Consider the following 144,179-nt stretch of genomic DNA (forward strand, 5'->3'; position numbering starts at 1 on the left):
CTGCACCGCCATTCAATATGATCATGGCTGATCATCCAACTCAGTATCCTGTACCTGCCTTCTCTCCATACCCCCTGATCCCTTTAGCCACAAGGGCCACATCAAACTCCCTCTTAAATATAGCCAATGAACTGGCCTCAACTACCTTCTGTGGCAGAGAATTCCACAGATTCACCACTCTCTGTGTAAAATATTATTTTCTCATCTCGGTCCTAAAAGACTTCCCTCTTATCCTTAAACTGTGACCCCTTGTCCTGGACTTCCCCAACATAGGGAATAATCTTCCTGCATCTAGCCTGTCCAACCCCTTAAGAACTTTGTAAGTTTCTATAAGATCCCCCCTCAATCTTCTGAATTCTAGCGAGTACAAGCCAAGTCTATCCAGTCTTTCTTCATATGAAAGTCCTGACATCCCAGGAATCAGTCTGGTGAACCTTCTCTGTACTCCCTCTATGGCAAGAATGTCCTTCCTCAGATTTGGAGACCAAAACTGTACGCAATACTCCAGGTGTGGTCTCACCAAGACCCTGTACAACTGCAGTAGAACCTCCCTGCTCTTATACTCAAATCCTTTTGCTATGAATGCTAACATACCATTTGCTTTCTGATGCAGGATGACCTGGGCAGGTTGGGTGTCCAAGCCCTGTGCTCAACCTCCAACCTGGAGGACCAGTGGATCGCAGTTCGTCTCGCCTCTACCCTTCGACCTGTCCAGCATGGGAGACCCTAACAGGAGACAAATCTCCCGCTGGCCTTGCTCTAGGGGTCACTGAGACACACAAGCTCCCCGACCACGACTAGGTTGCAATCTTCATGTGCCTGTTTTTATTCATCCACTAATATCACCATAACAGTGTCAACATTTGGAAGTCTGGCTGCCTCATTGTCTCCATCACACAGTAATTAGGTTAAGAATCATCTTTGAGTGGCTTGGCGTGGTCCAGGGTGAAGTACAAAGAACTCGTTAGTCAGTTCTATGAAGATCTGCCAGCCTGGGTTAGAGCATCGTGTTGGGGCATTGTGAATGTTCTGGTGTTTGACCCCAATCTGTTTTTTTGAAACTTCGAGCGATGATTTCACAAGCCGTAGGTAAACAGCAGCTGACAGTGTCACTACAGTGATCCAACATTGCATCAAAGTAGAACGCCACACGTCAAATAGAAGGCCGAGGATAATGTTTGGACGATCGTTTCGCAATACTGCTTTTACCAAAGGCTCATCAGCCATTAAAGAGCTTCGTCCATTGCTCCTCTGGCCAAAGACTCGAGTGGACCCTGTGTGAGGCGGAGGCCAGAGCTATGAGAATAAAAGCTTCCAAAAGACACTGAGTGAAGAGTCAGGTCAAGAGTGTTTCATTGTTGTGAGTCTGTGTAAATTCTCTGCCTCAGAGGGCCGGTTCTCTGGATACTTTCAAGAGAGAGCGTTGGGGGAACAGACCCAACGGGTCTGCACTTGGTCTAGTGGCTCTCTTAAAGATAGCGGGGCCAGGGGCTATGGGGAGAAGGCAGGAACGGGGTACTGATTGGGGATGATCAGCCATGATCACATTGAATGGCGGTGCTGGCTCGAAGGGCCGAATGGCCTACTCCTGCACCTAGTGTCATATGTCACATCGTTATATACTGCTCAATTGTGGTCTAACTATAAGAAAAAGAGTATGCAGAGGCTCAAGGTAGATTAGATAGCCTTTATTGTCATTCAGACCGAAGTCTGAACGAAATTGCAGCAGTCATACATATAATACAATAACAAACAACAATAAACACATATTAACATCCACCACAGTGAGTCCACCCAGCATCTCCTCACTGTGATGGAGGCAAAAGTCTTAGGTCTGCAGTCTCTTCCCTCCTCTTCTCCCTCTGCGCTGAGGCGACCCCCCCCCCCCCCCCCCCCCCCCGGGCGATGTTACAAACAGTCCCGCGGCTCAAACACCGCGACCCGGGGTGGTTGAAGCTGCCGCCCACCAGTCCTGCAGACGCAGCCGCTGGCCCGCGGCCGAACCCCGGACTCAGGCCACCACCGCCAGAACACCGTCCCAGCCACCCTCACGTGAGTACTGCACCGTCTTCAGCCTCGGGCTGGGCCGCCCCGACATGGGCGTCGCTTTTCCCCCCGGACCGGGCCGCCCCGACTTGGGCGCCGAACCTCCCTCGGGCTGCCAGCGCCGCACCTCCCCGAGCTCGGCCGCTCCGACGGGAGCCTCGTTCCACCCTCGGGCTGGCCGCCCTCACGGGAGCGTCCCAGCCTCTTCCAGCCCTGAGCAGGACCACCCTCACGGGAGCGAGCTCAGGGCGAGTCCTGACGGTGCTCTGCCTCCGGAGCCTCGAGGTCGTCAGCTCCATTAGGCCTCAGCGCAGACGGAGGCAGAGAAGGGGAATACGACAACAAGGTCGCATTCCCCCGCAGGGAGAGACTGCAAACCCCGTTTCACCCCCCCCCCCCCCCCGCCCACCCACACAAAACACAAACTAAAAACCAAAAACTAGACTAACCAAAACACAATAAACAACACAAAAAACACAAACAAACGGGACTGCCGCTGCAGCCAGAGCCACGCCGCCACTCCAGAGGTAGCGTACAATGATGTTGCTGCTGCGTGTCCCAAGGTGGCATAGTGCCAGTCAATTGTTTGTGTCCACTAGAGTGCCAACCTGTGAGGCACTCTTAAAACAGCTGATGTTTAGTTTTATGTGTCGCCTGGACAAGTCAGAGAACCACATAATTGAAGCCTTAGTCAGCCCTCTGAAAAGCTGCTACAGATTCCCTTTAGGCTAAGATGGCATTGGTGCAATAGCTTGTATATCTTATAGGCTAATATGCAATTTTTAATGTATTTTTTGTATCTCCTTATACTGTATGATGTGTTATATGGACCTGTGTCTGAAATAAAGCTTTATTACTATATGTCCCAGATTGAGCAATGGAATTGTCCCAGATGAACAATGGACCCCAGATAGGACAATGAAATGAACAATGGAACAAACTAAATTATTTGACCAGACGGTGAAAGAGCAGGTACCAGGAACAGAGTTGGTACTGGACAAAAAGTGGAGGCAGGACGTAGAGAGGGCAAGTTTAGTATAGTTTAGTTTATTGTCACGTGTACCGAGGTACAGCGAAAAGCTTTTTTGTTGCGTGCTAACCAGTCAGCGGAAAGAGAATGCATGATTACAATCGAGCCGTCCACAGTGTACAGATTACATGATATATCACCAGGGACTAACTTTTACTGAACCACTCTAATGCTTTTTTAAAAAATTGCTGTTTTTTTCCCTTTTTCCTTCCGCCCACGATATTTAATATGTAAAAGAATATGTGATTCTGTTCCATTCTGTTTGTAGTCTGTTTGTTTGTCTTTTTGCACAAAGTCCGTGATCGTCGCCACTTTTCATTTCACTGCACATCTCGTGTGTGTATGTGACGAATAAACTTGACTTGACTTGATAAAGGGAATAAAGACACAGAGGCCTGGGCAAGACGGCCACAGCAGGCAACAAGGGAAGAGATGGTTGCAATGGGCAGAACATCGCACAGGGAAAGGGGCAGAGTGAATTGAAGGGTTGGATGGGCAAGGGGCAGGACTATTGAGGGAAAACCAGAAAGGGGAGGCGGGGGGGGGGGGGGGGGGGGGACATGTGGCACTGGATGTCCGAGGCTCAAAGTGCCAAGGCTCCGTGGTATGACGGACTGACTCCACGGGTTCTAATGTGACCACACATGGTTAAAAAAAGATCAAAAGTGTAAATAACCAACCAATCGATTCCACCCCTTATCTCCACATTCTGTTTACTGCTAATGTCCACAAAGCAGAAAGCAGTAAAACAAACTGAATATACAAATATATCTTGGACCTGTACTCCAGTGAAGGTCAGTGTGTGTGGGACATGTACCCCAGTGAGGGTCAGTGTGTGTGTGTGTGTGTGTGTGGGACCCGGACCTCAGTGAGGGTCAGTGTGTGTGTGTGTGTGTGGGACCTGTATCCCAGTGAGGGTCAGTGTGTGTGTGTGTGTGTGGGACCTGTACTCCAGTGAGGGTCAGTGTGTGTGTGTGTGGGGGGGGGACATGTACCCCAGTGAGGGTCAGTGTGTGTGTGTGTGTGTGGGTGGGACTTGTACTCCAGTGAGGGTCAGTGTGTGTGTGTGTGGGGGGGGGACCTGTACTCCAGTGAAGGTCAGTGTGTGTGTGGGTGGGACTTGTACCCCAGTGAGGGTTCATGTCTATAGTAGAAGTTACAATGCTGCATTTGGGAGTACGGAGAATGAAATGCATTTTTTTTGTCAATAGCTGTTCAATTCTGAGATTTGGACAAATGTATCTGCAATTTACATATTCCACCTTTGCACCCTGTCCTTCCTGCGCTGCTGACTTTGATTTCCATCAGTTCCTTACCTGGAAAGAATATTCTGTGTTCTCTCTCTCTCTGTGTCTCTCTCACTAGGAAGGGAGGGATCAAACTGGGGTCAAAGCTCAGGGAGGTCAGGCATTCTACACTAGTTGAGTCCCTGATCAGTGAACTGACTGCCACCTGGTGCCCTGCTTTTGTACTGCAAGTCACCCATTGCCATCACTCATGCAGACCTCATGGGAACACCAAGAGATATTGGGATAATCCTCTCGGGTTTGGGGGCTAGGGAAACTCTCACTACTCAGGGAGCCAGTCCAGTCGTAACAGAAAGAAGCTCCCTGCATTTATGTAGCACCTTCCTTGGCCTCATGAGATCCCAAAGTGTTTTACAGACATCGAAGTCGCTGTTGAAATGTCCACACCATTGCTGTGTAGAAGTTGGGGTGACCAACGTGGACGCTCCCAGCATCAGCACTAACAACCAGATAACTTTAGGGCCAGTCCCACGAGCATGCGACTCCATGCGGCAAGCGCGACCTAAAGGGCCGGTCCCACAAGCATGCGCAACTCCATGCGGCAAGCGCGACCAAACCAGAAGTGGGGGCCGCGCGGAGGTTGAGAGTGACATGACGTTCGAGCGAAGTCCGCGGGAAGTTCGCGCGTGACGTACGGCGTTGAGGCAGGTGTGGGCCGGCAGGCCGTTGCCGCGCGGAATTTTTGAACACGGTCAGTTTTTCGGAGCCCCGCGCGATGTCGGGACCAGCTCCGCACAACTCCATACGACTCCGGCGATCGAAGTGGGACCGGCCCCGCGAGGCCGTACGGCTCACGCGACCACGTTAGGCCGTGCTTGCCGCATGGAGTCGCATACTGGTGGGACAGGCCCTTTAGGTCACACTTGCCGCATGCTCGTGGGACAAGAACTTTAATGACACAATAGTGGTGGAGTAACTCAGCAGCTCAGGCAACATCTCTGGAGAACATGGATGGGTAACGTTTCGGGTCAGACTGAAACTTCACCCATTCCTTCTCTCCAGAGATGCTGCCTGTCCTGCTGAGTTACTCCAGTATTTTGTGTCTACCTTCGAATGATACCAAGCCTATTACAGCCTGCAAACCTGTACGTCTTTGGAGTGTGGCAGGAAACCGGTGATCCCGGAGAAAACCCACGCAGGTCACTGGGAGAACGTACAAACTCCGCACCGCATACACCTGTAGTGTGGATCGAACACGGGTCTCTGGCGCTGTGAGGCAGCAACTCTGCCGCTGTGCCACTGTGCTGGCCATCGCTAAGGTACTAGAATGCCGAGGTTCTGGAAGCAGAATGTATGGGGGAGGGGGTTGGAGCCCATGTTTGAAGAACACTTTATTCAGCATTGCAAGGCATTCCAAATATAATGGAGAAAGAACTGGAGTGATGGGCAGAATGGCCTTTGGTGTTCATTTCAACTAACGTGAACTCTGCTTCAACATCTTGATGAAACTGTTGGCTTTGATGTGCGACACGGGGAGAGGAGGCACTTGAGATAACATGATGGAAAAAGTGAGAGGTGGGAAGAAAGTTGGTCACCAGTTAATGAAGGGAGGATGGTGAGAGGAAAACCAGCCATTACCTCATGTCCCGGGAAGCTTGGGTGGCAGGAATTAGAAGTCTTTACCTCAGTGCCGGATCGTATGGTGCAGTGGCTGAGACACTAAACTAAACTCTAATACAGTGAATAACCCACTCTGAGTTGGGGAGAGGAGCGGCGATGCTTGGGGGAGGGTTAGAAACGCAAGGCCTTATACATTTAAACCTCACCTATGGTCCACATTCTTCCAAGGTCAGTGTTGATGTTGATTCCAAGCCATAGAATCATAGATACAGTACTTGATATCCGTACAGAGTTTCTCCCTGTGACCGCGTGGGTTTTCTCCAGGTGCTCCCGGTTTCCTCCCAAGCTCCAACGATGTACAGGTTTTGTAGATTATTTGTTTTAATATTATGTAACATTGTTTAGTACAGTGTTAGTGTGTGGTCAGCGCGCATTCGGTGGACCTGTTTCCGTGATGTATCTCTAAACTAAACCAACACTGTAAATGAACTGGTGAAAAGGAATGGCTTAAGGGTCTCGACCTGAAACGTCACCTATTCCTTCTCTCCAGAGATGCTGCCTGTCCCACTGAGTTTCTCCAGCATGTTGTGTCTATCTTCGGTGTAAACCAACATCTGCAGTTCCTGCCTGCACTGTAAATAAACTTCCATCTAAATCCACAACTAACTCCCCCTTAATATCCCCAGCGGCTGCTACTGGTGAATGAAACCTTGAGCCATTGCCAAATAACAACTCATGAATTTGTCCCCTCGAATAACAGTCCTCAATACAATCTGTTCAAAAACCACCTTCAAATAATCAAACCAAATGTCCAAATAATCCCTCGGATAATGCCCCGATTGAGTGCTCTCATTAATCGTCAGAAAATACTCTGCTCCAACCTGGTAAAATAAACCTCACCTTCAACAAACCCCCTGAAAAATAATCCCAAATCCCACTTAACATTCCATGAAAGAGCCAGAGTCAGAACTAAAGAGCACTCCTGCTTTTCTTGGATGGGTGCCAGTGTACACGTCTAAAAGATAGACGGCTAAAAATCTCATCTGAAGGACAGCCCTTCCAGCAGTGCAGCTTTCCCACAGTCCAGCATCCGTGTGGTGCTTTAGTTTAGTGATACAGCTCGGAAACAGGCCCTTCAGCCCACCGAGTCCGCTCCGACCGACCAGCGATCCCCACACATTTACACCACCCTACACACACCAGGGACAATTTTACATTGATACCAAGCCAGTTAACCCACTAACGTGCACGCCTTTGGAGTGTGGGAGGAAACCGAAGATCTCGGAGAAAAACCCACGCAGGTCAGGGGGGCGAACATGCAAACTCCGTAAAGACAGCGCCTGTAGTCAGGGTTGAACCTGGGTCTCTGGTGCTGTAAGGCAGCAACTCTGATGCCACGCCACTTCCTCACAAACATCCCTCTGACTGTACAGTGTTCCCCTGGCCACAGGAGACTTCAACCAACAACCTCCAGAAGTTGAAGGTAGACACACAATGCTGGAGTAACTCCGCGGGACAGGCAGCGTCTCTGGAGAGAAGGAATAGGTGACGTTTCATGGTCGAGACCCTTCATAGGTTCATCAGTCATCGGAGCAGACATAGGCTATTCGGCCCATCGAATCTACTCCGCCATTCATTCATGGCCGATCTATCTTTTCCCCTTAACCCCATTCTCCTGCCTTCTCCTTGTAACCCCTGACACACGGACTAATCAAATATCTGTCAATCTCCATCTCAAAAATACCCAACGACGGCCCCCACAGCCGTCTGTGGCAATGAATTCCACAGAATCACCACCCTCTGACTAAAGAAATTCCTCCTCATCTCCTTCCTAAAGGTATGTCCTTTAATTCTGAGGCTGTGGCCTCTGGTTCTAGACTCTCCCACTAGTTGAAACATCCTCTCCACATCCGCTTTATTCAGGTCTCTCACTGACCTTGAAGTCTTTGGAGTCATCGTGAGGGGACTACAGTGTAAAACGGTGCCGAAATGGCGGCTCTTACATATGGACTCAGTGTGCTGCTCTGTACATTCAGTACGAAGGGGATTGTGCTTTTGTGTGGTGATGGTCTTGCTGAGCTGTATGCAAAAAATAAAAAAGCATTTTGCTGTACCTTGGTATACCTAATAATAAATAAACAATTGAAACCATAGCGTGAGTTACGTCAGGCACCTTGTTAAGCATAAGCATAAGGAAGCGGTAGAGTTTCTACCTTACAGTGCCGTTGAGCCGGGTTCGATCCTGACTACGGGTGCTGTCTGCGCTTAGTTTGTATGCTCTCCCCGTGACCAGCGTGGGTTTTCTCCTGGTGCTCCGGCTTCCTCCCACATTCCAAAGACGTCCAGGTTTGTAGGTTAATTGGCTTCGGTAGTGTCCCTAGTGTGTGTCGGACAGTGTTGGTGTGCGGTGATCAGCCATGTTCACAGTGAATGGCGGTGCTGGCTCGAATGGCCGACTCCTGCACCTATTGTCTGCTGGTCAGGCAGCAGCACTAACCGCTGCAACACTACGCCATGGGGAAGGCTGGGAGTTGGGAGGGAATAGTGAGATTGGTACAGCTGCTGCCTTACAGCGCCAGAGACCCAGGTTCGATCCTAACTATTGGTGCCATCTGTACTGACTTTGTATGTTCTCCCTGTGACCTGCGTGGGTTTTCTCTGGGAGTCCTGGTTTCCTCCCACACCCCTAAAGACGTACGGGTTTGTAGGCCAATTGGTTTGGTATTATTGTAAACTTTCCCTAGTGTGTGTGTGTGTGTGTGTGTGTGGGAAAGTGTTAGCGTGCTGGGATCGCTGGTGGGAGCAGACACGGTGGGCCAAAGAGCTTTTTCCGTGTTGGATCTCCAAACAAAAACTAAAACTAAAAAACACGAGAGCGAGCAGCAGGTACAAACAAAGACCTGAAATGCTGGAGGGATGTTGACCTCGTCCAACATTTGTATCTCCCACGGAGGGTGTACTCTGGAAAGGAGGAGTTTGCTGCGGAATTATTACTGCACAGAGAGCAATATTATTTCTGGGCAGAACTGACATCTTCCTCAATTGATCTTCATGATGGGCCGAAGGGCCTCTTTCTGCACTGTCGCTCCTCAGACTGAACCCATTGTGCAATTGGCCACCTCCTACCATCCTGCCCAGCCACCCTCCCCTGCAGCCACGGCTTCACGGAAAACGTCAGAAGTCTTCGTAAAGTTCCACTTCGCTTGGTGTCCTCTGGTCCAGGTCAAAGCTCTCAAACCCCAGTAGTGGCTGCGATTCCTCCTCACAAACCAGCTTCTGGTCCCAGCGCATCAGCACCAGCGAAAGGAGGAAGAGCAGGGATCCTGCAAGACAAGACAGTGTGTTAACACAGTTTAGTTTAGTTTAGAGGGGTAAGGGGAGAGGCAAAGGGGAAGGGGGGGAAACTCTACCGCTTCCTTCTGCTTATGCTTAACAAGGTGCCTGACGTATGGCGTGCACAGCCTAAAGTTGTAAGACAACTTGTTCTGTTTGATCTTCTGTTTGTGCACGCCAGGTTGATTGCATTCGTTGAAACAGGGTGGACCACGTGAAGGTTGCAATCTCCCACCCCCCCCCACAAAAAAAAGGAGACTAAGATGGAAAGACAATAAACAATAGGTGCAGGAGGAGGCCATTCGGCCCTTCGAGCCAGCACCGCCATTCAATGTGATCATGGCTGATCATCCCCAATCAGTGCCCCGTTCCTGCCTTCTCCCCATATCCCCCGATCCCTATTTTTAAGAGCCCTATCTAGCTCTCTCTTGAAAGCATCCAGAGAACCTGCCTCCACCGCCCTCCGGGGCAGAGAATTCCACAGACTCACAACTCTCTGTGAGAAAAAGTGTTTCCTCATCTCCGTTATAAATGGCTTACTCCTTATTCTTAACAACTGTGTGTGTGGCCCCTGGTTCTGGACTCCCCCCAAACATCGGGAACATGGTTTCCTGCCTCTAGCGTGTCCAAGCCCTTAGCAATCTTATATGTTTCAATGAGATCGCCTCTCATCCTTCTAAACTCCAGAGTGTACAAGCCCAGCTGCTCCATTCTCTCAGCACATGACAGTCCCGCCAGAGGAATGGATACAGGAGATGGATACAATGTTGTGGCCATAATGGATTTGCTACAGTCAGTCACGTGACCTTTGGCCTTCCCCGTGCGTTGTCATTATGGGGTGCGTGTGCCACAGGGTGGGTGTTGGACGTACCGGCCACAAACATGCCGGGACACAGGACGAGCAAGGCCAGGCGCAGGCTCCAGCGGCGGGTGAGCGGGGTGACCAGGAGCGGGGCATTGCCACCGATGTTGGATATGATGAAGATGTAGATGGCCACGACGGGAGTGCGAACTGCGGGCGCGACCAGCTCCACCACGATCGTCAGCGCCACCCCGATGCCCATCTCACCTGAGGGGGGGGGGGGGGGGGGCCAAAGAGAAAGGGTAAAGGTCAAACCAAGAGAAACATCAGCAGAGACTCGGAGCTCACAGAGATCCCTTCACCGGACACACAACCCCCCCCCCACATCCTCGTGAGTGCGCAAAAGCCCCGCACGCCCACTTTCCTTATTGTCTCCAGCGCAGCGGTAGAGTTGCTGCCTTAAGCCCCCCTGTCCCACTTCGGAAACCTGAACGGATACCTCTGGAGACTTTGCGCCCCACCCAAGGTTTCCGTGCGGTTCCCGGAGGTTTTTGTCAGTCTCCCCACCTGCTTCCACTACCTGCAACCTCCGGCAACCACCTGGAAACTCCGGGAACCGCACGGAAACCTTGGGTGGGGCGCAAAGTCTCCAGAGGTTTCCGTTCAGGTTTCCTAAGTGGGACACAGGGGCATTACAGCGCCAGAGACCTGGGTACAACCCTGACTACAGGCGCTGTCTGTATGCAGTCTGTACGCATTCTCCTCTGGTGGGTTTTCTCCAGGTGCTCTGGTTTCCACCCACACTCCAGAGACTCCAGCGCAGGTTTGTACGTTCACTGGCTTCTTGTAAATTGTCCCTCGTGTGTAGAATAACATAGAACTAGTGTACGAGTGATCGGTGGCGGGTGCGGACTGGGTGGGCCCATGAGCATATATTGCCACACTGTGTCTCTAAGACTGAAACTATAAACAGTGTTGAACATCTCCATATGCACACGGAATCCATGTACAGTGAAGGGCCTGTCCCACCTGGCCATCGTTTACGCGACAGGCCGGCAGTGTCTGAGGTGTGATGGTCGCTCATGTCATCATGCGTCCGCACAGCCGTCTGGAGCGTGTGACGTCATTTGAAGATAGACACTAAATGCAGGAGTAACTCAGCGGGACCGACAGCATGTCTGGGGAGAAGGAATGGATGATGTTTCGGGTCGAGACGTTAAGTCGGAAGAAGGGTCTCAACCCGAAACGTCACCCATTGCTTCTCTCCAGAGATGCTGCCGGTCCCGCTGAGTCACTCCTGCATTTAGTGTCTGTCTCCAATCGTTTTGGCCCCGCTCTGGGAGTTAGAGTGGGGGCAGATCTGGAACCGCAACGGCCGTGAGCCCCAGGCCGAGCTCAGGCGATCGTTTTCCTGCTTCTGCTGCTGTTGGAGGTGAGACGTTGCACCAGGGCCAGGGTCTTGGGCCTGTCCCACTTTGGCCGTCAGTTACGCCACAGGCCGGTGGCGCGCGAAGATTTCATGCAGGACCAAGTCCACACTCCTCCACGCCACTCCATGCGCCCTTCCCGCGCTACCCACACGCTACCCCAAGGGTTTCGGCCCGAAACGTTGCCTATTTCCTTCGCTCCAAAGATGCTGCTGCACCCGCTGAGTTTCTCCAGCAATTCTGTCTACCTTCGATTCTCCAACATCTGCAGTTCCTTCTTGAACAAACTCACCAATTATATTGGCCGGGATTAAAGAGATGAAGGAATATGGCGGTTTCAGCCAGAGTGCCCCAGCGACAAAGGGAGCTGCTGCTACCTGTAGGAGAGAGAGAACGAGAGAACGAGAGAATGAGAGAGAGAGAGAGAGAGAGAGAGGGGGTAGCTGTCCACTGTGACGGTGTGGATAATCACATCTGCACTGGGGCAAACCATGGGTAGTGTTGAGACCAGAACAGGCTGGCAATGGACCCTGGGCTCTTCCCCACCTACAAAGGGCATCCGTCACTGAAGGTGTCCCCTCAACGCACGTCTCCGAAGCGTTGCGGCAGAGGGTTAGCGCGGGAACCATCTTGCAACCTCCCTGAGATGGCAGATGATTAAGTTACTTAAGTTATGACATCGGATGGAAGCTGCATACCAAATCTCGTTGCACTTATGTGTAATGACAATAAAATATATTATTATTATTATTATTAGTAGTAGTCGGTCCAAAGGACAGAGGGCCCGGCCCGGCAGTGTGAGAGATAGTGGCCAGTGTGAGGCAAGGCTTACCTGACTGACGACCAAGACCCACACACGTGCGTACAAGCCTCTTCTCTTGACCAATTGATCCGCAATAAGCCCTCCAGCAACCGCTCCAATGCAGCCCCCCACTAGCGGTATCCATGACAACCAGCGGCCCACATCCACACCGCTGAAGTACAGGTTGAAATATACTTGGGTGTTGTAGGCCCAGACATACCCTGCTGGAAATGGGAAAACAATATCTCAACACCAACACCATCACCCCCCATCCCCCGCCGCCTCACCCCCTCCCCTCCCCCCCACCCCCCCCCCCCCCCCCCCCCCCCCCCCCCCCCCCCCCCCCCTCCCCCCCCCCCCACGGTGAGATGTAGCAACACAAAACATCTACTGACCACACATCTTTCTCTCGTTTCACACGAATGGAACGAGCTGCCAGAGGAGGTAGTTGAGGCAAGCAGGCACTATCACAACATTTAAAGGACATTTGGACAGATACAGGGATAGGAAAAGTTTAGAAGGATATGGGCCATACGTGGGATTATTATAGATGACCAGTGATCACGCCCTGCCCAGTAACCGACACACACAAAGGACAATTCCACAATTTACCAAAGGCAATTAACCTACAAGCCTGTACGTCTTCGGAGTGTGGGAGGAAACCAGAGCACCTGGAGAAAACCCACCAGGTCACAGGGAGAACTCCATACAGACAGCTCCCGTTGTCAGGATTGAACCCGGGTCTCTGGTGCTGTAACGCAGCAACTCTACCGCTGCGCCATTGTGCAGCCATAACTGCCCACCTCTCTTGTCTCTCTGTATCTCTCTCTCTTTCCCACTCACTTACCTGCATTCCTGACAGAGCCAGCGAAGGAGAAGAGCAGGAGTGATGGCCGGAGGAAGGGCCGCAGACCCTGCACCAGCTTGTGCCGGAGACCGAGACCATGGGTGCTGGCGCTGCCCCTCCTGGTCGCAGCCTCGCGGACCGTCAGCAGCAGGACAGCGCTCACGACAAACCCGGGGAGAGCGCTGAGGAAGAACGCCCATCGCCAGCCCTGAAACAAGCACAGGGTCACACACGTGCACCTCCCCCCCCCCCCCCCCCCCCGCCACAAACCTGCTCAGATTAACCCAGGCGGCTGTGGACCCCAAGACGATGGGTATGTTTAAGGAATAGGTTGACACGTTCCTGATTAGTACGGGTGTCAGGGGTTATGGGGAGGAGGCAGGTGAGCGGGGTCGTGAGGGAAAAGGTGTGTCAGCCATGATTGAATGGCGGAGTAGACTTGTTGATGGCCTCACTCTGCTCCGACAACTTATAAACCCAGGAAAGGTCACAAACAGCAAAACAAGAACCCCTCCTTCTCTCCCCGATGGCAATTCCCCCGTGTAATGATCTGTAACCCTCCCTGTCAATTCTGTCCAAAGCACCTCATATCATCCGTGGCTCGGACTAGTGGACTGGCTGGCTGGATTAATGCACAATCAGCATGAAAAGTTGGTTGATGGGTCAGCATCAATTCAATGGGCTGAAGGGCCTGTTTTGCTGCTGCATTTCACTACGACTCCTTTGTTCCAGTAATGTAGTATTGGGAATACAGCCACAGAATTGTATGGAGCTAGTCGTGATCAGAAAGTGGTTATTGCCGTATCATTAGTGAGAAGGTGAGGAGGACTTCTTCAGTCAGGGGCTGGTGAATCTGTGGAATTCATTGCCACAGACGGCTGTGGAGGCCAAGTCATTGGGTATTTTTAAGGCGGAGATGATCAGATTCTTCAATAGTAAGCAAGAGCATCTGGACCACACCCACGCGGGCACAGGGAGAACATGAATAAGTTAGGTCTTTATTCTCTGGAGCGCAGAAGGTTAAGGGAGGACTTGATAGAGGTCTTTAAAATGATGAGAGGGATAGACAGAGTTGACGTGGATAAGCTTTTCCCATTGAGAGTAGGGAAGATTCAAACAAGAGGACATGACTTCAGAATTAAGGGACTGAAGTTTAGGGGTAACATGAGGGGGAACTTCTTTACTCAGAGAGTGGTGGCGGTGTGGAATGAGCTTCCAGTGGAAGTGGTGGAGGCAGGTTTGATTTTATCATTTAAAAATAAATTGGATAGGTGTATGGATGGGAAAGGAATGGAGGGTTATGGTCTGAGTGCAGGTGGATGGGACTGGGGGAGAATAAGTGTTCGGCACGGACTTGTAGGGCCGAGATGGCCTGTTTCCGTGCTGTAATTGTTATATGGTTATTATATGGTTATATGCAACCTCCGTACAGACAGCACAGAGGTCAGGCTTGACGCAGTGAAGCAGCAACTCTACCAGCTGCGCCAGCGTGCGGCCACGAAGGGCAAGGTTTAGTCGGCGGGTACAGGAATGCCAGGACAGGTGAAGGACCGTACCTGCCCCAGGATGTTGGCTCTGGTAACATAGTTGCCAATAGCGTAGGAGAGACTGTAGCCAGCGTAGATTCCCCAGTTGTAGAAGCCAATGGCCGAGCCTCGAGTCACCTTGGGGAAGTAGTCCACGATCAGACTGATGGCAAACGGCGTGCATCCCGCCTCACTGAGAAACAGGGGGACACCAGGCATTGAAAACAAAGCATCGCAACATAGGAAACATTCATGGTTTCAGGGAATCGGCCAGAATAGAAAAAGCCTTTCAATACATTGAGCCTGTGCCTTCACTTCTAGAAGCTGCCAATGAGACATCGAAATATAGAAAAATAGGTGCAGGAGTAGACCATTTGAGCCAGCACCACCATTCAAGAAGGGTTTTGGCCCGAAACGTTGCCTATTTCCTTCGCTCCATAGATGCTGCTGCACCCGCTGAGTTTCTCCAGCATTTTTGTGTACCTTTGATTGTCCAGCATCTGCAGTTCCTTCTTAAACACATTCAATATGATCATGGCTGATCATCCAAAATCAGTACTCCGTTCTGGATTTTTCCCCCATATCCCTTGATTCCCTTCGCCCCAATAGCTAAATCTATCTCTCTCTTGAAAACATCAAGTGAATTGGCCTCCACTGACCTGTCATATGCTGAGAGAATGGAACGGCTGGGCTTGTACACTCTGGAGTTTAGAAGGGTGAGAGGGGATCTTATTGCAACATATAAGATTATTAAGGGTTTGGACCCACTAGAGGCAGGAAACATGTCCCCGATGTTGGGGGAGTCCAGAACCAGGGGCCACACAGTTTAAGAATAAGGAGTAAGCCATTTAGAACGGAGACGAGGAAACACTTTTTCTCATAGAGAGTGATGAGTCTGTGGAATTCTCTGCCTCAGAGGGTGGTGGAGGCCGGTTCTCTGGATACTTTCAAGAGCTAGATAGGGCTCTTAAAGATAGTGGAGTCGGGGGATATGAGGAGAAGGCAAGAACAGGGTACTGATTGGGGATGATCAGCCATGATCACATTGGATGGCGGTGCTGGCTTGAAGGGCCGAATGGCCTACTCCTGCACCTATTGTCTATTGTCTATTGAGACCCTTCTTCAGACTTCAGGTTTGTAGGTCAATTGGCTTGGTGTGAATGTAAGATTGTCCCTAGTGTGTGTAGGATAGTGTGCAGGGATCGCGGGTCGGTGCGGACTGGGTGGGCCTAAGGGCCTGTTTCTGTGCTGTATCTCTAAACTAAACTGTAAACGGAGTGTGCTGGCATCACCTGATCCCTTGCCCAAAGCGCAGCAGTACCAGGTGCCAGTATTGCTTGGAGAAGCCCATCAGTAACGTCATCAGGCTCCAGAGGAAGACACTGGCCGACAGGAAATTCTTCCGATTCACAGAATCCGCCATAAACCCCACGACAATCCCTGCGACAAGAATTAAAGTGTTGTCATCAGATGCCGGGGGGGGAATGATCTCAACGTTGGAAATGCTCCGACTCAAAACACTGCGACACACACCACTCAAACATAGAGGCTGTGTAACATTTGTAGGATGCAACCGCAGGTGCTGGTGCTGGTTTATGCCAGAGACAGACACAAAATACCGCAGTAAAGGGCCGGTCCCACCAGCGTGCGACTCCATGCGGCAAGCACGACCTAAGCGGGGGCCGCGCGGAGGTCGAGTGAGTGACGTGAAGTGCGAGCGAAGTCCGCGGGATAGTTCGCGCGTGACGTACGGCGTCGAGACAGGCGGTTGCCGCGCGGAATTTTTGAACGTTCTCAGTTTTTCGGAGCCCCGCGCGATGTCGGGACCAGCTCCGCACAACTCCATACGGCTCCGGCGATCGAAGTGGGACCGGCCCCGCGAGGCCGTTACGGCTCAAGCGACCACGTTAGGTCGCGCTTGCCGCACGGAGTCGCATGCTGGTGGGACAGGCCCTTAACTCAGTGGGACAGGATGCAACTCTGGAGAAGTGTTGACTCTGGCTGACGTTTCGGATCAAGTACCTTCTCTGAAGAAAGGTTTCGACCCGAAACGTCACTCAATCCTTGTCCCGCTGAGTTACTCCAGCATTTTGTGCCTAGCAAAGTAACATCGCGCGTTGGACTCAGAGGTAAGTAAGTCCCTATTCCATGTGGACTTAGCCTGATCCAAACTTGACTTCCATCTCTATGGGATCTGGAGGACACAGTTGTTGGGCTTTTATTCGTTGACTCCTCCCCTCCTGTAGAACTATGTATTGTATTTGTAACACCCACTATTCCTACACTGACCCATTGCATCTGCACCTGGCCTCATCACCTGTACCAATATACCCTTACGCTTCTACGCAGCGGCGGTGGAAAGCATCTTGTCCGGGAACATTACCATCTGGTTTGGGAATTGCTCTGCCAAGGACAAGAAGGCTCTGCAGAGAGTAGTGCGTTCGGCCGAACGCACTATGGGAACTTCACTCACCCCCCTGCAGGAACGATACAACAGGAGGTGCAACTCCAGAGCAAACAAAATCATGAGAGACCTCTTCCACCCCTGCAACGGACTGTTCCAGCCGCTACGGTCAGGCAAACGCCTCCGTTGCCATGCAGTGAGAACGGAGAGGTTGAGAAGGAGTTTCTTCCCAGAGGCAATTCGGACTGTAAACGCCTTTCTCACCAGGGACTAACTGTACAGAACGTTTTTCCTTCTATTATTTATTATGTAAAATAATATGTGTGTTATGATTGTGTTTATAATTTGTTTGGTTGTTTTGTTGTTCCGCGAACATTGCCACTTTCATTTCACTGCACATCTCGTATGTGTATGTGACAAATAAACTTGACTTGACTTACCTGCCCACCACACCTGTAGCGACCATGGTACCCACACTAGCATACCATACCTGTACCTACATCAGCCCACTGCACATGTACCAATTACTGTACCTACACCAATCTACCACACCAGTACCAACTCATTGCAGCTACACCAGCCCACACCTGTTGTACCTACAACAGCACGCCACACCTGCACCAACCCACCACACTTATGCTACGCCAGCCCACACCACCTGTACCGACCCACTGTATCTACACTAGCACACACACACCACCTGTATCGGTCATTGTACCCACCACGGTACCTTCACCAGCCCACCGCACCTCTACCAGCCACTGTAGCTACACACCAAACACCACACCTGTACTAACAACTATACCTACACCAGCCCACTACACCCGTACCAACTTACAGCCCACCGCACACCTGCATCAAACCAGGTGGCTTCCCACCTATCGCCTCCCATACCTGGAGCAGCATCGCACCAGGTAGATAAAAATGCTGGAGAAACTCAGCGGGTGAGGCAGCATCTATGGAGCGAAGGAACTAGGCAACGTTTCGGCCGAAACGTTGCCTATTTCCTTCGCATAGATGCGCCTCACCCGCTGAGTTTCTCCAGCACTTTTGTCTACCTTCGATTTTCCAGCATCTGCAGTTCCTTCTTAAAACAAGAGGACATGACTTCAGAATTAAGGGACAGAAGTTTAGGGGTAACATGAGGGGGAACTTCTTTACTCGGAGAGTGGTAGCGGTGTGGAATGAGCTTCCAGTGGAAGTGGTGGAGGCAGGTTCGTTGGTATCATTTAAAAATAAATTGGATAGGTATATGGATGAGAAGGGAATGGAGGGTTATGGTATGAGTGCAGGCAGGTGGGACTAAGGGAAAATAATTGTTCGGCACGGACTTGGAGGGCCGAGATGGCCTGTTTCCGTGCTGTAATTGTTATATGGTTATGGTTATATGGTTCAACAGCATCGCACCAGTACTGGTCATCTGATGCCATGTCCCTTACAGTCAGCAGGTGAGTCAATGGTTCCCAACTGATAAAGATCCAGACGAACATCAAACGTGTGCTCCAAGCTTCACTTGCTAACAGCGATGTGCTTGGTGCGTTGGACAACACTGCTCAAATAAGCACTCACCTGTCAAGGTGTAGACAAGGACGAAGACAGGGCCAGCCATGATCTGATACTCCCATCCAGTCCCATCGTAGTTCCATTGACAATATTGTGTCTGGTTCTCGCTGTGGAAGGAGAGACAACTGGGAAGGAACAATAGCTTTTGGTTATTTTAAAAAACTGTAAAAAGCACAGAGCTTACAGCCATTGTGTGGGGTATCTTCCTCTTGCACTCATTTTAGATGATGTTGCAACCACTCCCCGACACTCTCCCATGAATGGTCGGTCAGTGACTATTCAAACCCCTTCTCATCTTCCGCCTTCATCCGTTATCCAACAGTCACGGATTTTACAGGATGCACCTGTGGTCAGTTTTATCTGCCATTATCCTGTGCATTTCATTTAATTGGACTGGAGGGCGGCAGCTTCGACCACCCCGGGCCGCGGAGCTTGAACCGGCTCGTTGTCGGAGCTCGGTTGAGCCGCGGGACTGACTTAACATCGCCCAGTGGGGTAACAACATATTGCCTCAGCGCAGAGGGAGAATGAGGAGGGGAGAGACAGTAACCCTAAGATTTTTGCCTCCATCACAGTGAGGAGGTGCCTGGTGAACTCACTGTGGTGGATGTTAAGGTACACAAAAATGCTGGAGAAACTCAGCGGGTGCAGCAGCATCTATGGAGCGAAGGAAATAGGCAACGTTTCGGGCCAAAACCCCATTGTTAATGTTGGATGTTAATTTGTGTTTATTGTGTGTTTTGTTGTCTATTATTATATGTATGGCTGCAGGCAACGACATTTCGTTCAGACCAAAAGGTCTGAATGACAAATAAAGGATCTAAGTCTAAGTGTAAGTTCAGTCTCCTAGTTGGTCTTCAAGGAATACCTGCTATATAAACTTGCAAATAATAAGGGAGCCAATATGTTTCTACATTGATTTTTGGATAGGTCAAAAAAAAGACACAAAGTGCTGGAGTAACTCAGCGGGTTAGGCGGCATCATAAGGTCATGGGGAATAGGAGTAGAATTCTCTACCGAGACCAACACTCAGCTGGTCACAGCCTCCCAACTCAGAGATGACCCTTGGACCACTCCATTAACCACTCCTCAATCTCATGCCAGTGTGTTTCAATAGTACATTAACGGTACAAAGTTACACATTTCATATCAGTTTATAGCAGGGGAAACGGAGGAAATACAAAGATAGAAGAGAAACTAGAACTAAATAGGAGGAACTTACTGACTGCAACATTAGTTGTCGAGTGGAGATGAGGAAGATGGGCGTCACGGTGGAGTTACTGCCTCACAGCGCCAGAAACCCAGGTTCATAGAAACATAGAAATTAGGTGCAGGAGTAGGCCATTCGGCCCTTCGAGCCTGCACCGCCATTCAATATGATCATGGCTGATCATCCAACTCAGTATCCCGTACCTGCCTTCTCTCCATACCCTCTGATCCCCTTGGCCACAAGGGCCACATCTAACTCCCTCTTAAATATAGCCAATGAACTGGCCTCAACTACCCTCTGTGGCAGAGAGTTCCAGAGATTTCACCACTCTCTGTGTGAAAAAAGTTCTCCTCATCTCGGTTTTAAAGGATTTCCCCCTTATCCTTAAGCTGTGACCCCTTGTCCTGGACTTCCCCAACATCGGGAACAATCTTCCTGCATCTAGCCTGTCCAACCCCTTAAGAATTTTGTAAGTTTCTATAAGATCCCCTCTCAATCTCCTAAATTCTAGAGAGTATAAACCAAGTCTATCCAGTCTTTCTTCATAAGACAGTCCTGACATCCCAGGAATCAGTCTGGTGAACCTTCTCTGCACTCCCTCTATGGCAATAATGTCCTTCCTCAGATTTGGAGACCAAAACTGCACGCAATACTCCAGGTGTGGTCTCACCAAGACCCTGTACAACTGCAGTAGAACCTCCCTGCTCCTATACTCAAATCCTCTTGCTATGAAAGCCAACATACCATTTGCTTTCTTTACTGCCTGCTGCACCTGCATGCCTACCTTCAATGACTGGTGTATCATGACACCCAGGTCTCGCTGTATCTCCCCCTTTCCCAATCGGCCACCATTTAGATAATAATCTGCTTTCCCGTTTTTGCCACCAAAATGGATAACCTCACATTTATCCACGTTCGATCCTGACTACGGGTGCTGTCTGTACGGAGTTTGTACGTTGTCCCCGTGACCCTCTGTGTTTCTCCAGATGCTCTGGTTTCCTCCCACACTCCAAAAACATACAGGTTTGTAGGTTAATTGGCTTGGGTAAAATTGTCCCCAGTGTGTAGGATGGTGCTAGTGTACGGGGATCGCTGGTCGGCACGGACCCGGAAAAGGGGAAAAATAGATCAGCTGTGTTCGAATGGCAGAGCAGACTCGATGGGCAGAATGGCCTAATTCTGCCCCGATGTCGTGTGGGTCTTGTAACAAAATTAAGAACATTACCTGGAGACACAAGGAACAGCACGTGCTGGAATCTTGCCCGGAGGACAAAGTGCTGGAGTATCTCAACAGGTCAGGCAGCATCTGTGGAAGGGTCTCTCCATTCCCTCCACAGATGCTGCCTGAGCCACTGAGTTACTTTGTGTTATCCACCCACTAGCGATTAGGCTCGGTGGTAGCAACCTCGCTTCAGTGTAAGGTGGCTGCAAGTTCAAACCCAAGTGAATGACTCAACCCCCAGAGAGGGTTGAGTTGAGCACTGCGCTTCCAACCCTTCTGACTCTCTAGAATTTAGGAGATTGAGAGGGAATCTTATAGAAACTTACAAAATTCTTAAGGGGTTGGACAGGCTAGATGCAGGAAGATTGTTCCCGATGTTGGGGAAGTCCAGGACAAGGGGTCACAGCTTAAGGATAAGGGGGAAATCCTTTAAAACCGAGATGAGAAGAACTTTTTTCACACAGAGAGTGGTGAATCTCTGGAACTCTCTGCCACAGAGGGTAGTTGAGGCCAGTTCATTGGCTATATTTAAGAGGGAGTTAGATGTGGCCCTTGTGGACAAGGGGATCAGAGGGTATCGAGAGAAGGCAGGTACGGGATACTGAGTTGGATGATCAGCCATGATCATATTGAATGGCGGTGCAGGCTCGGAAGGGCCGAATGGCCTACTCCTGCACCTAATTTCTATGTTTCTATTGCCATAGAGGGAGTGCAGAGACGGTTCACCAGACTGATTCCTGGGATGTCAGGACTGTCTTATGAAGAAAGACTCCTGCACCTAATTTCTATGTTTCTATGACCAGTGGTTAGATCGAGACCTCTTACATAGCACAACTTGGACAGTGAAAGGGCATGTTCCGCTTGTTGCTCCCGCCAGTAGTTCCAACTCCCCCCAACCACCCTTGCCCCCAATCATTCATCGCCGAGCTGTGCATAAAATCATTGGGACTGCTTGTATGTTTTTTTTTGCACAAAATTAGTTCTAGTAAAAGACCATCAATTGGAGAGTAGGTAGATAAAAATGCTGGAGAAACTCAGCAGGTGAGGCAGCATCTATGGAGCGAAGGAAATAGGGCCAAAACCCTTCTTTAGACTGATGTGAGAGTGGGGAAGAAGAAAGGAAGAGGTGGAGTCAGAGGGCTGAGGGAGAGCTGAGAAGGGAAGGAGAAAGTAAGGACTACCTGAAATTAGAGAAGTCAATTTGCATACTGCGGTGTGATTTACATGACCATGTCAAAGGAGCAGATTTAGGCCACGTGGACCATCTAGTCTGCACTGCCATTCCATCACAGTTGATCTGTTTTTCCCTTCACCCCATTCTCCCCCCCTTAACCTATAACGCCCTTCTGCAGCATATTTCAGCATTTTCTGATCATATTTGTAAAATGACGTTATTTCTATCCCTCTCTTCACGCTCACTGTCATTTCAATTTCCTGGCGTTTCATCCTCCACCACCTGCCATTTTCTCGACATGAGAAACCACAAGGGGTAGTTCCTAGTTCCATTTAATTTGGTTGAAAATCCCCCCCGTGAAAATTATCTTCCTGTTTCCACAAACCTTGGCCTGGTTTAAAGTTGCTGCCTCAGTCAATAGACAATAGGTGCAGGAGTAGGCCATTCGGCCCTTCAAACCAGCACCGCCATTCAATGTGATCATGGCTGATCATCCCCAATCAGTACCCCGTTCCTGCCTGCTCCCCATATCCCCCGATTCCGCTATCTTTAAGAGCCCTATCTAGCTCTCTCTTGAAAGTATCCAGAGAACCTGCCTCCACCGCCCTGTGAGGCAGAGAATTCCACAGACTCACCACTCACTCTGTGAGAAAAAGTGTTTCCTCGTCTCTGTTCTAAATGGCTTACTCCTTATTCTTAAACTGTGGCTCCTGGTTCTGGACTCCCCCAACATCGGGAACATGTTTCCTGCCTCTAGCATGTCCAAACCCTTAATAATCTTATATGTTTCAATGAGATACCCTCTCATCCTTCTAAACTCCAGTGTGTACAAGCCCAGCTGCTCCATTCTCTCAGCATATGACAGCCCCGCCAACCCGGGAATTAACCTTGTAAACCTACGCTGCACTCCCCTTAATAGCAATAATTGTTATTCTTGACAGTCCTCCTGCCCCTTGCCTAGCCCAGTCCACCACAGAACCAGGCCATCGTGATCTGACCCCACTCCTGCTCAGACACCTCAGACAAAAGCTCCACGCTTGACATTCATCCTCCCCGGCCTTTCCAAAGCATCCAGAACGCCCCTGGTCGCTGAAACCTTATTCTCTCATCGTGTTCTCTTGCATCCAACACTGGGAGTTTTGGTTGAAAGATACAGGCCCTTCGGCCCACCATTGATCACCCATTCATGCTAGTTCTATGTTATTCCACTGACACATCCACTCTCTACACACCCAGGGGCCAATTCACCAACAAACCCGCACGCCATTGCGATGTGGTGGGTGGGAAATCCACGCAGTCACAGGGGGAACGTGCAAACTCCACACATACAGACAGGACCAGAGGTCAGGATTGAACCTGGGCCTACTGGCCCTGTGAGGCAGCAGCTCTACCAGCAGCGCCACTGTGTCACCCAAGGTGGAATCGTCACTTGAGCCTCTCCAATAAAACCCAGTTTATTCCCAATCTTAGTCATGGTACAATGAATGTCACCCCAATCTCAGTCTTGAACCAATACCCAACCACCGTTCCTCTGAGGCCATTCCTCGCCCCTCCCTCATGTCCCAGTCATGGCAAATGTTGCTAATGTGTAGGAAGGAACTGCAGGTGTAGGTTTAAACCGTAAATAGACACAACATGCTGGAGAAAGTCAGCGGGTCAGGCAGCATCTTGAGAAAGGGAACAGGTGATGTTTTGGGTTGAGACCCTTCTCCACAAACATATTCCCCAGCCTCAAGTCCTGCCCCCCCACACATTCTCTCCCTGATCCCATTCTCCATCTCACCCCCTCCCCTGACTCAGGGAAGATGGGAAAACTCAGCGGGTCGGGCAGCATCTCTGGAGAGGAGCAGCATGAAGCTTTCAGGTGGAACTCGTGTTGCCAGCTCTGGTAACCACCACCCCCCCCCGATATTCTCACCTCTCTTGGGAGCTGGCGTTTCGGCACTGCACCTTGCTCCCCTCCGCACCCCCGGCCGAAAGACAGCTTCTATCCCCAAACTCCAAGTCCTGCGCCAGCGGTTGTATCACGATGGCCAGGACATAGCGATCAAGCTGGTTGAGCAGATAGGCGGCGAGGAGACAGCAGAGAACATACACAGGGTAGGAGCCTGCCTGGCAGAAGCCGAGGGCTCCCATCGACTGGAGCAGAGGCGCCCGAGCAGGTTCAACCGGAACGTCTCACTCTAACAACCCCGGGACGGGAACACGGCTCACCGCTTTCACGCGTTTACAGAAACAACAACCCCCCCCCCCCCTTCTCCCTAACCAACCACCCACCGCGGAGGCAGACGTTCAAATCTCAGCTTAATTTCACTTCCCGAAACGATGCAGCCAAGTGTAGGAAAGTCCAGCAAAGGCGATACTTAGTTTGTTACTTTATTACTTTGCTACATACCTCGGCAACACAAAATACTCCGCATGGAGTCAGGTGGTGGTGGGGGGGGGGGGGGGGGGGGGGAATCCCTGGAGAGTCAGTTGATATATTGAAACTTTAGTCCTTCAGCGAGGGTCAGCTGTGGAACACAGAACTCGGCGAAACACTCAGCTTGGAGGGAAATGTGGAGAGAGTGGATGTGGGCAGACAGATGTGTACAGCAATTCGTTCTTCCCCCGCACAATTAAAGCATGGAATAATCTCCACCCTACCATAGTTACCCAACCAGATGCAACTACATTGAAGGTAGCTCTTTCTTCCCAAAAACCCTTTCTGGCTCAAGTCCTCCCTCCACCACCTCCAGTTTGAATTCCATTTGGAATATCCTGGGAGTCTAGGACCAGAGGCCAGAGCAGAAGAAAAAGGCATACCTTTAAAAATGAGATGGAATTGATTCAGTCAGAGGGTGGTGGCTGTGTGGACTTCATTGCCAAGTCAATGGATAGTTTTAAGGCGGAATTTGACTTGTTGATTCTTCTTCTTGCGTATGATGTAAAGTTGTAGGACAACTTGTTCTATTTGATCTTATTTGTTTGTGCACGCCAGGTTGATTGCATTCGTCGGACCAGGGTGGACCACGTGAAGGTTGCAATCTCCCACCCCAAAGATTCTTGATTAGCGCGGGTGCCAGGGGCTGTAGGGCGAAGGCAGGAGAATGGGGTTGAGAGGGAAAGATCAGCCATGCTTGAATGGCGGAGTAGACTTGATGGGCCGAATGGTCTAATTCTGCAGATGGACACAAAATGCTGGAGTAACTCAGCGGGGTCAGGCAGCATCTCTGGAGAAAAGGAATAGGTGACATTTCGGAACAAGACCCTTCTTCAGACCGAGTCAGGGGAAAGGGAAACAAGAGATATAGAGGGTGGTGTAGAGGGATATCTAGAAGAAATAAATGAAAGATATGCAAAAAAAGTAACGCCGATAAAGGAAACTGGTCATTGTTTGCTGGTTGAGAACCAGTACAATGAAACTCAACAAGATGACTTTGAAGCTGGCACGACTTGGGTGGGAGGGATGATTCTTAGAACGTGAGGTCGGCTAGAGAAAGGAAACGGCAGATAGCTGGGCAGGAATGATAGATTTCAGGAGTTACGGGGTCAGGATTCCTAAAATTCATTTGGGGAAGGAAGGGACGCCTGAGTGATATTCAATTTAGTTTAAGGTAGACAAAAATGCTGGAGAAACTCAGCGGGTGAGGCAGCATTTATTGAGCGAAATAGGTGACGCTTTGGGTCGAGACCCTTCTTCAGACCGATGTGGAGGTGGCCGTGAAGAAGAAAGGAAGAGGCAGAGACAGTGGGCTGTGGGAGAGCTGGGAAGGGGAGGGGAAGGAGGGAGAAAGCAAGGACTACCTGAAATTGGAGAAGTTCATACCGCTGGTCCTCCAATTTGCGGTGGGATTCATTCTGGCCATCATTTTAGTTTGGTTTATTGTCCTGCTGCATGCTATCCACTCATAACCCCAGGGAGGAGGAGGAGGAGCCAGCTGGGAGAGGTATCATCCGCTCAATAATCTTTAGGTACCATGGCAGGATCTCTCAACGTGGATAGGAGGAACGAGAACCTCACTCCTTCAACTCCCAGAAAAATCATTGGTGGAGTTTTGCAGAACAGGGCACTGAGCTATTCTCAGCTGCTCTACAAAACTTGCACGAACTTTAGAAAAGTACATCACAGGAAAAGGCCCTTCGGCCCACTATGTCTGTGCTGAACACAACTGAGTTTAGTTCATATTTACGCACACTGAGGTACAGTGAAAAGCTTTCTGTTGGGTGGCTATCCAGTCAGCAGAAAGACTATACATGATTACAATCCAGCCATCCACACTGTACAGATATCGGATAAAGGGAATAGCATTTAGTGCAAGATAAAGTCCAGTAACGTCCGATTACAGATGGTGATGTCTCCAATGAGGTAGATATTAGCTCAGTACGCTGTCCAGTTGATCATCGCCCATCACAGAACTCAAATAATGTAGGTGTTGGAAACCAATTATATCAGCCCAAACTATTTAGTTCCCCAAAATATTGTACAAAGTTCGGCCTTCTTAAACTCTTGTCAATCTACTAAATGTTAAATTATGTTCCAAATTCAGTTAGTCCAAGATATTATCTAGGACGGTGAAATTCATTTTTGTGTACAATGCAACAAAGGTATCACTATACACAAGTAGGCAGATAATATTAGATAAGTATCTCAGATACAGTTCAACTGTATAGCAGTAGTGCACTGAGTCAGTGCAGTCACCAGTTTGGTGCCATTTTCAAGTCCCAGTTGTTGTAGATGCAGGGATCTCGATCTGACCTTGATGGTCTGTTGTCCTGGTGGCGTTGCTGGGTCGGCCCGACCCAGCGTAGCCGTTGGTGGCCTCCGCCGCTGTAGACTATGTGTGGTCCACGTGCTCGGCCTCTTGGAGCGGCGCCCGGTCCAACCGAGCCGCAGAGACTCGAGCAGCCCACTCCACCATCGATACAGTGCACTGCCTCCCGCAGCCAGTCCTCCAACCGGCTCCTTCCACTCTGGGCGGGTGAGCCTGGTCTCCGGGTCCGTGGCGCAGTGCCCTTGATCCTGCCGGGTGGGTCTTCCACCCATGGCAGCCGGGTCTCCGGGTGAGTTGCTAGTCCGCGCCGCAGGGTCCTTGATCTGCAGCGGGCGAGTTGGGCCGACCAGGTGGGCATGTCCCCGGTCTCCAGCAGACAGGTAGGGCCCCATCAGGTGGGACTTACCAGTACCATACCACACAGGTTACACCTCAATACTTTTCACCCATGCTACAGAGACTGCCCCACACTGCTTCAGATCCCCGGTGTAGAGAGTCAAGACCAATCCATTGAGCAGCACCACAATGGGATTTGCATGCACCAGTATCACACTATCTAAGGTCACCTTGGTTGCACAGGTATTTTTATCAAATGGTATTTTGGACAAAAATACCTGTGCAGCCAAGGTGACCTTAGACAGTCATTTGAAGGCCCCATTGGGATTAATGTGGCCATTATGCAAGGGTGGGTGAATTTCACACATAGAACACAGTTCACAATCTGATCCCAGTTGCTGTTTCACTGCTAACTGGTTAAAATAATACAAAAGCGAGTTTTATGTTCAAACCTCTTGTATTAACAGGGAATCAAGGGGAAATTACACCAACACCTCAGAGCTGGAAGGACTCGACCCCAGCATTCCAGGAGAGATCATCACTACTGCAACACTATTCACAGGTAATGGAAAGATTTCCACAGTGCCTACTTATTACTTAGTACTGTCATCAATTCAAACTAAAAATATTAAAAGATACTGGCTCCACAAAATCATGAGGCTCTGTAGGCCATGACCAGGAAAATCTGTCGGCCGGTGGTCAGAGGGAAACATGGGAGGGGAGGGAGGGAGGGGGAGAGAATTTCAGCTCCAATCTCCGTACAACTCTTCCACCTTCCACGTCACTCCCGACATCACCTTGCTTGAAGCTCCCTCAGTTTCCAGCAGTTAGCAGGGCCCTACAGCTACCAGCCATGGCTCTGCCATGTTGCTTTATCCAAGGAGCTCAGACAAGGAAGATCCAAGTCCCAAACCTGGTCTGTAGCTTCAGCCGATTCCCAATAGTGATTTGCGCTGGCGAATGAAGGATCTGCTCAGGAACACGGACCCCGGCTGATTTTAACCCCCCCCCCCCCCCCCCCCCCCCCCCCCCCCTCCCTTGTCGTGCCAAGTGGCATTAAGACCACAGGTGAGCCTTACCTGCTATAAACCAGGGCAGGTGGGGTGAACCTGGTGCGTGCTGTCTCACACAGCCCCACAATACGAGGCGCAATCACACTCACACCACCCTACGCAGACCTGCAATGCAAAACATCCGATGCCAGTGTGCCTCCTGTTCAAGTACACCTTCAGGAGTGCTCGCTTATAAGAATGCTTTCTCTCTATTTGGGTCTGTGCAATGGAGATAGAATCACTATTATCCTCCCTTATTCCAGAAATGAAATTTAGAACGCTATCAAATCCAATCCCCTCAATGTTCATTGCCCCAGGTAAAGCCTACTTTGATTTCATGGCACCTAGCATAAGGGAGGCAGGTGAGGGGAGAGAACCAGGAGTATGTCCAAAGTCACAAGGAACAATCATCTTCGACACTGCTTTGAAATTGTGATGCATTGGAAGTGTAAGGGACCTATAACTCTGCTCCTCCCAGCTTTCTGCAACACACAGCACTGCAGATGATCAATATTATGTATGGGGGGGGGGGGGGGGGGGGGGGGGGGGGGGGGAGTGAGGAATGATACCAGCACGCAATCTCGCCAGAGCTGTTTCTCTCAAAACCCTCGGGCGAGGAGAGTTAGGAATCCCAATGGAGACCATTATATAGCACCAATCCTAAAATAGCTCCCCCACCGACCATGCCCAGTATAGCTGGCAACACTGCCTATAATGCTGTGTTGGCTTGAGTACCACCAGGAACATTCTGCTTGAAGGGAGCCGGAAGGGCACAATTGCCAACTTGAATCTTTCTGGATGGTAATACTACCTGATCTGGGAGAAGAGATGGCCAATGCAGACTCCTGCAGCAGGACCCTCCAAGGTCCCAAGGCCAGAGACAGCGAGTGCTCATTATAAGTGGTATGTTAGTTCAGAGTCAAGGCCATAGCAGCACTTGAGGTAAAGGCAGGGAATTGAGGAGGGCAAGAGGAAAGGGCAATGGCAGACAATCGAATACCAAGAGATACACAAGAGGAGGAATTTTAAAGACAAATAAAAAGAGAGTTGACTGGCTAACTTTAAAACACAGCCAACCGCCAACAGCATGTTTATATATAAAAAAAAACATTCCACTACCAACTAAACCCACTAATTAAAAGATAATTTTCACAAGAATGGACAGGGGATAAAGTCACAAGTGATTTGGTCACAAAAAAAAAAATCTTTAGACGGGGGAGTTTGTAAGAGTGCGTTTCTGCGCACACGTGGGTGTGTTTTAAGCATACAATAACTCGCTAAGTGTTATGAGTCCGCAGTAAAAATGGGATTTGTTCCGACACTGCCGCAGGGTCTGTAATGCTGGGTCACCAGTTTGAGCAGGGACTGCACAGTCTCAGACGTCAAGACCACCAGGGGCCTGTCTCTGTGTCCAGGCAGGCAGGCAGGCGGGCGGGCAGGCAGGGACAGGGCACAGTTCTCTCGGTGGTAATGCTGCTTGCTCTCTAACAGTCACTTCTCCACAATTTGATCGTCTTGTCGTTCTCCAGTGCCGCCGATGCGATGATGTTCTCTGTTGGGTGACAGGCCGTGGAGATCACAACGTCTGCAACAGAAGAGGACACGGTGAAGCAGACCCCCAGAAGTGGGACGGTGGATAGCGAGGAGATTGGGTGAGAGAAGGAATGATTCCTTCAAGAATAGGCACCAGTGAATTTAAAGAGACGTTCGTCAAAACAGAATGGGCAGAGAAATTCAGGAGGTCAGGTCAAGAGATTGTTGATGTTTCAGGTTGAGACTTTGGGTTAACATATGTTAAGTGTTAGTCAGCACTGGGCCTTTACTCACTAGGGTTTAGAAGGATGAGGGGGAACATTGAAACTTACCAAATAGTGAAAGACCCAGATAGAGTGGACGTGAAGAGGATGCTTCCACTAGTGGGAGAGTCTAGGACCAGAGACCATAGCCTCAGGATAGAACATATCTTTAGAAAGGAGAAAGGAGTTGTTCGGCACGGACTTGTAGGGCCGAGATGGCCTGTTTCCGTGCTGTAAATGTTATATGGTTATATGGTTATGATGGAAGAATTTATTTTGTCAGAGTGTGGTGAATCTGTGGAATTCATTGCCACAAAAGGCTGTGGAGGCCAAGCTAATGGATATTTTTAAGGTGGATATTGATAGGCCCCTGGTTATTTAAGGGTGTCGAGAGTTATGGGGAGAAGTCAGGAGAATTGTGTTGAGAGGTAGAGATATATCAACCCTGATTGAATGGCAGAGTAGACTTGATGGGCCGAATGATCTAATTTGGCTCCTACAACTTATGAATTGATGCGAGTCTACATCAGGTTTGAGAGTGTAAAGGAGAGACCGGCAGTATAAAGAGAGGAGGGGGAGGGGGGATGATTGAGGCAGGAGTTGACAAATGATAGATGGTTCCAGGAGAAGAGGGGTTAATGGGCAGATGCCAGAGTCAGGTGGGGGAAGCGACAGAGGCTGGCAGATAGTTAGGGGAGGCAACAAAAGGCTGCAGACTATTGACTCTGATATAGAAAGTGCTTTGCAGAACCAGATGAGGGAGGGATGCTGTGCAGATGGGAACAGAGGGGGTGGGGGAAAAAGAGCAGGCACGCAACCGCACACTCTTAGGAATGATGCTAATCTCAAGTCAGAGCTGTGTGTTTAGGGGCTTTGGGTTGAGGACATTATGTTCCAGAATGAAGGAGCTATCAATGTCCCGAACATGAGACCGAGCCTGAATTAGCACAGGGAAATTCAGGAACAATGCCACAAAACGCATCTCCACATGCATTGCATAATGGGTTTTGCCATTTAGAAGCTCGGTGCTTCTGAGTAGACGGCCTAGCCCAGACATGGGAATCAAGCATGATGTTAATGGGATCTCATTAACCCCACAGTCACACAATGGAGCTGCTGCCTCAATGACAAATAGTGGCTCGAGCCAAATCCTGACCTCCATTGCGATCTACAGTCTTAACTGGCGAATGTAAATAACCCATAGTATAGGGAAGTGGTGGAATCTGGAGGGAGTGGATGGCAACGTAGGAAGAATTAAATTGAATTAGTGCAAATAGGTGGATGATGGCAAATGGCCAGTTTACTCGCTGTGGCTCCAAAGTGACATACAGAATAACTGAAAGACTGGAGAATGCACCAATGATAGATATAATGTACACACAACCCCCACAACACTTGCTTGCTCAAAGCCCAGTCTTCATTTAGGTCAATATTGTAACATCACTGGGTGATGCAAGAGCAATCCAGGTATAATGGAATTTTGTGGCAATTCTACAGCAAAGTCAGCCAGTAAAGCATGTTACAAAACACGTTAAAATTCCACATCAGTATTACGCTGACCACAACTACAGCACAAGACACACTCTGACCCCGCCTGCTCCCTTCAGTGCGAGACCAGTTCTCTTTCCTACATCTAAGAATGCGACTAGCGATGCATCCTCAAATGTTCAATTCCAACCTCATCTTTGTGCCATTTTTATTCCTTTAACCAACTGACTTCATAAGTAATACGAGAAGGATTAGGCCATTCGGCCCATCAAGTCTACTCCGTCATTCAATCAAGGCTGATCTATGATCCCCAACCCCATTCTCCTACCTCATTCTCAACCCCATAACCTCGGACACCCACATCAATCAAGTATCTATCTCTGCCGTAAAAATATCCATTGACTTGGCCTCCACAACCTTCTGTGGCAATGAATCCCACAGATTTACCACCCTCTGACTAAGCAAATTCCTCTTCATCTCATTGAAACATCCTCTCCACATCCACTCTTTCCAGGCCTATCGCTAGTCTGTAAGTTTCAGCGAGGTCTCCGCTCATCCAAAGGGATGAGGGGGAGGGAGAGGGAGAAGGGGGAGGGAGAGGGAGAACAAATGAGGACCCGATGTGGGATGCATTGTAACTTTGCCAGCGACTCTTTGCATACACTGGGTATGCAAACCAAAAAGAATTACTGTGACTTATAACATGTGACAAAGCATTAATTTACAAGACCAAATGGAAAGTTATTTTTCATCTTAAGGGACTGGAATACAATGGGGGGAAACCTACAGTGCTGCCGCTAACCCTAGTTGGACCCCATAAAGAGCACTATATTTAGTTATGGAGACCGAGATTCAGTGACAATGTGCAGAATTTAGAAGGACATGAGTTAGATGTGTTGAGATTCAGAAGGTTACCTGTGATTCATTGACTAGGCTTCTATTGTTTGGTACAAGTGACCTCTTTGGTATTGAAGTTGGAAGGATTTGAAGTGGTGCAGAACAAGGAAGAATGGCATTAAACAGATGTGCAAAGGTTGCCTCAAGAAGAATTTTATCTCATAAAAAGTAGTGCAAATCTGAAAATACCGCACACACACTCCAACAGTAAATAAAGACCGAGGCTGCATATCTAACTGTTTCACCGAATGAGGAGCGTTCATATTGAGACATCTACACAGCCAGCCCAGGCAGGGGTTCCCAGTTGCTCACCTGTATGCCCCTGTAACTTCTGCACAATCTCCTTTGTCTGAAGATTCCAGATATAAACAAAATTGTCTTCAGATCCTGAAACGATCCACTTCAAAAAGAAAGAAAAATATTACTTATCAAATAATTGGGGAAAAAAATTACAGGCGGAGACGGCTTGGGAACAAACCATTCACTTTTTTTTTAAAGTTTAGAGATACAGCATGAAAACAGGCCCTTCAGCCCACCGAGTCTGCAACGACCAGCTATCCCGCACACTGAGACTATCCCACACACTCTGGGGACAATTTACATTTACACCAAGCCAATTAACCTACAAACCTGTACGTCTTTGGAGTGTGGGAGGAAACCAAAGATCTCGGAGAAAACCCACGGGGTTGCCAGGAGAATGTACAAACTCTGTACAGACAAGCACCTGTAATCAGGATTGAACCCGGGTCTCTGATGCAGTAAGGCAGCAACCATACCGCTGCGCCACCGTGCCGCTAACAGGCCTGTATGTGTTTACGTCCCACAAGAGCCATCTCCCATTTGATTTCATTCATTTCATTTAATTCCTTGTCCCAAATCTTGTTTCCCCCTTAAATGCATTTGTTATTCATTGCAAACACTGTGAGCAGGTTTGGCATTCTCACCACTTGCCCACTAAAGAATTCAGACTTCCTCATTGATTCAAGTCACAATTCCCCTTTTATTAAAACTAAAACTAAAGACCATGACCTCTTGGAAAATCGTAAACTCAAACTGACGGGCTGGCCCAGACCCATTGCCAATCTGCACATTGTTATCCAGTTCAGTTTATTGTCACGTGTACCGAGGTACAGTGAAATGCTCTTGTTCTGTGCTATCCAGTCAGCAGAAAGAAAACACATGATTACAATCGAGCCATTCACAGTGTACAGATACATGATAAGGGGATAACGTTCAGTGCATAATAAAGTCTGATCAAAGATAGTCGGAGGGTCACCAATGAGATAGATAGTAGTTCAGGACTGCTCTCTTGTTGTGGTAGGATGGTTCATTTGCCTGATAACAGCTGGAAAGAACTGCCCCTGAATCTGGAGGTGTGTGTTTTCACACACACCTCCGAAGGGAGAGGGGGGAAGAGGGAGTGGCCGGGGTGCATCTCGTCCTTGATTATGCTGCTGATTTTGCCAAGGTAGCATGAAGTATAAAATGGAGTGAATGGAAGGGAGGTTGGTTTGTGTGATGGTCTGGTCTGCATCCACAATTTGCTGCAATTTCTTGCGATCTTGGATGGAGCTGTTCCCAAACCAAGTTGCAATGCATCCCGATAAAATGCTTTCTACGGCACCTCTGTAGAGGTTGGTGAGAGTTGTCGGGGACATGCCAAACTTCCTAAGCCTTCTAAGGAAATAGAGGCGCTCAGTTCAGTTACAGTTTAGTCGATTGTCACGTGCACCAAGGTACAGTGAAAAACATTTGTTGCAAACTAATCAGTCAGCAGAAAGACAATACATGATTACAATCGATCCATTTACAGTGTGTAGATACACGATAAGGGAATAACGTTCAGTGCAAGGTAAAGTTAGCAAAGTCCGATCACGGGTAGTCCGAGGGTCATCAAAGATGTGGATAGTAGTTCAAGACCGCTCTCTGGTTGAGGTAGGATAATTCAGTTGCCTGATAACAGCTGGGAATAAACTGTCCCTGAATCTGGTGGTGTGCGTTTTCACACTTCTATACCTTTTGCCTGATGGGAGAGGGGAGAAGAGGGGATGGCCAGGGTGCAACTCGTCGTAGGGTGGTCCAGGAGCAACAACCAAGGACAGTAAGGTAATCTACGACTGCCCTCAACCCCCCCCCCCCTACGCTGCCATGTCATACAGTGAACGTCCAAACCCATTGACAGACTTATCCTTGTTCATAACTGATGGTGCCAGATCCAAGGGCATTGCCAGGTTCATGGATCACTAACCCAGTTCATTTGGAGTATTTTAGAAATAACAACCCAGACTCCAGCAGACAGCCAAAGGTTTCAGGGGAGGAAGAGTAAAGAGGGAACTACAGCCCCACCACAACGTCTCGCCAATGGCCCTGCATACATGTCAAAATAAAACATGCAGGCAGAGGAACTGCATATGCTGGTTTAAATCGAAGATAGACACAAAAAGCTGGAGTAACTCAGCGGGACAGGCAGCATCTCTGGAGGGAAGGAATGGGTGACGTTTCGGGCCAAGACTGATCGGTCTGAAGAAGGGTCTCCCATTCCTTCTCTCCAGAGATGCTGCCTGTCCCGCTGAGTTCTTGTCAAAATAAAACAACACACTTGAAATAATCATGAAGTCATGAATAGTCATTGGGCACAGAAACAGTTAACATGGGCTCGGTCGACAATTTATTACAATTACATCACGGCAATGAAAAGAATTCTTCAGCACTGCAATAAACGCTGGCTGAAGCTGACCCCAATGGGTCCTGCAATCACAAATAAATTATAGGGAACTGTAGCATACTAGAGTCCTGAAATAAAAGCTGTGCTATGACAGAGCAAAACGTAACCACAGACCAGCAAACAATAGCAAAAAGTTGATCTTACCTTCCCACCGGTAACAGAGAAGTTGGCAAATATGCAGTACTTCTCATTTTTATGGCATGTGTAAGTCTTTAAACACTGCAAAACAATATTAGCACAGTCATCCATCTCAACCAGTAACAAACATAATCAGCTAGTATCAGCTAAAGGCAATGCACAATGGCTAGTTAACAATCATTTTATTTATAAATATAATGTATGAAAATTGTCAAAATAACATATGTAGGGAGGAACTGCAGGTTCTTAAGTCAGACTCAAAAAGCTGTAGTAACCGAGCGGGTTAGGCAGCATCCCTGGAGAAATGGAACAGGTGATGTTACTGGTCTCCCCTGACTCTCAGTCTGAAGGGTCTCGACCCAAAACACCCCGTTACTTTTCTCCAGAGATGCTTCCTGAGCCGCTTAGTTACTCCAGCTTTTTGTGTCTGTCTTCATTGTCCAAATAACATGTATTTACGGAGACAGACACAGGCATCCGTGCTCCAGAGGATCTTGCATCAAAGATACGGGATGCACCGCAGATGCCTTCTTGGTGCTGCCACATAAACCAAGGACCCAACTGCCCGAACCCTGAGGTAGGAACATGGTGGAGCAGGTCGCCATTTAGAAACAATTTTTAAAAATGTAGGCAAGTGGCTCCTCCTTGTGGTCTGAGTGATAAAATTATTTTTAAATTAATAGTGTAAAAAGAGGCCTTCCTTTCTTGCATATGTTTTGTTAGAAAGCTGTTCTAATTGCTGCACTCCTCCTGCCTTCTCCTCATGAACCTACTTGAGTTATTTCCTTATACACATCAAAATTCTCTTTTTAAAGTCACAATCACATCTGGCACCTCTGCTTTCTGTTATCAGAACGCAAAAACTTCATTTAAAAATTCCCTGTCTTTGTTTTTTAAACTTTGTTTCTTAAATTCCAATCCAGAGTTGTTTGCAAGGGTCAGGTTCCATCTCCTAACTGTGGAGCGCGAAGCAGAAAAGGGGAAAGGTGGTGAAAACTACTCATAACATGTGATCTGTCCATTCCTGTCAGAAAACACAAGAAACCAAATAACAGACAGGATGTGCACAGATGTTCACCAATCTATGCTGACGTTCAGCACCCAGGGGTGACTGTGTGAGAAACCTGTACCCCAGTGAGGGTCAGTGTGTGTGTGTGTGTGGGTGTGTGTGTGTGTGTGGGTGTGTGAGAGTGTGGGTGTGTGTGTGAGTGTGTGTGTGGGTCTGTGTGTGTGTGGGTGTGTGTGTGTGTGAGGTGTGTGTGTGTGTGTGTGTGTGTGGGACCTGTACCCCTGTGTGTGTGTGTGTGGGACCTGTGTGTGTGTGTGTGTGTGTGTGTGTGTGTGTGACCTGTACCCCAGTGTGTGTGTGTGTGTGTGTGTCTTTGCACACCAGTGTGTGTGTGTGTGTGTGTGTGTGTGTGTGTGTGTGTGTGTGTGTGTGTGACCTGTACCCCAGTGTGTGTGTGTGTGTGTGTGTGTGTGGGACCCGTACCCCAGTGTGTGTGTGTGCGTGTGGGACCTGTACCCCAGTGAGGGTCAGTGTGTGTGTGTATGGGACCTGTACCCCTGTGTGTGTGTGTGTGGGACCTGTACGTGTGCGTGCGTGGGTGTGTGGTGTGTGTGTGAGACCTGTATGTGTGCGTGCGTGGGTGTGTGTGTGTGGGTGTACATGGGACCTATACGTGTGCGTGCGTGTGCGTGTGTGGGACCTGTACGTGCGTGTGCGTGCGTGTGTGTGCGCGCGCCGTACCCCAGTTGCAATTCATATTCTGGTCAAAATGCTCACGGAACCCATGTGTCTCTCCAATTCAGTGCCAAAAAGAACCAGTGTTCCACATATTAATCTCCATGGGATCAGTATCCCTTCAATGTACCATTGCAGAGTCCATTTGTCGTGGGGGTACCACAAGATCATGCACACTGCAGAATGTGAAGAGTAAAGTAAGCAAACTAGTCAGAAAATACAAAAGTGGAATATGTACCTTTCCTTTACTGTAATCCCAAAGTTTCAGAGTGCTGGAAAAAATAGACATTTATTTCAGAAATGAGTGTCAATGAAACTGGTCCCATTCCCCAATCCCTAGTCATTGCCATTGTTGCTTGAACATGATCGGTCTAGGTCACTAGATCACTGGGAATTGCTTGCCCAACACCAGGCAACTCATTAAGTTAAAGTCAAACACATCCAGAATAGCCCCTGCCCCCGGTACAGGCAGGCTTGCATAGTTTACTCTGCAATGCCTTTACACAACCTCAACAGGAGCCCCACTTCAAATAGACCCTTCCTCCCAGTCAGTGTTACTGAGTCCACAAGGAAAGGGAGCAGGGCACAAAGCCAACCAATTGTAAGAGTCTACTTGGGTCAATGGGCCCCCTTTTACTGTGTCAAACCGCTTACTCAGGTAGTCGCAGTTTGTGTTCCAGCTGGGTGTTATCTAGGTGGTAGGTCAGGGGATGGCATGAGACTTTGGAGAAGATACATGCAGCTATTTTGATCCCTTCCTTACTGCATCAGATCTCCTCTCCTCAGAGTGCGGAGGTTAGAATGAGCTGGCACTCCCAGGAACAGGATCATACTGTAGCTCCCAACTGAAATGGGAAGGCTGCCAGTGTCATGGGACAATGCATGGGGAAGATGACTTTCGCTTGCTTTAGTAACCAGCAGAACTTTTGGTGGCAATAAACGAGACCAGTGGCAGATTCTTTGCATGTTTGGTCAGAGCCCCCTTACTTGTCAAGTGTTGCTGCCAAAATGTATTTTCCATTTGGGGAGAATTTCACAAAAGACACAGGAGGATTATCATCATCTGTTGAAAGAAACACAGTTAGGTTGCACTTAAGAAAGCCCAGGACAACCCGAGGCTGTGAAATGAAGTGAAGTGATTCATGAACATGCTCCCGTGAAACGGCAACATTTAGCAGTGTGCATAGAGACACAACACATTCCCGAGCTTCCATTAATGATGACACTCTCTGGTGTACATCAGAGCCCTGCAGAACAGAGAGGTTTTCCGGCTCCTCTCCTTGGCCCGAATAGAGTTATTCAAACATGTCAAGAGTAGACATTGTAGTGTAAGGAAGAGATGATAATTTTTGGGGGTAAGGACAGAATTTATTTGGTTGGAGTTGTGGAACAAAAAAGGGGACAAGCAAATTACTGGTGATATTTTAGTTTAGTGATACAGTGTGGAAACAGGCCATTTGGCCCACCAAGTCCACACTGACCAGCAACCCCTCTCCCCTTGCACAGTAGCACTTATCCTACACACTAGGGACAATTTACAATTTTTACAGAAGAAAATTAACCTACAAACCTGCACGTCTTTGCAGTGTGGGAAGAAACCAGAGGACCCAGGGAAAACCCAAATAGATGGGAGAAAATCCAAGAACCTGTGGGACCTCCAAATAAAGTGAGTGAAAGAAAGGGCAAATCTATGGGGTAAACTATTGTGACTGAAGAATGTTGGTTCATGGACTCTTCAGGTACCCAAGTATCAACAGGGAAAATATTGGAAGCACATGGAAAAGAGAGGGAGGAATTTGTTAGAAGCAATCAGGAGAACATTATTACTCAGTATCTTCTTGGTTGAACTAAGGAATAGGTGGGGAAAGACGAATAGCAAGTGGCCTCTATGAAAAGATCATTATTCTTTTGTTGGGGAAACTTTTTTTCAATCTCTTATCTCGACAGAGATGCAGTTTTTTCTGTATTGGATCCCACTATCTCATTAGGCTTGACAATCACTTACCAATCAGTGTTTTAAGGCATTGCCCTGATGCGGTGTCCCAAATTCGGCTGCAAAAACAGAGACAACCATTTAATGACAATCTTTAACATTAGTGTATCCTTTCCTTCAGGTGTTGACCAACATTTTCCTTTTGGCCAGTTAATGTCTCATGTAGGAATATGGGACTTCAGAGGTTCTTGCAAGAGAAACTACACGAGGCACATACTGGTTAATTAAGCGAAGAACCCAAAGGAAAGTTTTATATTAAAAAAAATAATGACCTTTTGTGATGTGAAAGGGAGTTGGATGCAAATTCAAAAATGTTTGAACTGGATAGATATTGATATTGGGGGATGGGGCAGATGGAAACGTTGATGCTCTGGGGAAAGTGGAGGATGTTCAAGTAGTTAGATAACTCCATCAAAGAACAAGACATACCAAGTGGGTTCTACCTGTGCAGAAAATAATTAAAGATTCTGAGAGACTTTGAGTAAAGTATTTTGAACTAGTAAAAGTTTAAGAGAAAAAACAGTAATCTTTGTTTTGAAAAGGAGTTGGATGCAAATTCAAAACAATTTTGAATGCTAAACACTGATTAGACTTCTTTTACTTTAGAAATACAGTGCAGAAACAGGCCCTTCGGCCCACTGGCAATCACACTGTACATTAATGCTATCTGTGGAATTCTCTGCCTCAGAGGGCAGTGGAGGCAGGTTCCCTGGATGCTTTCAAGAGAGAGCTAGAAAGGGCTCTTAAAAATAGCGGAGTCAGGGGATATGGGGAGAAGGCAGGATCGGGGTACTGATTGGGGATGACCAGCCATGATCACATTGAATGGCGGTGCTGGCTCGAAGGGTGGATTGGCCTACTCCTGCACCTATTGTCTATCCTAGACACCAAAGACAATTTTACCAAAACCTACAAACCTGAATGTCTTTGGAGTACAGTAGGAAACCGGATCACCTGGAGCAAACTCACACGTTCACAGGGAGAACGTACAAACTCCATACAGACAGCACCCGGACTCAGGACGGAACCTGGGTCTCTGGCACTCTACCGCTGCGCTGCCATGCTGCCCTGATATTAGGGGAACCGGGGCGGATGAAAAACTTTGAAGCTCTGGGGAAAGTGAAGGTTGTGGAGTTAATTAGATAACTATTTAAGGATAAGGGGGAAGTCTTTTAGGACTGAGATGAGAAAATCATTTTTTACACAGAGAGTGGCGAATCTGTGGAATTCTCTGCCACTGAAGGTAGTTGAGGCCAGTTCGTTGGCTATATTTAAGAGGGAGTTAGATGTGGCCCTTGTAGCTAAAGGGATCAGGGGGTATGGAGGGAAGCTAGGTATGGGATACTGAGTTGGATGATCAGCCATGATCATATTGAATGGCGGTGCAGGCTCGAAGGGCCGAATGGCCTACTCCTGCACCTATTTTCTATGTTTTTATCAAAGAGCACAATGTGCAAAGTGGGATCCCCCTGTGCTGGAACATTTTAGAGATTATGTAAGACTCTGATAAATGATTTAAAATTAACTCTGCATTCAATTGGAAGCTTCAACTCTGAATGCAAGCTGCACAACCTGAAACAGTCCAGGGCTCTGCATGCTTGTCTTTGTGCAGATGCTGGTTTACATTGAAGATAGACACAAAGTGCTGGAGTAACCCAGTGGGTCAGGAGAATCTTTTTTCCTCCAGTGATGTTGCCTGACCCGCTGAGTTACTCCAGCACTTTGTGTCTATCCTTGCTGTAAATATCCCTTGGTGCTGCTTGCGAAGCAACTGTCCTCAGAGCTGGGGTATAAACTGTAACTATGCTTTGCTAACACTCCATTACCCATATAGTCGATGAGCTGTGGAAAATGGCTTACAACTGCATGTTACTTCTTCACCCTTTTATGGTGACATCGACAGCATATGTTTCTGATCAGTAAGCAAAATGTTTTACCGGGCAAAATTCAGAAAGTAACACTTACCACAGGCCATCGTAACTACTGGAGACAATGAGGGATCCATCTCTGTTAAAATGTACCTAAGAGGATGAATTCAACATACATCCAGTCATATAAACAGCTGAGAGAACATCACTATACAACATGAATTTACACAAGGCGATTCCGCATCTACACACCTCCCCCCAACAATGTGCACTTTATGAGAGAGTAAATCTGTGCTGTGGGATGGGTGATGCTATCAACGTGGATTTTCCACAACAGAATTTATAAACAAGTGAATTAAAACTACTAATGAAGTTATGATGTATTTATCCAACCACTGGTATCGTCAAAGTGAAATCATGCAGTTCAGGTGGAAAATGTGTTTTGTGGTCACAGATTATAGATTCAGAGCAATGTTCCCGAGGATGTGGTATTGGAGTTAAGAGCAGGGTCAGATACTTATGTTTTTCATTTGGAGAAAAGATAATTTAACGTTAGCTTTTTGGATTAAGGAATGGACTGCGATGGGGGTAAACTGGGAAAAAGAATAGTTATCTGGCTGTGGACCCGTTGATAAGGGAGGGAAATAAATTAAAGACATTGAGGTGGAGAATCTGGAGAAATTACTTTGCATTATGTTGCCGGACTGCAATACTTTGCCACAGGAATGAGCAATTGAATCTTTCCATATAACCATGTATGTAAATATTCATTTGCCTCACCCTAACTATAAAGAAACACAGCTCCGAGAACACAGGTCGGGAAAAGAAGTGTGGAAAACAGGAGGTGGGATTGGGAAGTTTGGGATTGCTGCAAGCTGGAGATACAGAAGACTGAAGATGCTGGAACAAAAAAAATATATATGGTGGAGGAACAAGCAGCAATCCCAAACCAGCAATAGAGTGAGTTTCTGGTTTAAATCAGCTCCCTCTGGGAGTAGGTATGAGGCATCACACTTACAGCAGATACAGGGTCAGAATGGGCTGGCAGGGTCTTCAGGCACTTCCCAGTCTTCACGTCCCAGATTCGTACACTCTCATCAAACTTGCAAAACAAAAGTCAAATCAAAGATCAACCAAGAACCGCAAATTAAGCAGCCGATTAGTTTTAGTCATAGATTCCTCCAGCACAGAAACAGGCCCTTCACCCCAGCTCACCCATGCCAACCAAAATGCCTCATTGTTGCCAGTATTTGCCCCGTATCCCTCTAAATCTTTCCTATCCATGTAATAATAATAATACATTTTATTTGCGGGCGCCTTTCAAAAGTCTCAAGGACACCTTACAGAATTTAACAAGAGTAAAAAACATATAGTCGGAGTAAAATAAATAATAAAGACATCACCAATACACAAATTAAAGACAGAATTCGATCCAAAGACAAAAAAATCAAAAACACAATGTGAAGAGAGAGCAGCGGCAGCTAAACCGCGCCAGCGTACACTCTCCCTTCCGACAGCCATCTTGCACACAGACTAAAATAATCACTTACACACAAAAATCATCCCCCCACAATGGTTACCACTGTGGGGGAAGTCACAATGTCCAGTCCCCATCCCCAGTTCTCCCAAAGTCAGGCCATGTACATGTTTTTTAAATGCTGTTATTGTACCTGCCTCAACTAAATCATCTGACAACTCGTTCCACATACCCACCGCCCACTTTGCGAAAAATTGGTCACATGGGTTCATCTTTTCTCTCTCATCTTAAACCAGAGAGCAGTGCTGAACTACTATCTACCTCATTGGTGACCCTCAGACTATCCTTGATCGGACTTTGCTTGCTTAACCTTGCACTAAATGTTATTCCCTTATACATGTATACACAATAATGGCTCGATGGTAATCTTGTATTGTCTTTCTGCTGATTGGATAACACGCAACAAAAGCTTTTCACTGTACCTCAGTACACGTGACAATAAACTAAACTAAACTGAATCCTTTGGATTCCCTAACCCTGGGTAAAAGGCTCTGCGTTCATCCTATCTATTCCCCTCATGAGTTTATACGCCGCTATGAGATCACCACATCACCTCTTGCAGTTCAAGGAATAAAGGCCCTACCTGCCCAATCTCTCCCTGTAACTCAGGCCCTCTAGTCCTGGCAGCATCCTTGTAAATCTTCTCTGCACTCTTTTCAGCTTAATAACATCTTTTCTATAGCAGGGTGACCAACAGTGAACACAATGGGCCAAACGCAGCCTTATCAACGTCTTGTACAACTAACATTAAGTTCCAACTTCTATACTCAATGCACTGACTGATGAAGACCATTCCACGAAAAGCCTTCTTCATCAATCTACCTCCGGTGACACAACTGTGTCCCTGTACTCCTCGATTGTTCTGCTCCATAGCACTCCCCTATCATTCGCTGTGAAGACCCACTAATACTGCTAAGTTGTTTTGGTCCTACAGCATTCTCTACACTGAATCTGGACAATCAACTGCACTTCATCATTAAGAATCAGTTTTGGTTAAGCTGGCAGCCCAGTATATAAATGTTTCCCATTAGATGGAAGTCCCCCAGCCACAGTACTGAGGACGTACTGTACTGTCACAGGAAGACGGCTGAAAGACTAAGGTACTCTCAGAAGTGACAGCATTTGAAGGAAACAGTAAATGAATAAGAACTTTAAAGACCCCACAGTATTTTTCCATTTGAACAGCTGGGGAAAGTTTGAGATAATGGATGGTTAGACTTTGGACTTTACATGAAGGAAGTGAAATTTAAAATCAAATGGCTGCCAAATTAAGAGGCAAGTGTAAATGACATGAGTAACAATGGGTAAACCGGACCATTACATAATTACTGAGAGCCCCAGTAAGGGTCGATGCTGAGGAATCCCACGCCTCAGGGAGGGTCAGTAAAGTGGGGCCCCGTGCCCTGCGAGGGGCAATGACCGATGGGCCCCATGCCCCAGTGCCAAAGAAACTCACGCTGCAGTGAGGGTCAGTGCATCCACCGGGCAACCTCGCCCAGTGAGGGTGAGGAAACATAGTTAGTGCAGGAGTAGCCATTGGACCCCCTGTACCGCCATTCAATATGATCATGGCTGAACAACTCAGTATCCCGGCCTTCTCTCCATGCCCGATCCCTTTAGCCACAAGGGCCCATCTAACCCCTCTTAAATATGCGAACTGGCCTCACCCTCTGTGGCAGAGAGTTCCAGGATTCACCACTCTGTTTTATCAAGTTTTTAAAAACAAGACCCCTTGCCTGGACTTCCCTAACATCGGGAACAATCTTCCTGCATCTAGCCTGTCCCCCCCCTTAAGCATTTTGTAAGTTTCTATAAGATCCCCTCTCAATCTCCTAAATTCTAGAGAGTATAAACCACGTCTATCCAGTCTTTCTTCATAAACAATCGTGCCTCCCAGGAATCAGTCTGGTGCTCTGCACTCCCTCATGCATGTCCTTCCTCAGATTTCAAAACTGTAGTTTCACTCTCAAAACAACATTCGCTTTCCTTGCCTGCTGCACCTGCATGCCTACCTTCAATGACTGGTGTACCCATGACACCCAAGAAACTGTACGCAATCTGACAAAAACGTCAAAAAACTCACCGCATACCTGAAACTATCAGGGGTTTGACATGTGCGGGTTGAACCTTTTTACAGCACGGGTCCTGCTTCCAGAAAACACTACGTCCTCAACACTGGTGCAATGGCCCTTAGTTTCACTCAGAAAAAAACGTCTCCTCTATCAGGTTTGCAGGGTTTTACAGCAGAAAACATAGTTACTGTGGCCCTTCAGCGTCTTCAAGCATTTTCCCTGAAATCATAGTCAATTCAAACAGAAAATTCAGAATTATAAAGTACATGTCATAAACCAAGTCCAAAACACTCCTCAGCCAAATAAAGTTCATTTCCCCCCACAAAGTCCATGCTTTTTTGCAGTGCCCCATTCGGACACATTTCAATGTTCCAAACAGCAATGTGAAAACGGGCAGAATCTCCAATTCAATTAGTTTCGATGAGGAATGAACAATGGCTTGGAGTTTTGGGGAACTTTCTCAGATTTAATACACAAGACATCCTGAAGGCAGTCTCCCCGGCGGCTTGGAGCCCCGGCTTCCGACTGGCACGGTGTACCAGCGAGCCACTCTTTACCGGTTCACATGGCTGTCGTCGCGGGTCACGTTTGTAGCCCCTGGGGATGGCGTTTTCTTCGGGTCACCGCCCACCCACTGCTCGCTTTAGCCCCAAGATGACCAGTGAAGCCTAACCTCCCGCTGGCCCAGCAGTCTTTACGCTGGTGACAACCCCAGTCCCTGTGATAAGCACCGATTTTTCTTACCGAGTTCACGTCCCATATTTTAAGGGTTTTGTCATCTGAAGCCGATACAAGCAGGTTTGAATCTGTGGACCAGGCAACATCCGAGATTCCCTATTTCAAAGCAGAATAAGGGAGCATGAGCACTGAATAAGCAGTTTATATCTCTGAAGACAACAGAGCACCACAATGACAAGAGTACAACAGTATCTTTAAGCTCACTCCCCCACTGCCACATTCATAATAGGTTCATCTGTCTTTTTAGAATTTGGGATAGAATTTAGCATCAGAAACAGGCGCTTCAACCCACTGAGTCGACCAGTGATCACATCGCACTGGGGACAATTTACATTTTTTACTGAAGCCAATTAACCTGCAAACTTGTATGTCTATGGAGTGTGGGAGGAAACCAGAGCACCCGGAGAAAACCCACACAGTCACAGGGAGAACGTACAAACTCCATGGACATCACCCACAGTCAGGATTGAACCTGGGTCTCTGACGCTGTAAGGCAGCAACTCTACCACTGCGCCATCCATTTTGCAGACAAACTGGAGGTTATCCCATGGGATAGCCTAAACCAGTTTGGCAGGGTGCTGAAATGAAACTTATGACTGGCTTAAATGGGTTGAGTGCATGACCACAAATGTGTCTGGCATGGTATGCAAGGTAGACACAAAATGCTGGAGTAACTCAGCGGGTCAGACCCGCCGAGTTACTCCTGCATTTTGCGTCTACCTTCGATTTTACCAGCATCTGCAGTTCTTTCTTTCACATAGCAAGCAAGGTTGCAGCACAAGTGGAATCCTGATATAGTGGCAATATATCATAAATCAAACATATGCACAAACTAGAGATTAATATGCCTGGCATTCGGGAAATATAGGGAAGAAATAAAAATCAGGACATCATTGAATTGGTTCAAGTTAAATGTGAACCATGTGTAAAATGCATAGCTGCATCAATGCTACTCACGTCACCATTATAACGTAAGTATACAAAAATGCTGGAGAAACTCAGCGGGTGCAGCAGCATCTATGGAGCGAAGGAAATAGGCAACGTTTCGAACCGAAACGTTGCCTATTTCCTTCGCTCCATAGATGCTGCTGCACCCGCTGAGTTTCTCCAGCATTTTTGTGTACCTTCGATTTTCCAGCATCTGCAGTTCCTTCCTAAACACCATTATAACGTAGCCTGTTTGTATCAGCTGGTCAGAGTAACACAGAAGTTTGGTCCCCAAAATTGTGCTGAGCCTCAAGCACTCAATGTTATATCAATGTTACACCAAACCCACTAATCTTGACATTCATGTCAATTCCCCACAGATTCTCTCACTCAGCAACACACTGGGACCATTTACACACAGCGGACAATTAATTTACCAAGTCACATGTCTTCAGCATGTGGGAGGAAGCTTACACGGTCACAGAGACAATGTCCAAACTCCAGCACCAGAGGTCAGGATTGAATGCGGATCGCTGGAACTGTGTGGCAACAGCTCTGCTAGCTGTGCAGCTGTGACTCTGCAGGGAGCATTATCACAGTATTTCAGCTCCCAGCACCAACACCTCATTCTGATGTAGGGCCAGGAGAAGCATTGACCGGGTTAAACTGCTGGGCATTGAGTGCAACACAATTCCTACATGTACAATCAGAGGCAGGCGCAAACTCTTGAATCTATGCTATTCTAAGCCCTGCTGTTTTATTCATGTCATCTATCCTTATCAATCACCAATACTTATCTCCCTAGTTTCCTGTCTGTCTTCTGTCAAGTTTTCTAACACTGAGTTGGAAGGGTCATGGACATATTACAGTACAAGAACAAGCCCTTCGGCCCACAACGTCTGTGCCAAGACCATCACTTATCTTCCTGCACCCATACTCCTCCATATTGTGCATATCCATATGCTTTCTAAAAGTCTCTTAAATGCCACTAATGTATCTTCTTTGACCACCCCCTTAGCAGCCTGTTCCAGACACTCACAATCCTCCGGTGGGGGGGGGGGGTAACTTTCCTCATACATCTTTAAACTTTGTCCCTCTCATCTTAAAGTTATGCTCTCTAATGTTTTTCCATCCTAGTAAAAAAGATTCTGACTCTCTATCCCACAAATGCCTCCTGTTAAGGGCCTGTCCCACTTGGCCGTCATTTATGCGACAGGCCGGTGGTGACTGACACGTGTGACAGTCGCACGCGTCATCATGCGTACGCACAGCCGTCTGGAGCGCGTGACGTCATTTGAAGATTGACACAAAGTGCAGGAGTAACTCAGCGGGACCGGCAGCATCTCTGGAGAGAAGGAATGGAAGATGTTTCGGGTCGAGACTCTCCTGCAGTCTGAAGAAGGGTCTCGATCCGAAACGTCACGCATTGCTTCTCTCCAGAGATGCTGCCGGTCCTCCAGCATTTAGTGTCTATCTTCAATCGTCACCTCTGCCCCAGTAGAGATCCCAATGGTCTAAAAACTGAATCCGTCCCCCTGCATCTGGTCTTTCCTGAGGTCTACATCCATCCATCCATCCTTCTTATTTCTTCTTATTTCTACCCTCACTAGCATGTGACAGTGGGAGTTATATAGAAACCATTGTTATTCATGACAATTTTATTGCCAGTCATGAGATTATTGTCAATAGAGATTGTCATTCATGACCAGAACACAGATGATCTGCAATGACTAACTGTACCTGACTTTAATAATGCCACTCACAAGTCATTATTTGCATGTTATATTGTGTTATTCTTAATAATATCCGTTGACATTGGGTTATAGGAAACACTGAATGTTGTATTCATATTTCTCACACTCACCAGTTTGTGTCCTGATATGGTCTTCTCAAACTTGCCATCATAAGCACCCCATATTTTAATTAATTTATCAGCAGCTGTGGAATTAGATGGAATAGATATCAGGTTCCAGATAGAGCAGATCTCTTCCTCCTCATCCACACCATGCACCTCTCCGAAATGGTCTACTCAGCAAATTGACCATCGCTGGAAAACTGACACGAATAAGATCCAGCCCATCTGCAATTTCTATTATGTCCTTGGATTGAGGACAGGGGTGGTGGTGTAGTGGTTACATTACTGGCTCAGCAGCTAGAGTTCTAGGTTGTTGGTGGGTTCAAATCACTCCCTGTCTGTGTAGGAATTTGAATTCAAGTCATAGAATAAAGTGAGAATTGTCTGAGCATTACAATGACACAGCTAGTAGAGCCGCTGACTGACAGCGCCAGAGCCCAGGGTTCACTCCAGACCTCAGGTCAGTCTGTGTGGAATGTGTGTGCTCATCCTGTGAAGGATTTCTTCCGACATCTCACAGATGTGCAAGTTGGTAGGTTAATTAGCCACAGTAAATTGCTGCAGTGATGTAGTGAGTGGAAGAAACTGAGGGAACTAGGATAGAAAACTGGGATTAATGCTGGAATGTTGTAAATGGTGGTTGACTGTTGGTACAGACACGCTGGGCTGAAGGGCCTGTTTCTGTGCTGTATCGCGGACCCTATCTTGTTGTAGATTGCCCCCGGAGGGGCAAGAAGAGCCCACCCATCTTCTTCCCACTCATGTCTGCAGAGCTTATCCAGCAACACTAGTTACATCCTCCCTCCAGGAATAGCAGCCAAGGGCAGAAGATGAGCATGGAGACCAGGAGGTCTTCTTTTGATTCATGGTTACGTTCAGCTTCTGTTGGCTTCAATGTTATGGAGAGAGAGAGGAGCAGTGACAGCTCCTGCTTTAATCACATACCAGACACTATTAGGCAAAGTGAGGTGGTCGGAGTTGGGCAAAAAAAACACACCTGGCAGGGAAGATTAGGACTAATTCTTGGGAAAAGAAAATCACAACCTACTCTGATGCAGAGGCTCTGTAAGGCACTGGTCAGGCCACTTTTGGAATATTGGAAGCGGTTGTGGGCCCCATATCTGAGGAAGGATGTGCTGGCATCACAGAGGATCCACAGGAATGATCCTGGGGAGGATTAGGTTAACGTATGAGGAGCATTTCATGGCTCAGGGTCTGTCCTCGCAGGAGTTTAGAAGGACGAGGTGGGTGGGGAGGGGGGGAATCGCATTGAAATCTACCGAATAATGAAAGATCCAGATAAAGCAGACATGGAAAAGATGTTTCCAGTAAGAGAGTCCCGGACCAGAGGGCAAAGCCTCAGAATAAAAGGACATACCTTTGGGATGGAGATGAAGGGGCATTTATTTTGCCAGAGGGTGGTGAATCTGTGGAATTCAGTGCCACAGATGACTGTTGAGGTCAAGTCATTGGGTATTTTTACATAGCAAAGATTGATAAGAGTCTTGATTAGTAAGGGTGCTAAAGGTTATGTGAAGGGGGTTGAGCGGGGAAAATAGATCAGCCATGATTGAATGATGGAGTAGACTCAATGAGCCAAATAGCCTAATTCTGCTCCTATGTCTTAAGGAATGCTTTTATGTTTCAAAATACTCTACATTTATTGAATGAACTGATCAATATAATACTCACAGGAACTTGCCAGCCATTCTCCATTTGGACTGAATTTAACAGAGGAGACGGCTTTCGTGTGTCCTGCCAATGTAAATTTCAAAGTATAGTTGGGCTTCACTGTAGAAGGCTGGAATCCAAACACAAGGGCGAGTTAATTTAAAGCAACTTACATTTATCATTACCAGGTCAAACTGTAATTGCAGGTAGTGTTTAAGTACTGCTCCAACAGATGCCCAACCTGCCCCCCCCTCCCCCCCCCCCCCCCCCCCCCCCCAACGATCTCACAGCTACCGTAAGACAACAATTATAAACATGTCAGACTGCAAAACCCACCCCAACCTATAGTTCATTCTTCATAGCTTATGTAAAAATCATGGTTCATTATCTTTGTTTGGACTTCTTTTACAGAACACATCAGCTGCAGAATCACTTTAGATTAAGGGACCTCGTTTTGAAGGTACTAGTCACCACCTACCTTGACCAACGGAGAGATAATTAATTCTATCCCACTGCTTCCTAGTGTGTAGCTAATGGTTGAAATAAACAATAGGTGCAGGAGTAGGCCATTCGGCCCTTCAAGCCAGCACCGCCATTCAATGTGATCATGGCTGATCATCCCCAATCAGTACCCCGTTCCTGCCTTCTCCACTATTTTTAAGAGCCCTATCCAACTCTCTCTTGAAAGCATCCAGAGAACCGGCCTCCACCGCCCTCTGAGGCAGAGAATTCCACAGACTCGCAACTCTCTGTGAGAAAAAGTGTTTCCTCGTCTCTGTTCTAAATGGCTTATCCCTTATTCTTAAACTGTGGCCCCTGGTTCTGGACTCCCCCAACATCAGGAACATGTTTCCTGTCTCTAGCGTGTCCAAGCCCTTAACAATCTTATATGCTTCAATGGGATGCCCTCTCATCCTTCTAAACTCCAGAGTGTACAAGCCCAGCTGCTCCATTCTCTCTGCATATGTTAGTCCCGCCATCCCGGGAATTAACCACTTAACCTACGCTGCACTCCCTCAATAGCAAGAATGTCCTCCCTCAAATTAGGGTACTTTAGGATGTCATCATTATACATCTTCCAAACAGCTTCCAGCGTATTACTTCATCCAGTCCAGTTAAGATTCTGATCACCGGTGACTACCGGGACTATGTCTGTGACAATGCCATTGGCTACCAGGAGTAGGTGCTTAATAGTGTTCAAATCATTGCTGAGCAGAACATATTGTAAATATTGATATGGGCCCCTGTTTGGTCTGCCCTCCTTCAACATCTCACTAATCCAATTTTTACATCTATTTCCTTAATTTTTTGCCTTTCTGCTCAGACCAGTAAACTCCTCCCTTTCACAGTCCTGTACCCCATTATTGATTAAGTCTCTCTTCAGCCTTCTCTGGTCCAAAGAAATCAGCATCCACCAACATAATCTTTCCTCGAAACCAAACGTTGCCATCCTCGGCAACATCTCCTTAATCGCCGAGAACGTCCTTATTGTAATGTTATTCGAACACATAATGTTATATCTGGAAAACCTCGATGTGGTCTAACAAATGTTATTCCAGCACAATCTCCCTGCTTTTATGTTGATGGTTTGATCAATGAGGTATTCCATATGCATTCTCAACCATTGTTTACCTGCCCTGGCATTTTGGGGGGAATTTGAACATCCATTCCAAGATCACTCTGCTTCTTTGCACCTATTTGACATTGGCTTACATTGCTTGCTTTCCCTGAAATAAATTGCCTTGCCTTCAATTCCTTTTCCACTATTATGCCCAGATGATCAATCCATCATTGTACTGGCAAAGATCAATAGATTTCTATTGTAACTACTGCAGACAATGTTTGTATCCTCTGGAAACATAGTAATTGTGCGATTATTAATGTAATGAACATGCAGAGAACACACAGAGCATGGAGCCCTGCTACAAACAGTCTTCCATTCACAAAAACTTAACATTGCATCCTGTCACGGAGCCAGTTTTGAATCTAACTTGCCACTTCACTTGGATCCCATGTGACTTTAATCTTCCAAGCAATTTGCCAATTCGGTTTTGGTGAATACCATGTTAAAACCTATGCACATTACATCCAATACTTCCATTATCAGCACTAAAATTCCCTGCAACTTGCTCAAAATTTCCAATTGTTAATCAGACGCAACCTTAATTCATGAAGAAAGGTCTCGACCCGAAATGTCGCCCATTCCTTCTCTCCAGAAACGCTACCAGTTACTCTAGCATTTTGTGTCTACCTTAATTCATGTCAATGGTTTCTTTTGTCTTTTTCCCCATCTCAATGATTTAAACTGTTTCTCCGAATATTGTCCAATGACTTGCTTAGCACTGATTGCACAGGCTGACTGCTCTGGAATTGTAAGGCATGTCGCTGGCTTCCCTTTTAAACATCAGTACTGCATTTCGCATCTTCCTGATATCTGACACGTGCAGCCTGAGGGGATTACTGCTTTTAACAGTCTTGGACACAATTCATCTGAGTCTCGTGTGTCTATGTTGTATAATTATTGCTTCACACTCAATCCTTTTTAACATCTTCCACCGCTCATGACATGAACTTCTTGCAAAAGCTCCTGTCAAATAGACCATTTACTTCAATCCCCCTACCTCTGTCCCATGAATCTTTTCAAGCTTACATCCACCACTCCAAATGCTCCTTTCTATTCTCAAGACTAGTTAAAACTGGAACTTACTTCCTTACAGAGGTATATGCTGCTCATTATTCACAGTAAAATGAAGCAGCTTTAACACGAGTTAAAAGTGGGATATCACCATTTTTGAGGGCGAGGGCATATCCTTACATCTGTGTAAGGATATGGTGCAGGCTCGAAGGGCCGAATGGCCTACTCCTGCACCTATTTTCTATGTTTTCTATTTTCTAAAGGCGACTGTTCCCACAAGAAGCAGGAATCCTGATTTACTGCTTATGTCCACTTCAGATGTTTATCAACCCTATTCCCTGACATTTCAAGTTCAAGTTCACGTTTATCGCCACATGCACCAGTTAGGGTGCAGTGGAATTTGACTTGCCATGCAGCCACACAATCAAAAAGAGCACAATACACAATAGAATACAACGTGAACATCCACCACAGTGGAATAAACATTCTTCACTGTGGTGGAAGGCAATAACGTTCAGTCAGTCCTCCTCCTTTCAATGAGGATGCAACTTCTTAACGCAAAGCCTCTCAGCAAATGGATTCTCAAAGCCTCCATTTTAAAACTTCCACTCTTAGGCACAACTTCAATTCAAAGGAAGTAAAATTACGACAGGCAGCAATTGTCAAAGAGCTGTTGAAACACTCACAGCGTTTATTTTTAAGAAATCACCTTACTAATAATTTAGTTTCGAAAAACTTGCGATTGTTAGGACAGTGACCACAGGTTTATATAATTTATGCCCCACACAAATTAAAGAGTTCTTCCATTTGAGAAGAAAAGTCACTTAAACAATCCCTCAGTACTCTGGCAAAAATATATGATATTTCCCCTCTGATGTCTCATAAATCCAAGTCATCAGGGTTCAGAGACCACTTGGAGTTCCACCACAGACAGAGTACATGCAAAATATGCAAGCTGCTTCACACACTTGGGGTTTAGTACAGATCAGGTTTGAGCCTAATCTGCAGAACTCCCTCAGAATTGCCACCATCAATACCTTCCCTCAGCACCAAGAGATCAGCATTTTGTCTGCAAACTCCATCGCTATGTTTAACTTGCCTTATTTTGATTGGAGGAAGAAGGCGCTGACTGTGTTTTTGTGCACTCGGTCTCACATTTCTTGTCTTCGGTCGCCATCCTTGCTGTCTGTATAAACCCGGCAGAACTTGTGATGGAGCAGCAGGTAAGTGGTGGCCAAACCCTTCAGAATACAACCGCCTGGCCAGATACACGCAGCGAGAGCAGTATCTACAAAAAGAAACGGAGCTGTCAGAAGCATAGTATAAATCCACACAAACATGACAATGAAGCAGCATAAAAAACATTTCAGAGCTAGACGTTGTATGTTCACACAGTAAATCTCTCGAGCAGTGAACTAAGAATAGCTTCCAATTAACAACATTAAAAACACCATTAACATTTGATTCTGCAAAATGCTTATGGTAGAGAAAACAACTACTAACAAAAGGCACAAATACTTTGGCTCCCTACTGGGGAATAATGAATGAGAGTCAGAGACAGATTCAGAACACAGAGTGCACAGGCATAACAATTCAGAACACAGAATGCTTGAAGAACTCAGGCAGCAGCTCTGGAAGATATGATAAGATCATAAGTGATATGAGCAGAATTGGGCCATTCGGCTCATCTACTCCACCATTCAACCATGGCTGATCTATCTCTCCTTTCTAACCCCATTATCCTGCCTTTTTCCCCCATAACCTTTGATACCTGGATAGGCAATGTTACGGGTTGGGATCCTTCTTCAGACTTCACATCTCTATGTATGTCCTCCAGATCCTTTGGAGTTACTCCAGCACTGTGTTCTACACAAGATTCCAGCATCTGCAGTTCCTTGTGTCTGCAAGACAGTTCAGGGATGGCTTGGGGTAGTGAAGCTAAGGAAGCACAAAACTGCCAGCGGTCAGCGAGCATCACATTATCACTGATGGTCACCAATGACACAAACATAGGTAGGCGGATGTTGGTAGACTGCAGTTGATGAGAGATAATTTGAGAGCATGGGCAAAAGCTTGGCAAATTTATTTAATGTGGGAAATTGTGAGGTTATGCACTTCGGTAAGAATCCAAAGACATAATTTACATAGACGGGGATTGCAGATGAGTGAGGTACAGATCTGTGTGTTGGGCACAAATTGTAAAATTTTAGCAGGCAAGTGCAGCAAATGGTTAGCAAGGCAAATTGCACATCTTGGCCTTTATTGCAAGACAGTTGGGAGTTTAGAAAGAGAGAAATATTGTTCAAGGGTACTGCCTGGGCTACTTGTGTGCACGTTTAATGCAATTTAAGAAAGGGTATACCGGCATAGTAGGCAGTCCAAAATAATTCACCAGACTATAATGAAGAGTTGTCCTACCAAGAGTGGTTCAATAAATTAGATCTATATTCTTTGAATGACAGCAGAGTAAGGGGTGATCTAATTGGTACATACAAGATCCATAGGGGGCAGGGAGGGATGGGAGAAAAGGACATTGTAGATGTTGTTAAGTTCCCATTCGTGGTAGAATCTCAAATGAAGGGATACAGTTATAAGCTTAGGAGACAGCCATTTAAAACTAAAGTGCACAGGACTTTTTTAGTGGGTAGTAAATCTAGAATTCTCTAACTTGTTAGGTTGTGGAGACGAGCTCACTGGAGGTATTTAACGAAGTAAATACATTTGAGTAAGACCAGAGAATAGAGGGCCATGGGAACTGGCACAGAAGAGGAGAGGAGGCCTGGGCCAGATCAGCCCTGACCATACTGAAATGCTGCCTGACCTGCTGAGTTACTTCACCACTTTGTGTCCTTTTGTGCATTAACCAGCATCTGCACTTTGTCCTTTCTACATATTGAAAGGCAGGACTGGTTTGAGGGGCCGAGTGGCCTACTCCTATTTCCTGATGCTGTTATTGAAGACACTCTGTTGCAGGATGATGGTAGGAGGGAATCGTGGAGTGGGATTGAGCACTGACTGTTTTAATATCACACCCAGGTGAAAGAAATGTGTGGGCATATTTCACACGCGATGTCTCTGCAATCAGCAAAATTACAGCTTTTTATTGCTGATGAACTGGAGAATATTCATTGCAAAGTACACAGGCATTTTGCTTAGCTTTTATACCAATTACACCATAGGTCAATGGTGGTGTGTAACCTGTACACGGGTAATCTCTGTTGGTCACCATTGTTCATAAATAATTGCCTCTTTGGGTTCCGGTTCACCTGCCGCCAATATGATCCTTTCATTCATTCAAGCAAGATTTCCCTCCCCTTTATGTACTGTCACTATACTATAATGTGTCAGAGCTTGACCTATGACCAGTTGAGCAATCTGAGGAGGAAGCACAATGCAATGAGAGGGTATTCTTTGGTATCAGACCTGTGTATGAAGGACACAGAAATTGCTGGAGTAACTAAGCAGATCAGTCAGCAGCCCTGGAGAACATAGCTAGGTTATGTTTTGGGTCGGTATCTTTGTTCAGGATGAAACATGTCTATACAGTTAGAAAGGATAATCAAATTAACCTGAACCTAATAAAATGAATTGAAATTCAAAGTGAAAAAAATCATTCAACATTGTTGGCTATGGATGTTGTGACACCTCTATGCAAATAAAGGACACTCGCTTCTCAATTTATCATTAGCAGGAAAGGTTCTAGTACCATTTCAGAAAAATACAAGGTATTTCAGAGAATAACAGAGAGGCTTAGATTCTCATGGTGTGGAAACAGGCTCTTCGGCCCAACATGCCCACGCCAACCAACAAGCCCCATCTACACTCGTCCCACCCACCTGAAATCCATACACATCTGGCCCCATCAACTTTTTTTGTCACATCTTCAAAAAACTCAACCAGATTCGTAAAACACTATCTCCGACATACAAAACCTTTAACTACCCTTTAAGAAAGGTAGGTAAACTAACTATACTTAATCTGCTTGTCCATCTACATGCATGCATATTTGATCCCTCAGAACATTCTTTTGTAACTTTCTGACCACAGAAGTTAGGCTCAACAGATCAGATTTATGAAGAAAATACGATTCTGATTTTTCCAAATGTTTTTAAGAATTTATAACTCAGATGGGATGACGGTAAAATAAAATGAGTGTGAGTAATAAACTGAAGAAATAATTTATCTTTTTAAGCACAAAATTGAGCCGTCTTTAGGTCAACAGGCCAACCAGTGAAAGGCTTATTAATAACATAATTGGGAAACTGGGAAGCCATGCAAAGAACTGCATGTGTTTTTGAGGATGAAGGGAGGGGGGGAGGGGTAGGGGCATAAAATAACAAAATATCCTGCAGATGCTGAAGGCTTGCAATAAAAGGAAACAGTTCTAAAACAAAAAAAATAGGAATATCTATGGACAAAGAAAATGGATGTTTGCACTTCAGATCTATGACTGCCTAGTCAAGACTTTCAATTTTACTTCAAGGTGAGAAGTTGATAATTAAATATCCAATAAAGTTAATTAGGGAGAGTTGCAAGGTGACAGTTTGGAAGGATGAATGAGATAGGAAGTGCACGCTGATAAAACTTCAACAGAAAGACATTAGGCAGAAGGGCTAATATGCACAACAATTTATTGGAAGACAGTAAATAAACCTATAATTAGATCACATGAAAGGTTTTATTAAAAAGGGAGATGTTTTAACGGAGGAGTGTTAAACCTATGTACGTATGTAAATGTTCAAGAAGGAACTGCAGATGCTGGAAGATCGAAGGTACACAAAAATGCTGGAGAAACTCAGTGGGTGCAGCAGCATCTATGGAGCGAAGGAAATAGGCAACGTTTCGGGCCGAAACCCTTCTTCAGTCTGAAGAAGGGTTTCGGCCCGAAACGTCGCCTATTTCCTTCGCTTCATAGATGCTGCTGCACCCGCTGAGTTTCTCCAGCATTTTTGTGTACCTACGTATGTAAATGTTTCTCACCCGAGATAGGATCTGGTGTTTAGTTTTGGGCCGTCCATTAAAGGAGTAAACAAAAAACAAAATCCGGAAAAAATCCGCTCAGAATCCCAGAGGTAAGGAACTTTCACTTTATCAAAAACTGAAGTGATTAGAAGTTTAAAATAAATCTCAGAGATATTTAATAATCTTATGCGATTCACCTTGATAAAGAAAAACTATGATCAGTGTTCACCGAGTCAATCCCAAGCAAATTCAGCTTCATCACAAAAATAAAGTCAAGTTTATAAAATATTTGACTTTATACACATTCTTTTTTGGACAGAATATCTGAGCAGGAAGTGGGAGCAGTCACAATAAACACTTAAAATTACTGGTAGACAAAGGTGCTGGAGAAACTCAGCGGGTGCAGCACCATCTAAGGAGCGAAGGAAATAGGCAACGTTTCGGCCCGAAACGTTGCCTATTTCCTTTGCTCCTTAGATGCTGCTGCACCCGCTGAGTTTCTCCAGCACCTTTGTCTACCTTCGATTTTCCAGCATCTGCAGTTCCTTCTTAAACACTTAAAATTACTGAATACTTTCAGGAGATATACTTAGCCAGGTTGGGATAAAGGGAAGAGCTGAACAGAATGGCCTCCTTCCACACTGCACAAGTTCTACCTTTACAGCTGTATAACTAACTGAAGCCAGGACAGGTCACGACGCCCCACTGTGCCGTGTTATCATTTCATAAGATCACACCATTTCTACACATCATACACTTATCTACCCAAACCCCATGCTTCTCAATCTTTCTTTGTCAGTCTCAGTAGTAAATTATATTTAATTACTTCGTATCCTCAGCCCCTTGGATGGAAAACTCCATGGTTTGCAAACTTACAATGAAGAAATTCTCATCTCATGAGCCAACACGTTATCCTCAGACAATGCTGCACGTGGAACCGCAGATACTGGTTCACACCGAAGATAGACACAAAATGGTGAAGTAACTCAGCAGGATAGGCAGCATCTCTGGAGAGAAGGAATGGGTGACATTTCAGGTTGAAACCCATCTCGTCTGAAGAAAGGTGCCAAGCCAAAACGTCACCCACTCCTTCTCTCCAGAGATGCTGCCTGTCCTGCTGAGTTACTCCAGCATTTTGTGACTGCCCTTAAGACAATGCTCCCGATTCCACAATCCACAGCCCGATGAAACGGCCTCGCTGCATCAACCTTGTCACACCTCACTCACAACCCTGTAAGCTTGTGGGATCTGCTCTCATTTTCAGGTTGGTAAGGATTAATTTTACTCAGTTTCTCCTCAAGGAATACACTGTCCATCCCAGCAATCAATCTAAATTGGACCATCTCCTTGTCCTCCTTCATGGATGGAGACTACAATGGAAAAGCAGCAGTTCTGTGTTGCAGTCTCAGCATGATCCTGTATAGTTGCAGCAAGTCATTCTAATTCATTCACTCCATCATGCATGGCCGTTCCCAATGCTCGTGTACAATTCCACAGTTCACAACCAATCCCATTTGTTTACTACTTTCTGGAGTATTGTGTACAGTTTTGGTCTCCTAATTTGAGGAAAGACATCCTTGTGATTGAGGCAGTGCAGCGTAGGTTCACGAGATTGATCCCTGGGATGGCGGGACTGTAATATGATGAAAGATTGAAAAGACTAGGCTTGTATTCACTGGAGTTTAGAAGGATGAGGGGATAACTTATAGAAACATACAAAATTATAAAAGGACAGGACAAGCTAGATGCAGGAAAAATGTTCCCAATGTTCCCAAAGTCCAGAACCAGGGGCCACAGTCTTAGAATGAAGGGGAGGTCAAAGACTGAGGTGAGAAAAGACGTTTTCACACAGAGAGTTGTGAATTTATGGAATTCCCTGCCACGGAGGGCAGTGGAGGCCAAATCACTGGATGGATTTAAGAGAGAGTTAAATAGAGCTTTAGGGGCTAGTGGAGTCAAGGGATATGGGGAGAAGGCAGGCACGGGTTATTGATAGGGGACGATCAGCCATGATCACAGTGAATGGCGGTGCTGGCTCGAAGGGCCGAATGGCTTCCTCCTGCACTGATTTTCTATGTTTCATCATTTAAAACATGTTCTCTTTCTATTTTTGTCACCAAGGTATATACCTTTGCATGCTCCACGTTATACTTGATCCGCCATCTCCTTGCACTTTCACAAATCTCCATCCCTTCACAGATTCACTGCAGCTCACTTAGCTGTTAATGCAAACCAATGTCTCTTTCAAAAATATATTACAAATAGCTGAGTGCCATGTACTCATGCCTGTGATAACCTACCAATTGTAGCCCGTCAACACAAAAATGGTCCTTAATTCAAATGGCTTCTATCCTTCATCCAAGATTCTTTTCATATATTGCCCAAATCCAATGATCCTTTATTTTGTGTTACAACCTTTGAATTTCATATTTAATAAAGTGCTTACAAGTGGTACTGGTGATGAAGACGGCAATGAGCAAAGTAGTGGAAATTGTTGTGGAATAAAATGGGGAGATTAAAGAAGCAAAATAACACTCTATCATTCCATCAAACAAATGGGGGATGATTCTTGCAAAGTTCAGGTCATGGTACTGCTGTTCTGAAACAAATAACAGATTTGTGGTGACTATCCAGTGGCACCACTGCCACCCCTTTGGCCCATCGACTCCCCACCGATCAGTGATCCCCGCATACTAACACTATCCGACGCACACTAGGGACAATTCACCTACACACCTATATGTCTTTGGAGTGTGGGAGGAAACTGGGGATCCTGGAGAAAACTCGCGCAGGTCATGGAGAGAACGTACAAACTCCGTACAGACAGTACCCGTAGTCAGGATCAAATCCAGGGGTCTGGTGCTGTAAGGCAGCAACTATTCAAGCGTCACCGTGCCGCCCAATTGGCATTTCTGCTGCCTCTCACTTAGTGGTAACATTTCCAAAATATCACATTACACCCTACTTTCACCCATCTGGGATAGTGACTGACACCTGGCTACAATTCCACAGGCCTTCTACTGCCTCAGCATTCATTGTGTGAAAGTAGCTGAGCTCCAGTGGGATGCTGTGGTACAGTCTGACACTACCTCTGCAAAACAAAGACTCACTACGCAGTGAATTGAACCTTCACATGCTCTTTCTAACATACCACTCCTATTTGTAAATCCAAGGGCTAATTTAATTTAGTTTAGAGATACAACATGGAACTGTCCTTTTCAGAATGGCAGGCAGTGGCGAGTGGAGTGCCGCAAGGCTCGGTGTTGGGGCCGCAACTGTTTACCATATATATTAATGATTTGGAAGAGGGAATTAGGAGCAACACTAGCAAGTTTGCAGATGACACAAAGCTGGGTGGCAGCGTGAACTGTGAAGAGGATGTTAGGAGGTTGCAGGGTGACCTGGACAGGTTGAGTGAGTGAGTGAGTGGGCAGATGCATGGCAGATGTAGTATAATATAGATAAATGTCAGGTTATCCACTTTGATGGCAAAAACAAAGGGGTTAGGTTAGGTAAGGAGGAGGTACAGCGAGACCTGGGTGTCCTTGTACACCAGTCACCGAAAATTGGCGTGCAGGTACAGCAGGCAGTGAAGACAGCTAATGTAATGTTGGCCTTCATAACAAGAGGATTTCAGTATAGGAGTAGAGAGGTTCTTCTGCAGTTGTATAGGGCTCTGGTAAGACCACATCTGGCGTATTGTGTACAGTTTTGGTCTCCTAATTTGAGGAAGGACATCCTTGTGATTGAGGCAGTGCAGCGTAGGTTCACGAGATTGATCCCTGGGATGGCGGGACTGTCATATGAGGAAAGATTGAAAAGACTAGCCTTGTATTCACTGGAGTTTAGAAGAATGAGGGGGGATCTTATAGAAACATATAAAATTATAAAAGGACTGGATAAGCTAGATGCAGGAAAAATGTTCCCAATGTTGGGCGAGTCCAGAACCAGGGGCCACAGTCTTAGAACAAAGGGGAGGTCATTTAAGACATGAGAAAAAAAACGTTTTCACCCAGAGAGTTGTGAATTTGTGGAATTCCCTGCCACAGAGGGCAGTGGAGGCCAAATCACTAGATGGATTGAAGAGAGTTAGATGGAGCTCTAGGGGCCAGTGTAGTCAAGGGATATGGGGAGAAGGCAGGCACGGGTTATTGATTGGGGACGATCAGCCATGATCGCAATGAATGGCGGTGCTGGCTCGAAGGGACGACTGGCCTCCTTCTGCACCTATTTTCTATGGTTCTATGAAACAGGCCCCACTAACCATTGATCAATCACCTGTTCACAATAGCTCTATGTTACCCACTTTCTCATCCACTGCCTACACCAGGGTCAATTTACAACAGCCAATTAATCTACAAACCCTCATCTCTCTGAGATTTGGAAGGAAATCAAGGCACTCGGAGGAAACCCACGAGTTACATGGAGAATATGCAAACTCCATATAGACAGCACCCGAGGGTGGGATCAGACCCGGGACTGTGCAATGTGAGGCGATGGCTCTACCACCTGCATTACTCTCTCCAGATCAGATATGGAATTCAGATCCACAAACTACTTAGTGACCCCAAATGTAGACCAACGACCGTGAGAAAAATGAGCCTCGATGAAATTGAAACCTGTTGGTAAATTGTAGGAAAACAAAACGGGATGAAAAAGAGGATTCAGGGGTATGGTGGGGGTGGGAGAATAATGGAGAAGAAACTCATTAGGAGAGTTATCAATCATTGCAACTGAAGATATGGAGGAGACCTGGATAATGTGGAATTTAGGGATGGAGAAATTGGGAAGCTGCCTGGGGAATGGGGTGGGATTATAGGGAATGTGGTTTGGAGAAATAGGAGGCGGTGGGATTACAAAGAGGGTGGAGGCAGGATTGTGAGGAAGGTGGGGGAATAGGGGGCGGGGGCTTCCTAGAGTGGCAGGTGGAATTAAGGTGGTGGGGCGGGATTATAAGGAAGGTGGATGAAATTATAAAGGTGGGGTGGGATTATAAAGAAGGTGGGGTGGGATTATGAAGTGGGTGGGGTGGGATTATAAAAGGGGTGGGGGGTGGGATTATGAAGGGAGTAGGGTGGGATTGTAAAGGCGGTGGTGTGGGATTATGAAGGGGGTGGGGTGAGATTATGAAGGGAGTGGGGTGGGATTGGGATTTATGGGATGAAGGCGGGGGGTGGGGTGAGATTGTGAAGGGGGTGGGATTATGAAGGGGGTGGGGTGGGATTATGAAGGGAGTAGGGTGGGATTTGGGATAGAATATTAGGTGGGGGGGGGGGGGATTAAAGGCGGTGGGGTGGGATTATGAAGGGGGGGGGGGGGTGGGAGGGGGTCTATGAGGTGGGGGGGTTGGGTGGGATTGTGGGGGGGAATCCACGACCCAGTCACTTGGGATGTTATGAAGGCTGTGGGGGGGAGTGAACTGAAAGGGGGTGGGGGGGGGGGGGGGGGGATTGAGCCCCCCGGCCCAAGGTCCGATACCTGGGTGGGATTGTGAAAGGGGTGGGGTGGGGGTTTGGATTGTGAAGGGGGATAGGAAGGGGGGTGGGCCGGCTGATTGTCGCTAGTGGGGTGGGCCCGGGATTAGCTGAAGGCCGCCGCCGGGCCGCTTTATGAAGGGCGGGAGGCCCGGTGGGATTGCGCCGCGGCATCCCGGGGGATTTAAAGCTGCCGCCGCGGGGCCTTGGGTTTATGGCCGGGCTGGTGGGGTGCAAGGATTCAGCTGAAGGGTTGAAAGGGTGGGATTATAAAAGGGGGGGGTTGAGATTATGGGGGGGAGGTGGGTGAGATTATAGATAGAATATTAGGTGGGGGGGGAAGGGGTGAAAATAGGGGGCCTTCCTGGAGGAGGGAATATAAAGTGAGGTGGGGGGGGGGGGGGAGAACAAGGGGGTCTTGTTTGGGGGGGGGGGGGTGGGGGTGATAGTTTGCTTTAAGGGGGGGGGGGGGGGGGGGGGGGAACCCACGACCCAGTCACTTGGGATCAGTCTGGAGAAGCGAATGCATTGTGTGGTAAATCACGGGGGAATGAACTGCCCCGAGGGTGGGGGGGGGGTTTAGATATAGAGCCCCTCTGTCGGGGGGGGGGGGGGTGCATGAATAATGAACAGCCACGCTCGGTCCGTCCACTCCTACCTGGCAGCTGCTGTTGCTGCTGCATGAATGCTGAACCGGCGCCTCTCGCTGCAGCTGGGGGTTGATGGAGGGAGGGAGGGAAGGAGGGATGGAGGAGGAAGGGGGCAGTGGGCCGGCTGGTGTCGCTAGTGCCGCTCCTGGTGCAGCCCGGGCCCGGAGCTCCAGCCGCCGCCGAACCGCCGCCGCCGCTCCTGTAAACATAGAAGGTGGCGGGAGGCCCGAGTGCGCATGCGCCGCGCCAACCCCCCGCTCCCGGGCCCCGGCCAACGAGCTGCCGCCGCGCAAGAGCACACCCCAGCCTTGGTCCTCCCGCGCCGGCGCCCCCTGCCGCCGGAGGACTGCAAGCTCATTCAGCTGAGTTGAGTTGAAATTGGTGGGATTGTAAAAGGGGTGGGGTGGGATTATGGGGAGGTGGGTGAGATTATAGATAGAATATTAGGTGGGGGGGAGGGGTGAAATAGGGGGCCTTCCTTGAGGAGGGATTATAAAGTTGAGGGGTGGTGGGGGGGGGGGGGTTAGAGATTGGGGGGTTGATAGTTTGTTGGGGGGGGGGTGGGAGGGGGGAACCCACTCTTTAAGAAGGAACTGCAGATGCTGGAAAAAAATTCACATTCAGATTCAATCTTTATTGTCATTGTGCAGTGTACAGTACAGATACAACGAAATGCAGTTAGCATCTCACCCAGAAGAGCGAACATAGAATAATGAACAGCAGAATACATATATGTAAACATAGAATAATGAACAGCAGAATATATATATGTAAACATAGAATAATGAACAGCAGAATATATATATGTAAACATAGAATAATGAACAGCAGAATATATATATGTAAACATAGAATAATGAACAGCAGAATATATATATGTAAACATAGAATAATGAACAGCAGAATATATATATGTAAACATAGAATAATGAACAGCAGAATATATATATGTAAACATAGAATAATGAACAGCAGAATATATATATGTAAACATAGAATAATGAACAACAGCATATTTATATACGTATCAGGACAAAACGTTGCTTAATGAACTTCGCAGAATAGATGCTATATGTAGTTACACATAGAAGCTTTTTGTCTCTACCAGAATATATATCTACCTAAACATAGAATAATTAAAAGGAAGCAGATCAAAAATATATTTATGTAAGAAGGAACAGCAGCAGAATAATCAAAAACGAAGGCAGACAAATATGCTATGAAACTCATAGAATAATGAAGCAGCAGAATACATATGTGTAAACATAGTCATGAATGAACAGCAGGATATATAATATTTCCTTCTGCTCCATGGATGCTGCTGCACCCATGAGAAACATAAAAAATAGGTGCACCCGAAAGTAGGCCATTCATTTGCCCTTCGAGCCAGCAGCGCCATTCGATATGATGATCTGGCTGATCATCCAACAGTTTCCCATACAATAGATCCTTCTCTCCATTAAAATTTAAAACATGTGAAAAAATGAAATCCCTTTCAAAACAATGGCAGACTTTTGGTTGTTGGGTAGAGCCCTCATGGGGGAAAAGCTGTTTCAAGGCCAGATAGTGGGTCCAATGGTACTTACTTGATGAGAGACACTATCAATAACTTTACTGGTACTTTATTGATAGGTCTGAAGAAGGGTCTCGAGCCGAAACGTCACCTATTCCTTGTCTCGAGAGATGCTGCCTGTCCCGCTGAGTTTCTCCAGCTTTTTGTGTCTATCTTCGTAATTTATTGATAATTTATTGGTACTTTACCGAAGATAGACGCAAAATACTGGTCTGCTACCAGTCAAAAACTGAACTGCAGATCCTGGTTTATACCTGAGATAGGTAGCACGGTGGCACAGCATTAGAGTTGTTGCTTTACTGCGCAAGAGACCCGGGTTTGACCCTGACTATGGGTGCTTGTTACTACGGAGTTTGTGCATTCTCCCTGTAACCAGTGTGAGTTTTCTCCGGGTGCTACGGTTTTCTCCCATACTCCAAAGATGTACAGGTTTGCAGGTGAATTGACCTGTAAAATTGTAAATTGTCCCTGGTGCCTGTAGGTTAGTGCTAGTCACTGGTTGGCATGGACTCGGTGGGCCGAAGGGCCTGTTTCCAGGCTGTAACTTTACAAATTAGACACAGTGCTGGAGTAACTCAGCGGGTCAGGCGGCATCTCTGGAGAAAACAATGGGTGATGTTTTGGGTCGGAATCCTTCGTCAGACAGAATTATATTTTGGAGATTTGATCTATTAATCCAGACAGCGCAGTTATGAGCGTAGGGTTCTGAAGAACGGTTCCGACCCAAAATGTCACTCATCAGTTTTCTCCAGAGATGCTGCCTGGCCCGCGGAGTTACTCCAGCATTTTCTGTCTACAGTAAAAATCTGTTTTGTATACAATGTAGTAAAATGTTAAGCATATCATACTAATTACAATAATGCAAAATTTAGAAAGGAGATGAGGAATTTCTTTAGTCAGAGGGTGATGAACACGTGGAATTTATTGCCACAGACGGCTGTGAAGTCCAAGTCATTGGGTAGTTTTAAGGTTGAGATTAACAGATTCTTGATTAGTCAGTGCGTCAATGGTTATGTGGGGAAGGCAGAAGAATGGCGTTGAGAGGGAAAGATAGATCAGCCATGATTGAATGGTTGAGCAGACTCGAGGGGACAAGCGGCCTCATTCTGCTCCTCTGACTTATGAAGTGTAAGAATAGTACATGCAACAAATTGTACAGTGTAATGAATGTAATGTAAGTATAGTAACATGACGGCTCTGTTTGTACTGAGGTAGTATGCAAAGAGTCGTCACGTTCCGGTGCCATCTTGTGCCCTTTGTTTGAAGGTTTTTAAAAATGTAAAATCTTATCTTGGCCTTGAGGCCCGTTGTCCTGGTGAATGTACTGGGTCGGTGTTGCAGTGGTCAGCCTGGCAATGCTGTCAATGTTCTCTACTGCTGCTCTGCCATGGTGAGGGAAGATTAAAGAAAGAACTTGAAAAAAACATTAGACAGCATATTTCTTAAGGGGATTAAATAAGCTCTTGGAATGGAAAAATGTACAGGTCTGTGTTGCATCCACATGACAATGCACATTTCCAATAATGAGCAATAAAAAAATTAATGGACTGAATGGATTTCTTTCATGCTCAGTCTGCCCAGTTCATTGTTCTATTATTAATGTTTTATGTGTCATTCATAACTGTCACTGTATGTCGTTGTCACTTGCGAGCGGAGCACCAAGGCAAATTCCTTGTATGTGAATACTTGGCCAATAAACTTATTCATTCATTCATTCATTGACCTGTTGCTCATATTTACAAATGATGATCCACCTGCAACAGCACAATCGGGGGAACTGCAGAGGTCTCTGTAGATTTGGTGGGGTCCAAATACACAGCCAAGATGTGGAGATGAAGGCAGGAAAATGGGGTGAGGAGGGAGAGATAGATCAGCCTTGATTGAATGGTGGAGTAGATTTGATGGGCCGAGTGGCCTAATTCTGCTCCTATTACTTACGGAGGTATAATTGTAAGGGGCAAAAGAAGGGGGGAAAAGTTAGCCCTGGACAATGGGAAAGGAGGATGTAAAATAACAGGTATTACATCTCCTGCGGTCTCACAGGAAGGTGAGATGGACAGGGTAGCTAGTGTTACTGGTATTGAATGAGTGAATCAAAACATTCCAGAGGGAACAGTCCCACCTCAGAAGGATATATCATGATGGTTACATTTAACATAATGCTGCTAGAGCTTCCCTTGTACCAGACTATCTGAATTGCTAGGCTTTCTAGGCATTCCTTAATATTTCCGAATACAACTAAAGGACTATGATGTGTATTTCAAAGTTCCGGCAGTTTTCTGTTTACTTTACTTTAGAGATACAGCGTGGAAAATGGCACTTTGACTCACAGAGTCCGCGCTGATCAACGATCACCCGTACACTAACACTATCCTACACACTGGGGACAATTTACAGGAGCCAATTAACCTACTAACCTGCACTTCATTGGAATGTGGGAGGAAACCGGAGCACTCGGAGAAAACCCACGCAGTCACAGGGAGAACTCCGCAAAGACAGCCTATGAGGTCAGGATCAAACCCAGGTCTCTGGCGTTGTAAGGCAGCAACTCTACTGCTGCGCCACTGTGCCGCCCTGTTCTGTACTCCCTTTATTTAAACCCCCTTTAGACATAAAAATCAAAAGTTGCAAGCTCAGTTAATATATTTAATACAGCATCCTAGAAAGATACAAAGTGCTGGAGTCTGCATTTTTTTTTTACCAGCATCTGCAGTTCCTTGCTTCTACATACAGTCATAGGCACATGTAGAATAGATTAAGATTTTAGTCAGCCAAGATCTTATTGAATGTCCAAACAGGTTTGACAGACTGAATCATTTACCCGGGTTCTCATGTTCCTTAACTATATATTTTGTTCAAGTTTTCTGCTTTGTTACCTTAAGTTTATAGAAAACCATCGGGGATGTGGAGAAGTTGCTTTCCTGTCGGGGATCAAATTCCAGAAGGAAATTCCACTGTCAAACTAAAAAAATTCTTGTTGCTCTGAAATACCCCTCGCATCCTCTTGCGACTCCCACTGTTTGGGAGAAATCTGGGCTGAAGCTCACAGATGTGTAGGGGGGAACTGCAGATGCTGGTTTACACCGAGGATAGACACAAAATGCTGGAGCAACTCAGTGGAACAGGCAGCATCTCTGGGGAGAAGGAATGGGTGACGTTTCGGGTCGAGACCCTTCTTCTGACTGACTGCCATATGTCAGACTGGCTCACATATGTTGATGGACGCTTTCAAGGGGCAAGGACACATAATGCTCATTGTACAATTAAGAGTCTGATAGCTGATTGTACAACACCAATAATGATTGTGTTTACAGTTCTTATTGCTGCTGCAATTAAGAATCTATTTGTTCCGTCGTTGGTACATATAACAATTAAACACTCTTGACTCACGGCAAGAGGTCGAAAGATTGATAAAGTGCCCCACTATGTCTTCAACTGCATTTTGTTGTTTTTCTGATTGGTTAAATAAACTTTAAAGTATTATTCGCATCCAGACCAATAAAGAGACATTAGCCTAGAAATTAGAACCATTCTCACGAAGTTTAAGGAAATGTTAAAACGTCTTGGCTTAAATTTAAAACTACAAAAGTGAGACTGATGTATGTGTTTTGCAGGAGTATTTAGGATTACAGAACAAAGGTGGATAAATGGAGTACAGATACACCTATAGCCCATTTGAATGGTTTGAGAATCGAACAAGCTCCTCAATTAACTGTTTTAGTCCAACTGCTATTGTCTTAGTATTGGTATTGTATAAGTCATACTATACATGTATACAATCAAGCCATACACAAGTACAACACATAATACAGCAAAAAATATCAGAGTGCAGAGTATATTATTACAGCAATATAGCTATAAAGTGCAGATAAAAAAATGCTTTCAAGCTTTTGAACTGTTTGCCTGATGGGAGACGGGGGGGGGGGGGGAGAGAATGACCAGTGGTGGAAAGTGAGGGTATGGTTCTTTATATTGTTGGTTGCTTTCAAGGCAGTGTAAGGTGTAGACAAAGTCCATGGTAGGATGCTGGTTTGTACGATGGAATGGACAACATCCACAACTCTCAGCAGATCCTTGCAGTCTTGGGCAGAGCTGTTGCCAAACCAAGTTGTGATGCTTTCTCTGCTGCACTTGCAGAAGTTGGTGAGAGTTGTTGGACACTCGCTGAACGTCCTTAGTTTTCTGAGGAAGTAGAGGTGCTGGTGTGCATTATTTGCCATGGGTTCAATGTGGGTGGTCCAGGACAAATCGGTGGTGATATTTATACTTATATAAGCTTGAATCACTTTATCATTTCCACTTTGGCACCTCCTTTCCTGAGGTCAATAACTAGGTCCTTTGTCTTGCTGCTATTGTGGGGAAGTTTGTTGCCCTGACACCATGCTACAGAGCTCTATCTCCTTCCTCTATTCGCTCTCATCATTGTTTGGGATCCGGCCACTACGGGTATCATTTGCAAACCTGTAAATGGAGTTGGAGCAGACTTTGGCTGCTCACCCGTGAATGTACAAGGTTGTTATTTAATTGATGTCTCCCCTTGTGTAGTGATCCCTTAAATCAAATACCTGTACAGCATAAGTAGACTCTTTCAGATTGATACTTAACAAGTCATGTAACGAGGACTGATCTAGACAACAGCTATTTTATTGAAGACAGTCAACAGTACCAGTACCTCCTGTATATCGGCAAGACAAAACGCAGGCTTGGCGATCGTGCCGTTGAACACCTCCATTCAGTCCGCCTTAACCTACCTGATTTTTCACACAGAGAGTGGTGAATCTGTGGAATTCTCTGCCACAGAAGGTAGTTGAGGCCACAGTTCATTGTCTATATTTAAGAGGGAGTTAGATGTGGCCCTTGTGGCTAAAGGGATCAGGGGGTATGGAGAGAAAGCAGGTATGGGATACTGAGTTGGATGATCAGCCATGATCATATTGAATGGCGGTTCAATCCTGAATGTGGGTGCTGTCTGCAGGCTCGAAGGGCCGAATGGCCTACTCCTGCACCTATTTTCTATGTTTCTACCCCTGACATCAATCGGAAGAAGGGTCTCGACCCGAAAAGTCACCTATTCCTTCGCTCCATAGATGCTGCCTCATCCGCTGAGTTTCTCCAGCATTTTTGTCTACCTTCGATTTTTCCAGCATCTGCAGTTCTTTCTAAAGGGCCTGGCCCACTTTCACAACTGAATTCAAAACCTTTGCTGTGTTTAAAGGACAAAAAAAAAAATCAAGATTGTGGTAATCTACGAACTCCCACGACCCTCCACGACTATATTCACAAACTCCTACGAGTCTGTCTACGAATTCCCACGACTATTTAGATGCCCTCCTTGCGTGTAAAAAGTTGCAATTTCTTTCATCCCGACCATTTATTTACTCGTGGACATTATTTATCGGGCTGGAGAAAACGTCCCGACTAAACTATGCCTACGGCTAGCATAACGAGCCGCTACGATATATCTACGAACTACAGCAACCTCCTACGGACTCGTTACGAACATTCTGCGAGTTTGAATCCAGGGGAAAACTCGGGAGAATTTGTGAATTACCTTGTGAAAGTGGGACAGGCTTTAAACATCCAACTTTAAATATCTTCTGTCCTATGAGCACACCAAGAGCCAAAACGTATTACAACAGGCATCCTGGGCACTTACGGGAATAACTATCACCATAGTCCTATTTATACTTGAACTGAAAGGGAGAGGGTCCTAAGCCTAAGAACAGAAAATGTTGCAAACATTCAATAAATCAGGTGGCATCTGTGAAAAAAGACACTGGTAATGTTTTAGGTCCGGGACTTTCATCAGTACTGTACTAGGAAAGAGAGAAAAACAAGTTGGGGGATGGGATGCGTAGAACAAAGGTATCCCTGATAGGGTGTGTATCTCCCGCCCCCCCCCACCCCCGCCCACTTTATCCCCTTTGTTTCAATGATTAACCATGCATTCTTTTGAGTCCGACAAGATTGCTCATCCAAATCAATTTCCTCACAGTTTTCTCAAGCCAGCGATCAAACTGGAGAACTTTTGCTGTATTATCTCAAGACCGAGTAAGTACTTCCAAACATGCAGATGGAAACTGATTATGATATGCAGTCCTGCAATATATTCTTATTGTTGTACTGCAATTGCAACAAGGTTCAACAAACTGAAACAGCTGCTTTATCTTCATGTTAATTTTGTATTTCATGTACAAGATCAGACAAATTCCACCGAACACCAACTTTGAAGATTTTCACTATTTAAAAATATGCTCTTTTACTTTTCTTCCTTTTCTCCTGAGAATTTGATTGTTGGTGAATCATTAACGTTCATAATTAGTGTTTGAACATCTTGAAAAATTATACCTAATTGGGAGAGTGAATAGATATGCAAAGGGTCGATTATGCCTTTATTAGAAACATAGAAAATAGGTGCAGGAGTAGGCCATTCGGCCCTTCTAGCCTGCACCGCCATTCAATATGATCATGGCTGATCATCCAACTCAGTATCCCGTACCTGCTTTCTCTCCATACCCCTGATCCCTTTAGCCACAAGGGCCACATCTAACTCCCTCTTAAATATAGACAATGAACTGGCCTCAACTACCTTCTGTGGCAGAGAGTTCCAGAGATTCACCACTCTCTGTGTGAAAAAGTTTTTTCCCATCTCGGTCCTAAAGGATTTCCCCTCTATCCTTAAGATGTGACCCCTTGTCCTGGACTTCCCCAACATCAAGAGAAATGTCTAACTGGACATTTATGAATTTTGATGGCAATTTTGTCATAATATACAGCTGACTACAATTAAATCTGAAGTTGGAGTGAAAGTGTTGACCTGAAATTGGATGGGTGACAGAATATAAAGACCAATAGTGAAAAATAGTTATTCTGATGGCATGTGATACCCACACGATAGATGCTGCCTCCCCCGCTGAGTTTCTCTAGCATTTTTATCTACCCACAAAGATCAATATCAGGTTACAACGATTCATCCTATTTAAAAATGATATAGGTTATTGCCAAACAATGGCAAGTTACATGTCCCAGAGGTAAATGACACAAATGAAGGTGGACCTGCACACAGTGTGGATGGAAACACAAAATCATTAAAGGACATTAAGTAAATAAGTAAAATCATGATTAATCGATTTAAATAATAGGTTTATTGTATTGTTTACAGTGTAAGATGTTTATATATTGTGTTGTGCGGCTGCAAGTGAGAATTTCATTGTTCTATCTGGGATATATAACAATAAAAAACTCCTGACTCTTAAATCCAAAGGCAAGATCAAATTTGGTACTTATTGGTACATTATTATTCACTTAACGCCAACTACTGCGAACTACACTCCACTACTATCCTCACTCTTTCTTCTTTCTCTCTTTTCCTTTCTCTTTTTCTATTATAGCTTAAAGTTAAAAAAAAAAGAAGTTGTACAAGAAATGTAATATGTTGCATATTATGATTAAGATGTATGTACATTGTTTCTAATTTAAAAAAAAAGAGAAATAAGATCTAATTTGGACGTAAAAGAAAGATAGATCAAAGTTCTTTCTAAAGAGTGAAAGTCAATGAGTACGAAGAACGTTATTCCCTTATCATGTATCAATACGCTGTAATCATGTATTGTCTTTCTGCTGACTGGTTAGCATGCAACAAAACATTTTCACTTTTCCTCAGTACTGGTGACAATAAACTAAACTGATTGAGATCACAAACGGAGGGTAAATTAACATGCCATAAGAGGACATTGAAAATAAGCAAAAAGGATAGAATGCTGTCTAACCGTCCAGTGGACTTGGAGATCATCAAACCCACAGGGCAATGAGTCGCGTGCAGTATCTTTCGGACATTTGAGACCCACTTTACATGCAAAATTATTCTCTTTTTTGTGTGCTGATATTTCAATGCGTGACACTTATAGAAAAATGTCACAAGACATTTGCTACATTATGTTAATCACTACAAGATGTTGAACCTTGAGGGTCTCCAGTCTGGCCATACTTCTTTGGAAATCTGGTTGGTGTTTTGGCAAAAGCAGTGTGTAGAAGCTTGGTCAGATGTTGTTTTTTTATGAATGCAATGAATCTGAGCAATACACTGTGCCAAAAGTTGAAATATTGATCTTGATTACCGATTGTTCCTGATATTTCATTCCATAATTTGATTGTTGACTCTCTATTTATTATCTTCTGGTTTTTCCAATAACTTAAAAAAAATCATTCCAATAAAAGGAGGTAGCGTGGTAGAGCGGTAGAGTTGCTGTGCCAGAGACACCGGTCCAATCCTGACTACGCATGTTTTTCTGTAAGGAGTTTGCATGTTCTCCCCATGACCTGCGTGGTTTTTCTCTGAGATCTTCGGTTTCCTCCCACACTCCAAAGACGTTCAGGTTTGTAGGTTAATTGACTTGGTGTAAATGTAAATTGTCCCAAGTGTGCGTGGGATGGTGTTAATGTCGGTGCTGACTCAGTGGGCCGAAGAAGGGCCTGTTTCTGTGCTGTATCTCTGAACTAAACGCCAAGTTTACAGTTGCAGTAACCATGATTTGGGAAATTGCACAGGTTTTGTTGATCACAACTGTCCAGAGGTTTATCTGTTGCGTTTAGTGTGTCTCCAAAGCTGCAGCAAGAAATTCATTGTTCACAGTGAATATGACAATTAAACACTCTTGATATGAGATGTGAATTATTGATACAGCCTCTCAAAATAAACTTCCGAACAACTAGTAATGATAAAACTCTTGCTCATTCTTGGTTGTTTCACAAGTTTGTAATGTTCAAGTTTCTAAATCATCAGAACAATTTAACCCCAAATTCAGTTTAAGATTAAGTTTAACCTCCAGTTTAAATTCCATTTGGAATATTTTGGAGGACCAAGAAACCAAGAACCAAGTTTAGTTTATTATTGTCACATGTACCGAGGTACAATGAAAACCTTGTTTGCATGCTATCCAATCAGAGAGTATACATAAATATAAACAATGAACAACAGATTTGTTCTTAAGATTGTTCTTAAGATTTCTGAAGAAGGGTTTCGGCCCGAAACGTTGCCTATTTCCTTCGCCTCATAGATGCTGCTGCACCCGCTGAGTTTCTCCAGCTTTTTTGTGTACAACAAATTTGTTCTGACAGTTATGGTAATAAATGCATTTTTTGGAGAATTATAAAATAAAATTGGAAAGAATATTTAAAATGTGGATCTTAATACCTAGTGCATGTTTGTGCAGTGGTGTCTCGGCATTCCTAGACTCCTAATTTCTACTCAAAATCTACAAGCGAAAAATAAAAAAAACACATTATATAGCTTCTTTGACATAAAGTGCTGCTAGGCTTATGGAACTAAGAACAAAGCAATAATGACAACATAATCTGGATTTAGTGATGGGGAATAAATGTTGATTAATACTCCTGGGAGTAGTTTCCAGATCTACTTCTAATCACAGTGGGGTCTTTTCCATCGTTTAAAGGGACACCTGCGTCCAGCTTTGAAGGGTCTCGACCCAAAACGTTACCCATTCCTTCTCTCCAGAGATGCTGCCTGTCTCGCTGAGTTACTCCAGCATTTTGTGTCTTATCTCCAGCTTTGAACATCGCACTCAAATAACTCAATTTCCAATAGTATAGCGATACAAAGATTATAGGTTAAAGTCTATTTTGGGGTGGAGGGGGGCTCAAATTTACAACCGGCTCGATCTGGCTGAAGGCTTGCACAATTAAATCATTTTGGGGGAGTGTTATTGGTTCCATATGTCTGGAAATGCTAATACAGCAAGAGTTCCACCTGAAAGGACAAGTTAACAAGAACGAAAGGAAGCAGTAATTAAATGTAACTTGAAAACAATGTTTCAAAGCACAAGAGGCAGGCGATCGGCCTCTCCGTGCTGCAAGCCAGTAGCTTATTTTGCCTTTGCCCGATGTAAGGGAGAGGTGGAAAAGCGCCATTATGTAATGGAGCCGCGACTTGGCGCCTAGAAGCAGCTCACTGACAGTGCAGCTCACTCTCCCGCCCACAGAGGCGAACAACTCCCCTCTGCCGAGGTGAGACAGAAGGGAGGGAGGGGGGGGGTCTCCAAAAAATCCCCAGCCAGAGTCCTCCACTCCGGGATCATTAAAAAACAAACTAACCCAACTGGGATCAATTTTCTTGCCGCTACTTAGTTTCGCTTTAAAAAAATACACACCTCAAACAGCGGGGAGAGTACGCCTGTATGTGGGGAGGGAGGAGGAGGGGGGTTGCCTGTTGCATGCTGGGAGTTGTAGTCCTCGCACGTTGAACCCCAGGCGCTTCCGGACGGGCGGGCGCTGGCGGAGGGGACTACAACTCCCGTCGGCGCCCGCGCGCCCGGCGCAGGCGCAGTGTCTCGGCGGGCTCCTGTCTGTGGCCGCGGAGGATGCACGGAGATTAGACGCGGGCGAAGCAAGCGGCCGCTGCCTACGGCGCTGCGGAGCCGCGGGGGCCAGGTACACACTCTCACATTACTCTTGTGTCCGTCGGGATGAGGTCGCCCAAGCCTGGGGGGGATGGGAATGGGAATGGGAGAGGGAGAGAGAGGTGTGTGGAGTTGGGGCACAAGGAATAGCTGGGGCCAAGTCCCGGTCGATACATTGTATCCAAGGGGCCGCCGTGTAACAAAGCGATTGCTACATTGTTTCGGCTCCACTCAGATCGCCAGGAACAGGGTGAATGTATCAATCTCCGCCCCGTTACAGTGTCTCCGGCTCCCGTGTGTCGAGCTCGGTCAACCCTCCCGAGCGGTCGCCAGTCTTAGCGACTAACCCGCGGGAGGTGGCCGTCCAGCCCGCCATCTTTTGTGGCCGCTCGGGAAAAGTGGGGAGGGAGGGAGGGGGGAGAGAGAGGGAGAGAGAGAGTTGGTGGTGGCGGTGTTGGGAAGAAGGGAACAGGACACAGACGCAACTCGCGTCCCGTCCTCGCTGCCGGGGAGGGAGGGAGGGAGCGGGTTTCTATACTACCGCCTGCTTCCTGGAGAATTGTAATCCGACTGGCCGTGGCGAGCGGGAAGTGGGTGGTCGTGCGATACATAAATGAATGATGGATACGGCTTGTTTGTCTCCGGGATTGGTTGCAAACAAACACACCTCGGTGTTTTGGGAGGAGCAGAGATTGCTTTCGGCTCACGGTGAGCCCCCAGTATTAAAAAAAAAACCCCAGCGTGAAACAAGTATTTCCCTTGTTCCGATTGTTGTGGTCCCAGACCCACCGGATTGGTGAATAAGGCTAACGGAAGTTCCAGCGATTTTAAATGTTAGTAGCCTTTTAAAGAACAACATACCAGTGATCAATCCCTTTCCGTTTGTTGGGGGCGGGGCACCTGCTCGCTTACGAAATAGTCCAAAGATAGACACTAAAAGCTGGAGTAACTCAGCGAGACAGACAGCATCTCTGGAGAAATAGTCCACAAGTGTGAATCGAAGACCCATCAGAGTCGTTAGTCTTGATCCGGATCAATACCAATAGCAAAGTGAATTGAAGCAGGAACTCCTCATTGCCACGCATCTGGGCAGAAACAGACTGGTTTCAATCTGCAACTGTGTACAGCACCCCCCTTCCCATCAGAACTGCCCCCTCCATCGACTGCTTTAAGTCTAGACTAAAAACTTATCTGTACTACCAAGCCTTTCCAGACGTCCTCTGAGCGAGGGCTATATGTATGTAGTTTGTTTGTTTATACTAATCTTATAACACATGTAAAGCACTTTGGTCAACGAGAGTTGTTTTGAATATGTTCTATAAATAAATGTGACGACTTGACTCTTATTAGTAAATACATCATTCTGTATCATTTATATTAAAAAAAAGCTATGTTCACTCTGCTCACCGCTCTCAAAATTGATGCCCTCTTTAGCGGCTTGATTAATCTGGGCACAATTCCACGATGTTTATCTAAAAAGTTCAAGAAACTAGCTTAATTTTTTATAACGTAGGCAGATTGTAAGAACAGGTCCTTCCAATCGCTCTCTACAGTTTGTATGCATCTTTCTTGTCAAAGTAGTAAAGCAGCACATATTTATTTCAAGCCTTTTTAGAGTTGGATGGTTGCTTGAGCAGATTCATGTTAATTTTGCAACTATTTGTTTGTGTGATCATTGAATACAAGTAGAGATTGCAGTCCCTGTGGAGAGGGTTGTTCCTGGTTACCAATAGGTTATCGATAACAACACCTTTAATTCACATCGGATGCAGTCCTGATGCTGTGTCTAATCGGAAAAACTCAATATACAAACAAACTTGTCAACTCCAGCGGGAGATGCAAACTATATTCATTATTTCAGATTCTGTTTTATGCCTCCCTAACCCAGACCTAAAAAGGGATCCATAAAACACTACAGCGCAGTAGAGGCCCTTAGGCCCACAATGTGTGGGCCAAACATAATGGCAAGATAAACTCTCAACCGGCATTTGATCCATATCCCTCCATTCCCTGCATATCCATGTGGCCATCCAAAAGCCTTTAAATATCACTATCCTATTTTCCTCCACATCCATCCCTGACAGAACATTCCAGGCACCCACCACTCCACAATAAAAAACTTTTGTCGTGCGCATCTCCTTTAAACGTCGCCCCTTTTATTGCTTGAGAACTGGATAAAGCCATTAATCCTTTGATACGGGTATCAGGTTATTATGGGGGGGAAGACAGGAGAAATGGGTTATGAGGGAGATAGATCAGCCATGATTGAATGGCGGCGTAGACTTGATGGGCCAAATGGCCTAATTCTACTCCTATCACTTATGACCTTATGATCCTGTTCTCCCAGTTAACCTTGGTTCACCTGCCGCACAATCTATGCTTTCCCCCCCCCCCCCCCCCCCCCCCCCCCCCCCCCCCCCCCCCCCCCCCCCCCCCCCGATCATTTTAATTGATATCCAAAAAAAGTCCATTCAACAATATTCAATATTCAACAATTTATTTTGGAAAGGAGATGAAAAATTTTGCACTTTTCCACTCTTGCCCCCTGATACTGGCTCAAAATAGCATGCTATAATCATAAATAAGAGATATTAGAAAAACTCTGAGGCAGGCAGCTTCTGCGGCAGGAGAAACAGAAATAATATTTCAGGTTAAAGACCCTCTTCAGCAGCGAGTTGTAATTATAAGATTGTGTGTCCACCAGATAGATTCTCCCTCCATCAACAGCACTTTTAAAAATATAGTTGTGTTGTTTTGTAAACATTTTTTTTGAAACATTGTTTTAAGTCAAAAAAGCTTGAGCAGTATATTTTAACTACCTACATCTAATCATTTAGTTAATGAGCAGAAGATGTGTTGTTCGGTTCTGCTTTATGGAGCAAAGCAGAACGGGGAGCTGTGGGACTTGTCTTGCATCCCAAGAGTACGTTGCTGACACCTTGCTTACTGACTTAGTTTGAACGTTTGCAATGAAAAAATCAGAACTGTGATGTGTTCATGTGAGACCGTGAGTTTTAAAAGCTATTGTTTGGGGATCACATTCTAAGATTCCGAGTTCAATGGAACTCAGATAATTCGCATCGTTAGCCTGGAATGTGAGTCGGGGGTCTAGAGTTGCCAGCAGGGTGTGTGTCCAAAGCCCAGAGGCCGGATGGTGGGTCGTGTGTTGGACCCTGGTACACAAGGGAGTCAAGAAATGTGGATACCCTTATGGGTATCAGGCTTCTATATATTTATTGTGTCCTTTAATCTCACCAGGTTTGCAAAAACAATTATTATATCATTGTGTGGGAAGGAACTGCAGATGCTGGTTTAAACTGAAGATAGACACACAAATAGGCAATAGGTGCAGGAGTAGGCCATTCGGCCTTTTCGAGCCAGCACCGCCATTCAATGTGATTGTGGCTGATCATCCCCAATCAGTACCCCGTTCCTGCCTTCTCCCCATATCCCCTGACTCTACTATTTTTAAGAGCCCTATCTAGCTCTCTCTTGAAAGCATCCAGAGAACCTGCCTCCACCGCCCTCTGAGGCAGAGAATTTCACAGACTCACCACTCTCTGTGAGAAAAAGTGTTTCCTTGTCTCCGTTCTAAATGGCAAAAGCTGGCGTAACTCAGCGGGACAGGCAGCATCTCTGGAGAAAAGGAATGGTTGACGTTTCGGGTTGAGATCATATCATTGTGTAACATGTAAGAGAAGAGAAATCAAGCTCTGTTTTGGGTGTTAGAAACTAGAAGCTGGAGTAACTCAGTGGGTCAGACAGCTTCTCTGGAGGGTATCAATGTGAGAAGATGTTGTGGAACTCGTCGGAGAGAGGAGAACTTCTTCAAAGTTGGCATACCTTGAGGAGATTTAGCAGTGGAGCAGACATAATGTGTCGTAAGAAACTGCAGATGAAGGTTTAAACCGAGATGCTGTCTGACCCACCGTGTCACTCCAGCTTTTTGTGTCTGTTTTGTTGTTAATAGGAATAATGTTCACCTGCCTGGAACATCTGCCAGTCTGGCATTAGCAGTCCCAAGGGTGCTGAATTATCAGCGTTTCACTGTATTTGATTTGAGGTTTGGTTGGGATTTTTTGATGTTTTTTTGATAAGATATCAGAGAGGAATTTGGTTTGTCTGAAGTTTTGTGGTTTTCTTGAGTGTGTGTGTGTGTCGTTTGCAGAGTCATGGGTAGCTTTATTGGGGTTTGCATTAGTTTGGAATTTGGTAATGAACAGGTTGCATCGTTTTTGGGTATTTGATTCCGGATGGTATTGTGGCCAACATGGAGCTTCAAATAATTGTAATGCATTTAGTGGGGTATTGGATGGATGGTGCTGCATTTGTGCTGTATTTGCTGGCTGGGTTGTGGTTGTTTCTCAGGTGTTTGGTTTGTGGATATTTGATTTATCGGGGTATTTCTGGGGTATTTGCATTGTAGCAGGGGATTGAGGGTAATTTGACGTGTGGATAGTTCTGACACTGCTTTTAGAGTCATGGAGTGATACAGCGTGGAAAACTTGCCCAACTTGCTCTCACGGCCAACATGTCCCACCTACACTAGTCCCACCTGCCCGCGTTTGGTCCAAATCCCTCCAAACCGGTCCTATCCATGTACCTGTCTGTTTCTTAAGCGTTGGGACAGTCCCAGCCTCAGCTGACTCCTGGCAACATGTTGTACACACACACACACACACACACACACACACACACACACACACACACACACACACACACACACACACACACACACACACACACACACACACACACACACACACACACACACACTGTGTGGACCTTTTGGAGCATTTTAATTGATATGATGAAAGTCATTAGTGATGAACGACTTGGATTGTTACATGACTTTTATGATAATCCTTTCCTGGTAATTCATAAGATAATTATTTTCTGGTTATGATAGTACTACCTTCAGGCTAAAGTTAGCATCGTGATGTTATCGCATCATGTATGGTCGTGGAGCACGGCGACACGCCCTTCGGCCCAACTTCATGCAACCAAGATGCCACATCTAAGCCTGACAATAGGTGCAGGAGTAGACCCTACGCCCTTCGAGCCAGCACCACCATTCAATGTGATCATGGCTGATCATCCATAATCAGTACCCCGATCCTGCCTTCTCCCCATATCCCCTGACTCTGCTATCTTCAAGAGCCCTATCTAGCACTCTCTTGAAAGTATCCAGAGAACTGGCCTCCACCGCCCTCTGAGGCAGAGAATTGTGTTTGGCCCAGCTTCCTTTAACCCCTTCCTATCCATGTACATATCCAAATATATTTTTAAATGCTGTTACAATACATGCCTCAACCACTTTCTCTGGCAGCTTGTTCCATAAACCTACCACCCTCTGAGTGAAAAAGTTGCCCCTCGTGTTCCTATTAAATCTCTCGCCTTAAACCAATGTCCCCAGGTTCTTGATTTCCCCTCCCCTGGGTAAAAGATTCTGTGTGTTCACCTTATCTATTCCACATGGTGTAGACGTCAATGGCTTTTTCTTTGTTGGATAACAGCTTTAGTTTATGCTCTGTGAATGGTTTCAGTTCTCATATTTCCTAATAGCCCTGTTGCTTTGTCATGTGCATTGAATGCCTTGTGAGATCAACAACAAGCCCGTAAAATACTTGAAGTTCCGGATATCATGAAATGCACGACCAAAATAATTTATCTTTGATGCCCCTCTGACTGACACAATAACCTGGATAATTTTGGTACTTAGAAAACGTAGAATCTGATGGTAAAATCCAGTATTCATTCTGAAGAAGGGTTTCGGCCAGAAACGTCGCCTATTTCCTTCGCTCTATAGATGCTGCCTCACCCGCTGAGTTTCTCCAGCATTTTTGTCTACATTCATTTCCAGATTTGTTTTCAATGTGTCCACCTTTCAGCAGGGAGCTACTCACGGTGCCCTCCATAATGTTTGGGACAAAGACCCGTCATTTATTTATTTGCCTCTGTACTCCACAATATGAGATTTGTAATAGAAAGCATCACATGAGGTTAACGTGCACATTGTCAGATTTTATCTAAGGGTATTTCTATACATTATAGCAGAAATCATAGTAGTGTTTATACATAGTCCGTCCCCCCCCCCCCCCCCCCATTTCAAGGCACCATAATGTTTGGGACACAGCAATGTCATATAAATGAAAGTAGTATTTTGTTGCATATCCTTTGCATGCAATGACTGCTTGAAGTCTGCGATTCATGGACATCACCAGTTGCTGGGTGTCTTCTCTGGTGATGCTCTGCCAGGCCTGTATTGCAGCCATCTTGAGCTTATGCTTGTTTTGGGGACTAGTCCCCTTCAGTTTTCTCTTCAGCATATAAAAGGCATGCTCAATTGGGTTCAGATCGGGTGATTGACTTGGCCACTCAAGAATTGACCATTTTTTCTGCGTTGAAAAACTCCTTTGTTGCTTTAGCAATATGTTTGGGATCATTGTCTTGCTGTAGAATTAACCGCTGGCCAATGAGTTTTGAGGCATTTGTTTGAACTTGAGCAGATAGGATGTGTCCATACACTTCAAAATTCATTATGCCACTACCATCAGCAGTTGTATCATCAATGAAGATAAGTGAGCCAATACCTTCAGCAGCCATACATGCCCAGACCGTAACACCCCCACCACCGTGTTTCACAGATGAGGTGGTACGCTTTGGATCTTGGGCAGTTCCTTCTCACCTCCATACTTTGCTCTTGCCATCACTCTGATATAAGTTAATCTTCATCTCACCTGTCCACAAGACTTTTTCCAGATGGTGAAACCAAAATGTATAAAAATGGCCTTTAATAAAATCTGACAATGTGCACTTTAACTGCATGTGATTGCAAATCTAACCACATGTGATTGCAAATCTAACTGCAAATCTCAAATTGTGGAGTCCAGAGACAAACATTATGGAGGGCACTGTATTCCCAGGATTCTAATTTTGGGTTTTTGGTCAAAGTTTTGAATACATGTAAATTCAAGTAATGTCCAAAATGCTAATGGAGTGTTCAACTCACAGCTAACCAAAACAAATAATTTTGTAGTACCTAGGTACATGTGACAATAAAGTACAATTGAATCTGGTGTGAATCGGAAATACATATTTTGGCACAAGCAGAGAGAAATGAATGACTGGCTTATCTTATTTTATCTTTGAAGTCCACCTAGAAATTAATTGAAAATGGCTACTCTACCACAGGTAGTTGAGATTCTTTATTGTCACATGTGCCGACTTACAGTGAAGAGGTTTTGTTAGACATACCTTCAAGTCAAGTCAAGTCAAGTTTATTTGTCACATACACATACGAGATGTGCAGTGAAATGAAAGTGGCAATGCTCGCGGACTTTTGTGCAAAAGACAAACAGCAAAACAACCAAACAAATTATAAACACAATCATAACACACATATTCTTTTACATAATAAATAATGGAAGGAAAAACGTTCTGTAGAGTGTTTGTACATGCTTCGGTTTTCCTTCATTGAAAACATTCTGCCTTTTTCTTCTTTAAAGATGGTCCCTAGATAGCACTTGAACCAAACTATCTCAATAGACCTTCCTTAGCTCAGCGTCTAATATCTATTGCGTAGGAAGGAACTGCAGATTCGGATTTCAACTGAAGATAGATACAAAAAGCTGGAGTAACTCAGCGGGCCAGACAGCATCTCTGGAGAAAAGGAATAGGTGACGTTTTGTGGAAGATGGACTAAACGCGAAATGTCACCTATTCCTTTTCTCCAGAGATACTGTCTGACCCGCTGAGTTACTCCAGCATTTTATGTCCAATATCTGTTCTCTTAACTGAAACGTCTTGAAGTGTTTTACCGTATTAATGGTGTGATGTAAATTCAAGATGTTGTATTTGAATGTTGTGATAAACCGTTTGCCTAATAGCTACCTCTCGATACCATCCACACTCTTGGGGGAATGATTATGTTTAAAAGGGAAGCATATTGGTCAACTGATACAGAAATTCTGTCTGTGTCTGTTACACAAGATATTAAAGTTGTCGTTCGACAGGGCGGTTATAGCTTTTTTTAAAGTTGGAAAGGGTCTTGGATGCCTAACTTCACAAGGAATCCAGGATCATAGAGAGGATTTAGTAAGGTGTTCCTAAAGGTGAAGGATTTTGTGAGGGAAGAAAAGAGTGTGTTTCTCATTAGAATGAACAGTATTTTACTTGGGGAAATTTGGGGAGTACTATTTCTCGTCATTAATTTCTGAGCAATCAGAGGGCGTGGCATTAAAACAAGGATAGAGAATTCTAAAGAACTTTTTGCGGGCGAAGAATAACTTTTAAGTAGATATAAATATAAAAATAACTAACATTTCAAACAAGAGGACATGACTTCAGAATTAAGGGACAGACGTTTAGGGGTAACATGAGGGAGTACTTCCTTACTCAGAGAGTGGTAGCGGTGTGGAATGAGCTTCCAGTGGAAGTGGTGGCGGCAGGTTCGTTGGTATCATTTAAAAATAAATTGGATAGGCATATGGATGAGATGGGAATGGAGGGTTATGGTATGAGTGCAGGCAGGTGGGACTAAGGGAAAGAAGTTGTTCGGCACGGACTTGTAGGGCCGAGATGGCCTGTTTCCGTGCTGTAATTGTTATATGGTTATATGGTTAACATGATCTGTGGAATGGGCAAAATATGAGTCTTTCACAGAAAGAGTGTATGTGTGATGGATTGAATGCAATCCAATGCTGCAATACAATGATGGTGCTTTTATACTTCACTATGGTTTATGGGAGGTTTTTAGGTTAGAAACTATCTCCAACAGCCCCACAAGGGATGGTGAGTGATAGAATCAGGATCATGATAATTGTTGATGCTAGTTCACACTGATGTTCAACACAAAATGCTGGAGTAATTCAGTGGGACGGGCAACATCTATGGAGAGAAGGAATGGGTGAAGTTTCCGGTCGAGACCCTTCTTCGGTCAACCTGAAACATCACACATTCCTTCTCTCCAGAGATGCTGCCTGTCGAGCCAGCACCGCCATTCAATGTGATCATGGCTGATCATCCTCAATCAGTACCCCGTTCCTGCTTTCTCCCCAAATCCCCTGACTTTGCTATTTTTAAGAGCCCTATCTAGCTCTCTCTTGAAAGCATCCAGAGAACCTGCCTCCACTGCCCTCTGAGGCAGAGAATTCCACAGACTCACCACTCTCTGTGAGAAAAAGTGTTTCCTCGTCTCCGTTCTATCTGCCCCACTGAGTTACTCCGGCACTTTGTGTCCATCTTCATGAGAGGTTGGATATCAAAGTGAAAGGTTGAGTTCCTCAAGGGTAATGGCATGAGGGACTGAATGGGCTTTATTTACCTCGCTACATGTTCTTTTACCCATTGAAATGCTGAGTATTTGTTCTGTATACTCAGCCGCATACACGTTGAGTGCAGATGGATGCAATCCCAAGTACTAGCTTCAGTGAAAAGTTGAACCTCTGTGCTCCGCAGTTCAAAACTGTGAACTTTTATTGCTCATCCTTCTTTTGCCCACGAGCGGCCTTTTTGAACTGTGCCAAATTATTCTGGGTTAGATCATAAGACATTGGTGCAGAATTAGTCCATTCAACCCATCGAGTCTCCTCTGCCATTTGATCATGGCTGAACTATTTTTCCCTCTCAATCCCCATTCTCCTGACTTGCCCCTCCATAACCTTTGACATCTTTACTAATCAAGAACCAATCAATCTCCATTTAAAAAATACCTACCACCTCCTGTGGCAATGAATTCCACAGATTTGTCACCCGCTGGCCAACGAAATTCCTCCTTGTCTCCATTCTCCGAATTATTATTATTATTCTAAGACGTACAACACAGATTCTTAGGCGGATTGCATCTTCTCTGCCGTATTTTTCCAATCCTTTTTCTCGTTAGCCTTTTTTGTCTTTTGCCATCTCTTCCATAAACTCTTTCCTGTATTTCACACCTGTGATGCCTGTGCCACCTCAGATTACTGAACGTCTGATACGAGAATCTGGGGCTAAGATCCACCTGGGTTGGGTTGGGTGCTCTAATTCATTGAAGACCTTTGAGCTATCTTGACTCGGACATTATCTTGCACTCTACGATATACCCTGTATCTGTACACTGTGGACGGCTTGATTGTAATCATGTATTGTCTTTTGGTTGACTGGAGAGCACGCAACAAAAAGGATTTTCACTGTACCTCGGTGACAACAATAACCAAAATTAATTCCAGATTAATCTGTGTGTCTTCTTTTCCTGTCCTGCAACAAACTTTGGCTATTTTTAGTCACTGGGTATTTCATAACCTTTTTAATACATGACACAATCAAACAATTGGGCATGTGAAGTAACCTACTGACAAATTTCGTCACGCAACTAGCCCGGTTTCCCTGTCAGTTCTTGTTGATAGCCGTGTGTTGCTGGCTGGGTGATGTTAAAACATCGTATGACGTAAAATTGCAAAAGGATTTGAGTATAGGAGCAGGGAGTTTCTACTGCAGTTGTACAGGGTCTTGGTGAGACCACACCTGGAGTATTGCGTACAGTTTTGGTCTCCAAATCTGAGGAAGGACATTATTGCCATAGAGGGAGTGCAGAGACGGTTCACCAGACTGATTCCGGGGATGTCAGGACTGTCTTATGAAGAAAGACTGGTTAGACTTGGTTTATACTCTCTAGAATTTAGAAGATTGAGAGGGGATCTTATAGAAACTTACAAAATTCTTAATTGGACAGGCTAGATGCAGGAAGATTGTTCCCGATGTTGGGGAAGTCCAGGACAAGGGGTCACAGCTTAAGGATAAGGGGGAAATCCTTTAAACCGAGATGAGAAGAACTTTTTTCACACAGAGAGTGGTGAATCTCTGGAACTCTCTGCCACAGAGGGTAGTTGAGGCCAGTTCATTGGCTATATTTAAGAGGGAGTTAGATGTGGCCCTTGTGGCTAAGGGGATCAGGGGGTATGGAGAGAAGGCAGGTACGGGATACTGAGTTGGATGATCAGCCATGATCATATTGAATGGCGGTGCAGGCTCGAAGGGCGGAATGGCCTACTCCAGCACCTAATTTCTATGTTTCTAAAAGACGTGTCGGGATGGTCTCATCAACTTTCATCTCTGGTTCAGTTTGTAAAGTAAGCACAGGCTCTAATTGCATGCAAAGGTACATAAAAAATGCTGGAGAAACTCAGCGGGTGCAGCAGCATCTATGGAGCGAAGGAAATAGGCAACGTTTCGGGCCGAAACCCTTCTTCAGACTGTGCCTCTAATTGCAAGCACCTGATTAACCTTGCACTCAACTGGTGGGCCTGGGATTTGCACATCGTCGGAGTTTACTGAGAATCGTGTTAGTCACCAGAGTCGGTCACTGGCTAATGTCTGGCTCCAAGCGTGCTGTAAGCAAAATAATTTATTGGTTTGCAAAGTGATTATTAATACCGTACCTTGGACAAAATCTCTTCCTTGCAGCAGACGGACTTTCAATGTCATGCTCAGTGCAGGCTGTTGGCACAAAATTACTGGTTCAATCCAGTGGCAACACGGTGGCGCAGCGGTAGAGTCGCTGCATTACAGCGCCAGAGACTCGGGTTCGACCTGACTACTGGTGCTGCTTATATGGAGTTTGTACGTTCTCCCCTGTAACTGCGCAGGTTTTCTCCGGGTACTCCGGTTTCCTCTCAAACTCCAAAGACGCACAGGTTTGTAGGTTATTTGGCTTGGTATAATTGTAAATTGTCCCTGTTTGTGTGTTGGATAACGTTAATGTGTGGGGATCGCTGGTTGGAGCAGACTCGGTGGGCCGAATGGCCTGATTCCATGCTGTACGTCTAAACTAAACTGAACAATCTCCAAACGAACAACATCTCACGTTGACCTTTGGTGTGATGCAGCGTGTATCACACCACTTGACCTCTTGTCATTTCATTCTTTTTTTGTTTTTTTTTTTTTTTTTTGTTTATTTTATTAGAAGTTAATACAGCACAAAACAGTACAGTGGGACCTAATTTTAGGTGCCAACTATGTAATACCGTAATCCATTCTATGTACAACCTCTAGTTTTATGTTATAAGAAGGAATTAAGCAGGACAAGAAAAAGAAAACAATAGAAAGGGGAAAAGGTGGAAAAATAGATGGTAGAGAGTAGAAAAACTCTTATATATATCACTAGTGAAGTGTGTATATAAATAATAAAAAAAAGGAAGAGAGAAAGTGGAAAGTAGAAATAGAAGAGAAGGCCCCTTAAAAGAGAATTTTTCAAATCTGTATTCGGAGATGTAGATCTATCCACGTCATGAACTGAAATCAGCAATCCTTACGGTACCGCTGCATCACATGATTCCAAAAAGTCGATGAAAGGAGACCAACTCCTTAAGAATTGGTCATATTTATCTATTAGTCGGAGTCTCATTTCTTCAAGGCGTGCTATGTCATTTCGTTCTAACGCGACTTTTTAAATTTTTACAGGTTGCACCGTGGGCGAGAGGTTGGAGATGGGATTTGAATCGGCTCTGGGGACCGTTGAGCAAGAAAGAGAGTCGAGAGGTTGCCATTGATGTGTAACGTGTCGTGGTGCCTACAGATGTCAGCAGCAGCTCCAGCTCCTCAGCCACTGGCCTCTGTTGGGACAGCTCTCGCTTTGTCTCCAGAGGTAATGAACCCCAACAAGCCTGGGCGAGTGACGAACCAACTCCAGTACATGCTGAAGGTGGTGGTGAAGACACTGTGGAAGCACCAGTTTGCTTGGCCTTTTCACGTACCAGTTGACTCGCAGAAACTTAACTTGCCGGTAGGTCATGGCTTTACATAGACGGCGCAGTTTGCCGTTGCGAAAGTGTCTCGATCAAAAAAAACCGACGTTTTACTTATTGCAGCTTCAGTGGTGGCTGGCAGGTTGACCACGTACGGTGCGGAAACGAGCAGGACTTTCGTCGTCCCAACCCCACCAAGGGCTGTAGTGTGTTGTCAGTCTCACGCTGGGGGAAGGATAGACACAAGGTGCTGGAGTGACTCAGTGGGTCAGGCGGCATCCTCTGGAGAAAAAGGATGGGAGATGTTTCGGGTCGGGACTAAATGTAGAGGGGAATTAACTGGTGGAAAGAAAAGGAATAAACTAGGGTTGGTAGCAGATGACCAAGGAAGGGTGGAGCTCATGGTTGGCTGGAAAAAAGGTGAGAGCTGGGATTCAAGGATGCGGACAGTGGAACTAGTAGGATGACTAGAGTGTGTGTGGGGGGGGGGGGGGGGGGGGGGGGGGGGGGGGGGGGGGTGGGGGAAGATGCAGGGGTTACTTGAAATTAGAGAAATGAATGTCCATACCACTGAGTTGTAAGCTGCCCAAGCAAAATATTCTCCAATGTATGTGTGAGTGTTGCCTCACTCTGACAGTGGAGGAGACCCAGGTCAGTATGGGAGGGGGAGGTAAAATGTGTGGAAACTGGGAGATTGCTGATAAAAGGGGTACAACCTGTCACTACAGGCCTCAATGCTGTGGTTATGAAAGGATGGGGTGATCCAATTATTGCCATTGTCTGGCGACTAGAAGGGAAATCCAAGCCAGATGACTACTCCTGATCCCAATCTAGTATCCTGTTGGCAAAATAGAGGAGAAATCCGGCAGAATTGCTCTTCCTGGTCACCGTTCAGTAACTCTTGCATCAGAGAACGGGGACATAAGCCAAGTGCCTGATCTAGATCAATGTCAAGGATTCTCCGGGTTAGAGAGTAAGATTCCTGCTTCTGATCACCGTCTGGTGACTTCCAGCTCAGCGGGTAAGGAAAGCAGCCAGAAATCCCCATTGACATTGCTATGAAGTGTATACGGGGAGACTGGATGAGGAATAGACCAGGGATGGAGACAATGAGATAGATGGGCGCTGGGGCCTTGTAAAATACTGATAATAATGAGCCTGCAGCTGGACAAGGTGACAAAATAATAAAAATATATCCTTGCATTAATAGCAAGAGATAACAATATGACTGGAAGGAAAAGCCGATATGGTTGCACCTGATAGGAACATTGATTTGGAATTATGTGATGGTTTCTGGGGTCTTGCCCGGGACAGGCAGTGACTCCAGACAAAAGCCCAGTCATGGTTCCCAGAGCTGCTGCAAGATTGAATTTTGGTGACAGTGCTTCATACAGGTGTGGTTGTACCATGAGATGAGGTGTTAAAGGTGGGGCGATCTTACTGCAGGCTGATAGGAGTATGGTGGCTATGGACTGAAGGGTTAAGATATATATTGTATTGGGTTTCCCCAAAACGTGAGGTTAGGATTCTCGGAACAGTTCGCTAAGGCATCTTTGCAGAATGTACAGTGAGATTGTGGAACATTGGAGCACAAGCTTGGGTTAAACATCAAACTGAGAGCTATCAGATAGTGAATGAAGAAAAGTTGGTGTTGGTGGAATGACTGGCTGTCGTTGTGCATCTTGGATGATGTGACATTGCCGGCCAAGGACATCACAATGCCAACTTGTAGGATGCACTGAGGAAGCACTCAGCCCATCCAGATGGAAGGTGATCATGGTACCATTATAGTTCACAGGTGTTTTTGTTATCACGTGTGCAAACACAGTAACGTTCTGTACCTACATCCAGCGCAGTGAAGTATTGCCATGCCCAAGCACATTAGCAAAGTGTACAGAAATAGTCTACTGAGCCCGCATGCAAGAGATGCCTTGTTCTGGCGCTATGGGAACTTCACTTCACTCCCCCCCCCCCCCCCCCCCCCCCTGCAGGAACTATACAGCAGGAGGTGCAACTCCAGAGCCAATAAAATCATGGGAGACCCCTTCCACCCCTGCAACGGACTGTTCCAGCTGCTACGGTCAGGCAAACGCCTCCGTTGCCATACGGTGAGAACGGAGAGGTTGAGAAGAAGCTTCTTCCCTGAGGCCATTAGGACCGTAAACTCCTATCTCACCTGGGACTAACTTTGCTGAACCACTCTATTGCTTTTTTTTAATTTTTTTTTTTTTTTTTAAATTGCTGTTTTTTTTCCCTTTTTCCTTCCGCCCACAATATTTAATATGAAAAAGAATATGTGATTCTGTTCCATTCTGTTTGGAGTTTGTTTGTTTGTCTTTTTGCACAAAGTCCGCGAGCATCGCCACTTTTCATTTCACTGCACATCTCGTATGTGTTTGTGACGAATAAACTCGACTTGATTTTCAAAGTCCAGTCCGCGCTCCAAGTGTAATGAGCGCTGCCCGAACCTGGCAAGCCCCAGGCTGCTGTGGGCCTCCAGCCATCGCCTACCTTGGATGTGTGGATTCTGAATACCTGCTTAAATGAATATCTCATTCCTCCTTGGAAGGAGATTGGACCTAATGAGAAGTGTCAGTTGGTACCCAAATATGTTTAATTTGCTGTGCAAGGGTGATGATCTGATTGAATAATGGCAAAGTTAGATTGTTAACGAGTATGAGGTTACTATGCCTCGTGCATCGTTAGATATGGAGGTTGGCTGGTCAATAACTGTGGGCATAATGCATTAATGTACAATAAGTGTACAAAATCATGAGAGGAATAGATCGGGTAGACGCACTCTCTTGCCCATAGTGGGGAATCTAAAACCATAGCACACGGTTTTAAGGTGAAGTGGGAAAGATTTAATAGGAACCTGAGTGGTAACATTTTCACGCAGTGGCTATGAAACGAGCTGCCAGAGGAGGTTCTTGAGGCAGGTAGTATCACAACATTTAAGAAACATTTGGAAGGGTGCATAGATGGGACAGGTTTGGAGGGACAAATGCAGGCAGGTGGGACAAGTGTTGATGGGACATGTTGGTCGGTAAGGGCAAGTTGGGCCGAAGGGCCTGTTTCCCACATATATGACTCTATGACTTTAATACGGGTTCTCAGTTTTCTAGCAGGATGTTATATTATTTTCTGAATATCCTTCCTTCCAGGATTATCACAAAATCATCAAACAGCCCATGGATATGGGCACGATAAAGAAAAGGTTAGAGAACAACTATTATTGGAGTGCCAGTGAATGCATGCAGGATTTCAACACTATGTTCACCAACTGTTACATATACAACAAGGTAATGCATCACCATATCTTTTATAGACATATCCTTATTTCCCATTGATTATCTGCACATCCTTTTCATTTTGTATCTGTCCCCTTTTGAGTTGGAGTTAAGAGACTTGTCACCCGCCGATCCATAAAAACCTCACTCGGTGACTAACACTCAATATATTCAATTCTGGATTCTTTCCCTTTGGGGAGGAGCTTAGTTTAGTTTAGAGGTACAGCGCTGAAACACTGAGTCCGTGCCGACCAGCGATCACCCTGCACACTAACAGTGTCTGGGGAAGGGTCTCGACCTGAAACGTCACCTATTCCTTCGCTCCATAGATGCTGCCTCACCCGCTGAGTTTCTCCAGCATCTTTGCCCACTCTGCACACAAACGTTACCCTACAGACTCGGGGCAATTTACAATTTCTTTTAACCAAAGCCAATTAAGTTACAAACCTGTGGGTCTTTGAAATGTGGGAGGAAACCAGAACTCCCAGAGAAAACCCACGAGGAGAACGTACAAACTCCGTACAAACAGCACTCATGGTCAGGATCCGACCCAGGTCTCTGGTGCTTTAAAGCAGCAACTCTACCGCTGTGCCACCGTGCTGCCCTGTCCTTTAAAGTGAAGGAAAGGATAAATTCAAAAACTGTGAAAAGTGTCCCTTGGGCTTCCTGAGCATTTCACACGAGCGAGAGTAAATAATAAATAATCTAGGCCAGTCCATTAAAACCAGCGTGGCTGGGAATATTCAGTCCGTGCCATAGTCTCAGAGAGGGGAAGTCACCTGATAGTTGCTAACCTGCTGTTTTCTTTCACTTGCTAACAGATCGGCTGCAACTTTCTAGAATCTGTCTTTCTTATTTTGCAGTAACAAATAAAGTAGCACATTTGTTGATTTCAGTCTGACATTCTGGATGGGTGGATTCTTCTCCAAAGTGGGGAGCAAATTAGGCGTGGGTCTTGGTAGAACATCATGTAGCATTTTTTTTAAAGTGGCAAAAGGCAAAGAAATCAGAGTGAGGATTAAACAAAGTGGGTTGTTATAATCTGGAGTGCAATTGTTGAATGAATGATGGAATTAGTTTCAATAGCATCGATTGAAAGTAATTTAGATACATACTTAAAATCCAGCAAGGAAAGGGATGAATTAAACAGTAGATCCTAATAGCTGCATCAGGGATGTAGAAACTTAAGGAAGGGGAACAGAAGAAGACCATCTGGCCATTTGAAATGAATCTGTCATTCATCAGACACAGCTGAATTTTCACCATGTTCCCACGTCCCAGAAATCTGTCAATGTCTGTTTTGGATTGTCGGGGAATTTACTTAAAGAGTCGCTGCCGGAACCAGAATTCGAGGTCTGCGAGGTTTTTTTCATCATGGAGAGCCAGACTCACTGATATCATGTTAATAAAACCTCGCAAGCTCGAAGTCGGGTTCCGGCAGTGTTTCTTTAAGTAAATTCCCTGACAATCTGGCGTGATCAGCAGGATCCTTGTTAAATGGCATCCAAGACAGTCGTTTAAAAGAAAAACTACAATTAAAAACTGAAAGATTAAATGTAAAAATTTTAATGTTACAATTTACAGTTGTTTAAAATAAAGACACAGAAAGAAAAAAAATATAAAGTCACGTGGGACACTCAGCCCAGTCGTGTTTCTTTAAGTAAATTCCCTGACATTAATGAGCGTAATGACTAAGTTTCACAGCCATCCATGTCGAGAATTCCCACCCTCTGTCAGGAAAAAAAATCTCTATTTCGGTCTTAAATGACCTACTTATATTACAGACGGCTTGTGCTGGTCCCAGACTCTGCGGCAGGGCAGTATCTCCTCACTGCAAGTGACCTGTAAAGCTCTTTCAGAGTTTTATGAATTTCATTACAATTCATTTTGCTGAACTCGTTTAGGTTTAGGAATAGGTTTATTTTGTACTGTTGCTTGGTACTTTTACCAAGGTACTGTTAAAAAGCTTTGTTTTGCACGCTATCCAAATTGATCAGGTACACAAATACAATTAAATCAAACTCAAGTAGATCATAGGGGAGGATACATGGATCTCAACATTGCAGGGTTGTAAGAATATGTTTACATATTCTGTTGTGCTGCAGCAAGTGGGAATTTAATTGTTCTATCTGGGACATATGACAATTCTCTTGACAGTTCCGGAGACAAATCCAATGTCAACAATGGGGAAGAGGTGAATCTTTAACAATTCCTTGCATTCTAGGAAGGGCTAATTCACAGATCCATGTCGAGGTGACAGAGGGGAAAAAAAAGCTGTTCCTGAACCTGATGGTGTGTGCTCCATGTAGCTTTTGCACCATCTATCGGAGGGGAGCAGGGAAAAGGGAAAAAAAAAGGAATGACTGGGATTGACAAGTCTTTGATTATGTTGGCCACTTTTGCAAGGCAGAGCGAAATGCAGATGGAGTCAATGGTGGGATGTCTGGTGCGCGTAATGGATTGGGCTACACCTGCAGCTCGCTGCAATTTCTTGCAGTCTTGTGCGGAGACGTGAAGCTGAATTTCCTCAGTCTCCTCAGGAAGTAGCGTCGTCCGTTTGCCGTCTCGGCTGTAGCATCAATGTGGTTGGTCCATGAATGATCTCCTAACAATGCAGTTCCTGTCAACTCAGCGACATTTCACTATACTCCCTCAAAGCCAAGTAGACCCTACACAGATAAGAAGACAAAACTGCACAGTATTGCATAGTGTCACTAACGCCCGATACAACTGCGATGCGGAGACGTTCCTCATTTCCTCAGTCTCCTCAAAGACTCTTAACAACGTCTCGGCTGTATATCAATATATATATATATATCCTAATATATAGTTCCTGTCAATCACACACACACACACACTCATATAGTATACCCTACACATAAGAAGACAAATACTGCACTATATTGCATATGTCACTAACACACACAACACGATAAGACTTCCTCATTTCCATAATCAAAGACTCTTAACAATGGACTATATATATATAATATATATATATATTATGTGCCTCCAAACTGTTTGTTACAATGCATGTTGCCTTTCAGAAACTTGTGTTCAAAAAGCAGACGAGATCCTTTTGAACATTTAGCACTATCCAACATCTCGCTGTTTAACAATGGGAGGCCCATAGCTAAACCATTTACTGTGTAATAAGGTAGTATGAATCTCAACTGCACGCTGCACCCTCCTCCATGTTCACAGCCTGCTGACCTTGCTCCTCTCTTGCAGCCTGGTGATGACATTGTGTTAATGGCACAGACTTTGGAGAAGATCTTCCTGCAAAAGGTTGCTCAGATGCCTCAGGAGGAGGTGGAACTGGTGCCCTCGGTACCAAAGGGCAAAGGTCGAAAGCACCCAGGTAGGCTCAAGTTTGCATATAGATGTTGGGAGGTCACGTTGCAGTTATATACGATGTTGGTGAGGCCACATTTACAGTTTTGTTTTGTTCAGTTTTGGTCACCGTGTCATAGGAAAGATGTTGTCGAGCTAATGGTGAAGAGAGGATGTTGCCAGAACTGGAGAGCTTGAGTTATGGGACGAGGTTGAGCAGTCTAGGGCTTTATTCCCTCGAGCGCAGGTGGTTGAGGGGTGATTTAATCAAACTTGATCTTATAGAGGTGTACAAAATCATGCGATGAATAGATCGGGTGGACGCACACGGTCTCTTGCCCAGAGTAGGGGAAACGAGAACCAGAGGACTTGGGTTTAAGGTGTGGGGAGAAAGATTTAATAGGGATCTGAGGGGTGACTTTTGTACACAAAGGGAGGTTGGGGTATGGAATGAACTACCAGAGGGAGTAGTTGAGGCAGGTACTATTGCAATGTTTAAAAAACATTTGGACAGGTTCATGAATTGAATCGGTAAGATTCAGATTCAATTTTAATTGTCATTATCAGTGTACAGTACAGAGACAACGAAATGCATTTACAGAGACAACGAAATGCATAAGGAGGGATACGGGCAAACTGCAAGCAGGTGGGACTACTATTGAGTTTAGTTTAGAGATACAGCGTGGAAATAGGCCCTTTGGCCCTCCAAGTCTGCACCGACCAGCGATCCCTGTTACGCTAGCACACACTAGCGACGATTTACAATTTTTTACCGAAGCCAATTAACCAACAAAATTGTACGTCTTTGGGGTGTGGGAGGAAACTGGAGGATCCGGAGAAAATCCACGCAAGTCACGGGGAGAACGTACAAAAAACCGCACCCACACAGTCAGGATCAAACCCGGGTCTGTGGCGCTGTAAGGCAGCAACTCTACTGCTGTGGTACGGTGCCAGTGTGTGGCCGCCTGTTCTGCTGGCCATGCGTAGAGAAGCAGATGGCAGGCCGGTTCCCAGTGCCAGGCATTGGCTGGTGGTGAGTCAGTTCCAGTAGCAGCCACAGCAATTGGGATGAGGTTCCCAGTTCCCAGTCCTGGCTTTGTGTTTGTTCCTCCTGATGGGCCAGCCTGATTTTTGACACTCGACCTGGCTGAGAATAGGATCGAGTTCCTGAGGACCGGCATGTCTGGGAGACCAGTTCCAATGAGTGATGTGATCACTTTCTTCCTGCTGGCAGGGACCGCTTGCCCAGTACTGATCTGGCTGCTGTCAGGTCAGTACTTGGTGCCATAGAAACATAGACATAGAAAATAGGTGCAGAAGTAGGCCATTCGGCCCTTCGAGCCTGCACCGCCATTCAATATGATCATGGCTGATCATTCAAATCAATATCCCATCCCTGCCTTCTCTCCATACCCCCTGATCCCTTTAGCCACAAGGGCCACATCTAACTCCCTCTTAAATCTAGCCAATGAACTGGCCTCAACTACCTTCTGTGGCAGAGAATTCCACAGATTCACCACTCTCTGTGTAAAAATGATTTTCTCATCTCAGTCCTAAAATACTTCCCTCTTATCCTTAAACTGTGACCCCCTTGTTCTGGACTTCCCCAACATCAGGAATAATCTTCCTGCATCTAGCTTGTCCAACCCCTTAAGAATTTTGTAAGTTTCTATAAGATCCCCCCTCAATCTTCTAAATTCTAGCGTGTACAAGCCGAGTCTATCCAGTCTTTCTTCATATGAAAGTCCTGACATTCCAGGAATCAGTCTGGTGAACCTTCTCTGTACTCCCTCTATGGCAAGAATGTCTTTCCTTGGATTAGGAGACTTGGGGAAGTCAGTTCCCAGTTGGTTGGCATGGCTGGGCTAAGCCGAGCAGGGGAGGTCAGTCTCAGGTATTTCAATGAGATACTACATCTGAGTGAGCCACAACGCTGTGTGTGGAAACACAATTACAAAGAGTGTGCAAAGGGTGTGTAGTCATACCGGGGAGGCCACTGTTCTAGGAGACAATATTGAAAGGCTCCAAGTGCCAGAAGGTGTGGTGTATATTTAACTGCCCCCTGATTTTGCTCTGCTTTGTAACACATTGTGTTCGGGGTTGGTTCTCTGCAGGAATGCAGCAGGTGGCCGCAGTGTCTTCGGCCAGCGAGCCAACGCCTTTCCCAGAAGCTCCTGCCGAGGCCTCTCCACCTCCCATCATCATCTCCACTCCAGTGCCGACCACCCTGCCCACCCAGGTCACGGCAGCCCCTGCTCAATCTTCCAGCCCCATGATGTCGGTCATCCCACCTCCAGCGCAGCCTGTTACCAAGGTAAAGCCCTTGCCTTGTTCGTGTGTCTTCCAGACCTTGTACAGCGATGGGCTCAAACAGGCCCTGTGTCCAGGCAGCCCGAGGCTTGGACATAGCATGGTATTTGATAACATACACTGGAGAATATTTCTGTAAGTTATATAGTACTGAACTAAGTAGAACAAAATCTTTTCACCGGATCTTGTTACATTCGACAATAAACAACACTGAACAATAGATCTCTGCTTTAGCACCCATTTTGTGGGATTTGGTGTGTATGAAGGAACTGCCGATGCTGGTTTAAACCAAAGAGAGACACAAAATGCTGGAGTAACTCAGCGGGCCAGGCAGCATCTCTAGAGGGAAGGGATGACTGACGTTTCTCAGCCCGAAAACGTCACCCGTTCCTTCCCTCCAGAGATGCTGCCTGTCCCGCTGAGTTACTCCAGCATTTGGTGTCTCTCTGGGATTGAGTGGTGGGGCTGACCATGTGTTATGTGCTTTGGCCCCTGGGTCAAGTCCATCATCTCTAGCCCACAATCCTAGCTTATTTTTGCTGTGCAGAACTGAGGGATTGCAGTACAGTAGAGAAGTGAAGGGGGTGAGTAATTGTTGCACTTGATGGAAGTTTTTTATTTGAGAGGAATAGATCGGGTAGATGCACAGAGTCTCGTGCCCAGAGTAGATGAATCGAGGAACAGAAGATGTAGGTTTAAGGTGAATGGGAAAACATTTAATAGGAATCTGAGGGGTAAATTTTTCACACAAAGGGTGAAAATTCGACCGTATTAAACTCACACTGCCCAAAAAATTAAGATATACAGAACAAATTAATTTTGTTTGGAATTTATGTGAGAAAAAAAAGTTGATAAACACAATTTATATTTTAATTTCAACTCTCATTTCTTGACACGGCTGCATAGTCCAGTTATGTAACGCAGTGCTCGTCTGTATGTAACGGTCTCATAGATTGGGCAGAGAATACAATTGTTGGCAGTTGTTAACCTGGAACGTTAGATAATTGTGGGGCCACAAGAAACTGCAGGTGCTGGAATCTTGAGCAAAACCACAATGCTGCAGGAACGTCAGTGGGATTGTTGTGGCTTTGGACGGTAGCGAGTTGTTAATGGGTCGTGCTTTTGATAGTAATAGTCGGCAGGAGATAGATTCAGATTCAGATTCAATCTTTATTGTCATTGTGCAGTGTACAGTGTAGAGACAACGAAATGCAGTTAGCATCTCACCCAGAAGAGCGACATAGAATAATGAGCAGTAAAAATAAAATAAATATATATATATATGTATGCAGAATCTTACATTTGGGAACGGGCTCAGTTCCAATGGAGGAGACGGGTGCATGGTGGAATATTGGGTTGGGGGATCACACCATTGGGGGAGCAGACCCAACGGGTCTGCACTTGGTCTATATATATATATATATATATATATTTGTATATATGTGTGTGTATATATATATATGTACAGACAGTAGCAGTAGTGTAATTTTTCTGGGGGAAGGAGTGTCCGGCGGGGGGGGTTAAGTAGTGTAACAGCCGCAGGGAAGAAGCTGTTCCTGGACCTGCTGGTCCGGCAACGGAGAGACCTGTAGCACCAGCCACCTGTAAACAGTCTGTGGCTGGGGTGAGAGCAGTCCTTGACGATGCTGTGCGCCCTTCGCAGACTGTTTGATGGACTTCTGCAACTTTGTCGATGCCAGAACTTGCCGACACTTGCCCACTGCCTGGGCGAGGTCTGCTGTATGATTTCATCGGGATGCATGCAAAACAAAACACTTCGCTGTACCCAGGTACATGTGACAATAAAGTATCGTTGAATGACAAAAGCCCTCTTTGTGTTTCAGAAAAAAGGTGTGAAACGGAAAGCAGACACGACGACCCCCAGTACCTGCGCCATCACCACCACCACCACCAGCAGCTCCGAGTCCCCTCCCCCTCCCTCCGAGTCCAAAGCCGGCAAGTTGGCGTCGCGGCGGGAGAGCGGGCGGCCGATCAAACCGCCAAAGAAAGACCTGGAAGAGGTGGAGCTGCAGCAGCCCTCGGGCAAGAAGGGGAAACTGACGGAGCACCTGAAGCACTGCGACAACATCCTGAAGGAGATGCTGTCGAAGAAGCACGCGGCCTACGCCTGGCCCTTCTACAAGCCCGTGGACGCCGAGGCTCTGGAACTGCACGACTACCACGAAATCATTAAGCATCCAATGGACCTCAGCAGCGTGAAAGTACGTCAGCAGCCCTCTTTGTCCTCCTACCCTCTGGAATGCCGGTGATTGACGGAAATATACGCGGAGGTTTATTGTTGTTATGTTCATAAGTTCTTGGAGCAGAATTTGCCCCCATCAAGTCTACTCCGCCATTCAATCATGGCTGATCTATTTTTCCCTCTCAACCCCATTATAGACAATAGGTGCAGGAGTAGGCCATTTGGCCCTTCGAGCCAGCACCGCCATTCAATGTGATCATGGCTGATCATCCCCAATCAGTACCCTGTTCCTGCCTTCTCCCCATATCCCCAGACTCCACTATTTTTAAGAGCCCTATCTAGCTCTCTCTCGAAAGCATCCAGATGTCCTCTGAGACAGAGAATTCCACATTCTCCTGTCTTCTCCCCATAACCCCCGATACTCTTGCTAATCAAGAATCAACCTGTGCCTTACAAAATACCCAATGCCTTGCCCTCCTCGGACTTCTATAGATTCTGCAGATTTACCAGTTAGATTTTTTTCTGACTAAAGAAATTCCTCTCCATCTCTTTTCTAATGGTATGTCCATTTGTTCTGAAGCTCTGGCCTCTGGTCCTAGACTCTCACCAGTGCAAACATCATCTCCACGTCCATTCTAGCTTTTTTTTTTGTATTGGATCAAATCAGATAATGTAGTACAGTAGGTAAAAACAATTAAGCCAAACTCAAGTATATTAGGTATAGTGACGAGAAAGATACAAAGAGCAGAATATAATTCTCAGCTTTATAGCGCATTAGTTCCAGAGTTTGATGGTGCGTGTTTTTAAGCTGCAGTATCTTTTCCCCAATCGGAATTTTAATATATAAAGCTATGAGAGGTATGGATAGAGAAGAAGCTGTCGGAACCTTTATTCCCCAGGGTGGAATTGTCAAAGACTAGGGGGAATACCTTTACAGTGAGAAGTGGAAAGTTTAAAGGAGATACGGGTGTCAGAGGTTATGGGGAGAAGGCAGGAGAATGCGGTTAGGAAGAAAAGATAGGTCAGCCATGATTGAATGGTGGAGTAGACCTGAATGGCCTAATTCTACTCCTATCTCATATGATATACGGGCCAAGGTGTATGGCACAGACGGCGATGGGTGCATCTAACATGCTGCCAGGGGTTGGACAAACTTGAATTGTTTTCTCGGGAACGTTGGAGGTTGAGTGAAGACCTGATGGAAGTGTATAAAATTAATGAGAGGCATAGATAGGGTAGACAATTGGAACCTTCCCCCCCCTCCCCCCACCCCGCACCCCCCAGCCCCCCCCCCCCCCCCCCCCCCCCCCCCCCCCCCCCCCACGGTGGAAATGTCAAAGACGAGAGGGTGTGGCCTTTAAGGTGACAGAGGTAAAGTTTCAAGGAGATGTGTGGTGCAAGTCTTGTTACACAGTGAATGGTGGGGACCTGGAACGTGCAACCAGAGATGATGGTGGAAGCAGATGCGACAGTGGCATTTAAGAGGGTTTTAGACAAGTACATGGATATGCAGGGAATGGAGGTAAATGGATCACACGCAGAACATATTTGTTTCGCTTTAAGGCCAGCACTGTGGCGCAGGGATAGAGTTGCTCTCTGACAGCGTTAGAGACTGAGGTTGCTTGTCTGTGCGTAGTTTGTACGTTCTCCCCGTGACTGCGTGGGTTTGTCCAGGATCTCCGGTTTCCTCCCACACTCCAAAGACGCACAAGTTTGTAGGTCAATTGGCTTGGTATAAATGTAAATAGTCCCTCGTATGTGTAGGATGGTGTTAGCGTGCGGGGATCGCTGGTCGGCGCGGACTCGGTGGACCGAAGGGTCCATTTGCACGCTGTATCATCTCGAAACGAAACTAAAATAAAGTTGGCATCATGTTCGGTTCAGACATTGTGGGTCAGAGGGCTTGTTCCTGCGCATTGCTGTTCTGTGTTGTATGTTATGTAGGTCGGTTTAAGTCGGGGGTCGGCAACCTACGGCCCCCGGGCCGAATGCGGCCCGTAACCCGAAATCATCCGGTCTACAGGCAAATTATCCCGTATTACTCAGGCCCGCTGAGTGCCCGCCCCGAGCACAGCCGAGCTCTGGCTGCACCACATCTGGATTAATCAGGCACGGCCGTGCACCTTCTGTGAACACCTTTAAAGAAAGAACTGCAGATGCCGGAAAAATCGACGGTAGACAAAAATGCTGGAGAAACTCAGCGGGTGAGAGATGCAAGGATTGCATGAGGCTGCCTCACCCGCTGAGTTTCTCCAGCATTTTTGTCTACCTTCTGTGAACATGTGATTTGATGCCTGCCATCCAGGGTGGGATGGGGGCGGGATCCATGTGTACAGGTGGTAGATGTGGCCCGCCATCCACTCACAGACATGCGTCCTGGCCCCCATGCAGAACAAGGTTGCCCACCCCCTGGTTTAAGTGATGGCAGAAGTGTGAGGTTGGAAACTCATCCCAGGCTGAAAAAGCACTGTAAAATCTAGCCCAGCCACAAATCTGCCAGGCTGGAACGGGGTTGGTGGCTCAGGAGCAGGGTTTACCCCGGGGATTAAAGACTGAGGGTGATGTAGTATTGTTTGGTTCAGTCACCAAGGAAAATAGAATTTGGGCAGATAAATGGGATTGCGACAGAGGTCAGATATACTCTGACTGAAGATAGACACAAGGTGCTGGAGTAACTCAGCGGGTTAGGCAGCATGTCTGGAGGGAAAGGATGGGTGACGTTTCGGGTTGGCACCCTTCTTCAAGACCCTGTCACCCGAAACGTCACCTATTTCTCCAGGGATGGGGCATGGCCCACTGAGTTACTCCAGCACTTTGTGTCTATTTATGGTATAAACCAGCTTCTGCAGTTCCTTTCTACACATACCCATGTTCATGAGTCTTGGTTGCAGCTCCTACAGGCAGCTGGTTCCATACACCCACCACCTTGTGTTACCCCTCGGATTCCTATTCACCTTAATCTTTACCCCTTCACCTTAAACCTATGTCCCCTGGTCCTCGAATCACCTACTCTGGGCAAGAGACTTTGTGCGTCTAAAAGATCTCCATGAACCTTGATTTACCAACTGATGATTTTTTTTGTACGTTTTGTATTTTTGTTAGTATTTTCTAGCCTTTCCAATTTTGCAGAAATCAGTTTTCTTTCTTTCTGTTTTTCCTTTGTGACTATCTTCAAACCAGAATGTTAAAACCAGGATTTACATATTCGACTGAAGAACCAACTGGACTCTGGGTTTCAATCAGTCACCTGTTTCCTTTAACAAGATGTGGTTGGGTAGTGGAATCCCAACGAATATCCTAGAACTAACTGGCCTCCTAAAACCCCTCAAACCCCATTCCCTTCATGAATAGAAAGGGGTACCTTTATTCAGATGGAAGTTGTACGATGTATGGAGGTATATGGAACGAGCTGCCAGAGGAGGTGGTTGAGGCAGGGACTGTTGCAACATTTAAGGAACATTTTGACAGGGACATGGAAAGGACAGGTTTGGAGGGATCTGGGCCAAACGCAGGCAGCTGGGACTAGTGTAGATGGGACATGTTGGTCGGTGTGGGCAGGTTGGGCAGAAGGGCCTGTTTCCACACTGTATGATTCTACGTTTTATAATCGTATCCATTTGGGAATGTTGACGTTGATTCTATTCTATGGTGCTTTTTACAGAAAAAGATGGACGGTCGGGATTATAGTGATGCCCAAGGATTTGCTGCCGATATTCGGTTAATGTTCTCCAACTGTTACAAATACAACCCTCCAGACCACGAAGTGGTGGCAATGGCCAGGAAACTGCAGGTATGGTGACCGTGTCTGATGGTGTGATGTCTGTGGCTATCGCTGCACTGTGAGCCGAGCTTGCAACCTTGCATTCCAGAAGTGTAGCATGCCCACTATAGACAATAGTGCAGGATTAGGCCATTCGGCCCTTCGATCCAGCACCGCCATTCAATGTGATCATGGCTGATCATCCAACTCAGCACCCTGTACCTGCCTTCTCTCCATACCCCTGATCCCTTTAGCCACAAGGGCCACATCTAACTCCCTCTTAAATATAGCCAATGAACTGGCCCCAACTACCTTCTGTGGCAGAGAATTCCAGAGATTCACCACTCTCTGAGTGAAAAATGTTTTTCTCATCTCGGCCCTAAAAGATTTTACCCTGATCCTTAAACTGTGACCCTTTGTTCTGGACTTCCCCAACATCGGGAACAATCTTCCTGCATCTAGCCTGTCCAACCCATTAAGAATTTTGTAAGTTTCTATAAGATCCCCCCCCCCCCCTCAACCATTAGGCCCTTCGAGCCAGCACCGCCATTCAATGTGATCATGGCTGATCATCCACAATCAGAACCCCATTCCTGCCTTCTCCCCATGTCCCCTGACTCCACTATCTTTAAGAACCCTATCTAGCTCTCTCTTGAAAGTAAGTACCGTACTTTCATGCACTGTAATGAATAGACAGAAAACCCAAAACCCAGTTTACCCATTCTTTTGCTTGGGCTGCTTACTGCTTACAATCCAGCGGTATGATTTCTCTAATTTCAAGTTATGCAAGTAATTTTAAGCAATCCTTACATTTCCTACCACCCCCCTCCCCAAACACATCCTACAAGTTCCACTTTTCTCATCCTTGTATCTCTTCATTATCACCTCTTCCCCAGCCAACAATGGGTCATGCTGGAGAGAAGGAATGGGTGACGTTTCTGGCCGAGAACCTTCTTCAGACCGTTTGAAGAAAGGTCCCGACCTGAAACGTCACCCATTCCTTCTCTCCAGAAATGCTGCCTTTCCCGCTGAGTTACTCCAGCATTTTGAGTCTATGGTGTGCACCAGCATCTGCCGTTCCCGTCTACACACAACAATGGGCCATTATAGGCCCCTTCCTTGGTTATCTGTGCCGGCCCTGCTACGTTCTGGCCTTTTCTTACTTCCAATTCGCTCCCCTCTACTTTCAGTCCGAAGAAGGGTCCCGACCCGAAATATCACCCATCCTTTTTCTTCAGACGTTCTGCCTGACCCGCTGAGTCACTACGGCACCTTGTGTTTCTCTTCACCTATTTGACATTTCCTTTCAGAAAGGTGTACGTTGTAAAATTCACCAGTCTTTGTTGTGTTAGCAATTGGCAATCCCTTTGTCCCAATCACCCTCCCTGGCCAGCAGCAACAGCAAATTCATGTCAAAGGGTTATGGGGAGACGGCATTAGAATGGGGTTGAGGGGGAAAGATAGATCAGCCATGATTGAATGGCTGAGTAGACTTGATGGGCCTATTTCTGGTCCTATGACATGAATTTAGTCATGCCCTTGTCTAGTAATCCACGACCCACAGACAACTCCGAGCTGTTTAGTTAGAGATGCTGCTTGTAAAGTGGCCATTTGACCCACCGAATCTACGCCAAACATTGGTCAGCCGTTCTTCTTTATCCCATTTATGCATCTACTCCCTACACACACACGGGGGGGGGGGGGCAATTTTACAGCGGGCAATTAATCGACAAACCCCCCACGTCTTTGGGATGTGAGAGGATACCGGAGGAAAACTCACGTGGGTAACAGGGCGAACATGCAAACTCCGTGCAGACAGCACCCGAAGTCAGGATGGGTCACTGGCTCTGCCAGCTGTGCCACTGTGCCACCCTTGAGCTGTGCCCCATGAGACTAATTCATCATCTTTTCACCACAGTCTGACTATGAATTGTTTTATCCCGTTTTTAGGACGTGTTTGAAATGAAGTTTGCAAAAATGCCGGACGAGCCCGCGGACGCATCTCCGCCCCCGTCCCTCCCGCCACCGGCCGCCGCCAAACCCAAGCCGACGTCGAGTGACAGCAGCCGGGAATCGTCGTCCAATTCCAACAGCTCCGATTCGGAAGAGGAGCGGGCAAACCGGTTGGCGGAACTGCAGGAGCAGGCAAGTGTCGTCCCGGCCACGCGACTAAGATGGCGGTGTGGATGTCCGTGCATCGTTGAGCTTGTTTTCTCTTGCACTTATCTGCATAGCTGCACCAGCACTCAGCGCACCGAGAATGTTCCTGTGGACAAAGATGCTTCAGGGCCTGGATCCAAGTATTTTGCAGAGCCCCCTCTGCAGTTCACGGCCCCTTGCTTCTTGAGATCGAGGGATAACACAGTAGGCAGCACGGTGGTGCCACGGCAGAGTTGCTGCCTTACAGCGCTTGCAGCGCCAGAGTCCCGAGTTCGATCCTGACAACGGGTGCTACCAAAATCCTTCATTTTTTTTTCAAGGAGAGAAGTAATAGATCAAATAGGATTTCAGCTTAGCAATGCTTCTGAGCAATGGCCAGTTTGCAGGTCCGGCAGCACTCTCCCTCTCTATTGTCCTAGTGACAGTGCAGTCAGTACCGACCCTGTCCCAGTGGCAGCTCTTCATCAGCAGCATTCCTACTAATAGTGTAGTCCTTTAGTTTAGCTTAGTGTTTAGATACAGCGGGGAAACAGGCCCTTCGGCCCATCAAGTCCGCGCCGACCAGCGATACCCGCACACTAACACCATCTAACACAAGAGGGACAATTTAACAGTTTTACCAAGCCGATTAGCCGACGAACCTGTACATCTTTCGCGTGTGGGAGTAAACGGATCTCCCGGAGAAAACCCACTCGGGTCAGGGGGAGAACGTACATACTCCATACAGACAGCACCCATAGTCAGGATCGAACCCGGGTCTCTGGCACAGTAATCATAATCATACACTATTAGCCAAGTATGTTTTGCAACATACGGGGAATTTGGTTTGCCGTACAATCATACCAATAAAAAGCAACACAGCACACAAAATACATTGTTACATAAACATCCACCACAGTGACTCCTCCACATTCCTCACTGTGATGGAAGGCCAAAAAAAGTTCAATCTCTTCCCTTCTTTGTCCTCCTGTGGTCGGGGGCCTCGAGGCTTCCGTTGACGGGGTGATCTTGGCTCCCGTAGGCAGCGGTCGAACCCTCCGCACAGTGGCGATCAAGCTCCCGCATCGAGGGGGGTCTCAGCTCCCCCGCGCCGTGCGATCGGACCCCGGGTCGGGGCTGGTCGAACCTCCTGCGACTTTGGAGCTTCTCAGTATCACCCTGTCCCACTTAGGAATCCTGAACGGAAACCTCTGGAGACTTGGGTGCCCCACGCAAGGTTTCCGTGAGGTTGAGGTTGCCGGAGGTTGCAGGTAGTGGAAGCAGGTAGGGAGACTGACAAAAACCTCCGGGAACCGCACGGAAACCTGGGGCAGGGGCGCAAAGTCTCCAGAGGTTTCCGTTCAGGTTTCCTAAGTGGGACACGGGGCATAACGATTGGCTTGTGTACGTTGAGGGTAATTCTATTATTTTCTCCCCTCAGCTGAAAGCTGTGCACGAGCAGCTGGCAGCGTTATCCCAGGCTCCTGTCAGCAAGCCGAAGAAGAAGAAAGAGAAGGAGAAGGAGAAAGAGAAGAAGGAGAAAAAAAAGAAGGAAAAACACAAGGTGAAGGTTGAAGAGGAAAAGAAGGGGAAGTCCTCACAGGGGATGAAGCAAGTGCAGTCCAAGAAGCACGGCAGCAAGAAGCCCAGCAGTGGGAATGCTGCACCCAGGTGCGACACACTATATCGTCTGTAATTGTGGATGCACACACCCATGGGAAGGCTGGAACGTATTTCTGCCTGGCTCCGTGCTTAGGCCCTGTTGCACGACTGTATTTACTGGGCAGCACACTTTGGGAGGGTCTTGGAGAGAGTTAGGGAGAGATTTGGAGAGGTGGCAAGTGGGGGTTAGTGGAGGGAGAGTGATGAGGAAGAACAGAGTGGGAGAATGATGGGGGGGAAAGAGTGGGGGGGGGCAGAGTGATCACATGATAGGAGCAGAATTAGGCCGTTCGGCCCATCAAGTCTACTCCGCCATTCTCTCATGGCTGATCTGTTCTCTCCCTCCTAACCCCATTCTCCTGCCCTCTCCCCAGTGGGAGGATGATGGGGAGACAGAGTGGGAGGATGATGGGGGGGGGTCACGGTGATGGTGGGGAGACAGTGGGAGGATGATGGGGAGGGTCAGAGTGGGAGGATGATGGGGGGACAGAGTGGGAGGAGGGTGACGGGGCAGGGCGGTGACCCGAAGATAGCGCTGTCGCCAGGGTCTACAACGTGAGCTGCATTGACAGCCGTGTACACTGGTGAAGAAGGGCTCACCGATGCAGACCAGCGGCAACAGCGCCTGATTTTAAAGTGACACGACACAAAATGCTGGAGTGTCTCAGCGGACTGCATCAGACTGAGGGAGGGTCTCAATGTCACCCATCCATGCTCTGTAGAGAACCTGACCTGCACTTTGTGTCCTCTTGGTGGGTGAAGAAAGGTTGGCTGGCGCGCCTTGCCAGTTGGGAGTGTGGTTGGAAGCCAGGGCTCCAAACGGCCGGGGAGAGGGTGGGAGCCAGGGATGGGTCGGCAGGTCATTCCATTCACATTCAGTTTATATTTGTTTTATTTAAGTTTCTAGCACCCCATGTGCTTTAGATACACGGGAGGGGTGTCATTAGTGAGGCAGGGGTGTAATGTTTCATTATCAGGTGACCTCTGTTAGTCCAGAAAAACAGATAATCCAGGAAAGACTCTGGAAAATCAGTGCTCAACCTGTACTATTGTTCTTTCCTGGGTCTTTATCCCATGGTTTAATCAACTCTCTGAGTGAAAAATTCCTGCTCTCCAATCAAAGTTAATCCCTGTATTTTTTTTTAATTCCCCTCTTAATATTCCTTGGCACTCAAAACCCTTAACTGTACTAAATGACTAGTTCTTCAAAGTAGCCGGTTGTTTAGTGATTGTGTTGCGTGCACAGCAACTTGGTGCAGCGGTAGAATTGCTGCCTTACAGCGTCAGAGACCCGGATTCCATCCTGATCACGGGCGCGTGTCTGTGTGGAGTCTGTACGTTCTCCCCGTGACCGCATGCGTTTTCAACGAGATCTTCGGTTTCCTCCCGCACTCCAAAAACGTACAAGTTTGTCGGTTCATTGGCTTGGTATAAGTGTAAATTGTCCCTAGTGTGTGTAGGATGGTGTTAGAGTGTGGGGATCGCTGGTCGGTGCAGACTCGGTGGGCCGAAGGGCCTGTTTCAGCGCTGTATCTCTAAACTAAACTAAACCTCACTGGCTTCGGTAACTTGAGAAAGTTGGCCCTAGTGTGTGTAGGATGGTGTATGGGGTGATCACGGGTCAGCGCGGACACGGTGGGCCGAAGGGTCTGTTTCAGCGCTCTATCTCCAACCTAAACCAAAAGCGATTTGTTCTTCAAAGTGGCCGGTTGTTCAGTAAATGTGCTGGGAGAACCTGGGGGCATTGAGGATGAAGCTGCGCTCCTTGACCATGGCCCCATTCCTTCCCTTGTGTCCAGAACCCTGAAGAAGGCAGCGAAGCAGGTGGTTCCAGTCCATGACTCTGAAGAGGAGGAGGAAGCTCAGCCCATGTCGTACGACGAGAAGCGGCAGCTGAGCCTGGACATCAACAAGCTGCCGGGTGAAAAGCTCGGCCGTGTGGTGCACATCATACAGTCCAGGGAGCCCTCTCTCAGGGACTCCAACCCCGACGAGATTGAAATAGACTTTGAAACGTTGAAGCCCACAACTCTGCGGGAGCTGGAGAGATACGTCAAATCTTGTTTGCAAAAAAAGCAGCGGAAACCGTACAGTAAGTGAGAAGATTTGTGGAACCGCAGTGGATTTTGTGTATGTCAACTGTAATAGCATAATAAGTGTATGAATTACATGATCGCATTTCTCATTCATTCTCCTTGCTCCCCAATCCTGTTAAAGTGTCCCTTTTCCATGCAGCTTGCCCCAGTCACCATTTTCCACGTGTCACCTCTCAGTGAGGGCGGCTCATGCTGCATTGATGGCCATCCTGTCCTCATTCCACCATTTTACATACAATGGAGTCATTGCAATGTGATCAAGTCAAGGGAGTGTAGACACCCTCCATCCTCTGCTCCATCCCTGGGCTGACAGGGAACAGATATCTCCCTGCCTTGGCTTACAGGGAACGGACTGCTCACTTCCTTGGCATCTCCCATCCGGTGTGATATGCTGACACTGTCCGATCGTCCACCTGCAAACATAGTGACAGCAAAGAGTGGGCCAAGCAGAGCCTTGGGTTCAAGTTCAAGTTCAAGAGAGTTTATTGTCATGTGTCCCTGATAGGACAATGAAATTCTTGCCTTGCTTCAGCACAACAGAACATAGTGGGTAAACCTGGAGCAAAGGGTTAACACACCTGCTCCGAGGTTTGCACATGTTGTTTCTGTCGCAGTAAATATGCAAGTTGAATGCTGGAGCTGATTCCTGGTGATCATTGTACAAACGCATGGTTTTGCCTGCATAGCGCAAATGGCCCAGATATTTTAAATGTTCCAGATAGTTTCTGTATCTGTGGAGTGCAGTTCATTTGATGGCCACAGGGGACACCAGGTGGTGAAGGGCAGCTGGCCAGGCAGGTGATACACGGTTGGGTTGGTTTGTTATGTTGCCTTGGGCAGCCATTGCTCTATGTTGAGGCTGTAGAGATGGGGGTGTTACAGTGTGTGGGGTGAGTGTCGTAGACCATCGTTGCATAGAGCTGTTGTATGGTAGCAAAGGCAGGGCGGGCTAATCTGCCTCTTAAACGCTTGTCATAGAAACATAGACAATAGGTGCAGGAGTAGGCCATTCGGCCCGTCGAGCCTGCACCGCCATTCAATATGATCATGGCTGATCATCCAACTCAGTATCCTGTACCTGCCTTCCCTCCATACCCCCTGATCCTTTTAGCCACAAGGGCCACATCTAACTCCCTCTTAAATATAGCCAATGAACTGTGGCCTCAACTACCTTCTGTGGCAGAGAATTCCAGAGATTCACCACTCTCTGTGTGAAAAATGTTTTTCTCATCTCGGTCCTAAAAGATTTTCCCCTTATCCTTAAACTGTGTGTGGCCCCTTGTTCTGGACTTCCCCAACATCGGGAACAATCTTCCTGCATCCAGCCTGTCCAACCCCTTAAGAATTTTGTACGTTTCTATAAGATCCCCCCTCAATCTTCTAAATTCTAGTGAGTACAAGCCGAGTCCATCCAGTCTTTCTTCATATGAAAGTCCTGATGCTTTATCGATGCTTTGCATCCAGTTTTAAGGAATGTGGAGGCTCTAGATTGCTAATTTATCGAGGACCAAATAATAATAATAATAATAATAATCTTATTTATATAGCACATTTTCAGTCAACTTGCATTGACCCCAAAGTGCTTCACATAATTACATTACATTACACACAGGCAAAGGTGGGTGAAGTGTCTTGCCCCAAGGACACAACGACAGTATGCACTCCAAGCGGGATTCGAACCGGCTACCTTCTGGTTGCCAGCCGAACACTTAGCCCATTGTGCCATCTGTCGTCCCAAATGCACCCTCACACTCTTCTTGCAAGCGTCCCATATATTACTGATGAGCAGGTGTGGATCATCACTCATGACCAGCTTGCCTCGTCACTATGCAATTTCTATGGACTATTTTCTCTCGTGTCCTGACCCCAGGATGAGGAAAGAGCACTTTGGACTTAAAAGTGTTCCTTGCTCTCAGCCCTGTGGCCTCCTCTGAAACCACGGTGATTCTTCTATCTGACACCTAGTGAATGGACATCATTCTAGAGTCAGATGAATTAAGGAGTTCCACAGGTTGCAGCATTGACGTCCCAGTTCTAATCACAACAAAATAATGTGAGTTTAAATCCCTCTGCGGCTATTTAAATTCAGTTAAAAACGAAAAAATAAAAAAGGTCTTGGTAAACGTGCGACTGTAGATAATCCAAAAATAAAAGTGGGTTCTTTATTACTCGTTACGTTGAGAAGTTCGAGGAACAGGATTAGGCCATTTGGTCCATCAGGTCACCCTTAACCCCTGACACCCTTGCTAATCAAGAAGAAATTAAGGACATTGATTAAGGCGAAGAATCTGTACCCCGTGCCAATTCCTGATCTGTGTGTGACTCCAGAACTTGCACTTAAATGCTTCAATCATGACTGCTGTCAGAAGTCCCTTAGCAGGATGCACAGTAGTCTCAAACTGCACGAATGCCACCGCGCCTGTCCCCTCGATTTCCAGGGCAACAGGAAGACCAGCCTTGCCCCCAGTTCGCACAACTCGAGGGTGATGGTAGAACAAACGATACAATTGTCTGATGTTGAAAAATCTTGGAGAATTCATTTGTTGCTGGTCCGTCTGGTGGCTGCCGGTGAACCATGTACTGTGATACCGGGGTCCTTTCTCTTTGCTGCAGCCTTCAGTGTATTCTCAGCTGTGCAACGGTACAGCGATAGCCTGTGTATCGCACACATGTCATTTTACAGTGGTGTCGGACGGAAGTGCAGATGCTGGTTTACACCGAAGATAGACACAAAATGCTGGAGTAAGTCTGTAACAGCGGTCTGAAGTAGGGTCTCGACCCGAAACGCCACCCATGCCTTCTCTTCAGAGATGCTGCCTATTTACTCCACCATTACTGGAGTTACCCCAGCATTTTGTGTCAATCTAATTTTACAATGGCCTGTCCATTTATGACAGGCGTGCAGTGTTACATTGAGGTCCACGCGTGTAACATTAGATTGGATTAGACTTTAGATTTTAGAATCAAATCTAATCTAATCTAATCTAAGGTCCACGTGTGTAACGCTACATAGCTTTGTATTAGCTCGTGGTAGTAAGATATCAGCCCAAGTGCCTTTGCACCTGGATCGGCTTATAATCTGTTTTGTTTTCTCACCTAAAAGATCCTTTATCTTTGTTTCAACCACAAATTTGCAGACAATTCCCCCGAAACGTTCATTGGTAGAGATGGTGAGGAACAGCAACACCGATCCCTGTGGGACTCCACTAGTAGCCGGCCCCCATTACCAGGTATACACCGTGATCCGGGTTAACAACCTCCATCAAACCAGTCAATTCCTCCAAGAGAAATTTAGTCCGTTTGCTAAGATTTAACCTTTTCTCCTCCAGATATCAGTTTGACCTCGAGTAACCTTTTATCAGTTCATGGGGAGTGGAGAATCATTCCTTTTAGTTGGTTTCCCAGTTCTGATTTTCTGCATATTAGGTCTGAATATTAGGTTTTTAGTTTCAGGGAGACAGCACGGGAGAATGCCCTACAGCTCACCGAGCCCTCGCTGGCCATCGATCCACCCGTTCACACTAGTTCTATGCTACCCCACTTCCTCATCCGCTCTCTGCACGCGTGGGGCAATTTGACAGAGGCCAATTAAACGACAAAACCCCACAGTTTTGGCACGCGGGAGGAAACCAGAGCGCCCAGAGGAAGCCCACGCGGACATATGGAGAACGTACAAGTCCCACACAGTGGTCAGGATGGAACCTGGGTCTCTGACTCTGTGAGGCAGCAACTCCAGCAGCTGTGCCTCTGTGCCGCCCTCATCAATCTGTCTCCACAGTTAGTCTTAGCCTTCTGCTCGACTTTCTCTCATTCAGGGAACAATCCCACAAAACACATGAAACTGCTTAAGTACCCGATTCTTTAAATGGTCTCAGAGAAATGACACTTGTAATTCAGACTATACTCCTTATTAAATACCACAGGAGTACCAACCATGGGAGGTGTCATGGTCGAGGCGTTAAACTGAGGCCCTCTGCCAACAAAGTTGGGTGTGAAAGGTTCCATTCAACTATTCTGATGAAATAGGAAACATTGAGTGTCCTGGCCAATATTAATCACTCTGATAAAACTGAAAATTAAATTTCAGCTTGTTATCACATTGTGGTCCTTAGGGTTTTACTGTTCAAATTGGCGACTTTATTTCTTAGATGTACGATAAACAGTGGGTGTAAAGGACTTGGGGGCATCCTGTGGCCATGAGAGAGGTTGTGCATATACTACTCTCTGTCTTTGTCATCTATTCTACTGGGTACCCAGTGCGGTTTGTTTAAAATGAATGGAAGGAAGAAAGTCAATTCATGGTGGCTTCATCGGATCTGGAGCTGGAAATTTGCTCTAGTTGCCATTGCAGCTGAACCTGAGAGTTTGAAGCATGAGCAGGTGCCGTGGTTTAGTACCGCCAATATCTTCCAGCCCTGGGGAGAATGGCCTTAACAGATCAGAACAGGGGGTAGCACCCAAAGTACGCTCCTGGTGAGAAACATCATCAGAGGTTTGTTCAAGAACTATTCATCTGTCATGCTTTACATTCCTGTCGGTGTCCGTCCGATTTTCCATAAAAGTGTGGCTTTTAATCCATTGCACACATATAATTTCATTCATCCATTTCATGCAGTTCTTCTTCACAATCCTTCCTTCGTCAACAGGCATTAAGTCAGTGGGGTAAGAATTCAAGGGGCATTGATTCACTGGACTAAAAGTTCCGGTGAGCACTCTTGGTATTTCCCCTCTTTGACAGCGCAGCATTTTCATGGATTCACACGTCTGACATCGTGACGTGCTCTCGATGCTGCCTCATCAGTGATAGGAGCAGAATTAGGCCATTCGGCCCATCAAGTCTACTCCGCCATTCAATCATGGCTGATCTATCTTTCCCTCTCAACCCAATTCTCCTGCCTTCTCCGCTTAACCCCTGACACCTGCACTAATCAAGAATCTATCAATCTCAATCTTAAAAAATATCCATTGACTTGGCATCCACAGCCGTCTGTGGCAATGAATTCCACAGATTCACCACCCTCAGACTAAAGATATTTCTCCTCATCTTATTCCTAAAGGAACGTCCTTTTATTCTGAGGCTGTGGCCTCTGGTCCTAGACTCTCCCACTAGTGGAAACATCCTCTCCACATCCACTCTATCCAGGCCTTTCACTGTTTGGTAAGTTTCAATGGGGGTTCTAAACTCCAGCAAGTACTTGCCCAGTGCCATCTAGCGCTCATCGTATGTTAACCCAATCATCCCTGGAGAGTTTTGCATTCTGATGCTACAGCGTCAGAAAGTCAGTACAACCCCCAGCGCCAACCCAACCTGCTCCACACCCCATCTCGGCATTGACATTGTTTACCTGGATTAAGAGCTGAAGTGCGTGAAATGGTCTCAGTCCCACCACCCTTCACTAAGATGCAGAGAGTGGCGTGGTGGAACTGAGTGGATTATGCGGGCTCTCCCAGTTAATTTTGGTTTGTTCCTCCTGCTGTACAATCTGCTTGTTTGTAACAATTGGCCGTTGTGATTCAGCTGCGCCGTCAAAGAAGAGCACGGGGAAGTCGAAGGAGGAGCTGGCTCTGGAGAAAAAGAAGGAGCTGGAGAAACGATTGCAGGACATGAGTGGACAATTTAACCACAGCAAGAAACTCAACAAAAAAGGTAAACGGTTCATTTTGCAACTGGAGGGAGGCGCGGACATTAGTCCGTGGCAGCGACCTCAGCGTTTGGGCTTGTTAACAAAGCATATAGAAACATAGAAACATAGAAATTAGGTGCAGGAGTAGGCCATTCGGCCCTTTGAGCCTACACCGCCATTCAATATGATCATGGCTGATCATCCAACTCAGTATCCCGTACCTGCCTTCTCTCCATACCCCCTGATCCCCTTAGCCACAAGGGCCACATCTAACTCCCTCTTAAATATAGCCAATGAACTGGCCTCAACTACCCTCTGTGGCAGAGAGTTCCAGAGATTCACCACTCTCTGCGTGAAAAAAGTTCTTCTCATCTCGGTTTTAAAGGATTTCCCCTTGATCCTTAAGCTGTGACCCCTTGTCCTGGACTTCCCTAACATCGGGAACAATCTTCCTGCATCTAGCCTGTCCAACCCCTTAAGAATTTTGTAAGTTTCTATAAGATCCCCTCTCAATCTTCTAAATTCTAGAGAGTATAAACCAAGTAATATGGAACATGAACAGAACAGGCTAGCGTGGCTGAAAGGCCTTGGTCAAGATGGGGCTAATTTTGGGCCCCATATCTGAGGATGGATGTGCTGGCACTGGAGAGGGTCCAGAGGAGGTTCACGAGAATGATCCCAGGAGTGAGTGGGTTAACTTAGCATGAGCGTTTGACATCTACCAGCTGGAGTTTAGAAGGATAAGTGGGGGGACCTCACTGAAACTTACCGAATAGTGAAAGGGCCTGGATAGAGTGAATGTGGAGAGGATGTTTCCACTAGTGGGAGAGTCCATAACCAGAGGTTGTATCCTCAGAATAAAAGGACGTTCATTTAGGAAGGAGACGAGGAGGAATTTCTTTAGTCAGAGGGTGGTGAATCTGTGGAATTTGTTGCCAGAGAAAGCTGTGGAGGCCAAGTCAGTGGATATTTTTACGGCAGAGATAGATAGATTCTTGATTAGTACGGGTGTCAGGGGTTATGGGGAGAAGGCAGGAGAATGGGGTTAGGATGGAGAGATAGATCAGCCATGATTGAATGGCGGGGTAGGCTCGATGGGCCGAATGGCCTAATTCTGCTCCTATGACTTATGACCTGTTCACTCGCCGACCTGTCGGGGGACGAATGGTCAAATTTAGGCTAGAACGTGGAACATTGAAAAGCACAGAGGAGGAAAAATCCCTTTGGCTCACAATGCCTGTGGTGAACATAACGCTAAGATAAACAAACCCTCTTCTGCCCACATGAGATGCATATCCTTCCTTTTCGATAGATTGATGTGCCTTTCTAAAAGCATTTTCAGGTCATAGGTGATAGCAACAGAATTAGGCCATTGGGCCCATCAAGTCTACTCTGCCATTCAATCATGGCTGATGTATCTCTCGCTCCTAATCCCATTCCCCTGCCTTCTCTCCATAACCCCTGACACCCGTACTAATCAAAACGAATTAAACCCTCTCAGCCTATCTGTGTCTACTAGTGTCTCTGGCAGTACATTCTAGGCACCCAGCACTCTATAGAAAAAAATACTTATCTCTGTTACATTTTCCCTTCTCAGCTCAAACCTGTACCCTCCAGTTTTTGACATTTCCAACCTGGGGGAAAGAGGTTCAATCTACCCTATCTCTGCCTCTCATCGTTTTATATACTTCTATCAGGTTCCCCCTCAGCCTCCACCATTCCCGAAAAAACAATTCAAGGTGGTCCATCCTCCAGTAACCCCTAATCCATCTTCTGTACTCGATATAGTGTGGAAGCATGCCCTTCCACCCAACTTGCCCATGCTGATCAACATGCCACATCTACACTAGTCCCACCTGTCTGTCTTTGGCCCATATCCTTCTAAATCTAATGTGTAGGGAGGAACCGCAGATGCTGGTTTACACCGAAGATAGACACAAATAGCTGGAGTAGCTCAGCGGGACGGGCAGCATCTTTGGAGAGAAGGAATGGGTGACGTTTCGGGTGGGGACACTTCTTCAGAAGTCTGAATTCTGCCTAATTCTGCCCCGTGAACTTACGAACGTCTTTGGGATGTGGGAGGTGGCCGGGGCACCCGGAGAGAACCCACGCGGTCACAGGAAGAACGTGCAAGCTCCACACCGAAGTCAGGATCGAACTTGGGTCTGTGGTACTTTGGGGCAGCTGCTCTCCCAGCTTCATCACTGCCGCTCTGAATTACATGTTGTCGATTTCTACACTAACATTCGGGTGTTCTCTTTCCCCCCCCCCTACAGCGGATAAATCAGACTCCGGGCAAGGAGGGGGCCCTTCTCGTCTCAGTGGCAGCAGCAGTTCCTCCTCCGATTCGGGCAGCAGCAGCTCCAGCGGTTCCAGCTCCTCAGACACCAGTGAATCCGAATAGCTCTGGTCTGGTCTGGTCTGCTCTTGCCTTGCAACCTGGATGCTGGATGTACAGTTTAGGCACAGAGGACTTGCCCTGCTGCCGGCCTGCACAACCTGAACCATACCTCAGCAGATTCGAAGGCTGTGCTCTATATATTTTAATGGCTGAACTTGCTGCAAGGGGACCCTGACAAGCACATTCCATCGATGATCATTGACCCAGCACACGACCCAATGAGTGCGAGTGGATGAGAGTGTTGCTGCAACTGAGTCGTTGGCTTGAGCGCAGCTTTTGACTGCGTGGGTGCAGGCTGTACGGCGTGCGTGTGTATGTATGTGCGTGTGTATGCATGTATGTATGTATATGCGTGTGTATGTATGTATGTGCGTGTGTATGTGTGTGCGTGTGCATCAACCTAATTTATTGACGTCAGACAAACAAATCAATTTGGGACCAATGGAAGAAGATATCAAGCGTCGGATTCCATTGCGTGGGTGGCCGATGGCCTGTGAGATTCTTCACCTTTATATTCAGGCAACACACCGGCCGGTGCTTAGTCACTTTGGGTGCTCGATTCAATCTGTACTTTTTCTTAAAGAGACTTTTGTCGTTTAATTCAGGAGGGAGGGATGGGGGACGGGGGGGGGGGGGAGGGGGAGGGGGAGGGGGGGGGGGGGGGGGGAAAGTGTACAGCGGGGAGTGTTAAAAAGTTAGGGATCAGGGTTTTTAAAAAAAACAACAATAATTTCAGGTTTTACCTCTTTGGGAAATAATTAGGGAAGGCGACGAGAGTGTTTAAAGATCAAAAGATTTGAAAATCATGGCTGTGTTTTTGTCCTTTGTGGGTTTTCTGAGTGTGTCTTGTAATCGGGTATTTTTTTTAATTTTTACTTCGAATATTTTATTCTCTTAAGCAGGAAAGAGCTTTGAAGCTCAACAATCCTGATGACAGGCTGATGCCCATGGATAGGACTGATTCTGATTGAGCTGCTCTGTCCCTTGGTTAATGACTTCTTGCTCTCCCCCTCCCTCCCTCCCCCCCCCCCCCCTCCCCCCCCCCTCCCCGCACCTCTCCTCCCCCCCCCCCCCCCCCCTCTTGCCCCCCCCCCCCCCCCCCCCCCCCCCCCCCCCCCCCCCCCCCCCCCTCCACCCCCTCCCTCTCCCCTGCACCCTCCCTCCCTCTCCCCCGCCCCCTCCCTTTCTCCCCCATCCGTCATTCTCCCTTTCCCCTTTCTCCCCCCCCCCTCCCCCCACCCCCACCTCTCCACCCCCCCCCCCCCCACCCCCCCACCCTCTCTCCCCCCCCCCCCTCTCTCCCCCCCCCCCCTCCCCCACACTACCCCCCTCTTCCCCCCATCTCTCTCCCCTACCCCCTCGCTCACCCACCCCCCCCCCCACCATCATCCCCCACACCCCCACTCTCTCTCCCCCCCCCCCTCTCCCCGCCCCCCCCCCCCCCCCTCTCTCCCCCCCCCCCACCCCCTCTCCCCCCCCCCCACCTTGCCTATCTCTGTTACAAATTACTTCTGTTGTTACTAATTGCAACCACTGGCGATTATTTAACGACTGCTTGCTGCGATTTTACATAATAACCCGTCTCACCAAATTTCTTGATCAACTATTGGTTTATTTCTGTTAGTGCATGCCCTGTACCTCCGAGCTTTTTACTCATTCTCCCGATTTTTTAGAGGTCCAATGCCTGGTCCTGGATTTTGGACATAAACTTAATCATCGCACCAATCCCCCCCCCCCCGGTTTGGGTTTTGAAATATTTTATTTTCCCTTGGAAACTTGCCTTTTTATGTATTGTGCATGCAGGTTTACAGCGACACCTAATATTTTTAATGCTGTTTACAGTTATAATTTTAAATTCTGTTGATAGAACATGTTGATGTAGTGATTGCTTATTGTATAAAGCAATGTGTCAGTACTGCCTGCTCAACAGAAACCATCTACTCAAGTATCGTGAGACCTCTTATTCTTTTGTTTCTTTGTCTACACGTTCAGAGGAGGGAATAATGTGGGTCCCATTTTTGCAGGGTTCAGAGTTTTCATAATAAATTCCAAAAGTGTTTACAGATGTTTTTTAGATTGTTCCTCTTTTGTTTACTCTCTGCCCTCATCTGTTCTCTTTCGCAGTCTCCAATCATTAGTTTACTTCAGAGACACAGATTGGAAACAGGGTCCTTGGGGCTACCTGAGTCCACGCCCACCACCATACACCAGTTCGATGTCATTCCAATTTTACATCCTACACACTAGTGGTAATTTACAGAAGCTATTTCTACCCGCAAACTTGCACTTCTTAATTATGTTGGAGGAAACCACAGCAACTGGCAAAAACCATTCACAGTGGCAGGGAGAATGTACAGACAGCACCCGTAGTCAGGATCGAATCCTGGTCTCTGGCACCATGAGGCAGCAACAGATCTACCACTGCGCTACTGTGCCTTCCGCCAATCTGTTATAACTCTGGCACTTCTTGCCCTCGAACCTGCATCTTTCCTGCAGTAGCTCGTCAATTGTCACTAAAACATTTGTGCAGGAAGGAACTGCAGAAGCTGGTTCGTACTGAAGGTGCTGGAGTAATTCAGCGGGTCAGGCAGCATCTCTGGAGTTAAAGGACAGACGATATTCTGGGTCAGGACCCTTCATCAGTGATGCTGCCAGACCCATTGAGTTACTCCAGCACTTTGTGTCTATCTTCGACAAAAACTTTAGTATTTGTTTAAAAAAAAAGTCTGAACTTCCTCAAATGATGTGGACTCATCCTCATTGATCACTATTACACCCAGAAAACATGCTCACTTCTCCCTCCCTTCCTCACTGAGATCCCACTTCTCCTGCCCTGTTGTGTGTGTGTGCTCTGAATCAAACCTAATAATCTTCCATGGTTTCCCCATTCTCCTATCTTCACTGTCTCTGGCCCCAACTCCAACCGAGTTTAATGCTGGGATAAAGTTGAATGAGGAACATTATGTCTCGTGCTCCCTCAACATATATTAATGTGGCAATCTTGTATTAGCTGTGGGTCACAACATGAGGAACTGAAGGCTTATGTCTGACTCCATCCACCTTTTAAAACATGTGGAACGGGAGTTTCCCCCGAGTTGTGAAAAGTTTGTGTTTCAGAAATCCTCAAAAAAAGAATGAGCTGAAAAGAAAAGAGCAAAATTGTGTCGAGAGAGAGAGCATATGATACATGGGAATCAGACTGTTTGTTGGAGGTTCAGGTGGGACAGAAATAAAAAGAGGCAGAGAGAAGCCATGGGAAAAAGTCTGGCAGCAACCACAAAGTGGAATATAAAAATATTCTAAAAGCATGGATGTTTTCTGGGAACTTCATTGTTTATAATATATTTTAGACGTGTATGTTGATGGTATGATTAGTGGTGACCGATTTCTGCTGAGTGGTTAGCACGTGACCAAAAGCTTTTCACTGTACCTCGGTACACGTGACAATAAACTAGACTGAAACCAAAAGTTTGCGGACAACTAAATCGATCAGTTTAGAGATATGGTGCAAACAGGCCCTTCGGCCCATCGAGTCCATGCCGACCAACGCTAATTCGATACTAAACACCACGGACAGTTTACAGAAGCCAATTAATCTCCAAACCTGCAGGACTTTGGAGTGTGGGAGGAAAACAGAGCACCTGGGGAAACCCACTTGGTCACAGGGAGTACGTGCAAACTCCGTACAGACAGCACCCACAGTCAGGATCTAACCCAGGGTCTCTACCGCTGCGCCACCGTGCATTAGTAGATTTGGAGAGAGTGAAGAATATTGTCCAGGGGTTCTGCAGGCCATGGATAGCTGGAAAGATTGGTGTAGTGGTGGTAGATGGAAGTTAATAGACAATAGGTGCAGGAGCAGGGCATTTGCCCCTTCGAGCCAGCACCACCATTCAGTGTGATCATGGCTGATCATCTCCAATCAGTACCCCATTCCTGCCTTCTCCCCATATCCACTGACTCCACTATTTTTAAGGGCCCTGTCTAGCTCTCTCTTGAAATTAAGTTGAAGTTAAGCCAAACGTGGGAGGGAAGCATTTTGTGAAGTCAAATTCTGGTAAGGTGTAGCGACCTAGGAGCTTTGATGTACAGAGAGAACTTGGGATGCAAGTCCATAAATCCCTGAAAGTAGTGATACATGGAGACGGGTTAGCAAAAAAAGGCATTTGATATGCTTGGAAGATAGGCGCAAAATGCTAGTACAAGCATCTGCAGTTCCTTCCTACACATTTGGTATGCTTGCCAAGATAGGCCAAAGCGGGGCTGTATAATGGATGAGTTGGAATGCCATCTTGTGGCCGCACAAAACTTTGGTGAGTCCACTCTTGGGAGTATTCTGTAGATTTGCTTGCCACACTGTAGGATGGTCCTGCTGTAGAGTGTGAGAAGATTCATGAGGATGTTCTTGAAGTAGAGGCTCAAGGTCTGGTCTTGTGCTGTACTGTTCTATGTGCTTCAATAACACTTTGGTTAGGCTGCATTTAGAGTATTGTGTGCAGTTACAGTTGCCCCATTACAGAAAGAATGTGGAGGCTTTGGAGACGGTGCAGATGTGATTTACCTGAATATAGTTGCAAAAAAAGCTGGAGTAACTCAACAGGTCAACTTTGGAGAAAATAAATAGTTGACGTTTCGGGTCGAGACCCTTCTTCATGCTGCTTGTATTGGATGGTATTAGCTACAAGGACAATAGACAATAGGTGCAGGAGTGGGCCATTCGGCCCTTCGAGCCAGCACCGTCATTCCATGTGATCATGGCTGATCATCCCCAATCAGTACCCCGTTCCTGCCGTCTCCCCATATCCCCTGACACCGCTATTTTTAAGAGCCCTATCTAGCTCTCTCTTGAAAGCATCCAGAGAATCTGCCTCCACCGCCCTCTGAGGCAGAGAATTCCACAGACTCACCACTCTGTGAGAAAAAATGTTTCCTCGTCTCCATTCTAAATGGCTCAGTCCTTATTCTTAAACTGTGGCCCCTGGTTCTGGAAAGGTGGGACAAACTTGGATTGTTTTATCTTGAGCGTTGGAGGGGTGATCTGAGAAATGTATAAAATTATGGGAGGCACAGATAAGAATAGTTTCTTTATTGGAGGCACAGATAAGATGGACAGACAGAACCGTATCCCCCTCAGGGTGGAAATGTCAAAGACTGGAGGGCAAAGCTTTATGGTGAGAGGGGCAACATTTGAAAGAGATGAGTGGAACTTGTTTTTTTTTCTACGCAGAGGGAGTGGTGGGTGCCTGGAACACGCTAGTCAGGTTAAAGAGGCTGAAGAAGGGTTTCGGCCCGAAACGTCGCCTATTTCCTTCGCTCCATAGATGCTGCTGCACCCGCTGAGTTTCTCCAGCACCTTTGTCTACCTTTGATTTTCCAGCATCTGCAGTTCCTTCTTAAACGGGTTAAAGAGGCTAGTAGATATGCAAGGGATGGAGGGACATAGACAGAGAAGCTTAGTTAAAATCGACATTGTCTAACTCGCTAAATATTACAAACGTCATTCCTATGTGGGAGAAACTCAGCATTTTTGGCCTGACGTCGGGATGTACACAAATTCAGAAATAATACCCCAGCTACTCAAGTGTTTGCTGTTTTTATTTCAGGTTTTCAATATTTGCATTTCATTTGTTACCTGTTCCAGACTGCCAGAGTCTCCATTAAAGCCAAGTCTCTGATAATATTATTACTGAAGACAAGGCGTCCCTGGAGCGCAATGACTGTCGCCAAATGCTGACATTTAAGTCGCTCATGTCAATGCTCCAACAGGCAGATTCACCATTTACACAAAGTTGTCATAGATGTTACAAAGTTGTCAGATGTTTATGAGAACGCAGCGAGTAAAACAAACAAAACAAAAAAAGCGAAACTGCAAAAATACCGTAGTTGCACAAAAATACTATGAATTTCATATTTGGAAGAGAAAAATAAAATATACTTTGAACCCGCGGTGGAGCTGGTCTACTGTGCTTGTCTGAGCCGCAGCCTCAAAGATTCTAGTGCTTCAGGTACACAAAAATGCTGGAGAAACTCGGCGGGTGCAGCAGCATCTATGGAGCGAAGGAAATAGGCAACGTTTCGGGACGAAACGTTGCCTATTTCCTTCGCTCCATAGATGCTGCTGCACCCGCTGAGTTTCTCCAGCATTTTTGTGTACCTTCGATTTTCCAGCATCTGCAGTCCCTTCTTAAAAACATCTAGTGCTTCAGACCTGACTTTCCACTCGTGTCGCCGCTTTTAATTTGTTTTTAAATACCCCCAGTTCCACATGGCCACTGTTATAGTGGGGCATCCATTCAGCCAGCGACAATCTACAACTAAATAAATAAACACACACACCACACACACAAATAAATAAATAAATAAATACACAGTTAATAGCTGTTGGTGGGTGGATGAACGAGAGCTTCGGCCACAGTTTATAATTGGCTTGTTCGTTGTTTTATCATTAGCTGCGCCCGACTGAAACCCCACTGACCGGTTCATATCTGAGCCAATTATAAACGCTGGAAGGGTTCTATAATCCAAAGCAACCGACCAGATGGGCTGTCGAGTTGACGACGAGTTGAAACGGGTTAGTGCCGGATCCCGAGTGACCCAGAGACAGGTCCGTTACTCCAGGTGCTGGTTGACCCCCCGTTGTAGACGGCCACTGTGAGTGAGATGACACACACACACACACACACGGGGGTGGTGGGGTGCTCCAACGGATGGACCTCGGATGTGAAGACACAAGGGTGAGCTGATTCAAGGGCAGAGTTGTTTCATTTGGTGCAGAATTGAGAGCGCCAGAGATAGGCACAGAATACTGGAGTAACCCAGAGTAACGTCTCTCTGGGGAATTTTAGGAAGAGGTGACCTTTGGAGTCGAGATTCTTCGTCCGGATCCAACAACGCCGCTGGCTGATTGAGTCCATTGCTTTGCAAGGGTCAAACGCGGATAGATGATTGCCCTGGTCGTGGATGAAACTCCCGGCCATTGTAAAACCCCGAATTCCTTTCACATGAGCGAACAGAACTGTGAGCGGGCCGGGCCCGGGACCGTGACCACTTTGCTCTTGTCCTGGATCAGCACGGGTTGGTTCCCGTACTGTCGGTACCACATGCTCTGGCTTCGGCCCAGGAAACTGTCCGCCCCGGGTCCGGGCCCCGAGCCCAGCGCCCGCTTCTCCAGCTCCTGTTGCTGTTGCGTCCAGATCACCAGCGACGTGTCGTTGTAACGCAGCCGCCCGTACGACTCGGACAAAGCCTTTTCGGCCAGTGGGCCCCTCCGGCCGCTCTCTGCAGCCCCGCTCATCATCATCCTCCCACCGCCGCCGCCGCCCGGCGCTGGAGCCGAGGCCCCACACTCACCATCTCAGTCAGACCCCTTTGTGTCAGTCAGTGCACGGAAACTGCCGAAAGGCGGCAACCATGGCAATCCCTGTCGCCCAATGTCTCCGGAAAAAGCCGAGCCCCTTGGCAACCCGAGGCAGTCAGTCAATCCACGGAAACACCCGAACCCTCCCGCGACTATGGCAACTCATTCAGTGTTCAAGAAGGAACTGCAGATGCTGGAAAATCGAAGGTAGCACGAAAATGCTGGAGAAACTCAGCGGGTGCAGCAGCATCTATGGAGCGAAGGATTTCGGGCCGAAACGTTACACATTTCATAGAAACATAAAAAATTAGGTGCAGGAGTAGGCCATTCGGCCCTTCGAGCCTGCACCGCCATTCAATATGATCATGGCTGATCATCCAACTCAGTATCCCGTACCTGCCTTCTCTCCATACCCCCTGATCCCCTTAGCCACAAGGGCCACATCTAACTCCCTCTTAAATATAGCCAATGAACTGGCCTCAACTATCCTCTGTGGCAGAGAATTCCAGAGATTCACCACTCACCATTCACCATTTCCTTCGCTCCATAGATGCTGCTGCAACTGCTGAGTTTCTTCAGCATTTCAGTGTTCAGTATTTATTTAATTTCATTCACTGAGTTCTTGCATACACAGAAGAAACGAAAAAAAACGTTACTTAATCAGTTTCCATTCAGTGTAGTTAATTTAAAAAAAAAAGTATAAATACATAGAGCTTTTAAGAAGAGACTGTTTTAACAAGGAACTGCAAGATGCTGGAAAATCGAAGGTAGCACGAAAATGCTGGAGAAACTCAGCGGGTGCAGCAGCGTCTATGGAGCGAAGGAAATAGGCAACGTTTCGGGCTGAAACCCGAAAGGGTTTCGGCCCGAAACGTTGCCTATTTCCTTGGCAACACATTGTTGCAGCATCTCTGCAACACAGGGCAGCATCTCTGGAGAGAAGGGAATGGGTGACGTTTCGGGTCGAGACCCTTCTTCAGACTGAGACTCGCGGGGAAAGGGAAACGAGACACTAGTAGACCATGATGTGGAACAGATATTGAACAAATGAATGGTAGACAAAAGTGCTGGAGAAACTCAGCGGGTGCAAGCAGCATCGATGGAGCGAAGGGTTTCGGCCCGAAACGTTGCCTATTTCCTTCGCTCCATAGATGCCACTGCACCCGCTGAGTTTCTCCAGCACTTTGGTCTACCTTCGATTTTCCAGCATCTGCATTTCCTTCTTAAATACTTGAACACATGAATGAACGATATGCGAAAAAGCAACAATAATAAAGGAACCGGGACATTGTTAGCTGCTTGCTAGGTGAGAACGAAAAGCTGGTGTGACTTATAGACACTAGAATGAATTAATTAATAAGTTTATTGGCCAAGTATTCACATACAAGGAATTTGCCTTGGTGCTCCACCCGCAACTGGCAACATGACATACAGTGACAGTTAAGAATGATAATACAACATTAAACATTAATAATAACACAATAAATGAATAATAATGTATTATTATATAGATAATAGACAATAGGTGTGGGTGGAGAGAGAGGGAATGCAGGGTTAGAGAAGTTAGTCTGAAGAAGGGTCTCGACCCGAAAGTCACCCTTTTACTCTAGGCTCATGCCGCCTAGGCCGCTGAGCCTACTAATCAAGAATCTGGAGTCACTCAGCGGGACCAGCGTCTGCAGTTCCTTCCAACACTAATCAAGAATCTGTCAAATCTTCATAGTTCACTCCAGCATTTTGTGTCCGGACTGTCTTCGGTTTAAACCGGCATCTGCAGTTCCTTCCCACACATTGAAAAATGATGAGCGATGAACGGAGAGACATCGAGCCCCGGGAACCACTGTCACTCCAAGCCAACTTAGACACCGGACAATCACTGTCCCGGGAAATACCAGAGCCCTTGCAAGCGAGGAAGGAGTCGCCGCGTTCTCCAGCGGCGGCGGTTCACGGACTGTCCGGCAGGTGGTGCTCGCTTCCCGGGATAGACCGGCAACTTGCGGTCTGCCTTGTGTAGCAAGCAAGCAACCACAGATGCTGGTTTGCACCGAAGATAGACATCTAGGTACGGGGGAGGAGAGGGGAGGGGGGGGGGGGGGGGGGGGGGGGGGGGAGGGGTGGAGACAGGAGAATGGGATTGGGAGGGAAAAATAGATCAACCATCCTCGAATGACAGAACAGACTTGATGGGGCCGAATGGCAAATCTGCACCTATGTCTCATGATCTAACCCAGAATAATTTGGCACAGTTCAAAAAGGCTGCTCGAGGGCGAGCAATAAAAGTTAGACAAAAAAAATGCTGGCGAAACTCAGCGGGCGAGGCAGCATCTATGGAGCGAAGGAAATGGGCAACGTTTCGGGCCGAACCCCTTCTTCAGACGATGTGTACCTTCGATTTTCCAGCATCTGCAGTTCCTTCTTAAACGAGCAATAAAAGTTCACAGTTTTGAACATGCGGTGGCTCGATTTCCCATTGACAGCAGGTACTTGGAATTGCATTCATCTGCACTCAACGACATGCGGCCGAGTACACAGAACAAATACTCAGCGTTTCCATGGATAATAGAGCAGATAACTTGAGCTAAATGAAGCCCATTCAGTCCCTCGTGCCATTATCCTTTAGGAACTCAACCTTCTACATCGATATCCAACCTCTCATGAAGATAGACACAAGATGCTGGGGCAACTCAGCGGGACAGTCAGCATCGCTGCAGTTTCGGCTAGAGACCCTTCCACTGTAGACAGTATCGACTATAACATATGATGAAGGAATGGGTCGACTGGGCTTGTATTCATTGGAGTTTAGAAGGATGAGAGGGTTTCTTATAGAGACATTTAAAATTCTTAAAGGATTGGACATGGTAGATACAGAAAAAATGTTCTCGATGTTTGGGGAGCCCGGAACCAGGGGTCACAGTTTAAGAATAAGGGGTCGGCATTTTAGGACGGAGATGTGGAAAAATAGTTTTTCACCCAGAGAGTTGTGAATATATGGAATTCTCTGCCACAGAAGGCAGTGGAGGCCAATTCACTGGATGTTTTCACGAGAGAGTTAGATTTAGCTCTTAGGGCTAAATGATTCAATGGATGTGGAGAACGGGAACTGATTTTAGATGATCAACCAGGATCATATTGAATGGCGGTGCTGGCTCGACGGGCCGAATGGCCTACTCCTGCATCTATGACGAAATAGCCACTTCCTAAGCGGAAGATGGTACAAGGCAACGTGTAAAAGTTACAGAAAGAAAAGATTGTGCTGTCAAAAGTGGGAAAGAGTACTGATTTTAATTATATTTGTTGAGTCTAGACGGGTGCAATTGAAAGGCGATGACAGGTGAGGCAATTGCAGCGGGTGGAGCAACATGGTGCTAGTGAGCTAGGGCGCCTTATCAACAAAGGCCACGGAGAAGATACAAAGGCAGCATCTCTGGAGAACAGAGCTTCGGGTCTGAAGAAGGGTCCTGTCCTCATTCCATGTTTAAGAAGGAACGGCAGATGCTGGAAAATCGAAGGTAGACAAAAATGCTGGAGAAACTCAGCGGGTGCAGCAGCATCAGAAGCAGCGAAGGAAATAGGCAACGTTTCGGGACCGAAACCCTTTCGGGTTTCGGTCCCGAAACGTTGCCTATTTCCTGAAATGGTTCCTATTCGGGCCCGAAACGTTGCCTATTTCCTGAAATGGTTCCTATTCGGGCCCGAAACGTTGCCTATTTCCTTCGCTCCTTAGATGCTGCTGCACCCGCTGAGTTTCTCCAGCACTTTTGTCTACCTGTCCTCATTCCATGTTCCCCAGAGATGCTGCCTGACCCGCCGAGTTACTCCAGCACGTTGTGTCTTCTTTTTTGTAAACCAGCACCTGCAGTTTCGCTGAGGACTTTGAGGAACGTCCAATGCACACCGTCAGACAATGAGGAAACTGGGCGCAAGGCAGATGGACTACACTTCGGCGAAAGTTATTGTATAGCATTTAATGTCAATTTATTCAGAAACTACGGGCAATTTAAAGAGCAGAGGCAAGCGAAGTCGCGACAAAGGGTTTAGTGACACCTTCTAATTCATTTCCCCGGAAATAAGCAGCGTGTACATGATAATTGCAAATAAATTAAACGAATGAAATCAATTACAGCCGAACTGTTTCATGGGACGTTTGACACTGAAATTACCCAATCGCCTCCATTCTCTCTGAATATAACGCTACCCAGTGCAACGTTTTTTTAGCTGATCTTAGCCTCATTTGCCTGGTGATTTTCCACATATATGCTGGAAAAAAAACGTAGAGCTCTGCCTCACTCCCTTCGCTGTAAACCCCAAAATACCTGTCACTGCGTCTAGATTGTGACATTGTCAGACTTCCTGTACTGGATGGGCAAAAATCTGGTTTCATGGCAAAAAACCCCCAACATGATTCAATGGTTTCTTTCAACTCCTCTCCAACTAAATCTACAATGTTCAAGAAGGAACTGCAGATGCTGGAAAATCGACGATAGACAAACGTGCTGGAGGAACTCAGTGGGTCAGGCAGCATCTCTGGAGAAAAGCAAGGGTGACGTCCAGAGATGCTGTCTGACCTGCTGAGTTACTCCGTCTACCTTTGGTGTAAACCAGCATCTGCAGTTTCATTCCTATACAAAATCTGGAAGTAATTATTGTCAATATCAGGAAAGCAGAATGGCAGGGGGAAGAAGGGTCTCGCCCCGAAACGTCACCCATTCATTCTCTCCAGAGAGCGCTGCCTGTCCCGCTGAGTTACTCCAACATTTTGTGTCTATCTTCTGTAACATAGTTTATTCCTATGTGTCTATTGTTTTTTTGAAGTTTGCTTTATTTGTTAGCAGGGCAGGCGCAACTATATACCTTTCGTAACGTCACTAACTTCTCCTCCGCAACCCTCAGAGATTGTTGGAAGAAGCATTAAACGTGTGTCGTTCAACAACAGATTTCGGAATGTTCATTATATATATAATTAAGTGATGTGGGTGATCCAGATCCAATGGTGCGTTAGTAAAGATGCCATAGTTATAGTCATACAGCGTGGAACCAGGCCCTTCGGCCCAACTTGCCCACACCGGCCCACGTGTCCCAGCTACACTAGTCCCACCTGCCTGCGTTTGGTCCATATCCCTCCAAACCTGTCCTATCCATGTACCAGTCTAAACGTTGCGATAGTCCCTGTCTCAACTACCTGCTCCGGCAGCTCGTTCCATACACCCACCAACTCGTTGTGTGAAGAAGTTACCCCTCAGGTTCCTATTTGATCCCCCCCCATCTTAAACCTATGTTCTCTGGTTCTCGATTCCCCGACTCTGTCATGTCAGGGTATGTGGGGATGGGCGGGGATTAGGATTTAAATGTATCTGGGGAATTAGAGGATAAAGGAATCGGGATTAAAGTGTAAACGAGCAGCGGTGTTTTAGGATATGGGAAATTGGGATCGTGGCTGCTCCTCTCGCTCTCTCTCACTTCCCGGTTCAACAGATTTGTTTCCATTCTGCAGAAGGGTCCCGAGTCGACCCGGACCGAAACGTTCCCCATTCATTCTCTCCAGAGATGCTGCCTGTCCCGCTGAGTTACTCCAGCATTTTTGTGTCCACCTTCGGTTTAAAGCAGCATCTGCAGTTCTTGTCTAAACCTGTTTTTACAAAAACCCCACAAAACCAACTCTATTTCACAGGAGATGGATGTCAATGGGATGAAATGCAGCGTTTCCTCGTTGTGCCCTCGATGTGCAAACCTGGTGCTTGATGTTTGAGTGATTATTTAACGGGTTAAATCAGAATTTAGATGCAGCTGAGGCGCGTTCACGTGTGTGTGTGTGTGTGCGCGCGCGCTCCCGAGGCATTCACAGTGTGCGCGCTCCCGAGGCTGGTTGCGCGTCCACGGGGAGTGTGTGCACATCGGCCACTGGGTGTCCACCGATCACCAGTCGCTTGGAGGAATCGCTGGGCTTGGATACAAAGTTGCCGGGGCCACAGATACATTGTGTCCGCGCCCGAGGATTGACTGAGCGTCGGGCCGGGGTCGGGCCGGGCTGGTGCCGGGTCGGTGCTGCAGGGAAGGCCGTCTCCTCCCCTTCCCCTTCCCCTCCCCTTCCCCTTGCTCCCGCTTCGATGGGAAGAGCCCCGGCTCCGGCCCGGGATCCCGCTCCTCCAGCCCGGCCAACTGCGCCCTGAGACACAGCGGCTCCAGTACCAGCCGCTCCCCCCAGCCGGCTCGCCAGGCATTCACATCCCCCACCCGCACACTAACACCCCCTACCCACACCCCCCCCCACCCCCTCCACCCCCACCCCCGGACCGTTAGTGTCCCGGGACCGTCATCCTAAACCCCCACCCTCCCCCCCCTCCCCCCCCCTCTCCCTCTCCTCTCTCCCTCTCTCCCTCTCTCCCTCTCTCCCTCTCTCCCTCTCTCCCTCTCTCCCTCTCTCCCTCTCTCCCCCCCCGGCATCTCCGCCCCAGAACCTGTTCTTCTGTCCCCCTCCCACCCCCTGTGGCTCCCTGTCCTTGTCCCTGCATCCCCCCCGGTCTACACAACCTCACCCCACCGTCCACTAACGCGTTGCCTTTGAAATACCCGGGACCTTTCGCCCATTTAACACCCCCCCCCCCCCCCACCAGGCCCCTCTCACCCCCTTTTCCTTCCATCTCATCAAAATCAAAGTATCCTTTATTTGAGAAATTCTCATTTCTCCCACTCCCACCCCTCCCCACCTGAGCCTTGCTCCCTCTCCTAGTCCCCAATTCCTCCCTCTGACACAATTGTCCTCTGAACTTGTTTGCGCCCCCCCCCCCCCATTCTCTCTCTCTCTCCTCCCCTCCCTCCCATTCTCATTTACCCTCCTCCCCAATCCCCATTTCCAGGATTAATCCCCCTTGGAATCCCAGCAGCTTCTCCATCTCCCTACCCTGACACTTCATCCTCTCCTTCCCTTCCCATCCCATCCCATCCCTGGACATTCCCTCTCCACACGTTCCCCGCACCCAGCTGCAGGATGGAGGAGTGGAGGCAATGTGGACGTTGGCTAATAGACTGCAAGGTGTTGCCCCCCAACCACAGGGTGGTGTGGCCGGCAGCCCAGGTTTTCGACCTGGCGCAAGCTCTGAGAGACGGAGTGCTGCTCTGTCAGCTTCTGCACAACCTGAGCCCCGGCTCCATCGATCTCAAGGACATCAACTTCAGACCACAGATGTCCCAGGTATGTGCCAGGTGTCTAGAGGGGTGGGGGGGAGGAGTACGATGGGCCAAACGCAGGCAGGTGGGACTAGTGTGGGCACGTTGGGCTGAAGGGCCTGTTTCCATGCTGTGACTACGTGACTCGGGACATACCTTGAAACAAGTCCGCCTTGCCACTGCTCAGCTCCATCCACCAGGAGGAGGTAGGCACAAAAAAGCTGGAGTAACTCAGCGGGACGGGCAGCATCTCTGGAGAGAAGGAACGGGTGACGTTTCGGGTCGAGAAGGAACCTGAAAACCATGACCACCAGGTTCAAGAACAGCTTCTTCCCAGCAACCATCCGGCTCGTGAACACTGCACATCACTAACCTCAGCAACCGCGAACATCTATCGGCTGTTTTCAAGGGTTAAGGGTATGGACGCGCTAGAGGCAGGAAACATGTTCCCAATGTTGGGGCAGTCCAAGTTTAAGAATAAGGGGTAAGCCATTTAGAACGGAGACGAGGAAACACTTTTTCTCACAGAGAGTGGTGAGTCTGTGGAATTCTCTGCCTCAGAGGGCGGTGGAGGCCGGTTCCCTGGATACTTTCAAGAGAGAGCTTGATAGGGCTCTTAAAGATAGCGGAGTCAGGGGCTATGGGGAGAAGGCAGGAACGGGGTACTGATTGGGGATGATCAGCCATGATCACATTGATTGGCGGTGCTGGCTCGAAGGGCTGAATGGCCTACTCCTGCCCCTATTGTCTATTTTCTATTCCTTTGTTTTTATTTGCACTCATTTATAGATTTAAATTAAAAAAAAAACCATTTTATCTGTGTGCATTGCGTTTACCGGCCTGTAAGAATGTCCTTGTTCCACAGTCAGTACATATTAATTAAATACAATTAAATTCTTGATTGTCTCGTTGTCATGTTGCAGTTGAATGAGACGTTGGTGAGACCACATTTGGAATATTGTGTTCAGTTCTGGGCATCATGTTATAGGAAAGATATTGTCAAGCTTGTAAGGGTTCAGAGAAGATTTACGAGGATGTTGCCAGGACTCGAGGGTGTGAGTTATTGGGAGATGTTGACTAGGCTGGGTCTCTATTCCTTGGAGCGCAGGAGGATGAGGGGAGATCTTATAGAGGTGTACAAACTCATGAGAGGAATAGATCGCGTAGATGCACAGTCTCTTTGCCCAGAGTAGGGGAATCTAGGACCAGAGGACATAGGTTCAAGGTGAAGAGGAAAAGATTAAATAGGAATCTGAGGGGTAACATTTTCACACAAAGGGTGGTGGGTGTACGGAATGAGCTGCCAGAGGAGGTAGTTGAGGTGTGGACTATCCCAACGTTTAAGAAACAGTTAGACAGGTACATGCATTGGACAGGTTTGGAGGGATATGGACCAAGCGCAGGCAGGTGGGATTATTGCTAGCAGGGACATGTTGGCCAGTGTGGGCAGAAGGGCCTGTTTCCACACTGTATCATTCTATGATTCTTGAAAAGCTGTGGAAATATTGAGATACAAACAGTGCTGGAACTACTCAGCAGAACAGGAACCTTTGTGATGGAAGAAACAGGAAAACTCTGACCTGTTGTCATTCAGTTAAATCTTATACTGTACCACTGTTGATGTGACTTCTGGGAATGTGACTTATCCACTGATTAGCAGCATGCTTGATAAAATTGTGACGCATTGATTAAGAATTAAATTTTGATTTTAGTTCCTTGTTGGGCATTGCAAGGCAACTTGGGTTCATTTTGCTATTCCATCTTAAGTAGATTATTGGGCATTGCAATAAGGAAATGCAAATTCAGTGAGTTTTCCCCTTCCAATTCCAAGAAATATATCACCAAGTTACTATTTAACTGAATAATCCATGCCACGATCTCATTATCAGAGGGGTTATTAAATATGGGCTAGAGTAAGTAAGTAAGTAAATAAGTAAGTTTATTGGCCAAGTATTCACATACAAGGAATTTGCCTTGGTGCTCCACCCACAGGTAACAACATGACATACAGTGAGTTACGAATGACTCAGAAAACGCTAAACATTAATAATAATAAAATAATAATAATAATTAATAATAATAATAATAAGGAATAAGTGTGTAGGAAGGAACTACAGATGCTGGTTTCAACCAAAGATAGAAACAAAAAGCTGGAGTAACTCAGCGGGACAGGCAGCATCTCTGTGGAGAGAAGGAATGGGCGATTTTTCGGGTCGAGAACCGTGTTCCGTGTCAAATCTGGTGGGGTTGTAGTAACTTGATCTCGCTGCAGCTCTCTCTCTCTCTCTCTGGGGAATGTAAACAATGCTAAGGATGGAACCGCAGCTACAAATATGCATTAGTATTGGTTGGGCGGAAGCTAGGTAACCTGTTCTACGAACGATCGGCATGCTGTAGGAATCTCTGATCAGCGGGAAGATAGATGGTACATTTAAAGGCACTCGTTTTGCGGTGAGGGAGAGGCATTTGCAAGGCAGCGTGGAGGATCTGGGAGGAACTTTTTGCTGTACCATGGCAGCCACGTTTCCTCGGTGCTCCTCTTATTGCCCCGATGGTGCCCATATGTTGAGCCTGACGTTTTGACCTCAGACTCTATGGGGAATTGTGAATGGCTGATGATCGATTGGAGGAGGTTAGGCTGCGGATGAAAGGTTAGGAGCCGAGCAATGCAGGAACCCAGTAATCCTGACTTCAGAATTAAGGGACAGAAGTTTAGGGGTAATATGAGGGGGAACTTCTTTACTCAGAGAGTGGTAGCGGTGTGGAAGTGGTGGTGGCAGGTTCATTGGTATCATTTAAAAATAAATTGGATAGGCATATGGATGAGAAGGGAATGGAGGGTTATGGTATGAGTGCAGGCAGGTGGGACTAAGGGGGAAAAAAAAAAAAAAAAAAAAAATTGTTCGGCACAGACTTGTAGGGCCGAGATGTCCTGTTTCCGTGCTGTAAATTGTTATATGGTTATATGGTAATGGAAGATGCAGGCTCATCAGGCAACCAAACCATCCCACCAGCAACTAGACAGCAGACCTCGTTAGAGATCCTCTTTGATCAGTCTTTACTTGACTTTCCCTTGCACTAAACGTTATTCACATCGTCCCCTTTAGCATGGGTTGGGCCTGTCCCACTTACGCGACCTTTACATAGGATCGCCGAAATGTTCAACATGTTGAAAATTCAGCGGCAACCAGAAAGACGCTACGATTCTTTGGAGAACTCTCACGACCATACAGGCTGTGAGAGTTCTCCCTCCTATGGTCATGAGAGGTCTCCTATACTCCAACATTTTCTCCAGAGACGCCGCCAGATCCGCTGAGTTACTCCAGCACTTTGTGTTATCTTCGGTGCAATCAAGCATCTGCAGTTCCTTCATCCACATTCACTACCTGTATTCTAGGGGTCACTGCACACACACTCACACCATGCAGCGATCATATCCAAACAAAGAGGATGTCCGATCACCTCTCACTGACATTCATGGAGTTATAATTGGCAAATTCATCACCATCAAGGATCCTGCTGTCGAGACAGGAAACGTAATAAGACCAGCCATGTTAATACCTTGGCTGCAAGAACAGGAACCTGTGGTGAAGGTTTCAGTTGATCTCTCCTGAGCTTTGTCACTTATACAAGTCAAGATCATATGTTCTAGGAGCAGAATAAGGCCATTCGGCCCATCAAGTCTACTCCGCCATTCAATCATGGCTAATCTGTCTCTCCCTCTCAACCCCGTCCTCCTGACTTCTCCCCATAACGTCTGACACCCGCACGAACCAAGAATCTTTCAATTTCCACCTTAAAAATATCCAATGTCACGACCTCCACGGCAGCATGTGGCAATGAATTCCACAGATTCACCACTGGCTGACGAAATAAATTCCTCCTCATCTCCTTTCAAAAAGGGACGTCCTTTTAATCTGAGGCTATGGCCCCTTGGTCCTGGACTCTCCCACTAGTGGAACCATCCTCCCCACATCCACGCTATCCAGGCATCTCACTTGTTTGAATGAAATAGCAGTGATCAAGATGGAATATGCAACTCTATTTGGATGAAACCTGCTCTAAGACTGAAGTCAGTCAACAAGGAAGGAATCCAGGGAAAAGCAAAAAAAAAAAAAATATCCAGGAACTGCAGATGCCGAAAACCTGAAATAAAAACGGAAAAATGCACAAAACATTCGGGAATATCTGTGGAAATAAGGAAAACAAAGTCGGAGAAATGCAAGCACTGCTTCTCTGTGTATAGATGCTGCCACTGCGTGGCCTGTTGATCATCGTAAACTACCGTTACCCCCCCCCCCCCCACCCCACCCCCATCACTGATGCGTCACTGTAGCACCACGTACCGTTCCCACAAGACACATCAGATCTTTACTGGCACACTGCCCAAAACTATGCCTTCTCACCCGCCAACAAAGAACTACAGATGCTGGAATGCTGCACAGACCACAAGGTGCCGCAGTCACTCAGTGGGTCAGGCAGCTTCTCCAGAGGGTGTAGGCATTGATGTTCTGGGCCTGAACCCTTCTTCAGATTGGGCGGAGATAATGGATTGTGGTTGTAGATGGTTGCGAGGTAGAGTTTACACTTTAGAGATACAGCGAGGTAACAGGCCCTTCGGCCCATCGAGTTAGCATCGACCACCGATCACTCTGTTGCTGATACTATCCTACACACCAGGGACAATTTACAATTTTTTTTAACAAAACCAATTCACTTACAAACTATATAGGAAGGAACTGCAGATGCTGGTTTACACCGAAGATAGATACAAAATGCTGGAGTAACTCAGCGGGACAGGCAGCGTCTCTCGATTGAAGGAGTGGGTGATGTTTCGGGTCTGACTCAAAACCCCATCCGTTTCTTCTCTCGAGAGACGCTGCCTGTCCCGCTGAGTTACTCAAACATTTTGTGCCTATCTAACCTACAAACTGGAGTGTGGGAGGAAACCGGAGCACCCGGCGAAAACCCACGAGGTCTCGGGGAGAACGTGCGAACTCCGTACAGTCAGCACCGGTTGTCGTTATCGAACCCGGATCTCTGGCGCTGTGAGGCAGTAGTTCTACCGCTGCGCCACCACCTGAGGGCAGGGATGGGATGATATAAAGTTGGTGCACTGAGGGGATGTCAGGAAGATCGGCGTGTGAGGGGGGGGGTTCCTCATCAGCAACTGCAGAAAATACCATCTACTGCTTTAAAATTTAAAAAACTGATTCCATACATCATTTGTTTGAGCTGTGACTGAAATATTTCCTGTCTTAAACTGTTTGTAGTTTTTTTTTATTATCTGATCTGCGATAACTGTTAGATTAATAATTAAATTTAACCTTCTGTGAAGATATTTTATATTTCCCTCGTGCCTACGGGCAGTGTGCAGATTGAAAGTGTACCTGGCGGTGGTTGAATATTTAAACCCCCCGTTCCTTGCTTTCATTATGGTTGTAATAACTGCATACAAATCTTGGATCTTAGTGTAATCTGAGATCAAACCCTCTCTCTCTCTCTGTCACGATAGACACAAAATACTGGAGTAACTCAGCGGGACAGGCAACATCTCTGGAGGGAAGGAATGGGTGACTTTTCGGGTCGAGACCCTTCTTTTGATCCCAGAGATGCTGAAGCCTAATTATCTAGCTTTGGAAGGATCTCAACGTGAAAATAGAGAGAGTACGAGAGGAGATTTACTAGAATGCTGGAGTTGCCTGGGTTTCAGAAACAGCAAACTGGTTACAGAGAAAGGTTTGAAACTTAAGTTAGGCCTCTTAAATTTATTCTTTGGAGCGCAGAAGGTTAACCTTTCGGGGGGACTTTTTGATAGAGGTCTTTAAAATGATGAGAGGGATAGACAGAGTTTGACGTGGATAAGCTTTTTCCCACTGAGAGTAGGGGAAGATTCAAACAAGAGGTCATTGACTTGAGAATTAAGGGACAGAAGTTTAGGGGTAACATGAGGGGGAACTTCTTTACTCAGAGAGTGGTGGCTGTGTGGAATGAGCTTCCAGTGGAGGTGGTGGAGGCAGGTTCGATTTTATCATTTAAAAATAAATTGGATAGTTATATGGACGAGAAAGGTATGGAGGGTTATGGTCTGAGTGCAGGTAGATGGGACTGGGGGAGAATAAATGTTTGGCACGGACTAGAAGGGCCGAGATGGCCTGTTTCCGTGCTGTAATTGTAATATGGTTATGTGGTTTAGACTGAGAGTCAGGGGAGGGGGGAAAGAGGGATAGAGATGGCTCTGAGGAGAAATGAATGGAAGATATGCAAAATGGAACGATAATCAAGGAAAGATGGGACACACAAAGAGCCCATTGTTGGCTGTGGGATCGGTGACGACGAGTGAAAAGCGGAACTCAACTGGATGACAGTGAAACTAGTACGATGACCAGGGTGGGGAGGTTTGGAGAGAGAGAGAGGGGAAACGCAAGGGTTACTTGAAGTTGGAGAAATCAAAATATACCGCACAAGCGAAATGTGCGGTATATTTGAATCTTTGATTGAATCTGAAATTGAATCTGAATCTGAATCTGAAACTTAAGGTGCTGTTTCTCCAATAGAATGGTAGCAGTGATGGCAAATCTCATTCATCAGTGCGGGGAGACTGAAGAACTGAGATTGTGATTCCTAACGCAGGGAAACTTAACACAAGTTTTCACCTTCACTCAGGATCTTCTGAGTACCCAAGATTATGCCGCATTTATCAAGCTGCCATTCCATTCCGATACACCTAATTATGCGAGCTTTTGCATATTTTATCATATTTGAGGAATAAATTATGCAGCTATTTTACTTTCCCAGGCAGCAGTTCCCGGCGGCTCTCTCACGGAGAGTGACAAGTTAACCTGTGGTGCCCTGGTCGAGTCAACCTGTGCACATAGAAACATAGAAACATAGACAATAGGTGCAGGAGGAGGCCATTCGGCCCTTCGAGCCAGCACCACCATTCATTGGGATCATGGCTGATCGTCCCCTATCAATAACCCGTGCCTGCCTTCTCCCCATATCCCTTGATTCCACTGGCCCCTAGAACCCTATCTAACTCTCTCTTAAATCCATCCAGTGACTTGCTCTCCACTGCCCTCTGTGGCAGGCAGGGAATTCCCACAAATTCACGACTCTCTGGGTGAAAAAGTTTTTTTTCTCACCTCAGTCTTAAATGACCTCCCCTTTATTCTAAGACTGTGTGGCCCCCTGGTTCGGGACTCGTCCCAACACTGGGAACATTTTTCCTGCATCTAGCACGAGGGCGACACATCGGGATCAAAGCCAGGCTGGGGCGGCACGGTGGCGCAGCGGTAGAATTGCTGCCTTACAGCGCCAGAAACCCGGGTTCGATCCCGACTACTGGTGCTGTCTGTGCGGAGTTTGTACGTTCTCCTCGTGACCCGCGTGGGTTTCTCCCAGATCTTTGGTTCCCTCCCACACTCAAAGTCAAAGTAACTTTCTTGTCAATTCAATTATGCAACAGTAGTTACACATAGGATCGAAATGACGTTTCCCCATACTCCAAATGTGCAAGTAATATTAAAAACACAGACAGACAACATACCAATAAAAATAGACAATAGACATACATTATTTAAAATATTAAAATATTCACAGTATGCCAAAATGTAGCAAAAACTTTGAGGTATTTTAAACAGGGTGCAACAATGAAAGGTGCAATATAGAAAAAGTGCAAATTTCATACTGGAGACATTGAGCCAAAGTTATTTTCACAGTTTGTTGTCTTTGTTTGGGTACTGTTCATGGAATTTTCTTAAGTGTGTTGAGTAGTCTGATGGCCTGAGGGAAAAAGCTGTTTTTGAATCTGGTGGTTTTGCTCCGCATGCTGCGGTAGCGCTTACCGGAAGGTAGGAGGGTGAACAGTTTTGTGTGCTGGGTGGGTGGTGTCTTTGATGATGTTGCTTGCTCTCTTGCGACAGCGAGATGGGTATAGGTCCTGGATTGCTGTTTGGGGTGATCTGGTGATCTTCTCCGCTGTCCTCACCACTCTCTGTAGGGCGTGCGGGTTTTTGCAGGTCGATTGGCTTGGCGTAAATGTAAAATTGTCCCCTAGTGTGGGTTAGTGTGTGGGGATCGCTGGCCGGAGCGGACTCGCTGGGCCGAAGGGCCTGTTTCCATTCTGTACCCCTAAACTAAACCAGATAATCATGTAGGAAAGAACTGCAGATGCTGGAAAATGGAGGGAAGAGAAGAATGCTGGAGAAACTAGGGGTCACAGTTCCAGAACTAGGGGTCACAGTTCCAGAACTAGGGGTCACAGTTCCAGAACTAGGGGTCACAGTTCCAGAACTAGGGGGTCACAGTTCCAGAACTAGGGGGTCACAGTTCCAGAATTAGGGGTCACAGTTCCAGAACTAGGGGGTCACAGTTTAAGGATAAGAGGGAAGTCTTTTAGGACCGAGATGAGAAAATCATTTTTCACACAGAGAGTGGTGAATCTGTGGAATTCTCTGCCACAGAGTGTAGTTGAGGCCACAGTTCATTGGCTATATTTAAGAGGGAGTTAGATGTGGCCCTTGTGGCTAAAGGGATCAGAGGGTATGGAGAGAAGGCAGGGATGGGATACTGTGTTGGATGACCAGCCATGATCATATTGAATGGCGGTGCAGGCTCCTGCACCTATATTTTATGTTTCTATGTTTCTATGAAACTCAGCGGGTGCGGCAGCATCTATGGAGCGAAGGGAATAGGCAATGTTTCGGGCCGAAACCCAAAGGGTTTCGGCCCGAAACATTGCCTATTTCCTTCGCTCCATAGATGCTGCCACACCCGCTGAGTTTCTCCAGCATTTTTGTCTACCTTGGAGAAAGTAATTCATTAGTTTAGTTTATTGTCACGTGTACCGAGGAAGCTTTTGTTGCATGCTAACCAGTCAGCGGAAAGACAACACACGATTACAATCGAGACGTCCACCGTAATAGATGAAATGCAATTCGCCACAGCCTCTGTGTTGTCGCGGGGAAAAAATCAGTCCAATAAAGGTTGTCTTTGTGAGAGGAAGAGGGGGAGAGAGAGGGAGAGGTGGGAAAGAGAGAGGGAATGGGGGAAGAGATAGAGAGAGTGAGGTAGATAATGCCACGATCGTATATCTACCTCCACCACCCATCCCTGGCAATGTGTTCCAGGCACCCATGTTAAAACCCCCCCAATCAGTTCATTAGTTATAGGAGCAGAATTAGGCCATTCGGCCCATCATGTCTGCTCCGCCATTCAACCATGGCTGTTCTATCTTTCCCTCTCGCTATATTTAAGAGTGGTGAATCTGTGGAATTCTCTGCCACAGAAGGTAGTTGAGGCCACAGTTCATTGGCTATATTTAAGAGGGAGTTAGATGTGGCCCTTGTGGCTAAAGGGATCAGGGGGTATGGAGAGAAGGCAGGGATGGGATACTGTGTTGGATGATCAGCCATGATCATATCGAATGGCAGTGCAGGCTCGACGGGCCGAATGGCCTACTCCTGTACCTATTTTCTATGTTTCTATGTTTGTCTATGTTTCTCAATCCCATTCTCCTGCCTTCCCCTCAAATCCCCTGCCACTCGTGCTATTCCAGACGTCGTTTTATTCCCAGGCTGTGGCCTCTGGTCCTAGTCTCTCCCTCTCCATGTCCACTCTGTGGAGGCCTTTCAACGTTCCCCCGCACTTCCCCTTTAAACTTTGCCCCTCTCACCACAAAGCTGCGCCCTTTAATCCTTGCCGATCACTCTTCTTCATCCCCGACACACGTGGATCAGGCAGTGAGCGTCACGGTGCCGTGCCTAATGTTGAGGAAACAACCACAGATGCTGGTTTAAACTGAAGAAGCGTCTCGACCCGAAACATCATCCACGCCTTCTCCCCAGAGATGCTGCCTGTCCCGCTGAGTTACTCCAGCTTTTTGTGTCTCATCTCGAGCTTAACGTTGAGGTCATCTGATTGCACGCGGGGACTTTCTGGATCAGGGCACTGATGATATTCCTGGAGGGATGTGGAGAGATGCTCGGGCTGTCATTGTGAGGTTGCTATTTTGGGAGAGCAATGTGGAGAGATTCTGAATAAGATGACACCCTGGCGAGAGGCCGTCTGGAGGCCCCAAAGGCAAAGCCAGGCAAACACTTCCATAATGGGATTCACTGACCTCTGCTGCTGCCTCTGCTGCCGAGCTGCACAGACAAGCATCTGGTGTAGGAGGAACACAAATGTCACCATTGCTCACCGTGCTGGATCCAGGGATATCATCTTGAACATGGAAAAAACTCTTCAATGTAACCAGTTACTGAGGCATATGTAGGGGACTGGAGACTGGGGAGGAAGGGAGGGGAGAGAAGTGGAGGGGGGGCAGGGTGGAGGATAGGAGGGGAGGAATGAGGAGAGGAGAGGGGAGAGGATAGGAGGGGAGGAATGGGGAGCGGAGCGGGCGGAGAGGAGAGAAGAGTGGAGGAGTGGGGAGTGGAGAGCAGAGGAGGAGTGGGGAGGAGGGGAGGGGGAGAAAAGGGAAGACGAGAGGAGGAGTAAGGAGAGGGGGAGGGAAGGGGAGGATTTGTACCATCAGTTGCTTATTATTTTCCTTTCTAAAGAATTGCGGCATTTGGCCAAACCAATGGATATTTTTAACGCGGAGTTTGACATATTCTTGATTAGTAAAGGTGTCGGGGATTGTGGGGAGAAGGCAGGATAACTGGTATGTACTGGAGGAAGTAGTTGAGATACTATCATTCAGTACTATCGCAACGTTTAAGAAACATTTGGACCGGTACATGGATAGGACAGCTTTAGAGGGATATGGGCCAAATGCAGGCAGGTGGGACTAGTGTGGATGGGACATGTTGGTTGGGCCAAAGGGCTCATTTCCATGCTGTATATGACTCTATAACTCTGACTGGGATGTGTTGGCTGGGAGGTTTGGTAATCCACAGATCAGTAAGTGGAGGACCCATGACTGTTCCAATCCTCTAACATACACCCGTAGCTGCACCTCCTCACCGCGTGTCCCATCGTGACTGCTTTTCAGAGTGAGATCAAGCAAAATAATTGTATCTAATGTCAATTAGATACAAGGGGTGAAGGTGCAGTGCAGCCACTACAAAGGCGGGCGTGTAGAAAGGAACTGCGGATAGACACAAAAAGCTGGGGTGTAACTCAGCGGGTCAGGCAGCATCTCTGGAGAATAAGGAACAGGTGACGTTTCGTGTCGAGGCCGTCCCATGCATCGACCCACAGATGCTGGTTTGTACCGAAGATAGGCACAAAGTGCTGGAGTAACTCAGCGGGTCGGGCAGCATCTCTGGAGAATAAGGATGGGTGTCGTTTCTTCAGACTGCTCTGACTAACGAGGTGGGAGTGAGTGGTGCCGAGCTGTGGCCAAAGCCAGCAGCCTGTGGTCGCAGCAGAGTTGCTATGAAGAGAAGGAACGGCATGAAAGCCAAAAACAACCTGAAACGGGGAGTTAGATTTAGTTCTTGGGGCGAACGGGATGAAGGGGTATGGGGAGAAAGCAGGAATGGGGTGCTGATTCTGGAGAAACTCAGCGGGTGCAGCAGCACCTATGGAGCGAAGGAAATAGGCAACGTTTCGTCCCGAAACCCTTCGGGTTTCGACCCGAAACGTTGCCTATTACCTTCGTGCTTCGGGCCAAAACGTTGCCTATTTCCTTCGCTCCATAGATGCTGCTGCACCCGCTGAGTTTCTCCAGCTTTTTTAGTGTACCTTCCAATTTCCAGCATCTGCAGTTCCTTCTCGAATACTGATTCTGGATGATCAGCCACGATCACATTGAATGGCGGTGCTGGCTCGAAGGGCCGAATGGCCTGCACCTATTTTCTATGTTTCTAAGAGTACAAAATCGGTGCAGGAATTGTTAAGCCAATCATCGACGCTGAACCTTTTGAAAAGGATAGTTTAAAATTTTTTTTAAAAAAATCAGCTTCCGATGTCTCCTATCTCAGTTTTCCAACTCTACCTCTCCCTTGCTTCCTGGTTACTTTACCTCCATCCTCTGCCTGCTCTCCCTCCCCCCCCCACGTCTTGTGCCTTGTTCTCCAGCAGTCTCGGCCCTGTCTTGGGTCGGGCAGGCCGAGGCTTTGCGAATGCAGCACTGATACAGTCTATCCACTGACAATATGATCCGCAGTGATGTGTTCTATCATGCCTCGCGCAGAATAATTTGCCGAATGCCCCAAAGATGTAACCTGAATCAATGCTGCTCGTTAAATCAGGGAGAGTGAATGACCCAGTTTAACAGCATTTGAGGAGAAGGAGGTGGTGCTGGTGGTGTCGTCAGCTTGGTGCATGAGTCACACGACTGTTTTAACACAGCTCTGACCGAGTGCCAAGGATCACAATCTATTAAAAGGCTTTGGGTAAGAATAGCCTTATTTTAAAAACGATACTTATTAAACACAAATCTCCGTACTAAAGGAGCGCAGTTCCATGCGTGTTGTGTTCCAGGTAACTTGTATACTTGTCACCATTTCCCCACTCCAGCCAGGAGTTGAGGAAACTTTCATTTTGCAGTGTATTTCTGACCCATGAAACGGCGAGCACTTTCATTTTCTAGTTATGATCGTTCTGCACGCTTGAA

The 144,179-nt window shown here is 46.7% G+C and overlaps 5 protein-coding genes across 13 annotated transcripts in view; 2 read left to right on the forward strand and 3 right to left on the reverse strand.

Moving 5' to 3' along the window:
• Positions 1-4,985: 4,985 nt before the first annotated feature.
• Positions 4,986-24,461, reverse strand: LOC129712108 (probable galactarate/D-glucarate transporter GarP). 2 transcript variants are annotated; one of them, XM_055660309.1, is made up of 9 exons: positions 24,172-24,461; positions 18,654-18,772; positions 15,973-16,120; positions 14,711-14,873; positions 13,155-13,362; positions 12,338-12,528; positions 11,798-11,882; positions 10,148-10,345; positions 4,986-9,266 (listed from the first exon to the last, which is right to left on the reverse strand). In XM_055660309.1, the coding sequence occupies exons 1-9, from the start codon at positions 24,387-24,389 to the stop codon at positions 9,118-9,120; spliced, it is 1,479 nt and encodes a 492-aa protein (XP_055516284.1). In that variant the 5' UTR covers positions 24,390-24,461; the 3' UTR covers positions 4,986-9,117. The 2 variants fall into 2 exon arrangements, with proteins under 2 accessions (XP_055516284.1, XP_055516283.1); XM_055660308.1 differs by having other exon boundaries at positions 12,338-12,531.
• A 3,320-nt stretch (positions 24,462-27,781) lies between these two features.
• wdr5 (WD repeat domain 5) lies at positions 27,782-53,767 on the reverse strand. Its single transcript, XM_055659737.1, has 14 exons — positions 53,579-53,767; positions 49,866-49,974; positions 48,183-48,256; positions 45,398-45,487; positions 44,824-44,872; positions 43,648-43,766; positions 42,063-42,146; positions 41,142-41,197; positions 39,189-39,235; positions 38,171-38,246; positions 37,422-37,455; positions 35,446-35,520; positions 32,889-32,976; positions 27,782-29,980 (listed from the first exon to the last, which is right to left on the reverse strand). Exons 1-14 carry the CDS (start codon positions 53,654-53,656, stop codon positions 29,880-29,882), a joined length of 1,080 nt encoding a protein of 359 aa, XP_055515712.1. The 5' UTR covers positions 53,657-53,767; the 3' UTR covers positions 27,782-29,879.
• Positions 53,768-75,434: 21,667 nt separating this feature from the next.
• LOC129712109 (bromodomain-containing protein 3-like) lies at positions 75,435-117,673 on the forward strand. 2 transcript variants are annotated; one of them, XM_055660310.1, is made up of 13 exons: positions 75,435-75,584; positions 87,992-88,313; positions 91,440-91,577; positions 94,797-94,926; positions 97,013-97,212; positions 99,053-99,430; positions 103,073-103,201; positions 105,122-105,316; positions 106,752-106,981; positions 108,772-109,064; positions 112,206-112,298; positions 114,587-114,715; positions 116,969-117,673. In XM_055660310.1, the coding sequence occupies exons 2-13, from the start codon at positions 88,080-88,082 to the stop codon at positions 117,094-117,096; spliced, it is 2,277 nt and encodes a 758-aa protein (XP_055516285.1). In that variant the 5' UTR covers positions 75,435-75,584; positions 87,992-88,079; the 3' UTR covers positions 117,097-117,673. The 2 variants fall into 2 exon arrangements, with proteins under 2 accessions (XP_055516285.1, XP_055516286.1); XM_055660311.1 differs by lacking the exon at positions 112,206-112,298.
• A 5,000-nt stretch (positions 117,674-122,673) lies between these two features.
• On the reverse strand, positions 122,674-124,551 carry LOC129712110 (putative uncharacterized protein BRD3OS). Its single transcript, XM_055660312.1, has one exon. It carries the CDS (start codon positions 124,391-124,393, stop codon positions 124,091-124,093), a length of 303 nt encoding a protein of 100 aa, XP_055516287.1. The 5' UTR covers positions 124,394-124,551; the 3' UTR covers positions 122,674-124,090.
• Positions 124,552-131,261: 6,710 nt separating this feature from the next.
• vav2 (vav 2 guanine nucleotide exchange factor) overlaps positions 131,262-144,179 on the forward strand; it is a 148,998-nt gene continuing 136,080 nt past the window's right edge. For all 7 annotated transcript variants that reach the window (XM_055660313.1, XM_055660316.1, XM_055660317.1 and 4 more), the window contains exon 1: positions 131,262-131,639. In XM_055660313.1, the coding sequence (XP_055516288.1) occupies positions 131,436-131,639 (204 nt within the window). In that variant the 5' untranslated portion in view covers positions 131,262-131,435. The remainder of the gene's footprint in view (positions 131,640-144,179) is intronic.

This window comes from Leucoraja erinacea, chromosome 31 (assembly GCF_028641065.1).
Source record: "Leucoraja erinacea ecotype New England chromosome 31, Leri_hhj_1, whole genome shotgun sequence".
Classification (NCBI taxonomy): domain Eukaryota; kingdom Metazoa; phylum Chordata; class Chondrichthyes; order Rajiformes; family Rajidae; genus Leucoraja; species Leucoraja erinaceus.

Bases quoted from the DNA above. Each gene is read 5' to 3' on its own strand.
- LOC129712110 (XM_055660312.1), bottom strand. From the start codon at position 124,393: ATGATGATGAGCGGGGCTGCAGAGAGCGGCCGGAGGGGCCCACTGGCC.
- wdr5 (XM_055659737.1), bottom strand. From the start codon at position 53,656: ATGGCGACCGAAGACAAGAAATGTGAGACCGAGTGCACAAAAACACAG. The intron at 44,873-45,397 runs GTAAGAAAAATC...CTATGATTTCAG, and splicing joins AAATATGGGACGTGAACTCG to GGAAAATGCTTGAAGACGCT. The intron at 29,981-32,888 runs GTGAGCAACTGG...CTTCTGTTGCAG, and splicing joins GAAGTTACAGGGGCATACAG to ACGTTGTGATCTCCACGGCC.
- LOC129712109 (XM_055660310.1), top strand. From the start codon at position 88,080: ATGTGTAACGTGTCGTGGTGCCTACAGATGTCAGCAGCAGCTCCAGCT. The intron at 94,927-97,012 runs GTAGGCTCAAGT...GGTTCTCTGCAG, and splicing joins CAAAGGTCGAAAGCACCCAG to GAATGCAGCAGGTGGCCGCA. The intron at 112,299-114,586 runs GTATACACCGTG...GTTGTGATTCAG, and splicing joins TAGCCGGCCCCCATTACCAG to CTGCGCCGTCAAAGAAGAGC.
- LOC129712108 (XM_055660308.1), bottom strand. From the start codon at position 24,389: ATGGGAGCCCTCGGCTTCTGCCAGGCAGGCTCCTACCCTGTGTATGTT. The intron at 18,773-24,171 runs GTGAGAATATCG...GTTCCTTCCCAG, and splicing joins AACGCCAGCTCCCAAGAGAG to TTGTCTCTCCTTCCACAGCG. The intron at 12,532-13,154 runs GTAAGTGAGTGG...TCCCATTTCCAG, and splicing joins TGGCTCTGTCAGGAATGCAG to CAGGGTATGTCTGGGCCTAC.